The 144,179-nt window shown below is 45.3% G+C and overlaps 2 protein-coding genes and 2 long non-coding RNA genes across 7 annotated transcripts in view; 2 read left to right on the top strand and 2 right to left on the bottom strand.

Annotated features, from left to right (window-relative positions):
- LOC146174131 (uncharacterized) overlaps window positions 1–5,353 on the bottom strand; it is a 14,715-nt gene extending 9,362 nt beyond the window's left edge. Inside the window, exons 1-3 of one of the 2 annotated variants that reach the window (XM_084583864.1) lie at window positions 5,107–5,353; window positions 599–759; window positions 433–515 (exon numbers count right to left, since the gene is read on the bottom strand). In XM_084583864.1, the coding sequence (XP_084439990.1) occupies window positions 433–515; window positions 599–759; window positions 5,107–5,214 (352 nt within the window). In that variant the 5' untranslated portion in view covers window positions 5,215–5,353. The remainder of the gene's footprint in view (window positions 1–432; window positions 516–598; window positions 760–5,106) is intronic. The other variant, XM_084583863.1, reaches the window with a different exon arrangement.
- A 40,959-nt stretch (window positions 5,354–46,312) lies between these two features.
- Window positions 46,313–72,360, bottom strand: LOC146174130 (uncharacterized). 2 transcript variants are annotated; one of them, XM_084583601.1, is made up of 4 exons: window positions 72,124–72,360; window positions 59,430–59,524; window positions 55,312–55,404; window positions 46,313–46,502 (listed from the first exon to the last, which is right to left on the bottom strand). In XM_084583601.1, the coding sequence occupies exons 1-4, from the start codon at window positions 72,183–72,185 to the stop codon at window positions 46,348–46,350; spliced, it is 405 nt and encodes a 134-aa protein (XP_084439727.1). In that variant the 5' UTR covers window positions 72,186–72,360; the 3' UTR covers window positions 46,313–46,347. The 2 variants fall into 2 exon arrangements, with proteins under 2 accessions (XP_084439727.1, XP_084439726.1); XM_084583600.1 differs by lacking the exon at window positions 72,124–72,360 and adding an exon at window positions 70,113–70,234.
- Window positions 46,369–106,227, top strand: LOC146174129 (uncharacterized). 2 transcript variants are annotated; one of them, XR_014701846.1, is made up of 4 exons: window positions 46,369–46,528; window positions 92,229–92,322; window positions 93,768–93,883; window positions 105,906–106,227. It is a non-coding gene; the product is annotated as an uncharacterized LOC146174129 (long non-coding RNA). The 2 variants fall into 2 exon arrangements; XR_014701847.1 differs by lacking the exon at window positions 105,906–106,227 and adding an exon at window positions 99,425–99,942.
- A 1,142-nt stretch (window positions 106,228–107,369) lies between these two features.
- LOC146174128 (uncharacterized) lies at window positions 107,370–107,752 on the top strand. The gene is made up of 3 exons (XR_014702052.1): window positions 107,370–107,404; window positions 107,507–107,582; window positions 107,696–107,752. It is a non-coding gene; the product is annotated as an uncharacterized LOC146174128 (long non-coding RNA).
- The last annotated feature ends 36,427 nt before the right edge of the window (window positions 107,753–144,179 follow it).

Raw genomic sequence — 144,179 nt, 5'->3', positions numbered from 1 at the left:
TAGCCACTACGTTATACCATTATACCGAAATTACGGCAGTAATTTTCTATTGTATCACTGTCTCTGGCACAGTTGATTTCCTTGGACAGGAGCATGAGAGATAAATAAGTTATTTGCCTGAAAGACTGACGACACGCCCTGGCAGGGGGTGTTACACAAATTATCCAATTATACACAATGTCATATATAATATAAAAAAGTATGCAACTAGGGGTTTGTTCATCACTAGAAACCAAAGAGTTGGTCACATGCCGAGAGCTGCGAAATATTAGGTTCGCTAGTAATATTTGTATGGTCTGTTTATTTTTCGGAAGTGAAATGTGCAATAAGGAATAACAAATCGAAATGCGCTTTTCTGTATTTATTTTAATGTTGCAGAAATGTTTCATAATATCCCCACTCTACTTATTGCTAGCTTAAGAGGAAGCTTACCCTGAGTAGTCTGATATATCAGGACGTTGTTATGACGATGAAGCGCAGTTATTGATGCAGTCATAGTAGTAATAAAGGACACGCTGAAAGTGGCATAGAAGAGTATGAAGTAAAAAATAATGTTACAGGCAAAATTTAATAAGAGGAGTAAATTTACAGAGCTCACATTGTGTAACTCCACCCCGGTAGCGAGTAGAACACTTTATATCGAAAAGCATTTTCCCCAAGCTGCCCAATCTTTTTCAGCGCCTGGCACGGCGTCACCGGGTACAGCACCGGGCTTAGGGTCTGCCTCAGCACGAAAAGTAGGTCGCCAGCATCAGTCACCTGAAAAAAGAACAGCACAAAATTTGCACAAACATCCTCCTCATTTAGGCATTCTATTTTATACATGAACTTAAATTTCCATTATGTGGCAACGTCTTTGCATAGAACATTGTTCACCTAGACGAGCTGCAAATCACTAGCAATACATGATAAAAAACAATAGCAAGAATACGGCTCTAGTTTATATGCAGTTAAAATATATATATAAATGTACCGCTTAGAACAATATATTCAATATAACCGTTAGCTGCTACCGCCCAATGAGCTTTTCCATATGTTTTGTGGTAAAATGAATCATATATAACAATCTTTTAGTAGAAGGTGGTCCGTTGTGAGAATTGATAGTGGCCATTGAGAGCCATCGCAACACACAACACAAATAAAGGGAACGCTTAAGCTTCGCTTTTAAAGTATGACGCGATAGTCTAGGCTACCAGCCCCAGCATAAAACCCCGCTTTAATCAAGAAGTGGCAACGTACAAGCGTGATTTATGGGTAACATGAATGCAATAATCCTGTAAGATTCATTCTTATATTCCTATACATATATATATATATATATATATATATATATATATATATATATATATATATATATATATATATATATATATATATATATAAATATATATATATATATATATATATATATATATATATATATATATATTTATACGAAGATAAATGAAGGGGCCTCGCCGACTGTTGGCTTCTTTCCTTCATATATATATATATATATATATATATATATATATATATATATATATATATATATATATATATATGAAGGAAAGAAGCCAACAGTCGGCGAGGCCCCTTCATTTATCTTCGTATATATATATATATATATATATATATATATATATATATATAGAGAGAGAGAGGTCTGATTTTGAAACGGCTACGAAATGTACTATAGCGCAAACCTGCTTCCAGCTAGTGCTCGGTAATGTCAGGTGCCAGTTATCGCCAGTCAGCGCTATTCTCCTGATGTCTTACGACGCCAAAGCCACCGGATAGCCACGGACGCTGGCCAACGACACAAGAATTTTGTTCAAAGCTGACTGCTCTTATCTTAGAGCTGTTCATGCTATCTGCGCTACAGATAGCAGCCAAAGTTTTAGAAAAAAACTCGAATACTGTTCTCTAAAACAAAAATCTGTCGTCAAAACACCAGTTTCACAACGCTGCAGCGTTGTGAAATATGTAACTCACAAGCCTATGTACAACTGCAAAGAATGCCCTTCCTGAGCGATCACGCTTGAAGAAGACAGCCGTCTTTTTACTGTGCGACAGCGGAATAAAAACAGGTCCACTGTAATTAACATAAGCATGCTGCTAACTTCATTAAATTGGCGCCACTATCTCTCTTGATGTACAGTCCGTGTTCAATACGCGTTCTTTTGATCAATCTAGTCAGCGGTCTTTCCAGCCCATTGACTGTGTAAAATAGTGTCGGCAGCATAAATCGCTGTGTGCTTGTAAATAACATTGATTTGCTGACATTGGATAGACAGTTAAGGAAAAGCTATGGTTCTCGACTACACATGGCAGATATTTATTACCTTGCGTGAAGATGGCTATGAAATATTTGGCGCACTTTCCCCCAGAGCTTTCACATCACCTGTTTTGTTATGACATAAAATGATTCCTCCTATCTGTGGAGAAATGCGCTCTTAAGAGCAACATTATATCTTCTAGATATTCTGTCATTTCCCTATTAGAAGCTATATCTGTGGCGGCTAGCAACAGGCGCCCCTGTCTCAAGAAAATGTTCGAAATCTCGCCTTATAGCAAAACACAATGGTCAGAGACTGCCCGAAAACCGCCGTGCTTCATTTTGTAGTCGCTAACCTAGAAGCTTTGAGTTTTAGAGATCACCATAACACAACCCTTCCTTGCGAATTCTAGCCTTACACTGTGACCCAACGGCAAATGCGACAGCTGCAACGTCGGAAGTGTCATTATCCTTCCCAGGAGCTATTTACTTTTTACTGGATTTGATATTTAGATTTGAAGGGATGCTTTCCTTAAAGGCGTGCCGAAGATCGCATGAGCAAGGTTTAGATTCAGATTCGCTGTAATGTATTGAACTACATTTGGGCACCAAGGCTTCGCTATCGGTTTTCGATGTAATTTTGCTTATTTGCTTGTTCGTATACCCTCAGCTTTGTTGCTGCTACAGTGTATATATGTGCGAAATGTGTGCACGTATTCGAGCTCATTTCCTCTTAATTATTGAAAAAATTCTTATTGGCAAAATTGAATTTAGCCGGGCCGCTAAACTGTGCTATAAATCTTACATCAGTTTGACTTGTTAGGTATAATATTTAAGCAGGTTTATATCGGTGCAATGCTCAGATGGGACGGTACAATTCGATATAATGCTCATACCGCCAGGCGAAGTCTGGCGTGCAGATCTAACTGAATATGTCATGTCTTGTATGCATATAGAGCGGCACAGACATGTGCACTATGGAGGAAGCACTTGACAAATCATTACCTTTGCACAACTCATAGCGGTCTATCGATGAATCTAAACAAGGACTGTTATATCGAAGCACACCAGAGCACTAATAGTCAGAAAAACATGAAAATATTAGTTAGAACATTTTGTACATTAAACACTCGTTTCACAAAGACGTTGACGCTAGAGGCCTAAGTAGTGTACCCAAGGAAGAACAATCCTGACCCTTTATTGCAGAATAAGCTTCAGGGAAAAACTTTTCTCACGCGTAAGCTTTGAGCAATAAGAAAGCACGGTATGCCATTGTGTTATGAACCTCGAGTAATAATATCTTAACTATGGTACGCGTGGGAACTTTCAAGCCCCTGAAGCTTGCTCTAAACTATATTGTCCTTACCTGTACACACACGCATTCTTTCCCGCGAGTGATTGATTTCTTTAGAAGCTAGAGAGACGAAGCAGCTTGTGCGACCTTGGCAAGTGACTTCATACCTGCGACCCAACAGCCTCAGCGCGACAGTGCAAGGGAAAGCGCAGCATAACGTTTGCAACAAAAATACTTACTGGGGAATAATCTAAACACATCGCTGACCTGGTATCCCGGATAGCATTGGTAGCCGAACATCAGATGACATTTGTTTGGCTGTATATATATGCAGAAAACTAACCCAGAAATTCTAACCCAGAACTGATTCTCTGCTGGTACTATATGAAGATAAAATTTTACGGGCACTTTTGTTGTCTATGAGTGCCGAGGCGAAGCCTATTGCGCAATTATGACGTCAGAGCGCGTGCGCTGTTGTGGTAGCTACTAGGTGTCGTCTGAGGTTTGCTACGAGGATCCTGCGCATGCATAGTGCAATCGTTTGAGAAGTCTCAAAGCTTAGTAATGACCTAAGTCATTACTAACTGACTAATTAACAATAACTAATTATTTATAATTATCAGTGACTAAACAACTCATTATCATTAACTAATGCTCATACACCTACTACTACATCATTTATTTATAACTATCACTATTGAACCATCCTTATTCTTAGGAACCTGAGTTACAGCTTTCGTGGGCACGCAAGAACCGACATGCCTGCGATTCATGGGTACTTAAACGCTTTCGTTTTAAAATATTCTATATGACGCGCATTATTACACTAGACATCTCACTACGCACGAAATGTGCATGGGTTCTAGGACAGTGCCAAAGCATCCATCACTAGAAAATTGGTATACACTGGTATCTGCCGAAAAACTGCAAGTGTTACAATGATTCGACACCTTATTTACTTTTCGTGATAGCCGGGGAAAAGATTCAGATGGATAAATCGGAGATCCTTGAGCTACAGTCCCAATTACAGCACCTAAGTAACAGTTCCAAAGCACGTAACAGTAAAGTTGCACTAGATGAGGAGAATATTACTGCGCAGCCAGAAAGCACAGTGAGAGTAGTGGCTAGCAAGTTTTACTTGGTGCTGAAGTACAGTGGTTCGGATACTAGAGTGAAGTTTTTTATTCAATGGTTTTTTAATGGAAAGCCATGTTTGTTTATAGACATGCTCAATATTCCTGTAATGCACCGATTTTTTCTACAGAATCTAGGGCAGCAGGCTTCTACAGAAAATACGAGCGTCACAACACATCCGGCTGCATGCCATTTCTTCCTATGTAATTAACCTTGCAACTGACTTCAATAAGATGTGGATGCAGGAATATTCAAAGTGGCTTTAAACGATATTGCTTTCATGGCTGTAAATGCACCTTCTGATGCAACCACTTTGGTGGCGAACCATATTTCACCGCGAGAATATCTAGCAGGTTAAATGTTTTGAATGTGCGAAGTAAAATGCATTACCTATATAGTTTCTAGAAAAAAAATTACTTACAAAATCTGCCCGCTGGTGTTTGAAATACAGCGGGTTATCTTCATATAGAACACCGAACACAATGTTTTGTACCGTAAGTGCACATATTGCCAAAGAGATAGCGATCATAATTTGATGCTGCGTCTTCAATGTGACGAGAAATTTTTCTGTGTCTGGAGGATAACCCGCATTTTATCAAGAAACTTTTTTTATGACGCTATAAAAATCAGAACAAATTGAGTTCGTAGTGGCAAATCTTTGGCCGGTTTAAATTCAAGAGGTGGCGTTTTGCGCATGGTATATAGGTCAGTAATAATAGATGCCTATATTAGCATAAATTCAGCCTCGCCACATGGCACCGCACATAGAGATATAATTAAAAATGAACAAGTTGCCTATTGAGAAATGTAAATGCATTTTGGTAGCTCAGCAATGATTAATTTAGTCTTGGGCAATAAATTGGGATGTACACATAAGCCGATCGCTTTCTGGGTAGAGCAGTGATAAGGAGGTTGGCGAGTTTGAAAGAAACGTTAACTTGTTGAAACATTCCGTTGCATTTAATGCCTAGAAGTCTACTTGAAGAAATTCCTTAACATGCTTAACTAAAACCATTTAATTGCTGCTGCGTTCCAAATGTCCAAAGATATTCGTCAAGAGGATAACTCGCATCGTTCAGTTATTCTTACTTCATTATATTTCAGGAAATCTATCATTTTTTACATATTTTTTTCTGGGTTAGACTTCCATAAATCGTATATATGCCCTAATTAAAGAGCACTCGCCAGCTCTGAAAAGCTAGGCAATTTTCCGATGGATACGTTGTATGGTGAAATAAAGTCATAAGTTTAATGGCTGACATTCAATGTCTTGTCCTTTGGTTCAGTACTACAGCGCCTTACCACTGAGCTGCCAAGGCGAAACAATGATGTCTGAGTCGAAAAAATCATTCGCGTACATATCAATTTAGAGGTACTCTGAACTGGGTACTAAATTGGACACGGAGCCTAGTTATTCATAAATCAGTTATATATTGTCTTTGTTGCTCGTTGCTCGTCTTTTTGGCGGCGGCGACAGACACGGGCAATGTGGCCACGTATCCCACAATAGTAGCACACAGGGCGGGAGGGGCGCCAGGCTGTAACAGGACGATGCGCTGTAGGATATGGTGCCATGGCAGCGACGTGACCGCACACGGGTGCCGAGCAAGTCGGGGAAGGCGGAGTGGGTTGCCTTGAAGTAATCTCGGCATAGGTTGGCAAGGAATGTTGGGGGCGTTGGGAGGCGGCGAGGGAGGTTGGGAGGCAATGGGAGGTGGGGCAGGTGCCACAGTGCAGTTGAAATTCGTCAGTTCACCTTTGATGATGCTGCGCAAATTCACCGTTGCTGGCGGAAGAGTTGGAGGCACTGCAGAGGGGTTGGTGAGGCCGTAGAGCTCCTTCCGGATCATGGTGCGGATTAGGGACCGCAAATTTCCATCTATGAGGGAGCCACCATCACTGGGGTCTTGCACGAGGCGGCAGGACTGTATCTGGTCCAGACGTTGACATGTGGATGTGATGTCAGATACGGACGACGGGTTTTTAAACACGAAGGCATTGATAGCAGCAGTGTTGATGCCCTTAATTAAGTGGCGGACACGCTCAGATTCAGGCATAGCAGCGTCGACACGGCGACAAAAGGGCCAGAACGCCCTCAATATACGACTTATAGGACTCGCCGGGCTGCTGGAGACGAGCTTCAAGTTTTTTGTTTGCCTGCTCTGAGCGACGAGCCGGAGTGCCGAAAATTTTCTTTACCTGGTCCGTGAATGTAGGCCAGTCAGCGATGTCATCCTCGTGATTGAGGAACCATGTTTTGGGGACGTCAGCCAAGTAGAAGACGACGTTTAGCAGTTTATGAGCGTCATCCCAGCGGTTAAATGCACTGACCCTGTTGTAGTTGTCGAGCCCGTCGTCGACATCTTCACCGCGAAGGCCAGCAAAGATTTGGGGATCGCGCTGGCGGCTGGTGACAGTCCAGGCAGGGGCAGCCGCCGTAGGAGGAGGAGACGCCGGGGGTGAGCGAGCACCGTTGCCCTCGTCCATAGCACAGGACCGTGGACGCAAGCGAAGGCCTGAACGGAGCTCCAGGGAGAACGGTAGGCGGGTCTAAAGCGAGAGGTGGGGAATACGAATCGCACCTCCACCACTTGTGAGACAGCACTTGCACAAAACGTCTGTTCTATTGCAGAACCAGCTGGCACACAGCGCGCGACGCTCAGAGCAGCAGTCAGCGACGATGATGATAATGATGATGGATCTATACAGATGAAAGAGGTGAAAGTTCATGCGTTGCGCTCACAATATATATATATATATATATATATATATATATATATATATAGAGAGAGAGAGAGAGAGCGAAGTGTACGCTTTATTTAAAGAAATGTTTTATTGGACTCGACGTTTCGACCAGAAGCTGGCCTTCATCAGGAGTGCGAATGCAAGCGATGCGCGTAGGTTCTATATGCAAAGAGAGGAAAAAGAAACAGGTGGCGCAGAGGCGTACAATGGCATTGTAGTGGTGGGTGGGGTAAAAAGCAGGTGCAGGCGGGGAGTGAAAGAAAGTGCAGGTGGGGAGTGCGAGAAAAAAAAGAGACGACACATTGAAGGAAGCACAGTAATAGGTATGACCACAGGCGACAAAAGCAGGAATTGTGTGACCTTCATTGTGTGTATGCTGGGGGAGGCTGACATTCCTTCGGTCTACTGGCAGTAAACAATTATCTCCGACTCGCGAGGGGCCTGTCGGAACGTCAAAATAGGCCGGGCGCCATACTTAGCCTACCAACTAATTCAAAATTGCACCTATACCGGGGACCCCGCTTACCGGAAAATGGTAGGGGCTCCTGCGCATATAGGTCTCGAGGGGAATGAGGCAGCCGACGCCGCCTCCCGCGCGCTCTCTTTCCGGGCTTCCCATCTCGAGCCCTAGATCAGGATCTCGAATTCGAACCCGCGTATTGTTTTAAAGACATTGTTCTTTACTATCAATCTTGTCATAGTCTTTACCCTTGCCCGAGTAAAGGTCTATCTAAGACGGACGAGCGGCTTCTACTCCGTCTGTATACCAACACTCTGCTGTGACCGGCCGCACTAAAACATTTTAATCCCTTCTTCACGAGCAGTTGTCCGCACTGTGCGGAGAAGTCTTCGGACATATCCCGTCCAATCCAGCCATTCCTCCTCACCCCAACCCCACTCGGGAGGACTGGGAGGCGCCCCTGCTTGGCTGCTATGACCTGCAGGCCCAAAACGCCTTGGTCGAGCAGGGCCGGGCAGCGCCCGACGCCACTGGGGTCCCGTACTAGGGACCCCAACTAGTATCTGTAAGGGCTGGATCAAAGATCCGGCCCATGCATACATCCACCCCTTCTAAATCATTAAACGTTTGTCACCACCACCACCACCCAGTCCAAAAACTTGTCTTCCTCGACGTTCTGCTTGCAGATTCTTGCCCAATCTGGAAGAATCTCAGCTTCATTTTTCCGATGAAGCACTTGTTCACGGCAACCGATATCGGAAGGATTAAAAGATTCGACTTGTAGACGAGCGTAGCAAGTGCGCGCGATAAGCTTGCTTCTAGCAATTTCTATGAGATAAAACTAGAGACTCGGGGTAATACTCAGCGTATATATAAGATTTCGCCAGCGAGCGGCAGCTCCACTTGTTATATCCACAGCAGCTGAAGAGCACCGTGCTTTCGCAGTGAACCGCGTAGGTAAAAAAATATATTGGCAGTGGTTTAGCTCTGCTTTGCCTGGATATATGTAGCGTAAAGCGTAAAACGCCCGCGGTAGCGCCCTCTGCGAAGATTCTGTCTCCCAAGATTCAGTCTGCCTGACGCTCGGATGACTCCTTTATACGTGATGCTGTACAAGCTCATGGCAAAGTCACCTCCATTTCTAGGGTAATCTGGAAAGTTGCCGACACGAAACAGATGAAGACGCTCATCCGGGATGTGACTTTGACTCTTCCCTTAGGGGTTAGCGTTGGTGACGTTCCACATCAGTTAACTTTGTGTGCAGTGCAGAGCCTCGTTCTGATACCTGACCGACCACCTCTCTGTTTCAGCTCGACTGTGTTGGACATATTCGTCGGCACTGCCGTGCGCCACGTTGCGAATATTGCCGGTGTTTCAGCCACACAGCACGGGAGTGTGTAGCTACATACGCGGAGAAGCTTCGCCATCAAGTCCGGCCTCCTGCGACGCATTACGGGAGCACATCAGAGGTGCCTCGAAGATAATTGATGCGTCTGGCAACATTCCTGCCACCGTTGTGGCTGTCTTCATGTTTCACTCCACAGGCTACTGAGGAAGAACATACTGCTAATGCGTCCGACGGTAATGCGAACAACGCAGCGTCTCAGGCCTTGGACGAGATGTTGTGTCAAGTTTCTGACAATGAGCCAACCGCCTGCGAGCCACCACTCGTTCCGGAGCACCAAGTAAGTGCCGCCGCAGATATTTGACCCCTGTGGCAGTTGCTGTGCAGTAACGTCCAAACTAGTGCCCGGTTCCTGTGACTCAAGGGCTCGCTGCTGCCGATGAGCCAGTCTTGTAACGCCGTACATTATTCGCCTCCAAATCCAGTAAGGAGGATGATCAAGCTGGCAACAAGCATCGCGATCGGGAGCAAGCTTCGAAGCACAAACGAAATTGCTGGCATTCGTGGTTGAGGAGGCCTGTCGGTGGATCGGAGGCGGCTTCGCCGTCTTCCGACAGGCAAATGTAATTGTAGGCCAAAACTAAGTGCTGTCACCATGGCGGACACTGAAGAGATAGTGCTTGCAACTGTCAACGTCCGGGGTCTTAGGTGTCACCAGAGACATGCAACTTCGCCGAATTTTTCATAGCTGGCGTCCAAATACTGTGGCAGTCCAAGAGACGAATACAGCGAGGAGGAGACCAAAAGGGTGCTATAGCCTTTTTTTGGCAGATTTTAATGTCATTGTCGCGCATGCTGTGGGCTTGTCGGCAGGTTGATTTCATTTTCTGCGAAAGTCACTACCTTAATCTAACCTAACTTATAATATCGACACCGATGGCCAGTCGATATGCTGCGATTTTCTACTCCTTAGGAAGCCATAGCGGATAATTAACGTTTACGCTTTTAATACTGTGACTCAGCGAATAAGTTTCTTTGAACACATAGCCAGCTTACTGAACTTTGGTCGACATCTTGTGCTAATGGGCGACTTCAACTGCCTTTGCAACCCCATAGATCGCTCTAGTCGAGACGCATGCAGGGACAGGAGCTGTGAACGTTTCTTCCCTGTTACAGACGATGCAGGATTAGTTGATACAGAAGTGTCCTGCTCTGCTTCTAGAGCATTCACCCATATTCAGGGGGCATTTCACGCTCATCTAGATCGGATTTCTGTATCTCGTGCATAAGTTTCCCACGGGCTTGTAAACGAACCTATATCGGTTTCGTTTTCTCATCATTGCATTGTGGGGGCCCAGCTCAGTGAAAATGACTATTTAAAGTTTGGAAGTTAAACTCATCACTGGTAAATGATCAAGAATTTATCATTCGTGGGAGCTCACAGCTCCAATCATGTTTTTCCGGACGTCTACCTTTCTTTGCCGCTTGGGAAATGCTCAAGCAGGAAGTACGTGCGATAGCAATTGAACTTGGCTCAATGAAATGTTTGTACAGGAGTAATCAGGAGCAGGTACTTAACAAAAGGTTTTTCAACATTAATGAGCTGGAATGTGATTCACCTATCACATATACAGACGAAGTTGCTAGTGTCAAAATTGAATTACAAAGGCATAATGCGCAACTATACAGGTCGCGTTAATTCAATCTCGCATCAAGCGTGCTTTGCACTGCGAACGCCAGACGCGGTAAGCTTTGTTTGGTGAACGTCATCAGGCGACTGCAAAGCTGATTTCAAGATTAGTGCTTAATGCATTGATTACGAGTACGAATGAGGTTATGTCCGTATTCGTGGATTATTACTCGATGAATTTTAGTGCCACTCTTCATGTGAGCAATACTGACATTATCTCGCATTTCACATCCCTGGTGAGTCCTTTATCAGAAGATAATTGTTCTGTAATTAGTAGCTCTTTCAGGCAGCAGCAGGTAGAACTGGCAATTGATCAATTACCTCTCTCAAAAACTGCTGGTTTTGATGGCATTTCCTCTGAGTTTTACAAAACTTTTAAAAGTGTTCTTGCTCCTATCCAGCTAGATTTCTTCGTGATGAGGTTGGATGTAGAAGCCATTCACAAAACTTTTACAAAATGTCACACAGTCTTAATTCCAAAACGTACTGCGGGAATCATTACCCTCATTGGAAGGCTATAGACCAATCACACTGTAAAATGTGGATTACAATATATTCCCGAAACTTTTATCGAATCGCCTACAGTTTGCAAGGTCGGTTCTCATCGGCCCTCACCCGACGTGCGGCTTGAGGAGTCGTGCCACTCAAAGTAATGTACACATTGCGCTCACAATCTTCGAATCGTGCTCCTGCTCTCATGATCAGGTTGCTTTACTTCACGTCATCCTCGCGAAAGCATTTGATCGAGATCGTCATCCATTCCTGTTTTCTCTTCTAGAGCGAACGAATGTAGATTCTGTATGCTTAAGGGGGTGCAACTTTGCTATAGGAATTGTTTGACTCGCCTAATTGTAAACGGCCACATATCAAGCCCCGTACCAATCAACTCTTTTGTGAAGCAAGGATGTCCGTGTCTGCGTTGCTTTTTGCTCTTTACTTGGAGCCACTTTGTCCGAGTGTTTTTCGTAACAGTACTATCCATGGCTTTCCTCTCCTTTTAAATGGGGTTAAAGGGCTCACATATGTGGATGATTTTGCGTTTTTCTGCACTGACAAACCGAGCATAGAAAAAGTTCTATCCAGCATAGAACAATTTGGCATTGTTTCTGGTGCTCAGATAAATCCCAGCAAGGGTTTTGGCCTACGGTTTGGCCCGTGGGGCTCAACACCTCCCTATATGCAGGAGTGGAATGATCATGTGTGCCCACCTAATATCTGGGCGTTCCAATGCATGCAATTATGTGAAGTGCAAATTACTGGAAAGAGCGAGTTCAAGTCGTCAAGCGTTATTCTAATACATTTGTTCCCTATCGGCTTCCAATCTTCGATCGGGCTCAGGCCTGCGACATATTTCTGGCGACAAAACTTTATTATGGGCTTCAGGTGCTTCACTCTGGTAGACATTACATCCAGCGTTTTCACAGAATATTTGCGGCGTTTATTGATGATCAAGTTTTGAACCGATTCGACGTGATAACCTATTCAGACATGTTTGTGCAAGGGGGCTCTGCTTAGTGCACGTGTATGTGAGGCCGTTAGTTGCCCGTTTCTTCTTTTCTTTTTTGAATATTGACATCCAATTATTAGAGCACTTCTGCAAGTTAATTTCAAGATTTTGCTTTAAAAATAAGTGGTTTCTTCAGATTTTACAGACCGTCACAGTTACTAAAATTTATGCAGGACGTTTATGCGTCGGTGCGGTTTTTGACTGTACTGTTCTGGAATGAGTACTTATATTCTGTGCCGTGCAAGATTCTATACAAGCAATTGATAGCAATGCATTTTCTACCACCACAGTATTGTTCATTATAATTTGGTCTTAAGGCTCATGATGTCCTAAACAGGATGCGCAAAATGCAGCTTTGTATTAGCATAAAAACGTTTTTCTTGAAATTACACACCGAAGCTACACCTGTTAACACATGGCTCCATAGAAAAAATATTTTTTTCTGTAAGCTGCCTTCTGTGTGATGTGCCCGAAACAATTGAGCACTGTTTCATTAATTGCAAAGACGCAATTCTATTTTGGGACGTGTTGCAAAAAACTCTAAAGAACGACTGTTGTAAATTCGTACGGTGCGCGGTATCTTGCTGTTCCACAACCTGATTACGAACCGTATAACATGTTATTCCTTATTGGACTTCAAAGCTTATGGAAGACACGCATATTGGATCACAACACTGAACTTGTGGTTGCACCCTGACTCTACTTTTGCAAAATGATGCTGCAATGCAGAAAATCACTTTCAACCTGACTGGTTTCCGCCGGTGACATGGTGTTTATCTTGGCCTGGTTTTTAGTTTTGTTTTCTGTTTTGCAGCTCAGCAACGGCTGAGTGCTTTGCAAATTATCTGTGTGCATAACCCTTTCTGTTCACAACCACGTGTAATCAATACCGTGTCAGAAAAAAAGAAAACTTCCTGGGGGTGAGGCAGTGGTAAAGCGCTGGGCTGGGGTTCCAAGGATGGAGGTTCGATTCCCCGGTATAAGACAAAGTTTAATAATTGAGTTTAAGCATCTATTCAATGGTGATTGGGCATAAAACTGTTTGTTGGTCGCTTCGTATTTGGAGGCTCTCTGGCATGCGCATAACGGGCTGTGTACACACACGCGAAACGCGGCTCTGACACTCGTAGTGGAGCTTTACGATACAAAATTACGTCATGCGTGGCGCTTCGTGGAGACAGACTGTATGTACCGGTACGAATGAACATTATCAGGTGTGTGAAAAAGAGTTTGGAGCGCTACCCACTCCGTTGACTAGAAATGTCAAGAAGAAGCCGGTTGCGTGCATGCTTAGCTACATCAGGCACGCGCCTGAAGGTGAGCAGATGGTCGACTTAAGGTAAAACCGAAGCAAACTTGACACGCGCAACAGGCAGCGTACTACAGGTTTTGTTTCAAGATTTGCCGCTCTCTATGGTGGCAGGTTCTTTCAGAAATGATCCAACGTTCTTCACCTGAGCAATTTAAGAAAGTCCAAACCTCACAGCATGTGAGAAATTTTCGACTTTAATTTGGAAGTGTTGTACTTCGGTACTGTTTATTCTATTTTACTTAAAATGTTTTTTTTTTTGTGAGTACAATAGCGCGAGGTATACCCATGCCCTTTGTTGGGCTGCCATGAAACAGTTCAATGAAAAGTCTCAAAATATACAAAAGCAATAGTTCTTTTCTGATTTTTTTAAATTAGTGCAGTATATAAGCTTTCAATTCGGCGAGGCGTATGTTAGGCCTAGCTGTCTTGCAAGTTTAATAAGCTTCGTCTTTGAAACATAAACTTGGGATGAGCTTTTTTAGTATTTTATGCCTGTTCCCAAAACAGTTTTACTGTAAGCAAATATTCTAACTCAACATGAAATCATTTCATGGTCAGCACTCATGTCAAACTCAATATTGCCGTGAACCAATCAAATGTTTTTTTGTTCTCTTTCAACAGCCGCAGGCTTGAAACCTCATCAATGTGAATCTAGTGGGCGTATCACTTCTGCATTATTATTTTGTTCTTGCTCATTGTCGCGCGACGCGGCTTTATCTTTTTTTTTTTTTTGCGGCGAATGGTGCGAGATGTATCTCACAGGATTGTATATGGCGTTAGTATTTCTACAATGTTTCCTGTTTTGCTAGTCATTGTCAGTGGCTTGATCTAGATGTTTCTACGCCGCATCCTAATTGAGGTCTGACAAGTTAAACGGGCATTGTTGTTCGATGACCGGCGAGCACATTTGCTGTTATCGCCATCGCCGCCGCCTGGTTGCTTCGTAATTTTGCAGCCGAAAATCAGCCCAATAAACAGTTGATTGCAGTGCTATTATGTTTTTCTCCTTTTGGTGCCTACGACCTTGTCACCAGTACGTGAAAGTATAGTATGAATTATGTTTTTGATGTTATGGTCCATACTTTGTTTCCATTTTCAATATCTACACGAATACCTTGTGTTTTAAATCAGTGAATGTTTACAGTCCATATTAGTCGAACATTCAGGCCGCCTACACAATGGCAACCATGACATTCTAATTCTTCTTGTGACTTAGATGTTAAATAACAATAGCATCGAGGGGATCACTAAACATTATTGCGCTGGTCTCCTGTAATAAATGCTTACTAATGCCTATATATGTTAACTGAATCTGCTAGATAAAACTGGCGAGAAGGACGGCAATACTTCAATATCATGCAGCACCCTATTTATTGTAGAATTATTATGCTGCCTCTCCGCAGTCGACATTTTATGCCTTACTATTGATGTGTTGAAGATGTAGTTTGTTTTCAAAGAATAAATATATCAATGTAAACTAACGCTTTATATGTGACATTTGGGTCAACATTAACGAATAATTGCCTGAACATTGTTACGGTTAAATACGAAAGGGGGTGTTTATTTAGAGTGCTGTGGCAGCGGGACAAGATCAAGCCTACTAGCCCTCAGAAACCAACGCTTCTTCCTCTTCTTCTGACACACAATCGCAAACCTTCGTCGTCGTCAGTAGCGTGACATTTCCCCCCTACTCAGCCGAAGCGCTTTGGGCGTGTTCGTTAGTCGTGCGAGGCTGACACGGCTTCAAGCGGGCAACATGACAGTTCGGTTTTGGCAGACCGACGACCCAATGCTGTCAGGAGGGCTATTGCATATGGTAAATCACTGATGCGTTTGACAGCCACATATGGGCCGTCATAGTTGGCCAAGAGTTTTTGATGTAGGCCGCGGAGCCGAATTGCACGCCACAGCCAGACTCAATTCCCTATACAGTACGTGACAATATATTATTCAAGGTCAGCATTATATACAACTCAGCCAATTTCAGCGCACAATGAGTGATGGCAGCTTTTAAAACCGAAAGCTGTTGGTCACGTTTATTTTATCCTACAAGTTGGCTTTAGATGATGCTCTGCGCCACTTGAAGGGCCGATGGATTACTAAAGCATACAATAAGGAATTCGCGAATTGAAAAATTCGTTCTTACAGATTCTATTGCGGCTCCTTTAACGGCGAAGCTTCAGCATCCCCTAATTCTAGCAGTCAAAAAACGTATAACTTTGCTTAACAAATACACTGTTTGTATAACGTGTTAAAGTAATGCTGAAACCCACTGTTTTTAATTTTGGTATACATGTAATTAGCCACAGGACCTGTTTGCATATTTCATATAATTTGAAACGTATGAAGAGGGACATATTCGTCAATTCGTAGTTCTTACGATTCATTTGAAGTGAAATTCTTCGTACTGTATGGTGGTCATGTCATATTTACACCTCATCCAGAATTATCTCAGTTGGTCCACTTCGCGCAGAGGGAAAGCTACCCATCTCACCATGTAAATGTCCGTGTGATGGAAATTATTGGCCCATGATCGGTAAACTCATGCTCAGTGGCAGGCAAAGGTTCCCCTCAGCGGTCAGACCGCCGCGACGCCGGATCCGTTGTGGATTCTGCTCAAACGTGGCTGTAATGTAGTTTCAACGCGTGGGGTCCGCTGCAGACTCTTGGGTCACGGGGATGGTCACAAATAACCAAACCCTGAGCCAGAATGATCAAGACCAGCGAGCATGCTCTAACACTCCTTTACTTGTTCTCATTCCGCACTTCTTCCTTCTGATCTTTCTCTACTCACGCTAGAACCATGCGCTATGCTATAACTTATGACACTACCCCCCATTTAAGACACTTAAAACGGAACTGTCCTAGTCTCTAGTAAAGGGAAGGGTGTCCTGTCCAGAACGGCAGTACACACGTTGCTAACAGAATAGTGACATACAACATAGACACAACGCTAAACACTAACACAAGCAATAGAAACGCTGAAGAATGCAGGCCTAAGTTCACACACGGCTTACGTAATCAGCACCTACATTGTCAGTTCCCTTGGCATACTCTTGTGCACTTCATGAACACGTTGATGGAAAAGGCCTCAGGTAAAGCTAATGCCTCGAAATTGCACTGTGTACGTATGGTAATGACGTTCACCAAATCCAAACCTGATTTTAGCCTGACATCGGGAAACCGGTGCGTAATTTAGCCGCGCGGAGATTAAGGGCAAATTTCTTCTGACTCTTCACAATCAATAGCCCTTAATGAAGAAATAATTGGTATGGTACTATGCAAGTATGTAAGTTTTTACTATTATACACCATTTTATTAGCGGAATAATTGAAAACCTGAATTGGGAGAACTTACAAATGTTTGTTCATAAATGTTACCTTTATATGCAATTACTAATCACATAAGTTTGCTAAGCAACTCAATCGACAAAGGACCAATAATAATCATAATCCTGGACGAGAAAAACAGAACTATAGGCCTAACAGCTCTACAAGAATGTAAATAATTATTCAACAACCTCTCAAATGGAAACCTCTTTCGGATATTTAGCGAAGAAATGGGAGTATCAATAATGTATCTATTTAGAAGAGGTAAGGGTTTAGATACAGAGCACGAATATAATTGACTCAATGAATCAGATGGGCGAAGCGCTTTCGGTAAGTACATGTCAAGCATTATTTTCAGTTTACCAGTAACGCTGAAGTATCGGGCAGACGTATTGCACTAGCACTAAAAAATGAGCGACCTACATGTGGACCCAAATAAAAGCCTTACACCTAAATTAGGATCAGAGAACAGAGTTATGGCGCTTAAAATCATATTAGCACAAGAAGATGACCATACGCATTCAAAACAGACATAAATGAATAATCACAGACTAGAACTGGAGCATATGAAATATGCATTAAAAATACATGCAATATGAACCTTGTAGCATTGTTTAGAATAAAGTAGTAATTGGGGAAGTTTGATGATTATGTGCACGCTCTTGAGAGAGAGCTAATTAATACCAAGATGTGTATCCATGCTTATCAGGATTATGAAGTACTTGTTGGCTTTTCAAAATGGGTCGCATGCAAGCATGCTGCTGTTAACTCCTTTAAACGCTATCATCGTAACAAAACTGTTCAGGGCACTGGGACACTTACAGGGATATGGAACCAACTAATTAGATGGGATAAATACTTGCATCTTGTTTGATGTTGGTTCAAGAGAGCATTTTATAACATGAACGCTAAGAACGCACCTAGAAAAAAATATAATTTCATCTCAAATTCACGGTAGCTGTTGTCTAGTGCTCAGTTAATTTTAGTATCAGCTAATGGAGCTGCATGCACCATTCTACTGGCATATTCAAACTGCATCAGGGTACGTCTCTGGCAATTTGATGGGCACTGAAGAATTACGTTGAAACCATAAAGGTAGCTCGAAAGTCCCACTGAGCTATGGTCAAGACACAGGCCCTGTTGGTTTTGAAAGTTTTCTTGTCCAATTATGAGTCGTCGTGCTTTGAGCCTGACTGAAAGTATTCAAGCCTACTCTTGAAAGTGTGTCCCACATACAGCGCCTTTCTCTAACTTTGAACCAATTATTATTATTAACACCGAACTACAGCACATGAACTCAAGCCTCAGATGTGCAGGTTCAATTGCATTAGGTGTCATTTTTATTTCCGCCACACTCTTGCAGTTACCGCTTAATTTTGAAAAATACACCTTGGTGCGTCAATTGCGGAGTCTATAACCTGCGTTTTCGAAAGAGCTCCCAGGATATTGTGCGCTAGCCTTCGAACGAGTTGAACATTGTAAGCACTGCGTTATGTTCTAAACCACTCATCAAAATCAAGAACGAAGAAAGTACTAGCAGCGACTGGGCGTATAACTGTTAGTAGGGGCTATCTGTAGGGTTCCCACTAAGAAGAAGCTAGTCGTGATGCTGAAAGCTTAGACTACGAACAAAGGCCATGACCATGATCCAATGAGTTAGTTGGCTCTTTAAATTCTTACCTTCCCGAATTCTCTGTTCTGATTCCATTATCTTTATATTACACGCTGATAGAAAGCCGTCGCTCGTCCCCTTGATCCATCCTTTAAATCCTGTGTTGCCTTTTCGTACTATGCTTCCCTAGTTTTTATGTTCAAAAGTGAGTTGCCACGTTTCTTTTACCACACGCCTGCTGGCACAGGAGACATGCGTTTTACTACGCGCTGAAAAATGACTACGCAAGATAATCGGATCCAAAACATCACTGATGGCAAGCTAGAGCTAGGTCTGGTCATGCCCAAGAGGTTTTGCAAAGGTACGCTGTGGACTGATTGCCAACGCGTGAACCCAAGACGACGCGAGTTGTTATAAAAAGAAAGGCGATCTAATATGGACATGTGCTGCACTTAAACGGGCGTCATAGTACGATACCCGCTTAGCGTTGGTTTTGACTTTAGATGGCACTTCAGCGAAAAGGTTTACTCAAAGACGATATTTCATGTGCCTCTTGGACACCCGCCTTACAGCGGTTTCAAACGTACCCATATGTGGCAGCCAAAGGGAATTTACTACAGCAAAAGATTGGATTTTTGTTTCTCAATTTGATGATTTCAATCTAGCCTAGGTGGCAGGCAACTTTGCTATCCAAGCATCAATGAAACAATGTAGATATTTATTCTGCTCGCAAAATTTTTATTGATTTTCTAATTGTATGAGCTTTAATTATAAAGGCTGAAAAAGCAAAAGCAACATATTGAGTGTTCGCCATTTTCATACTGCTCTAGTTCCTATTTTCTCCTTACATTTTGATAAATATGGCTCTACAAATACTTGTGAGCTTTGTACTCCTGTCCTCATTCTGTTTTAGGCGCCTGTGATTTAGGTTTCAATGCTTTACATTTCATCTTCGAAGGAATGTTTTTGAGGAAGGCTCTCGCATTGATTCCTGTAAGAGCACGAAAAATGACAACGCTGTAGACGCCTCGCCTCAGGTATCTCCGCGCACATCTCTCTGGAAACGATTGCCACTATGCGCTCGAAGGCAACAGCATTTCGTTTGGAGGACGTTCAAAATAGTTTCACTACAAATTCTGCAGTTGGTAAAGTCAGTCTTATATTGCATTGCCCATGAAGTGACCACATTAGACTGGAGTCAGTCACCATTTCTTGTGGGACTAGTGCTAATAGTAAGTAGATAAACAAAGGCCTTCCTGTATAAAGAAGCGGGGAAGAAATATAAGCCAGCTCTCATGTTCTAAATTTCAATATGCAAATAATGAGAGTTGACAGTAAAATGAAATTTTTACCACTCAAATGTTTGTCCTTGCAGCTTCTGTTGAAAGGTACACAATATATTCGAATATGCTGGGCGTTACCTGACACGACCTCAACATTGCCTGGCATTTTGGCCTGGGCATGGAGGCCATGGTTCTACTCGGTCTTGTACCCAACAGCAGTTCAGGGACGGCTGTCAACTGAAAATCAACATTTTAGAGGATTACAACTCTAAAACACCTTGAGGATTTCGCCACTCTGGGGTGCACCATATTAATCGCATTAAAGGTTACCTTTGCATTTATGTAACGTAATTTCAAAAGCGAAGTGTGCTTTTTGTAAATTGCGAACCCTAGGTTAACTAGTCGGAATGGGTCTCACTTTCTAAATATAGGCAGGTGGTCCTTAATTATTGACGAATGCTTTGAAATACATTGCGACCAAAAATGCTACGTAATTGTGAAGTGAATATAATTTAACCAACCATAAACATATGCAGTGAGGCCGAACCTCAAGAACGTTCACTGGCCTCTCTGTGCTTCTGCGAAGCACCTATGCAAATCGTGTAACCCAACATTCAGCCGCTTACACTAAATACGTGATAATACTCTCGATGAAACGACGTAGTAGAGAACATAGAACTAACAAATTAACTCTTACACTCTCCCAAAAGCAGAGAAATCATACGTGTCTACTGTTTGAGACGACAGAGCCGATGACACCAACTGCAAGCTGAGGCGTCCGTGAATGCTACTATTTCTATAAACACGGTGTTGTAGTCATGCTTTCGCGCCCTGCATATATTTGCCCTTGTATGTCTTGAATTCAGTTCAGTTCAGGCGTTCAGTCGTGTACGACTCTTCGTGACCCTATGGACCATGTCACGCCACGCTTTCCGGTCTCTCACTATCTTCTTAACATCACATAGATTCATCTGCAATGCCTCGAGAATGCCATCTAACCATCGCGTTCGCTGCCTACCCCTTCTCCGGCGACCCTCAACCTTTCCCAACATCAAATCTTTCTCCAGCGACTCCTCTTTTCTCATCAGATGACCAAAGTAGCTGAGCTTTAACTTTAGAATTTGACCCTGCAATGAGCAGTCAGGGTTTGTGGTCGACAATATCGACTGATTTGATCTTCTGGCAGTCCAAGGAACTCTTAAGAGTCTTCGCCAGCACCACAATTCAAACGCGTCAATTCTTCGGCGGTCAGCCTTTTTCACAGTCCAACTCTCGCATCCATACATCACAACAGGAAAGACCATAGCAGGGGTATACGGATCTTGGTTGGCAGACTAATGTCTCTGCTCTTTACTTGGCGGTCAAGGCTAACCATTGCTCTCTTTCCCAGAAGCAAGAGTCTCCTAATTTCATGGCTGCAGTCTCCTTCCGAGGTAATCTTGGCGCCCAAGAACCGAAAATCTGTCACAGCTTCCACTTCTTGTCCATTGATGCTCCAGGACTTGACAGGGCAAGACGCCATGATCTTCGTCTTTTTAATGTTCAGTTTAAGCCCAAACTTCTCACTCTCTTCTTGTACGCGCATCAGAAGTCTCTTGAGTTCCACTTCACTTTCTGCCATTAAAGTGGTATCATCCGCATATCTAAGGTTGTTGATACGTTTTCCAGCAATCTTCACTCCAGCTGAAGACTCATCCAGACCGGCCTTCCTCATGATGCACTCTGCATATAGGTTAAATAGGCAGGGCGACAGTATGCAGCCTTGCCTCACCCCTTTCTCAATCGGAAACCAATCAGTAAGACCATGCCCTGTTCTGACTGTGGCCTCTTGCCCTTCATAAAGGTTCCTGAGGAGACAGATGAGGTGAATTGGAACTCCCATGTCTTAGAGAGCTTGCCACAATCTGCTGTGATCTACGCACTCAAACGCTTTCGCATAATCAATAAAGCAGAAGTAAATGGGCTTCTGGAACTCTCTTGCTTTTTCCATGATCCAGCGAAGGTTGGCAATTTGGTCTCTAGTTTCTCTGCCCTTGCGAAACCCAGCTTGCACGTCCGGAAGCTCCCGATCCACATACTGCTGCAGCCTACCTTGCAGGATTTTTAGCATCACCTTGCTAGCTTGCGAAATAAGTGTGATCGTGCGGTAGTTGGAACAATCTTTGGTACTTCCTTTCTTTGGAATGGGGATGTAAACTGACCTCCTCCAATCCTGTGGCCACTGCAGGGTTGTCCAAATCTTTTGACATAATGTATGCAGTGTTAACAGCGTCGTGGTTGAGGTTTTGAAGCAACTCAGCTGGAATACCATCAATTCCGCTAGCTTTGTTCTTAGCAAGGCTGGCTAAGGCCCATTCAACTTCACTCTTCAGGATGCCCGGCTCGAGATCAGTAATCACAACCGTCCTATGTTGGGTTTGCACATCCGGGTCCTTCTTGTACAGTTCTTCTGTGTATTCCTGCCACCTCTTCTTTATCTCTGAGGCTTCAGTGAGGTCCTTGCCTCGTTTGTCCTTTATCACGCCCAGCTTAGCACAGAAGCTTCCTTTGATATCTTTGATTGTCTTATACAGAGCTCTTGTGTTCCTTAATTGGCAGTTGTCCTCAACTGCTTGACACTGTATGTTCAGGAAGGCATTCTTATCTCTCCTTGCTATTTTCTGAAAATCCGCATTGAGAACCTTGTATCTTTCTCTTTCCCCCATACCTTTTGCCATCCTCCTTTCCTCAGCTATTTGCAAAGCCTCTTCAGATAACCAGTTTGCTTTTTTGCATTTCTTTTGCTTTGGAACTACCTTAGTAGCAACTTCTTGTATTATATCACGAACATCAGTCCACATCTCTTCGGGCTCTTTGTCTTCTAGATCTAATTCTTGAAATCGATTCCTCACTTCCACAGCATATTCTAATGGAATCTGATCCAGATCATACCTGAAAGGCCTTCTAGTTTTCTGCGTTTTCCTCAATCGAAGCTTAATTTTGGCAACAAGAAGCTGATGATCGGTGCCACAATCGGCCCCAGGCCTTGTTTTTACTGTTTGTATAGCGCTTCTCCATCTCTGCCGGCAAATAATATAATCGATCTGATTCCTGTGCAGACCGTCCGGTGAAATCCATGAGTACAGGCGCCTCTTGTGCTGTTGAAAATGAGTATTCGCTATGGTCAGGTTGTTTTCTTGACAGAACTCTACTAGCCTCTGCCCAGCTTCATTTGGCTCACCAAGACCGAACTTGCCTGTAATTCTGGATATTTCTTCACTCCCGACCTTAGCATTCCAGTCTCCTATGAGAAAAACGACGTCTGATGATGGGGTGCGGTCTAAAAGGCATTGTAGGTCCGCATAAAATCTCTCAACGTCAGCTTCTTCAGCAGCAGTGGTCGGTGCATAGACTTGGATAACTGTTATGTTGAAAGGGTGACCTTGGATCCGAAGTGAAATCAATCGGTCGTTTTTGGGGTTGTACCCTAGCACTGCTTTGCCCATTCTTCTGTTTACTATGAGAGCGACCCCATTCCTTCTCTTAGGCAGTTTGTTTTTATGTACGTCTGTATTTATGCGGGAACCCTGCATGTAGTAGAGATGTTGACCTGTACGAGGAGCTTGCGTCCATACAAGCCGGCGTCGTAGTGTCCCTCAGTTGCTGAAAATTGTTTAGAAATGCTTTATTATTATAGCTAAATCGGTCACCCAGTTCAAACAGTGCTGTCGAGCATGCTTCCACCTAAGGCTGATTCTAAGGGCGGGCCAAACGCAACGAGGGCTAGAGAAAGCCCCAAAACAACGGGACAGGCACCTTTATCGCATTTTGCCAGCTTATCACTTGACCTTGCCATTTTTTCTCCTTCCTAAGAATGAACGTCAGCAGTAAACTAGGTAGCCTAACCACAGTACATCTTTCTTATGCAAAGATCAGTTTTGCTAAAGAGAGACAAATACTAAATGTGACTAGGAGAATGAAACTGATACCCTGATGGAAACGCGGGACAACTTGAGTGGCACATGCAGAGGAAATGTCTCCAAGTTATTAGTCCAAACAGAGGCTGGTCTTAATGTAGAATAAAAGTGCAATCCCTGTGGGTTTGTTTAAAGGCCAAGGACAGAAAAGGCGAGTAGAATGGCTCCCTTTCATGTGAGAGGTGATAAAGTTTGGCTACGTGTAGAACAGGTTCGGCTTGATGTATGGGGTGCAGTGCCGAAAGTGACTTAGGCTATTAAAGTAGCCGTAGTTGAGTCCGGAAATTTTCTGCCACATAGTGTTCTTTAACGTGCACTGATATTGCAGCGTGCATGGACGTCTTTCTGTTCGCCTACACCGAAAAGCGGCCGTTGAGGATGGGAGTCAATCTCGAATCCTTGAACGCAGTAATCGAGATCGTAACTAGTGCGCCACTGCGGTCGGGAAGTAGAAAAGCAGAAAATTTGGAAATTTAAAAGGCGTAACGGTCCATATAGGCGGGGAAGGGTACATAGATGGACACAATAAAAGATAACCTCTCTTATAACACTATAACAGCGTATAGTTGGTTAAGTATGCCTGTCCCAGATGCTTTTATTTTTTTGAGAAACCAGTTACCTTCATCGCATAATGGCAGAGAACAATTATAGGTTGCACAGCTCGTATTAGTGGTCACCGTACCCTTCCGCTAGATTATACCGCCCTGTAGAAAATTAAAATTCCCAAGTAGCACACCGCCAATGGACCGGCATCAGCCCAATATTGAGAAAACCGGACCAATAATGGATCAATAATAGCGTTTCATTGGGGCGCTACCGGGGCCAAGATTTGATCCAATCTAATATACGGGCTTTCCTACAATGGCCACCATTGGAAGGCTAGGTTATTTATTGCCATGCAGCCTCACCCAACGGCTACGCAATATCTTCCACCCAAGCTTACCCACTGGCTCCTGTACATCTAGCCACTCTCAGTGGCTATCCAATACTTCCAACCAAGCTTACCTACTGGCTCTTAAGAACTGCTATCTAGCTACGCTCATCAGCTGCCCAACATAGCCCACCCAAGCTTGTCCACTGGCTTTGCATCATTGGCATTAAAGCAATCCCGCTATTGTTGAATGTTTTCTTCTGCGGCTATTTTAGTGCTAATGCCATCATGCGCCAAACACAGTGTTGGGTTTATTTTTGGGCAGGTATTTTACATGCAGCTAATAATATATGTACAAAATCCTGAACGTATAAATGCACACAAAAACTCCAGTGTGGTTTGTTTCATGATTATGTACTTGGTGCGCATGTGGTGCATAGTGAAAAACTCTATAGGCAGAATTGTTCCAGACTTCCAGGACTCCTCCGGTTGGGTCCATTGACAAGGCGTCGGCAGATCTCAGGTTTTAGGAAGACGCCGCTTTGCCAGCATCTCTAGCATGCGGCTTTTGCTCTCGGTTATGAGGACAGCCACTTCAGCAACCCTTGCTAATATATGCTCGAGCAGCTTGCATGTCACCATCTTCCCTTTCGTACCGCAATAGAATAACCGCAATAGAAGAGTTTATTTCAATTGCTACGACAGACGTTCTGTCGTTGCATAGAGCATCGTCACAACAACACGTGGTTTTTATGTGAGTCTTTTTTAAATGTTATTTATGGTCCGAAGATTGACAACGTTGATTAAGTGCCTATCGCAATTAAGTAGCCTCCTGATGCCTACATTATACCACACACTGCCTGATAAGCACGCAGAAATCTGGTTTATTGGTACCCACAGCATGGTGAAAAATATAGCAATAAAAGACGCTGCTTGACGACTTTAATTTGTTCGTGCTCTAATAAGGTAAATAATTTGGGTTAAGGGTATAGTAGTGTCGATTAAACGAATTCACTACATATTGCACTCCTGAATGTGTGAAGACAAACTAAACGGAATATTTTTGTATGCAACCAAAAGTGACGGATAAAATCAACATACAAGATAACATGTAATAACGAGAGGACAGGGATGATGATGGCTCCGATATTTTAATGCAAACACTCCGATATTTTAATGAAGAAAGCTTGATTATATTAAAAAGCGTATCGGTATTCATGTAGCCCAGAAGAAACTAACGACTTTATAGCGTTTAGGAGAAAGAAATGTGCGAAACAGGAAATGCTCGTGAAATTTAGGATTAACCTTTCAATTAGCTGACATTACTATTTCAAACATTTGAATAAATAATATAAGATTAATCCTGCTTAAATCAAATTTCCATGGAATGCTAGTTATACTGACTGGAAACAAACCTGGCTCCTCCCTTTGGGTATTATTCCTAAAGGGAATACTAACGTGGAAACCTATCTCGAAGATGAAACATGAATGAATCTGGATAAACCTATTTCATATGTAACCGGTACATTATAATAAACTATGCTTGTGATTGAATAACAAATCTTTGCACCTTGGAACGGTGAGAAGAAATAAAAAAAAGCATATTATGATAACGGCATTCTCATTCTTAGAAGGCATTTGTTATTCACCAGCAATATTCATCATTCAACAATGTGTAAATTGAATTGGACAAATTTTTGTCAACTTTGGTATATGTTTTGTGCTGTGTAGTCTACCAAATCTGCTACTTCAAGGCACTAGAGAAATAAGAATATAAGGATTAGAGCCAAAGCAATTGAAATTACATCGCGTGTGTATCTTCTTACATAAATATTCAGTTACTAACTTCAAAGCCAATGAGAATTTTATGTTGGGGTTAACCACCTGTGTATTGGTAGAAAATTACTGAGCAATTTACAAATCATGACTGCTGCAGACGTTTCAAATATGAGAAAATTGCCTTTGTCCTTAAAAACATATTCTGACGGAAAGGAATTCTACACAATTGGTATAGAAGGTTTCGATGACATACAAAATACCGAAAACGCAAGCTGACATTTGAAAATCACAAAAAAGCAGCAGAATTTCCAGTATTTTAGATATATCGGCACATGTTTTATGGTAAATACTGTTCCCAGTAATATCCCAGCATATAATACCCAAATGAATTATCTTTATTATATTCGAAATATTTTCATTAACAATAATTTGGTAAAATGTTGTATGTTCTGAACTCTGTACCAAATTATGGAAATATATAAATTGAGAAGATGTATTCACAATCAAAGTGACTAAGTTCGTACAAAAATTACCAGTGCCCACAGGCCAACATAGATTGCAACCGAGAGTAATTATCGCCCATAATACTCATGACTCCTTGGTGGAGCAGCTTATTTGTAGGCACGGCAGTGTTTCGATTCATTTGTGTTGATTATAACTTTGAACCTTTTATGTATTGATCACAAGTGAAGAAATAAAGGCAAAAATAAGGATATTTACTGGGGCTATAAAGGGTACTCTAGGCTTTACGACTCCTACTACATTCTTTCAAGAAAAAAATGCATTGTTCGCGTTGGAAATTTTTTTCGTCCTCGTAGGTTTCTCGGCTGTGGTTTATTCTCTACTGAAGAAGAATATTGAAAAGGTTTGCCATATAGGAGAAACTACATATTTAGGCCAACTTTTTTCACACTATAGTAAAAAATTTCTCATATCGACCTTTAAACAATAGCACTACACAGCAGTATAGTTTGAGCAAAACTGAAGCTTCATATTGTCACCAACACACTTAGCAAGCAGCACAACAACCGAGCTGGCCCTTTTTAATCAAGCGAAAACTCGAGAGAGAAGAGGATGACGCTTAGCCACGTGCCAAGACATTCGGCGACTAGTGGCGCCAGAAGATGGTCAGCGGTGTGGCATTGCCCCCCTTCCAATGCCGCAAGCGTAGGGGAATAGTAGAAAAGCGGGGCAAGTTATACGGGAAAGTCTCTGGCTCTGGTTTGGACCCTGAAATGGTTTAACGGTTGTAATATGGCTTCATTCTGGCAACGTGAACTATTTCAGATTTCGGCTGCCGAGAGGAGCGTACAGTGCCTTGTGGTAGCACCTCGTAGTTCACCGCGCTGAGGCGGCGGAGCACATCGTAAGGTCCAAAGTATCGCCGCAGAAGCTTTTCAGAGCGCCCTCGCAACCGTATTTGGTTCCATACCTAGACTTGGTGGCCGGGCGTGTAATTCACCTCTCGGTGTCGGAGGTTGTAGCGCTGGGCGTCGTGTACTTGTTGGTGCCGAATTCGCTGTCGGGCAAACTGGCGTGCAGCTTCTGCGGCACGAATAAATTGGTCAGCCCCCACGACAGTGGAGGGAGCCGAATCCGGAAGAAGCATGGCATCCAGCATAGTCAAGGGTTCGCGTCCAGGAACCAAATGAAATGGAGTGAAGCGTGTTGTTTCCTGGAGTGCAGTGTTGTATGCGAACGTGATGTACGGCAGAATTCGGTCCCAGTTCCCATGATCGTCGCCTACATACATAGAAATCATGTCTGCAATTGTCTTGTTAAGCCGCTCAGTCAGTCCATTAGTTTGAGGATGATAGGCTGTTGTCTTGCGGTGGGTGGTGCAACTGAGTCGAATACCTAACTCGTGAGTGCCGACATAAACGAGGTTCCTCTGTCAGTTAAGATGACTGTTGGCGCACCATAACGGAGTACAATGTTGTGAATGAAGAAATGCGCAACTTCATCTGCGGTACCGCGGAGAATGGCCTTGGTCTCACAGTAGCTGCTGAGGTAGTCAGTGGCAACCGCTATATACCTGTTGCCCATGGAGGACTTCGGAAATGGGCACAGTAAGCCCATGCCGACCTGTTGACATGGGAATTTCGGGGAATCGATAGGCTATAAGAGCCCAGCTGGTTTAATGGGTGGTGTTTTCCGCCGCTGGCACTGACGGCAGGTACGAACGTAGCGGTGCACAACGGCAGCTAGCCTGGGCCAGTAGTACTTTTGGCGTATCCGTGCCAATGTGCGAGAAAACCCAAGATGGCCGGAAGAAAGGTCATCGTGGCGCGCACAAAGAACTTCGTCATGTAGCGTTGTGGGTACTACAAGCAGATAAGCAGTTTCTGTTGGACCGTAGTTCTTGTAGAGCACACCATCGCGCAGGCAAAATGACGACAGTCTGCGCCTGAAGAGCTGAGGAGGAGATGACACGGTTCCTTCGAGGTATTAAATGAGGGGCAAAAGTTCAGAGTCAGCCCGCTGCTTTCGGGATAAGGTGGACGTCGCGATAACACCGAGGAAAGCGGAATCATCGTCGGAGCCGTCCGCGTGGCAGGGAGTAGGGGCACGGGACAGACAGTCAGCATCAGTGTGTTTCTCGCCGGACTTGTGCACGATTGTAACGTCAAATTCTTGCAATCGAAGGCTTCGTCGAGCAAGCCGACCCGATGGATCTTTCAGGTTTGCCAGCCAACACAGAGAGTGATGGTCGCTCACGACACGAAACGGACGACAGTACAAGTACGGACGAAATTTCACGATTGCCCACACAACAGCGAGGCACTCCTTTTCGGTAGTTGAATAATTAACTTCGGAACGGGACAAAGTGCGACTGGCGTAAGCAATGATACGTTCTGCACCGTCCTGCCACTGAACAAGGACCGCACCGAGGCTAACGTTACTGGCATCCGTGTGCAGTTCCGTGTCGGCCTCTTCGTCGAAGTGGCCTGGTATTGGCGTACATTGGAGACGGGACTTATTTCCGTGAAAGCGTTTTCCTGGTCGGGGCCCCAAACGAACGGCTCGGCGTCTTTTGTCAAGTGGGTCAGAGGCTCAGCGATCATGGAGAAATTGTTAACAAAGCGACGATGGTACGCGCAGAGGCCGAGAAATCGACGCAAGCTTCGTTTATCAGCTGGTTTGGGGAATGAAGAAACAGCGGCCGTCTTTTCTGGGTCTGGGCTAACACCTCGAGCGCCGACAATGTGGCCGAGAAATTTCAGGTCGTTAAAAGCAAAGTGGCATTTTTCGAGTTTTAGAGAGAGACCGGCAGATCGGATGGCCTCGAAGACAGCGCGCAAACGTTTCAGGTGCTCGTCGAACGTGTCCGAGAAAATCAAAACGTCGTCGAGATATACGAGGCATGACTGCCACTTCAGACCAGAGAGTACAATGTCCATCATTCGCTGAAATGTGGCAGGGGCCGAACACAGGCCAAACGGGAGCACTTTAAATTCATACAAACCGTCCGGCGTAATAAAAGCGGTCTTCTCACGGTCTCGTTCATCAACCTCTATTTGCCAATATCCACTGCGGAGGTCAAGGGAAGAAAAGTAAGTGGCACGCCGAAGGCGATCGAGGAAATCGTCTATGCGTGGCAGGGGGTACACGTCCTTTTTCATGACGTTGTTGAGGCGTCTGTAATCCACGCAGAACCTCAAGGTTCCATCCTTTTTCGCGACGAGGACCACAGGCGAAGACCAGGGGCTCGTCGACGGTTGGATAACGTCGTCCTGGAGCATTTCTGTTACTTGGCGGGGGATGGCATCACGTTCTTTTGAAGACACCCGGTAAGGACGCTGACATAGTGGACGTTGGTCATCGGCAACTATAATTAGGTGCTTCGTTAGTGGCGTCGGTCGGACCTTGGAGGTTGATGCGAAACAATCGCGGAACGAATTGACAAGATTCTCTATGCAGCGTTTCTCACTGGGCAAAAGGTGCGGGTTCACATCAGTCTGAATGTCTGTAGGCGTCGTATTGTCGAGGTCTGACGTGTTGGATAAAGCGTACTGGCCTGTACATTCTCCAAGTTCCTCAAAATAAGCGACCGTCGTGTTCGCCGTCAAATGTTGGGGTTCACATGCGAAGTTTGTCACTAGCACTTCGGCTTGGCCACGGACAACTTCGACAAGGCCCCGAGCTGCACAGACTTGTCGAGTTAGAATCAGTGACATATTAGCTTCAGCAATGCCACGCGTGCCGGTGGTGTGATCACATTCGACTGTGACGAACTTGCTCGCACGCGGAGGGATCGTTATGTGGTCGTCACAGACGCGCAACATCGTTTTTCGGAAGTCCGTGTTGCTATCAACGGCTCGCTTGGTTAAAAACGATACCATGAGCTGCTCCCGAAGGTCTATAGCAGCACCATACTCTTGAAGAAAATCTATGCCGAGAATCAGATCTTTGCAGCACGCTTGTAATACGGCAAATCTGCCAGTGAAAGTAAAACCGCAGATCTCTATGCGGCAAGTGCACATGCCGATCGGCGTCATTACATGACCACCGGCGGTACGCATCAGTGGCCCAGACCAAGGCGTCAGAACCTTACGGAGTGCCGTGGCTAGCTGGCTGCTCATGACGGAGAAATCGGCGCCGGTATCTACAAGTGTGGTCACATCACAACTATCGGCGGTTACAAAAATTTCCCCGGAAACAATGCGTTCGCAGCACGTCGGTAAGTTCATCGGATAGGGTCGTCGCCGCTCGGGCCGTCGCGTCAAATCGTCGGGTGGAGGCTGTTTAATTTGAGACGTAGCGGCGGCCCCACCCCCGGAGGTCGCCGTGTTTAGTTTTCCCGGTGAGGGGACGTGCCTCTGAATTTCCCAGAGGAGGAGTACCCACTGGGCGAAGCAGAACGCCTCGGAGATGTCGATCGCGACTGCGTTGTGGTGACGTATGCTGCATCTCGTTAGCAGCCAGGTACTCCTCAGTCTCCTGTGGTCTCTCGCCATAGCGGGGTCGAGGCGCGTTTGCTGGAAATCCTCTCAAGCCTATTGTCCGGTATGGGCAATTGCGAAGAATGTGACCAGGTTCGCCGCAGTGATAACAGAGCGGTCGTCTGTTGGGCGTGCGCCACAAGTGCGCCTTGCTGATAGCGGGACGTTGGTATTGCTGCGGCTCGACGGGGCGCAGATCTTGCAGCTCGACGGGGCGCATGCAGCGAGGTGGTGGTCCGACAACGGGACGGAATGGATCTTACTCGGGGGCAGGTCGACGTAAGACATCACTATAAGTCATGACGCAAGGCTCCGGTTGTGGTGCTGGTGAAGGTGGTGGCTGCACCGCTCGCCGAATTTCATCACGGATGACGTCCACGGTAGAGTAAATATTTGCGGAGGGAGCATTCAAGTGGAGGATTTGCAGCTCTTCGCGGACAATGCCCCTCACAAGCTCGTGCAATGCCTCGTCCCTGGCTGCTGGCACGGACGCGCAGCAGGGTGTGGCCGCTACGCTTGCCTGGCGGCCGTATTGGGTAATCCGTTCCTGCAGGGAAAGTTCCATGCTGGTAGCTTCTCTCGCGAAATCTGCGACAGTTCTTGGGGGGTCGCGAATAAGGCCAGCGAACAACTGCTCCTTCACCCCGCGCATGAAGTGCCGTACCTTCGTTTCTTCAGGCATGGTAGGGTCGGCCCGATTGAAAAGCCGCGTCATGTCCTCGACAAAGATGGCCACACTCTCATTTGACTGTTGAGACCTTGAACGAAGTGCAGTCTCTGCGTTTTCTTTGCGCACACTCGAACTGAATGTTGCAAGAAACTCATGGCGAAAGGCTGCCCAGTTGACAAAGGACGCCTCGTGGTTCTCAAACCATGTCTTGGCCGAGTCTTGCAGCGCGAAGTACACATTCATTAGCTTCCGCTCGTCGTCCCATTGGTTAAATGCAGCCACACGGTCAAAACTGGCCAACCAGTCTTCCACATCCTCTAACCGGTCACCATGAAATGATGGCGGTGATCGCGGTGCGAGAAGGACGAACGGTGGGGCGTTGCTGGAAGGCTGACTTGTCTGGCTGCTCCTCGTGGATGTCATGGTTCGTAGCGGGGTGGACAGCGGTTCAAACTCAGGTTGTAGGCCTCGGAGGAGACGGCTGGCTTTATGGACAGCAGTCGCGTCCACGCGTTGATGAGCAGCGTTACTGACGTCTTCGGGGGCAACGTACATGGGATCCTACCCAGCACCTCCACCAAATGTCACCAACACTCGTAGCAAGCAGCACAACAACCGAGCAGGCCCTTTTTAATCAAGCGAAAACTCGAGAGAGAAGAGGATGACGCTTAGCCACGTGCCAAGACATTCGGCGACTGGTGGCGCCAGAAGATGGTCAGCGGTGTGACAATATTTTTGTGGGACGCTGTGCCCGCCTAGAGATAGACACAGAAGAACGGATGACACCAGGCAAACACCACTTGCCCCGGCGCTCTTCTTTTTCTGGCGCAGCGCTCCTCGGCGCGCGCCGTAACATCTTTCCACCGGGGGGGGGGGGGAGGGAGAAAGTGTCGGTGAGCTGCTGCAGGCGCTCCACTTATGGGGCGGCATTTCGTGGGGAAGGCAATGAGGCAGCAGGCGACGACAGTAGTGGTGATGACCCGGTATCTAAGTTGGAGTCAATGCTGGCGCCGTTGACACATCGCTTCATGTTTGACACATGCTCCGGGAAAATGTGGTGCACACCGCATGGTCGATGCTCGGGGAAGTCTTCGAGGCGGTATGTCACGGGGCCGAGTCGTTCAACGACACGGTAAGGGCCGCGGTATCGGGCGTGAGCTTCGTGGCACGGCCAGTCGCGCGGATGGTGCGGCGAACGAGGACCAAGTCACCGGATCGCAAGGAGGGAAGTGGTGGTGCTGCCGCATTGGCCCCTTGCACACGTGCATGAGCCGTGAGAAGGTTGCGCTGAGCGCCGAGGCGGGCGTAACGAAGTCGTTGGGCGGAGTCAGTTGGTGATGCAGACTGATGGGGAAGGCCCAACAGCGCGTCGAGATGGATGAAGGGTGTTCTGCCATAGACGACTGAGAACGGCGTGACAGGCCATGTTTCTTGCCTCGCAGTGTTCAGTGCAAAAGCTGCCGCAGAAACAAAACGATCCCAGTTTCTGTGGGACGGAGCCACGTAGGAGGAGAGTATATCCATGAGGGTGCGGTTAACACGCTCCACGAGGCCATTACACTGGGGATGATTGACGGATGTAGTGGAATGCGCAATGCCGAAGGAGCGGAGGGTTCGCTCAAACTTATGTGACATAAAGCAGCTCCCAAGGTCCGTGATGAGGCGTCGGGGCACAGCATGCCGAAGAACGAGATGCTCTTCCACATACAAAACGGCATGGGCGGAAGAGGTGTCTGGAACGGGCAGTGCTTCGACCCACTTGGAAAAGTAGTCGATCCCAACCAGAATATACCTGTTTCCGGCGGGCGTCTTCGGGAATGGGCCCAAATGGTCCAGTCCAACCAGTTCGAAAGGTGAACTCGGCGGCGAAAAAGCCTGCAGGGGTGGCTTGGTTATTCGTGGGGACGATTTCCGGTATTGGCACGTCTGGCAGGACGCAACGTTTTCCTTAACGTATCTGGACAAATTAGGCAACGAAAAGCACCCCGACACTCGTGCGTAGGTCTTGCCGCGACCAATGTGACCAGCTGTGGGAGCGTCGTGTAGGCCGCGCAAGACTTGCGACCGCAGTGTTGCTGGCACCACTGGCAACCACACGGGTGGTCGACCACGGAGCCGCCTCACATGACACAAGAGATTATCTTTAATTCGATAGACCCTGTGCAGTTTACGGAGACCTGCGCCGGTGGCGGTGCCCTACGTCGGAAAGCTGGCGGCTGGCATAAGCTAGAATTTTGTGCTCACCAGACCCGTCTTCATGCAGAAGGACAGCGCCGAGCCCATTTAGGCTGACATCCGTGTGGATGACGATGGAGGCCGATTCGTCATAGTGGGCCAATGTCGGAGGCTTGAGGAGGGCGTGCTTGACGTCAAGGAACGCGAGCTGTTGGACCGGCATCCAACTCCACGCTGCATCAAAAACCATCAATTCTTTACAACAAATCGTCTATGAAAGAAAGGTGAGCAAGTCAAAAACGTATTCAATTCATGACCCTTCCAGTGACAGGTCACATATCGGAGACTATGTCGACGTTGGAGATTAGTAGGGGGGTAGATCTGGTGCATAAATATGCCCCCCTAGGATGCAACGGTGGCATAAAAGAAGAGCATCCACCTCATGTGCAGGCGACCTTGGTCCAAGTTCTGATGCTGCACAATTCTTCACCGGATTAAAAACAAATCTGTGTGTATGGACTGCAGAACCAATTTAGGATGTGTCCTATTGGCTCTGAAAGCCTCCACAAAACGCATTCTGTCATTTCAACATGATTAGGCCAGCATGGTGTAGGAAGAGGCCGCAGCCATCCATGAATACACTAAAACGCCCGACCATGTGTCCGTAGAAGCTGCGAAGCCGCTGACTACGGTGGTGGTAAGATCTGTAAAGCAGCGGAGTGTGCTAAGAATTTCTGGCTTTGGACAGGCGGCCAATGGAAACTGCAGCTTCAACTTTTAATACCTAAACAAGCTGGTGAGGTTAGTTTAGCAGTCCTCTTCTTGGAAATAATGGGCATAAAATGGGATGTCACAGGGATTAGTGAGGCTACGAGGCCAAATGAAGCATATACTGTACTTAAGAGTGGCCATGTATTGCGTTATCAAGGTTTACCGGAGAGAAGAGAACTAGGCGTAGGACTGGGAGTATGGTGTCTGGTCTATAAGCATATAGTCGGCAACATAATGAAGTCTATAGCAATTATGAGTGTGGGGTAAGGATTGTAATCAAGCTTAACAAGCAGTATCAAGTGAAAGTTGTACAAGCGCTAGTAGTCATGATGACTAGGTAGTCGAAAGCTTCTACAAAGATATAGCATCTTCAATGGGGAAAGCGAAAACGCTCTGAGGAACAACATCAAAGCAAAGGTAGACAAAAAGCAGGCTAGAGACTAGGAAGTGCCGGGATGTGGAACTGATTCTAGGAAATCATACGACGAGGCTAAGAATAGAATTGACTTGGTACTGTGTTCCAATCATCTCAATATTTTCACGTGGCTGTGACAATGCTCTGGCTACAAAAGAACACGCAATCGTAGATGCACTGAAATTAATTCTGTATTTGGCTGACTTGCGGCCTAAACTGAACAATTCTGCGTCAGGGATAGCAGCAAATGTGCTCGCTGGCGGTCGATTTACGAATACCGGTCGGCCCGGCCGACACTCAATTTAAAGGTGGGGCCGAAACATATAGATAGATTTACGCACAGTGACTAGAGCAATCTAGAATACAGAAACATACGCCAGTGGCGGGAATCTTCGAGACAAATCTCGGCGCATCTTTCGCGACAAAGAAACTTCTAACGCTGCGTCTCACAACAGGAGCATAAAGAAAGAAAGAATACATAATTGATCCGCATTCCAGAATCAGAGTGATAGGCAGCAATGCAGTGGCTGTCGAAAAAAACAAAAATGAAGATTTAAATCATTTGCAGCATTACTCCCACCTAAAAGGCATCGTCCCGATGCTTTGAATATACAATGAAAATGGTAAACAAAATACTACATATTGAAATAACTTTAGCGCCCGGAATACGTTTTGAGGTGCACCACATGGACGACATCTGGGTGCGCCCAGCGCCGTTGGGATGTGGTCTTGCCATTGGATGACCTCGAAGTCTAGCTGTCAGATGCCTTGAAGGACTCAGTAATGTCTGAAGTACCACCGTAGGAGCTTTTCACTGTCCTGTAGGCGTATCGACGTCCAAACCCACACTTGGTCTAACAGCCTGTATTCTGCGTCACGTCATCGCAAGCTGTATTGTTGGGCGTCTATGTGTTGCTGGATAGATGCGCAGCCGGGCAAGCCGTACGGCCTCCTCTGCACGCTGAAGTTAAGTAGAGATATCCAGGTTCTCCTCTTCGCTTACGTGCGGGAGCATTGCACCGAGTGTCCCTGCGGGCTTCCTGCCGTGCACAAGCTTGAACGTGATCGCTCTGGTTGTCTCCTTGAAGGCCTTGTTTTCCGCGAAGATCACTTACGGAAGTATTGCGTTCCACGTCTGCTGTTCGGCATCGACGTGGATGGCGATCTTGTGTGCGATCAGTTTTTGAGACGCTCCGCAAGTCCGTTGGTATAGGGATGGTATGCAGGCTTACGACAGTGGCTTGTAGTACTTTAGGTCAAGAAGGTTACTCTCAGCTCTGCGAGGGCGCTATACGGTCAGTTGACGAGCGGGCCGGATAGGGTGCGTCTTGCGTAGCTGCTGTAGGCACATTTTTACCTAATAGGCAACGTCGGCAGGAACCCGCGGCCAGTAATACCTCTCTTGGATCTGATATAACGTGTGCGGAATCCCGAGGTGCCAGGCTGTCAGCTTATCGTGAGAAAGCTGAAATTTTTTTCGGAGTTTCTTACGTATGCCAAAAAGGTATATGGTCCTGCTTGGCGCGATATTATTCGTGAGGACTTTGCGCAGCGAAAATGATGTCAACTGACGTTTGAACACCACAGGAAGGGAAGGGGTCTTTTCTTCTTAGTACTCTAGGTATTTCAACTCCGCCCCAGAGCTGCTGTTGTGTGTATTTGCTTGCGCTTACCAGCCCCAAGAAGGCGTTCTCGTCGTCCTTTAGGGCGCATTCACAGAGGCCCAGGACAAGCAGCCTTCGCTGTAATGTTTACGACCGGACTTGTAGACCACAGTGATATAGAATTCTTGAGGCGTAAGCTCCACCATGCAAGACGGCGGGAGGAGTATTTCACATTGGCGAGCCCACAGAGCATATGATATCCCTCACTGCCCTGAATGGCTTACCGTATAAATACGGACGAACTCCGACGTAGCCCAGATGATCGTGAGTAATTCAATTTCAGTCTTCGAGTAATTCGATCCGCCTTTTGGGAGGGACCTGTTAACATAAGCGGTAACCTTTTCTAATCGGGCATTTCTCTCAACGAGGATGGCGCCTAGACCCTCGCTGCGTGCGTCAGTATGAAGTTCAGTCTCCGCTTTTTAATCTACAAACGCAAGGACAGGTAGGGACTGTAAGAGGCACTTAAGTTTCTTGGAATGCTTCGGCTGAAGGTACTTTCCATTCAAATGGCTGGTCTGCCTTGAAATTCGGCGAGGCGCGAAACGTTCTTGACGAATCGTGAGTATACGCGCACAGTCCGAGGAATCGGTGAACAGTTTTATTATCACTAGTCTGGGGAAACAGGGTGATCGTTGCTGTTTTCTTTGGGTCTGGATGAGCCCTGTCCTTTGCTTACGATGTGGCCTAAGAACACCAACTCCTCGTGAACGAAGTGGCCCTTCTCTGTTTTCAGTTTAGCCTTGACGACTTGATTACGTCGAGCAGTGTGCGAAGCCTTTTTAGGTAATCTTCAATGGTCGAAGAGAAGACAACGATGTCGTCTAATTACACCAGACAAATATGCGTCTTCAAGGCAGCCAGTACGGTATCCATTGCTCGCTGTAACGTCGCGGGTGAGGAGCTGAGGCCGAATGGCATTACCTTGAATCCAAACAGGCCATCTGACAGGATGAACGCGGTTTTTTCGCGGTCTCTTTGTCGACCTAAATTTGCTTGTACCTGCTCCTTAAATCCAGCGATGAGAAGTACCTTCTGTTGCAGAGTTGTTGCAGGGTGTTTTCAGTGCGAGAGAGAAGATAAAAATTCTTCCTCGCTATGCTGTTCAAGCGGAGATAATCGACCAGAAAAGCAGCGTCCCGTGTTTCTTCATGAGAACAACTGGGGATGCTCAGGTCTTTTTTTATGAATTGAAGACGCCATTACGAAGCATTTCATCGACTTGCTTGCGTGTGGCTAGGTATTCTCGCGGTAATACGCGGTAGAGGCTATGCTGAGAAGTCGGGTAATGTTCATCCCGGATAATGTGATGCTGTATAAACGGCGTTTGTCGTACCTTGACACTGACGAAACGCAATCGGCACTGGAGGATATTCATCTTTTAGCCGTTGAGCCACCTCACCAATTCTTCAATGGGGGCTAGGGGACCTGCTTGCTCATAGCTTCCTTCGTCCCAGTTACGAAACGTGGGCCCTGATCGGCGATGATGAGTGAGACGAACGGGGCGACACGCATGCTGCCCTCTGCACAGAAAGGCATTTATTTCCTCTGGTCTCTCGCCAGGAAGGGGTCATGGCGCATCAATGGTGAAACTTCGCAGGCGCAGGCATCTGTAAGGGCAATGGCATAGAATGTGGCCATCATCACATAAGTGAAAAAATAGTGGTCTGCTGTTAGATGTCCTCCAGGCATCGCATTTCCTGGGCTTGGAGGTCGTTGGCAGGCTTCACGGGTGCGGGCAACGGGGGAACCGATGTAGGCTTGGAAGGCGATGTCAGTGTGCAGTACAATAAAATGCAGCGGCACAGTTCATTGCTAGTGCTTCTTTCACTGGAGAATTTGGCATCACCGCGTGAGAAACGCCCTGACAGTGCCGCTGCATATTCGTATACCATCAGCGTTTCATCTCTGAAGAATATTTCCGGTCTCGAAAGCCTCGAAGCTCGCCGCCGCATCGCGAGCCTTTGTTTACTCCATAAGTTGTACCACAGCACTCTGAATCAAACACCTTACATTACTCATCCGACCCGCATATCTCACCGCACTGCACATCCGTTTCAGATTGCCCGGCCCCTATCTCGTACTGCAACTTTTTCAGGTTCCTTTTTCCCCCGCACTGCTGTGGACTGGAATGCCCTCCCCACCAACGTCGCCACTATCATGTGCCCATCTTCTTTTTTACATGCTATAACTACTTTTATCGTAAGGCAATGACATGTGTTTATTATTGTTGTATATATTAACCCACCCCTTATGTAATACCCCCGGAAGGGGGCCTTTAAGGTGAATAAAGTGAAGTGAAGTGAAGACAGTGCTGGACGTACAAGTGCTCAAGGATAATAGCACAAAATTCTGCAATTCGCAAGTTTGCGTGATATCTTACCAGAAATTCACCGGTGGCGAGGGCTGCACCTTAGCGCTGCGGTAGTTTACAAGCTGTGTATAAACAGATATCGCTGTTTGCGTCTCCTAAAATGTAAGCTGAGCAAGCTGAGCTCCTTCTTCTGTCACTAAATTCGGAACCACCGCGGTTTCACCCGTTTCCGAGACCTCCCCATTTGCTCGTATTTCAATTGCTTTTGTGCTCTGCGAAAAATGGTTATTTAGTATCCATATTAGGTGTGGTCTGGGATTTTAGTGATACGTAAATATTGTGTTAAAGCTCAGCCCGAACTGGCCCGTATAAGTGGTCATATAAGACACTTTCAGTGGCCTATATAACCACTTTTTAATAATAAAGCTCTGTGCTCCAAACTACCTAAACCGATATAAAAGAATCCAAAACCCAAGTTTTTTCTAACAAAATTACTAAGAAGCAAGCAAAGTCACTGCTCTAATTCAGTTTGAATAGATAATTTCGTATCGAGATTACAAAAAAATAGACCCCGGCTCAGAATTATAGAAATAGGTGCAGTGGAATTGGGTCATTAGGGACAAAAATTTCCAAATAAAGAAAATTCGAAATTGCCCTATTTTCGTGGTCATTCTCCGTCCCATTTCATTTTCCTATCATAAAATCTTCCAAACACTAATACGTCGACTTTTGAGAGCGTTACTCAATAGACCTCTGTCACCTGTCCTATCGGCGACAGCGTGAATCATAGCATTAGGTTCAGAAGATGCATTTTATTATCAAGCAAACTGGAGGTCTTTTAAAACCTGACCTGCATCTCAAATATTGTTGAAGTAGCAAACGTTTGTTAAACATGTCAACTTGAAAAGCTATAATAATGCTCCGCTGCTGTGTTCAACCCCTAAATATTTATCTTCACATGTCAGGTTTGGCACGTTCTCTAGCCTGAACAGGTTACCGCGCTCCATCACATTGAGAAGGTGGTTTTTGGAAAAGCCATTGCAACAGATTGGTGTCAGTTTAGGTAAGCCGATAATTTTATCCTTTGCCGGCACCATACCTGGCCACAGTCAATGCTCTGTTTGAAACGAAACTGAAACAACATCGTTTGCCATGCTAAATTTTTCTATTATTTATTCTACACATTAGAATATCAATCTAACATGTGCGTCCTACTTATTTTTTTGCACTGCTGTGCAATGCTTGGACTTATCCCATATGATATTTGTTTAACAGCAACACTTTCTCGGCACCAAGGCTTCAATCGGCCACTGGCCGATGTACTGCTCAGGCTTCACTATATTGATTACTGCATAGTTTTGTCCCGCCTCATAACTGTTAAGCTGGTTGCTGGCTCCTTTTCCTTGCATGCGGTCCTTACCTGCCACCCATATCGTGTGCAAGTCTTCAAAGCTTTTCTTTTAAATATTGATGGACCTCAAGTAAATTTGGCAATTTCAAATGCCTATGTATGTGTGGCCGCCTAAAAATTAGCACAATCGGAAGATATGCTGGTAGCATGCGGTGACATCTTGGCTAAGAGCCTTCATTGTGCGTCGTGGACAAGAAACAAAACTTCTACAATTTAAGCTTGTTTGCCTTCACGACCGCTTAGAATATGTCATCATAGGTGAGGCTGTCCAGGAGCACGAAACTATGACCTCTAGTTTGAAGAAAAATGGAAAGTGGCGGGAATGGATGAGTGGGGAGCGCTGAACTAGGATCTTGTTTTTGTCTTCCTCTGATGTAGTCGGCGCTGGCGACACGCACATATGCTAATTGTCGAATACAAAGCTGAATGCAGCGTGCTCTATTCCACTTTTACCTTGCAAATGCATTTTATTGTATTCTAAATACGTTTTTGTTCTCTCTTCTGGATAGTGCGAATGCTGGATCTATCGTACTTAAATGGGATCAATTTTGTTACGGCAACTGTTGTACTCCTTTGACGGGTAGTGATCACTTGTCACCGTTCAGATCCCGTGGAACGCTGTTGTCTTCAAATTTATGGCTGTTTTCTGTGCAGCCTGTCTCTACTGCGTATTATTGTCTTGCTGAAAATACCCCGACAGCTATGGCTACCACAGTTACCAACTGTCTTCTGCACTAAGTAAACCTGGCAAAAAATAGAAAACACGTGTTACACTTTCCAGTGTTGTATCCAAGAATCCAGCGTCGTCGTTTTGTTGCAGATAACCAGTCGATACACAGCTGGGCTAGTTGCACTGCCCGCGTCTTGCCGTTGAGCTGCTAAGCTAAAATTTCACCTCATCTCTCTAACGTTCACTCTCGAGGTTCCGCGCTTCGCAGCCTCTCGTCGCAGTGTCACACCTAAGCCATCTCACCTGGGTCTACCAGTTGTTGCGAAGACGCTCTCAAACATAGCTCCGGTGCTAATATTCGTTATTCTGGGTTCGCAAGACCCAATGGTACTATTGACGTTGCGACTGAGCCTCACTGCGGAAGCATCAAGTGGTCGCGGCAAAAGACAACGTTTTCTCTAACCAGCACCACTTTGAGGTTGGACGTAGCAATATTGTCAGAGAAACAGGCTCAAGAACGTAGACACGATTCCAAAGCAGGTTTCTGCATGGCGACTCTTCAGCATTAGTGAACTCCGCTTTCATAACCTTATTAGTATATGAGAAAGGAAGTATCGGCCGAAAGAAACACATGCCGTGGACAAAGTATTTTGTTTAGACCTGTATTGATGAATATCTCGCCGTAATTAACAAGCCTCCTCGTAGAGGCAGGGGCGACAACTCTCTATCTAGTGCTCAGCGCTTTGAAGCGTTCGCAAAAACATAAGCTTACACATGAAGACTTGGGGCGATCGAACACGTATGAACTCTTGTCGGAGAAAGCGCTGAAATGTTTCTAAATGTCCTGACGCCCTAACAGAGGAATTTGAGTTTTCTGCCACACCGTCGGTGATCTCACACAGTGAAAGCAAAAACATGACAGCCGGCAGCTTGAAAATAGTAGTGTAATGAAGAGAAAAATGAAAAAAAAAATTAAGTTTGACGCGGCTGCTGGGCAGAAGTATCAGGATGCCCCATGTGCTAACTTCCGGTACCGATCAGGATGGCAGCAGATGCTATTTTGAGCCCGCAACTGCAAAAAGGTCTGTCAAATGCAGGAAAATGTGGGAGCAGCTTTATGTTCGAGCCGGAGCAGACATAATAGTTTTCTCAATGTAAACAGTACGGGGCTGCGTTTGGCCGACAAAGGAATTTTGCGATCTGTAGTACAGAGAGCTATTGAAAATATATTAAGTCTGATGAACTGTGGTAACATCTGATGCAAGATCACGAGCCTCGTTGCGTTCTAAAAAATGAAGTCGAATACTTCAAAAGGAAAGCGAGGAGAGTCTATAGCACCATCCAACCGTGTTCACTTGTTTCATTGACATATGCTCTAGAGTTCAATGAAGCAAAGAGCTAGCATGAATACGAAGCATGCCACATTACCATGTTGCAAGTTCATTGATAAAAGGTACCGATATTAAACTCACGAATAAATGACAAGTAATTGAACTGCTCAAGTTAGTATTTTTGTTAAGTGTACTAGGAATATTTTATTATGCTATTAAAGGTGAAATATGCTTGACAACCACCACCAAATAGCCCAGCAGCATACCCTACATAATTTACTTTCTCTTATATTCCTCACTACACAGTTTGTAAAGTTGACATTTGCTGAGACTAGGGCAGTCCAGTCAGGACAACGGCCCGTTACAATAGAGCTAGTCCTCGTAATACACACGCCGCTATTATTCATAGGTTAGTGGGTATAAATATTAAAGTATTCTTGCACTGCTGCTGCGCCCGCCCGAGCAAAAGTATCACCCCTCAGCGATTTTTGTAGGCTGCCTATAATCATTAAACTGGTCGAATTGTGAGCAGCCCTGTTTGGGCTGTCTACTTGGGTTCGAATTGGGTACTATAGGAGCATTTCTGCGCAACCCGGAAGGTGCCCTTGTGAGCAAAACTCGTTAATCCTGCTTGGACTCGCCACTTGGTTCGAGCACCGACCACACTTTATAGCCCAATTTGTGCTACTTGGGAAGTTTTAGCAGCGGATGTACACATTCGTTAAATCTCTTCCGATGTCATGACGGTCATATTTTGCTACCTCTGATGAAGCATTGGTTTCCAGGTGATGATAAATCCGGTACCCGATGAGAGAGAATCGCTTCCCAGAGGTTTCCTCTCTCTTGCCTCGGTGCCACCTCAATAACCTAAACTTGATACAAAAGCTTTCTATTCGTAAAAAGAACTTTGAGTATACTTTCGCTTCAAAATTTTAGCATGCATTGCAATTGTTCATCAAAGGCCGCAGTCCAAACATAGGTCTAAAGCATTGGTGGTATAATCGGCAACTTGAAAACTAGTAACGTCCCTAAAACACTAATACAGTCAAACCCAATATAAGTATACTTGAATGCAATGAAAATGGCATTGTTATAACCGGTTTAAGCCGAAATATAAAAGAAAGTATCACAATCTGCGAAAGTTTAGAGAGAGGAAAGTGACTCACACAACACCCCTAATCATTGAACTATAACTATCTCACGGCAATGGTTTTGATATCCGTCTGCAAGGCAACCGATTGATTCAAGTATGCGAGTGAAAGCTTTTAACATGGATGAATTCTCACTTCATTACATCATTCTATATGCATCCTGATGTGGATTGGCCGGCACGGTCGCAGTGCAGTAGAAGGTCGGCAATTCAAAGCCCTTGGAACCGAAGAAAATGTTTGAATTAGCTAGGTGTTTTAATCAAACGAACATCGCAAAAACCTGGCCCAGGCAAAACATTTCATTGCGAGAACACACCACCACAACAGCATTCTGTCAACAAGCAAATGGTCAGCTGTGATGATGACGCCATAGTTTTAGCGTCGTTCGCTCAAGAAGGCGTTTGCTGCTATCATGCGCTTCAGTGATTTTTAGAAATGAACGCGCCGAGCCCGGTCGCTGCGCGGTAAAGTAATGTACTGAAAACTAACAGGCTTGAGTAACCGGGAAAGAGAGCAAGGCTATGCTGGCTCTCCTCTCGGGACGCTGGCCCTTAGCCGTCTGTCTCGCACCTCTCCGCATTCACGCGCCCACCGCAGGAGCTAACGCCAAAGAATAAACATGCTTTGACGGCATCACTGAGCAGCATCTTGGCGCCGTGCTAACAAATGCGCTGGGAACCGCGGCGACGGTAGCGCCGAACGAAGAAAAGCGCCACGCCAACAACGATTATTTATCCTCAACTTTTCAATGGCATAACTGCGGCTAAATTTACGTTCCAAATTATGGAAGCGCAGAAATTCCTTGAATTGTCCGGGATTGCGAATTTAGTGAGTTCGAAATATTGAGGTTTTACTTAAGGCGTGAGGCCTTTATTCTGTCAAGGTTGGTGCTCATTGACCTAATTTAATTGGTAAAACCAATACTCTCCGACGAGAGCTTTGCTATTTATTGTTTATTTTACCGTAGAATACATGACAAATCTAACGGTGGCGTAGTTCATAAATTTATTCCATAAATTATTTAAAGTGGTAATATTATTAATGGGTTTGACTGTATAGCTCTTGTCTGGCACCAAAATAAAGCAATGTATACAATGCTACAAAACCTGCTGCCCTCAGTAGAGTACTACAAATGGCTTTGTTACGTTTTCTAAGACCATCAAGCTTTTTTTATCCTTCCTTCTACCAATACTCGTTTTTAATGGCGCTATGCTGCTCTTCGCGCTTTCTATACGCTGCATTTATAATGTGTGTTTGACTACATTTGCCAAAGGTGCCATACCAAGCTACACGTGTTTCCTCTCCAGATTATCATCGATATTGTGCAGCACAAAATATGTCATTTGAAGGTAAAATTAATCCGTATGTGCACTTTACTGTCAGCTAGAAGGATAAATTGAACGAATAGTATAAAGACACTGCTCATGGTTGGCACGCTTCGTTTGCTCCTAGCCACGGAAAAAAAAAGCGTTTTTTGAGAACGTCAAAACCTCTTCGACAACTTAATATTTCTCCGACTGGGCAGCTAAAAGTTATTTAAACACTCGGCTGCAAAGACGGATCAGATGCTCAGTTGAAAGTGATGCTTTAAAAACTCAGTTGTCAGCGCCATCACAACATTACAATTGCCTTTCAAAAAGGAAACCTGTGATTTCCGATCAAACTTTTATTGTCCTTCTCAAGTCTAATGTCATCATGACTGCATCTCTATATGCCGTGCTATCAAAACTGAAAGGTGGCAATGGTTAGCGGACAAAAGCACCGATGCAAAAAAACGTTTTTTTCGGCAGCTAGCCTTAAATCGCATTAGAGACTATTACTGCGAAATTCTTGGGCCGTAAACCGAGACAAGATTCATGCAATTTTCATATTCGAGGAAGAGCTTTTATGCTGACTAAGCGAAAAACATTTTATTTGTTCGTGCAAAAAAATACTGACATCGTAACTATTTGGTTACAATTAAAGAGGTTCATTTAGAAGCACAAAAAAGCTTATATTCGGAGGGCGCGAGAATTGTGTGCAGGTTTGCTTTGCGAATTTTATTGCAGAGGACATTTCAATGTACAGGTAAATAATTGAGCAGTCAAATTGCACAATATGTGGAAGGCCCCTCCGCCAATAGGGGTGGCAGAATATTTTACTGCGAAGAGCGCCAGTACTCTGAGTTGGTAGTGATTGGCACATAAGAGTAGCATCTTACAGGAAGCTTTTATTCTTATGGCATATAATTGAGGAATATTGAATTCAGATTACATAGTTCACCGCCCCCAATGCACAATTCTTGGAATTCGTCGCGAACAAATGGGGTGGTAGATTTGTATAATTCCGCTTAAGCAGTTCTCTCGGTAAATTCGTTCACACTGTGCAGGAGTGGGCGAACTTATTGTACTGCTTGTCTGAAGTAAACGACAACCTAAAGAAGAAAGCAAGGAATTTTAGGTATTGTATGACTATATGCACTACGTCATTTTCGTCAATTATTCTTGTCAATGTAAATGTCTTCGCGACTATTTTATCACACTGGGGTCTCATGCTTGCACCTATACTTGCAGAATTTGACTTCCATCAGATCAGATATCATTTCCATCAAGATATGCTTGTAGAACATGAGACAAGCTATTTTGAAAGATTCTACACGGAGTTCCACCCCGACACTTTTTTGCATCAATGAAATGTTTTAAGGTATCTACTCCGCATGCCTGGAATGCACGTAATACATGACGAGTGTCTCCGCATAAATTATCTCTATAAGACAAATTTGGTTCTTGGTTTTTACTAACCTATCCCGAAGGCTGTAATCACGGCATTCTTTATGAGGCAGCTCATTGTAACGACACGTGCTCCACATTCAACTGCATCCAGCTTCTCATATATGTAACCAGCACAATGTTTTAATTATACTCCTGCTATTTTCTTATTGCAATATATCCTGCTCAGGCTGTTTTCCTGTACTATGTTTGAGAGTGAGATATGCAACCTTTCACCTTTTATTTAAATCCATAGCTTAGTTACCTTGTTACACTAACTTATAATTATCAGCAGTAGCATATGCTTGGCTATGTCAATTTGCGTCAAATATATTTAGCAATCCTATTCTTGTCCAGTGGTAGCTATGTGTGTTTAATACCAGCTAGCCCAAGGTTTACTGCAGCGGATGTTTTTGTCCAAAAGAGCGGATGCAGTAAACGCGGCGTTGGCGTATTGTGTGTACGTGAATATCACGGCCCCACGGACAAAAATTTTTGAGGGCGGTGACACGGTAATATATTGCAAATTCACTGTGATGACGTTTCGCCTTGTCGAACAAAATATGTTAGAGATATCTATTCTATATAGGTGTCATAATGTGAACGCAATATTGGGCTAGAGACAAATTTCAGCTAGCTGATCGTTCTATCATTATGTCTTGCTGGCTCCTTTGTTCCATCACCTCGGCTCACGTTTTTCTTCATATCAGAGCTCCCGTTGCACTCGAAAGACAACAGGGCGGCTCGCTCAAAGCGAAGTTTTATGTTCACGTAGTCTAGATCTTTTTCCTTAGCGCGCTTCACTCTACAGTTACATCGGACAGCCGACCTGTGCATATGTGCAAAAGATCTAGCCTAAAACCAAATTCGATCTCGATGATCCACTCTCAATGTCTACAACTGCGCATCGAGGCAAGAAGGAATGGGAGCTGCGCGTGTATAAGGTGCGCTTTCCGTTGGCCACAATGACGACTGAACACCCTCGTCACTACGCTCTTCGCAGCACTGCACTTACCAGAGAATTTTAATTTCATATGCCTTAGCTTGCTTTGTATTTCAACAATGCCTCCTGTTGTTTGGAGCTGTATGAGTGGCTGCAACGCCGAAATCATTCTTGTGGAACTCATCTGGAAAACTTCTCTTTCTAAATTGGATACAAAGCGCTGGCATGAGCTGCTCATAAATGGTGTGTTATGATTGAAAACTCCAAGCGCGATTGAGCATTTTAAATATAGCGTTTTTTTCATGGTCAAATAATAGAGATAAATTTCAACACTGCGGTCTCGGGTGAATTGAAGGCACTGAACAGCCATTACATTGGTAATTGGCTGTTTGAGATGGAGCTACCCGAACGAATGCCTATTAACAGTTGAGGAGATTGCTCTGAAGGATTAGTTTCCTTATATTGTAGATCTTAAAGAAACGCCTGTGAAAAAAGGGCATGTCTTGCTCAATCTCAAACAAGCGAGTGTCATGCTGGCCATGAATTCAAAGCAATCTCAATCAGAAGATCTGACAAATTTAATTGAAGAGTAATTTGTTGCAATAAGAAGCTTTATCAACGAGGTCAAGTTATGTCTTTAGCCCTCAGCTTGCCCGGCGGCGAAACTGATGAGGGCACAGACAGCTGCGAGTAAGCCACAAATTCTGGTATATTCTTTGAATTGCTGGAAAAGGCGGATTAGCTCACAAGAAAGGAAATCGGTTCAGTGGTTCGCAGCGTCCTCCACAGGTGAGAATCTCGTAAGGTTAAGTCCAAACCTCATGAGCTTGCCCACTTCTGCTCATTGCTGTATCAAATTTCCTGGTACTGAGTAACTCTAAAAGGAGTTCTGTGTCCATTGTTTATTTGCCCTTCAAGGCTGAAGTTATTCTGGATGTTTACAAATGTCTGCGGTATTTCGTTTGCTGCAGATAATGATTTGGTCGATTTGCTCTGTGGCCATGCTCATCAAGCTGCTGTTCTAAAAAAGTTTTAGTGATTGTTATACCGCAGGATAAAAGCGTTGCATGTGTGCGTAATACCAAATTACTTTAGTGAGTAGTGTCACTTTGATTGCCGCCCTAGATTTTAGCTTGGGAGCGGACTGGTGATTTAGTGTGTTACGGTTCTGATCGCATGGTCTGTTTATTGTTCTAGATTGTGTTCCGTGCTGTCTTATATTCTCTTTAGTGAATTTTGTGGCCCAACTTACAGTTTTGTTTTTTTGCAGCATGTGTAGTTTTCAATTGATAAGTATCTATTCGATAAACAATTCTATTATAAGCATTCTTGCATCTTTCCTGCAATTGTGGACATCTTTATAGTGATATATTGCTACAGCTTCTACCTAATCTCATTATGTTCCAAGAAATGAAGCAGTAATTCAGTAACCTGTATTAAGAGAACAAAAACAAGTTTCTTAATCAGCAGCGCTTATGTATAATTCCAAGGCAGAAAAAGAAACAACTTCTGAAGCAATATTTGCAGCTACAAATTAGGGGAAAGCCTCTTAAAGCGATCAAGGAAGACTAGTGTCCTCAAGGAACATGAACATCACCGGATAAAGTTGCCCACCCAGCATTGAACTCAAAAGAAAACCTTGCCATAATTAGTTATTATGTGTAAATTGAAATTACAAATACCGTGCCATACTTCTGAAAACGGCAAGAGAACTGATACTTAGGCTGTGGAGGTAGTGAAGAGAAAAAGGCGTGCACAACATCAAGCCACGCGGAGGGGAGAGTGTTAGGGGGAGTACTGAACTGGAGTTTTAAGATGGAGCAAAGTTACACCAAAGAAAAATTGTGAAAGATACAAGCACTGATGTAAGAGTCCCGAGATGACTATATTGAACTCCCAATGTTGGGTATTCGCCTTCGTAACCCTCTCCTCGCCATTTCGCATATTGCATCCGTTCTCATGCTGTCAGTGCAGTTTTACAAATATTTAGGCATTGCCTTGAGCGAATATTTGTCCTGGGGATGCATTTAATCAACATCGTTTCTACAACTAACAAATCTCTTTCTCTTTGAACTATTACCTTCGCGATGCATACGTGCACGTCAGTTTATTAGCCTACGAATAATTTGTGAAATCAATTTACACTATGCACCAGCCTTTGGCAAGCACAACAAGGTTACCTTAACAACGACCATGAAATTTAGCAGACCCGCGCCACTACATTTATTCAGTAATCATGTCATTATATAGAGTATCATAACTAATCATAAATTAATAAAGGATTACAGACGCTCACATTGCGTCGCTCCACATCTAATCTTCCTTTATTCGTTTTTTTACAGTCATCTGCGAAAAATTCTCTGCATGCTCCCACCGGCATTCATATCTAGCCACCCATTGCATAAACTTCACATAAGCCATCCACATGTGCAAACCATGACTCTTTTAGTTTCATATCTTTATCCCACCGTAGCAGACTGAACCCCATTCCTGATGAAACTGTAACACCCCTTTTATCAAAGTTTGTGCATGAAGCTTACAGCTGTTTTTCACCGTCATAGTCATCAACATCAGCCTCATCATCTCAAGATGTGACTATTTTCTGTTTCACCTAAAATCTTTGCACCCACCGCTTAATGCATGCCCTTGAAAACAATTCTGTAAGGAAATAAATATGTAGTGACGAAAGCTTGTTTAGTGCGGCGGACCCATGCAATGTGCTCGAGCTTCCCAAGAACCATGCATACGCTTGAAGAACAGCGCAGTGGGCGGACTTGTAGCCCGAGGCTTTCTAAGCATGAAACACCCAGTGAGCAATGCAACAAGTTTATTGCATGTGTGAATCTAATTCTTCAATACAGTCTCCCAAACAGGGTATTTGCCATGAAGAGCAATACTCCTATCAGCCTAATGCGGGTATAATCAGTCATCCAAATATACAAAAAAAACGGTAATAAATAGAGTCCCCAGATCCTATAAAATGCGAATTATTTTTTTAAGAAGAAATACACTGTATTGTCACGTGGTGGTGACCAGGGTCGATGGCACAAATGAAGACACAGGCTTGATGGTACTGAAATTAACACTTTATTGGGCTGACTTGCGCCCGCAAAAGAACTAAGCAACTCGGCGGCGGCGATAGCAACAAACGTGCTGGTCGATCGTCGAACAAAGAATGCTCGTCACACTCGTCAACGCTCAATTTAAAGGCTGCACAGAACAATCTAGATAATGTAGCAAACAGCTACCAGCACGGGCTGGAACATTGTGGAAAGACACGCGAGTGGCCGGAATCTTCGAGATAGATCTCGGTGCATGTTGCGCTACAACGAAACTGATAAAGGTGTGACTCGCGACATCGAGCATTAACAAACAAAGATTACGGAACTGATACGCGATCCAGAATCAGAGTGATAAGCCTGTATGCCGGCGGCTGTTTAAAAACAACAAATACAGTTTCGAAGGTTTCGCGGCATTACTCCCCCTTTAAAAAAAACATCCCCTCGATGTTCCAACACAAAGCAACTTAAACATAAACACTGCAATGTCTGAACGCCGCAGATTCTTTAACGCGCGTAATATGGCTTCAGTCGTACAACATGTACAATTTCTGGCCGTGAGCGTCGCCGTTGTGATGCTGACGTTCCGTCGGGAATGACTTCATAGTCCAGTGGTCCGGCGCGGCGAATTATTTTGTACGGCCCAAAGTATTGACGCAACAGCTTTTCACTTAATCCACGACGGCGAATTGGTGTCCAAACCCACTCTTGGTCTCCTGGATTGTACTCTGCGTGGCGTCGTCGTAAGTTGCAACGTAGGCTGTCGGTGCGCTGTTGGGCGCTGTCGGTCTTTAGTACGTAGTCGTGCTAGTCGTCGGGCGTCCTCTGCACGCTGCAGGTAGGCGGCGATGTCAAGATTGTCTTCGTTGGTTACGTGCGGCAGCATTGCATCGAGCATTGTCGTGGGCTCCCTGCCATACACGAGCTTAAACGGGGTCGTTCTCGTCGCCTCCTGGACTGCCGTGTTATACGCGAAGATCACGTACGGCAAGATGGCGTCCCAGGTCTTGTGTTCAGCGTCGACGTACATGGCGATCATGTCGGCGATAGTTTTATTCAGGCGCTCCGTAAGGCCATTGGTCTGGGGATAGTACGCAGCTGTTCGTCGATGGCTTGTGTGACTGTATTCCAGGATGGCTTGCGTCAACTCTGCCCTAAACGCCGTTCCCCTGTCCGTGATGAGCACTTCTGAGGCGCCATGTCGCAAGAGATTTTTTTTCGACAAAAAATTTGGCGACTTCTGCCGCGGTAGCGTTTGGTAGTGTTCTTGCTTCGGCGTAACGGGTAAGGTAGTCAGTGGCTACGATGATCCACTTATTACCCATAGACGAAGATCGAAAGGGGCCGAGGAGATCCATCCCAATTTGTTGAAAGGGCAAGATTGGGGGCGGAATCGGGTTTAGTAGTCCTGCTGGTCTGATTGGCGGCGTCTTGCGTCGTTGGCACTCACGACACGTCTCCACGTAGTGGGCAACTTCAGCAGGCAGTCGCGGCCAGTAATACTTCTCCTGGATTCGACGCAACGCGCGCGCAAATCCGAGATGGCCTGCTGTGGGCTCATCGTCCAACGCCTGAAGAATTTTCTGCCGGAGGTTTTTAGGCACTACAAGAAGCTGCGCGGTCTTGTTGGTTGCGAAGTTCTTCTTCACTAGGAGGCCATTGCTTAACGCGAACGATGATAAGTGTCGCCTGAACACACCAGGAGGGGAAGTGGTCTTTCCTTCTAAGTATTTGGCTAGCGCTTTCAGCACAGGGTCTGTTCGCTGTTGTTCTGTGAAACAGCTGGCGCTTACCGGTCCCAAAAAGGCGTCGTCGCCATAGTCCTTCGGGGGAGCGTCGACGGGAGCGCGTGATAAGCAGTCTGTGTCGGAGTGCTTCCGGTTCGACTTATAGACTACAGTGAAGTCGAATTCTTGAAGTCGTAGGTTTCATCTGGCAAGGCGGCCGGAGTGATCTTTCAAATTAGCCAGCCAGAAGAGCGCGTGATGGTCGCTAACAACCTTGAATGGTCGGCCGTATAGGTATGGACGAAACTTAGAAGTAGCCCAGATGATCGCAAGGCACTCCTTCTCGGTCGTCGAGTAATTGACTTCGGCTTTTGTGAGGGACCTGCTGAGGTACCTGCTACCGTAGGCGATTACCCTCTCCTGTCGGGCACTCTTCTGGAAGAGAATGGCTCCTATGCCCACACTGCTCGCGTCGGTGTGAAGCGGCAATGAAATAGCTGCGTCGTTGTTAGTGGTCGTCGTCGGCGGAGGATCTTCGTCTTTTCGCCGGTGAGCATCCTTACCTCCAAAAGTTGCTGTATTTAGTTTCCCCTACGGGGGCCAGGAGACCGTCCTTGCGCGTAGCTGCGGCCCGGCGACGCAAATCGGGCATTGTACGGCGATGGGGAGCGTGATAGACGCCTTGGCGACGAGTGCTCTCCGCTGCGCAGGAAGTCGTTGATTTCCTGTGGTCGCTCGCCAGGACGGGGACGTGGAGCGTCGACAGCGAAACCACGGAGGCCGATCCGCCTGTACGGGCAGTGACGGAGGATGTGTCCTGCCTCACCACAACGAAAGCAGAGCGGTCGGTTGTTTGCTGTCCTCCAGGCGTCGCTCTTTCTGGGGCTTGAAGGTCGTTGGTAGGCTTGGCGGGCGGGGGCCAAGGGGCGGTTTTCAGGAACAGGACGGTAGTGGCGAGGGCTCGGAAAGTCATCACGTCGGGGCGCAGGGCGACGTAACACAGCAGAGTAGTTCATCGCTGTTGCCTCTTGTGCTGGAACAGTCGCAGCCGTCGCTTGAGGAACGCCCATCAGCTGCTGGATTTCTTCACGGACGACGTCCGCAAGCGTCGCCACCTGGGGTTGTTGCGAGGATGGCATCAATCGGTGGAGCTCCTCTCGCACGATCTCCCGAATGAGGTCCCGAAGGTTCTCTCCGCTTGCAGGTGCGCTGGGGTAGTGGCTTAAGTAGTCCGGTTGAAGTGGTCGCTCGTAATGGCGCATCCGGTTGTCCAGCGTGTTCTCGATGATAGACGCTTCTGTTTGAAATTCCGCCACAGTTCTTGGCGGATTTCGCACAAGACCTGCAAAGAGCGACTCTGTAAAGCCTCGCAATAAAAATTTGACTCTGTCACCTTCGGTCATATTAGGGTCGGCACGACGAAAGAGGCGCTTCATCTCCTCAACGTAAGCCAGGACTGGCTCGTTAGGGAGTTGGAGTCTTGACTGAAGGAGGGCCTGGGCTCTTTCCTTTCGGATGATGCTTGAAAAGGCAGTCAGAAACGCTTCCTTGAAAGTCTCCCAATCCTTCATAGTTGCCTCATGATTTTCGAACCAAACTCGGGCATGTCCTTGAAGAACAAAGTAGACTTGCCTAAGTTTCACGGCGTTGTTCCAGCCATTGAATTCTGCCACACGATCGAAAAACTCCATTGAGTCTTCCGCATCTTCACTGGGCAGTCCTTGGAACATGAGGGGCTCCCTGGGCTGCACGAAGACGACTGGTGCTGTTGACTGGGCCATTTCCAAAATTGATCTCTTCCGGAGTCGAACGGGGTCAGGCAGCAGACCGTGTTCGGGCTGTCGGCCTTGTAGTCGCCGGCTGGCTCGGCGACCTGTAGGCTGGTCTTCCAGGCTGACAGGAACAAGGCTGATGTCTTCGCTTGGAGGATCAAGGGCAAAACCTCCACCAGATGGCACGTGGTGGTGGCCAGGGTCGATGACACAAATGAAGACACAGGCTTGATGGTACTGAAATTAACTCTTTATTGGGCTGACTTGTGCGCGCAAAGGAACTAAGCAACTCGGCGGTGGCGATAGCACCAAACGTGCTGGTCGATCGTTGAACAAAGATAGCTGGTCACACTCGTCAATGCTCAATTTAAAGGCTGCACAGAACAATATAGATAACGTCGCAAACAGCTACCAGCACGGGCTGGAACATTGTATAAAGACACGCGAGTGGCCGGAATCTTCGAGATTGATCTCGGTGCATCTTGCGCTACAACGAAACTGATAAAGGTGTGACTCTCGACATCGAGCATTAAAAAACAAAGATTACGGAACTGAGACGCGATCTAGAATCAGAGTGATAAGCCTGTATGGCGGCGGCTGTTGAAAAACAACACAGTTTTGCAGGTTTCGCGGCATTCGTGACAGTATTCTTTATGTGATGGAGGAAGATTGACACAGAGAGTTTCAATCCATCTTCTTCAACGTTTCATTTGCTGTTGATGCAAAACATCTTATTCAGAGAAGCAATTTGAATATCTTTAGCCCATGCGCAGGTGAATAGCCAGATAACAGCAACATATTTTTGTATTCTTTAATGATACATTGTGTCAGATCTAAACTTCTGTAAAAGTACGAACATTTTCTATACATGTCACTAATACTCCCTGTTAGGTATGAATATCTGTAAATTATTGTGCAGATTTTAACTGATACGGTCATTGGGCTAAATTGTATTTTTAGTGAAAATCACTTACCTCTTCCCTTTCCATTTCTCCCCGAAGAAACGAAAATGAAGCAGCCGTTTTCTTTGTCAGCATGCATCAACTTGAACTGATGAACTTGACCATCTGAGAAATGTAAATGGGAAAAAGTTTGGTTCCGTATAAATTAGCCCGGTTTCAATTATTATACTTTTTGCCTTCCGTCACCAACTTCAATTAATAAAGCAGGCTAGTATTTACACGTGTCCTATGAAAACGTGCTAGCGAAAAATGCCATCATGGACAGTTGCAGTTGCAGTGCTCTTACACACATTAACTAAAAGGCCTGGAGTTTTGCCTCCACTATAAAGCTAGGCGAAAGAGAACATGTTGAACCAAGAAGACTTTAACTCCTCAAGTAAAATGTTGAATTATTCCTTTGAAAGAATGCTCTAACAGTGTCATCGCTCCAAAATGTCGTATTTTGATACTAATCAGCTTGGAGAAGAGATTTAATACTTCAAATATTAACTCAGTGCATGTCACCGAAAGTATCTTCATTCACTTCTAGAATACGATCGGCAGTACTATTGTTTACAGGCATACTGCGTGGAATGCAGCATAATAGACGTTGGTAGCTTGTTTTAGTGGATTAAGCAACCCCCACCTCTAACGGACTTAGTCCGGGAGGACGTTTCAGTTGATGTAGCTGCATTAGCAAAGCGGGAAAATTGATTACCTGATCCGCGTTTCAGTTGTCAATTAATCTATCAATGACATAACCTATTCCCATTAGTCCACCTAAAGCATCATATCCCTCTTTCTGTTTATTTATCCCCTTTCAGCTTTGGCTATCCATGCTTTGTAACATTCTTTTGGGAAATATAATCTACTCACTTTCAGGCTTATGATAGAGGGTTAGATGGATGCGCCAACAGTTTTTTATCTGAATGCCTCACTAGGCTATGTCAGCCAAAGTGATCGGCTGCTAGCATTTCACGTTCTAGAGGAGGAGCAGAGTTGTGTCAGCCACGTGATGCACATTATGACTCCCCGAAGCTGCAGCCGCGCGCCGTCACCGTTGCCGCTGATGCGTATGCCGAATTCCATCTGTAGCCACGTGACATAGCACGTGATTTGCCACTCGCTTCAAAAGGAGACGGCGCCTTTCGACTATAGGTTCTCGCAAATAAGTGAGTGCTTCGCCCGGAACCGTCATCATCTTATACAAGATGGGTTGAGTTGACCATGTAGCTGACTTTCCAGATTTGCTAAGCATTGAGGCAGAGGTAGTGAAGGAAGCAGGTGAAGCGAGCTCCAGAGTCTGCCAAATAACGAGAGCATCGAGTTTGTTCCTAAGTATTAGCAGCCATAACAGGAACTGTGGTAAACGACGATAAGCAATGGAAAATTATGGTTGTCTATATCGGTCTAACGGGTTTATATATCCCAATATATCAAAAGCACAGGAAAAGATTTAGTTGCATAATAGGGCTGAGCAGAAGTAGGCCGCATCAACTTTCAAATTTGCAAATTCTAATGAAAACAAACAATGAAATAAAATACGACAATTATCCTGCGCAGTCTGCTTCCCGTTATTAGCGTATTCATATGAGCTTGCCAGTTGCGAGAGCTGCAAACTATAATGTGTCGTGCCTTGATGGAAATGCTGTGATTATGTAAGTAGTCTAACGGGGGCAGTGGTTGAGCTCAGAACGAATAAAGTAATGCTCCGGCTAGTTTCGAATTTCCCTCGGTTGTAGTTTGCAACATACATGGTTGTTCTATATAGTTTGGTTTGATTTGGTTTGTGGGGTTTAACGTCCCAAAGCGACTCAGGCTATGAGACGCCGTAGTGGAGGACTCCGGAAATTTCGACCACCTGGGGTTCTTTAACGTGCACTGATATCGCACAGCACACGGGCGCCTTACTTTTCGCCGCCATCGTAAAGCGGCTGCCGAGGCCGGGATTCGATCCCGCGACCTTGGGAAGAGTAGTAGAGCGCCGTAACCACTTTGCCACCCCGGCGGGGCGTACGATATAGTGGATTGCTCTCTGGCAGCGAGGGGTGAACGAAGAGCTCTGCAATGATACCACGTTCACAAGTATAAGCTCGCGAAAGGAAGGTAAAGGCATAACGCATACCACTTTCTTTGTAGCCTTTTTATTTTCGGCTTATACCTGTGGTATTCGACCATATCAATTTAATTGCTACAGGAAGAATGAATATGTTTCCTGTGCTTTGAACTTTTTCTACTATCGCCTTTGCCATCCAGGCAGGTTAACTCTTGATAGGACATTCTGGTATGATTGTTGGCAACTGACTTCTTCACTGTCCTCACAGATAGCTAATAGGTTTAGCTTTATTTCACTGCGCATATATAACGGGCCCTACTTTCTTTAAAACCTGCCTTGGAGTCTACGGGGCCAAGGCTCTGCTCTCAGAGCCTCTCCTGTTAGCCCAAAATGGTGTCCCCATTTACAACACGAACAGCAAGGACCACATATCATAACCCTTTATTAGACGGGCTCTCCGTCAGTCTTCCTTGGCCTGTGGTCGTGCAATAAGAAGGCAGAGTTCAAAGAGGGGGATCATCTGGGCCCATAGAATCGTGTGCCTGCAACGCTTGTCGAATCCTCAATGCCCAGTGCATAGAGCCACATACACGCGCAAGCACCTCACTCATGCCATGGCCACATGTAGCTCGCCCCACCGCCGCAGTAAATAAGAAAGGGTCTCCCGGCCACCTGATCTTGTGGCCGGGAGACCTCTAGTTTCTCCTCCATCCCTGCTGCGACGTAGCCAGAAAATGAAAGACCCTGGCAACGTGCCGAAGAGGGCCAATGATGTGGTATGGTTTCCCACCCCCCCCCCTTTCTTATTCGAGGCGTCTGCCTGAGTTCAGGTGTCCATCGCTTCGACCCTCTGCCTCTATGGCAGTTCCGTGCCTATCGACACTAGACTCAGCCCTGTCGAGGCACGCTCTGGCTTTCGGGCTGCGGTTAGGCCAGGGTCGGCCGTGTTCACTGGCCAATCCTTAGCCTTTCGGGTCCGCGTTCTGGAACCGCTGCTGTTGCTGCCGGTCCGACGTTCGAAGGATGGAGTGCACCGCTCACTTCAGAAACCACCGATTCCCCCGGGGATTACAAACCAGAGCATCAGGAAGCTTCCTTTTATGTTTTCCCATTTTCTCCAGCCAGGCTTGAACTGGCGTGTTCGAGTCAGACCACCGGCACAAAATGGTCGAAGAGACGCACAATTTCACCCAGGCGAACGTCCATAATGAGGAAGGGAGTTTGTGGGAAGCAATATACCATCAGCTGCCCTCTCAGGCATGCCGGCAGGGCGCTTCTACTTTTGGCTACGCCGCAGCAGCAGCGGAAGAAGGAGCGAGGCATCTAGGCGTTTATCATGTGGGCAGCATTCTTTATCCGTTCTTTTGTCTATTCCGGCAGTGGCGCGCTGGGGGCGGCGATCGCAGTGAGTGAGTGATTGAGCGGGTGTGTGTGTGGCTGTGTGCATTAAGCAGTAAGGAGTCAATGAGCAGAGTGAGTGGACGCCTCTGCGGATTCAGATGATTCCTATTTTTGGACTCTGCCTGCTTGTAGCATGACCACGCGCAAAGTAGACTAACTGGAGAGCCCTCTAAAAACCATTATACCATTTATCATTGCGTTTGTATTGTTCATTGGGTTCACCAGTGTAGTCTGAGCTTGCGGAGTGGCGTTTGGGTCAGCGAGCAGAGGCGGAGCCCTGTAGAGAGCTCCACGTTGCGCTTTCGCATTCCACCAGTATGCCTGTTCTGGTTCTGCAGAATATCACATGAACTTTGAAGGGCAAACATTTATGTTTTAACGGGGCCTTTAAGGAGGCGGGTTTCACAAAATTTTATAAATATTATAAAATTACAATGTTCCATGCACTGATAGCTCGGTTCCATATCCATGCGCGGCTCTAATATGGGCAGAACTCTTTCGCAATAACACAAGTGTCGTGTCTAACAAATTTCTCCGAACAAGCGTTGTTTGTGTCCTTCTGATCTTCGTCCTCGTCCTTCGTGCTGTTATTCCAAAATTCTCCACTGTATACTGAATTCTTTCTTTTTGCTGTGAACGTACTATGTCAAATACTGCGAATACACTTACATTTGCATGCTGGTTTGATACTTACACTCTATTACCTTGTAACTGATGGTATTCGGTTGATGACGGAAACCAATGCTAAAAGGAGTGATGCCGGTAGTTAGCCGGGTAACGAATGCCGTTCTGCGTGAGCAGTTGAAAAATAATAAATTTAACATATGCTAATATAAAGATATTTGCGCAAAGAAATAAATATGGTATGAACCACAACAGTAGTCTTCAGCACTCACAGTATAGTTCTCGAGTTGGGCTCTGTAACGTACACAACATACTGAAATGTGTTTCCACCAGTATATCGCAGCTTCAACATTGCCTGGCATTTTGTTGCAGGGACGTTATCAATATTTCGGCTCTGCATCCTTACCCACAGCATTTCTTCAACGGATGTAAATTGAAAATGAGCGTAGAAAGTATCCACAGTGCAAATTAGACAGCAGTGATCACATCTTTATCACATTTGCGAAATATTAGAAATTGGGCTACAAGGACATTGTTGTGTAGTGCAGTACTATACATACATCTGAAAATGTTACGGCTCAATAGAGTACAGAATTATACATACATCTGAAAATGTTATGGCCTATAGGCGTAAGCGCAAAAACATCAAAATGGTGATTGGACACAAAATAACTTTAGAATTACCTGAGCACTGATTATAAGCAATAAACGTGCACTACAGGTATTATACAGGGCTGTTTAAATAATGCAGGCCATTTACAGACACGCTTGAAATAGAAGCGTCGAATCACAGGCTGATCTCCTAGATGCCGAGGGTGAGAAGATCTCGCTAACCATAAAGGCTTGTTCACATGGCCTCTGGAAGCGGTGGTTTTTACATTTGTGTCACCTGGTCATACGCTTTAAACGGAAAATTAAAATCATTGGTTGCTAGTGAACACTAAAACAGATTGGCACATTTTTAAAAAAGCGGCAGTGAAGGAAATTCCTGAATGCACGTATGTGCAATTCAGGCCACAGATAGACCTCTGAGCAGCAAATATGATGATGACATCCTAATTGCTTAATTTTGTTTAATGTATGTGCATGACTAATATAAGCTCTAGATTCTTTTGACCTAAACTTTATTGTTCTTTCATAAACTTTCATCCCCTTTTCACACTCGTAGGTGTATTCTGCATCATATACTATCTCATCCTATATTAAATATTAACGGGATTTCTCGTCACGAAGAGGTCTCGACATGAAACTCGCAGAAGTGACCGTTATAGGCTTTTTCTTCAACAACTACATCTCATCCTGTGCGCTTTTGGTGCGGCTGCTCCCGAAGCTCATTTTCCTTTACAATTACCCCAGGTGAAACGACGAGCCATCCTGGCAGCTCACGGCAATAACAACACGCACGGGTCATCGTATGGCTTGAGGTGGCAGACATGGACATTTTCTCGGTTACGTCGGCGATGACCAGTGGGGAGACTTCAAGGGTTCCACGATATAGTTCACTGGGGAAATACACTCGAGGATGCGAAGGAGTCCATGGCATTTAGGCAGACGCCTGGAGGAGACACCGGGAGTTGTAGATAGCACACAAAGCCACACGAGAGAGCCGGGATGGAGTATTGGTATGCGAAGCGTGGTTTTTGACGTCTCTGATCTCTAGATGTCCACCACCGAGCGAGCCGACGCATTCCTCTGCGTGCTTGAACGTTCCGGACTGTGGTGCATTCGGATGCCTCTGGCCGATAAGGATTGATCGCGTCCAGCAGGGAGAAAGGTTGACGGCCGGAGAGTAGAAAAAATAGTGTGGAGCTAGTAGTGGTATGTGCGGCGGTGTTGTAAGCTTACGTTGCGAATGGGAGAAGGCCATCCCAGTCGTAATGGTCAAGTGGGACTTAGACGCAGAGAATGTGCACAAGCTGCGATTAAACTTTTCTGTCAAGCCATTCATCCGTGGCACGGTATGACGTTGTAAAAAACACTAAAGGGATATTTTAGGAATTTATTGAAACATATCACATTCGTTTCTGATTAATATGCTAACAATTGTGTTTGCAAATAGGGGCTTAACTCTGTCATGCTAACAATTTGATCCGCACTGGGTTTGTTTGCGCACAATATGTCTACAGGGTAATAGTGACGCTTTAGTGATGCTCAAAACGAAGTGAGGTTTAAACTGCGAGAACCCCAAAAGCGTCCTTTTGGTGCGCGTATCACAGAAGTGTGATAATGAAACGTTATTCAGGCGAAAGACCTACATGGCTCTTTTTGCGACATAGCGCCCACAAAATTTGGAAAGAAAGAATAGGAACGAAATATGCAAAACCATTTTCTCCTCTGCCGATTAGTGCACCTGAGTTGAGTACCTCAGCATTGAAGCTTCTGTCGGCGCTGTCATCAGTGTGGCTGAGAAATACGTGCATGCATTTTATGGTGATAGATTGGTGACATGGGCAGTGGGCCACTGATGATGAATTTTTACAATAACATTAGATTCTGAACTGGACAAAACATTTAGGTAGAGAAAGTGGGATATGCAGGAAACGACCATCACTTTTGTAGACAGATGGGCTATTTCAGGCAAGGCAGGCATGTTATGCCTTCATGTGCGTGGAAATATATATATATATATATATATATATATATATATATATATATATATATATATATATATATATATATATATATATATATATATATATATATATATATATATATATATATATATATATATTGCCACCTGGTGTCCCCATGTTCTTGCTGCGCCTGGAAGAAGAGGACACTGAAGTTGACTCTCGCGTGCTGTGCGTCGAACTTTGCCTGCTGTTACAGCTTCATCCCGCCGTTTTAGTCAAGTCTAGCCCTGTTGTCCGTGACATATTTTGGTGTCGGCGCAGGGTATCGATCCCAGTATATGTCCCGCACTCTTCCGCATACCCAGGATTCAGGTCCTGTGCCAGTCGACACTCCTGTTCACCGCTCTAGCCGGAGAAACCTAGGCCTACCACCTGAGCACGGGCCGTTGGAATTCACCACCGCAGCTGCCCCTCGACCTGTCATGCAAACTCCAACGTACTACACTGTACAGAGCCCACGACTGCCTAAGGCTTTCCACGGCTGTCAGACGGAAGACGTCGAAGACTGGCTCGCCCAGTTTGAACGGGTCGCCGCATTTAATCAGTGGGACGACGCCGCAAAGCTCAGGAACGTCTTCTTTAGCCTGGAAGATGGCGCTCGTACTTGGTACAAGAATCGCGAAGGCGCCCTAACATCGTGGCGCGAGTTCTGCCGCTGCATCCTGGACACCTACACCAGCCCGGATCACCGAGAACGAGCGGAAAGGGCCTTACGCTCTCGCATACAGATGCCGAACGAGACCATAACCATGTACGTGGAGGACATGACTAGGCTGTTCCGACGATCTGACCCGGCCATGTCCGAAGAGAAAAAGGTGCGCCATCTCATGCACGGAGTTAAGGAAGAACTGTTCGCTGGGTTCGTGCGCAACCCGCCGAGCGCAGTTGCCGAGTTTCTTTCGGAAGCAATCACGATGGAAAGGATGCTCCAGCAGCGGTCTGCGACCTACGACAGGCCGGTACTCGCCGCTTCGCTCACGGAGCCGCATTCGGCCTTCGGGACTAGTCCGGATCTTCTTCGCGACATCATCCGCTCCATTTTGCGTGAAGAGCTCCATAAGCTTTTCGGTGCTCCCCAGCCGATGGTCGGCTCTGTCGCTAGTATTGTCCGAGAAGAACTCCAGCAAGCACTTCGGCCCTCGGTAGCATCTGCTAACCCACCATCCTTTTCCACCGAGTCCTGTCGGCCAACGTATGCGGACATCTTGCGACGTCCCCCAACTTATTCCACACAATTACTGCCACCCGACCAAGGCTCACTGTATTCAGCCCACCCCGAGCCGTACATCGACAACCGCCGACCACCCCAGCGAAAGGCAGACCTGTGGCGTGCCCCAAATCGGCAGTGCCTGTGCTGCCACTGCGGAGAAGCTGGTCACCTGTATCGAAAGTGCCCATATCGACAACTGGGACTGAAGGGTTTCCCCATCGACATGCGTAGCCCTCCTTTAGGCCAATGACACCGGGATATTGAGGACTACGTAGCCCAGCAGCGCATGACGCCAACTTTTAGACGACAGTCACGATCTCCGTCTCCACGCCGACTATCCTCGCAGCCCAGCTCCTCCGGGATGGCGCAGCGACGGTCGCCTAGTTCGAGCCGGGAAAACTAAAGACAGCGACCTCAGGGGGCAAGGCCGCTTCAAATCGACGCGACGAAGACCCCCCGACAACGCGACCTGTGAGCGACCGCGACTTGACGGCCCCGACAACAGTTCGTACACGTGAAGATAGACTCTCGCTGGATATACCCGTGCTCCTCGACGGCTATAAGGTTAGCGCATTGGTAGACACTGGTGCTGATTTTTCGATTTTAAGCGGGAAGCTAGCGGCGCTTCTAAAGAAAGTGATGACGCCATGGTCTGGCACACAGATTCGAACCGCTGGCGGACATGTCGTAACTCCGAGCGGTCAGTGCATGGCGAGAGTCCAAATTCGCAACTCCACATTTGTTGTCAGCTGCCTTGTGATATCTGACTGCTCCCGCGACTGTATCCTTGGTGTCGATTTTCTTCGGGAGTATGGGGCCATTATCGATCTCCGGAAGCGCACCGTGACCTTTTCGACCGAGAAAGCTGATGATACTGACACCGCAGACCGCCAAAGCCGTGCCCCTTTTCGAATTTCTGCCGAGAGCGTTTCTATTCCGCCACGTTCTAGTGTTTTTGTGACTGTTACCTGCGATGAACTACATGACGGAACGGCGGTCGCTGAGGGCAACCACTCCCTTTTGTTCACCCACGGCGTCACCTCGGCGCGGAGTCTCATCCATCTGCGTAACGGCCGATCTAAGCTCCTGGTGACTATCTTCACGAACGAACCTCGCCATCTTTTCCGCGCTACCGCAATCGCATTCGCCGACGCCTTAGCGGACGTTTCTGAATGTTTTACGTTCGGAGAAGTTGAAAATGTGCGCCCATCCCTTGATCGTCTGGATATTAGTACAGATCTCTCGGAAACACAGCAGCACGATCTGCATTCTCTCCTTCTAAAATACAGTGCTTGTTTCATGTCATCGAAAATTCGGCAAACGCCTCTTGTGAAGCACCGCCCTATACGCCAGCAGCCGTACCGCATCTGAACGACGGAACGTGAAGCGATTCAGACACAGGTTCAGGAGATGCTTCGTGATGGTGTCATCCAACCCTCCAACAGTACGTGGTCGTCCCCTGTCGTGCTGGTGAAAAAAAAGGATGGCACACTTCGCTTCTGTGTTTATTATCGAAAGTTCAACGACATCACTAAAAAAGACGTCTACCCGCTGCCCCGTATCGACGATTCGCTCGACAAGCTTCGCCGTGCCCAGTACTTCTCCTCCATTGACTTGAAGAGCGGGTACTGGCTGATTGAGGTCGATGAGCGGGACCGCAGAAAAACCGCTTTTGTCACCCCAGATGGACTGTATGAGTTTAAAGTGCTGCCATTCGGCCTATGTTCAGCGCCGGCTACTTTTCAGCGCATGATGGACACCGTTCTCGCCGGCCTCAAATGGCAAATCTGTTTAGTTTATCTCGACGACGTTGTCGTGTTCTTTGAAACCTTTAGAGAACACCTCGAACGCCTTCGCGCAGTATAAAATGCCCTCCGGTCTGCTGATTTGACGCTCAAGCCCGAGAAGTGCCACTTTGGCTACAAAGAGTTGAAGTTTCTCGGTCATCTTGTAAGTGCCACAGGCGTTAGGCCAGACCCCGACAAAACTGCCGCCGTCGCCAAATTTCGCGTTTCTGCCACGAAGAGGAGTTTAAAACGTTTCCTGGGTTTGTGTGCGTACTACCGCCGCTTCATCGCCGACTTTTCAAAGATAGCCGTACTCCTGACGCGCCTCACGCGGGATGATACACAGTTCCTGTGGGCCGCCGAGCAACAGGAGGCTTTTGCGGAGCTGCGCAGACGACTGCAAACTACCGCTGTTCTTGCGCACTTTGATGAAGACGCGGCCACCGAAGTCCACACCGACGCCAGCAACATCAGCCTTGGCGCTGTACTAGTACAACACCAAGCTGGCGTGGAAAGGGTCATTGCGTATGCCAGCCGCACGCTCTCCCACGCTGAAACAAATTATTCGACTACGGAAAAGGAATGCCTCGCGGTTGTGTGGGCAACTATGAAATTTAGGCCTTACCTCTATGGCCGTGCGTTTAAAGTCGTTACTGACCACCATTCTTTGTGTTGGCTGGCCAATCTCCGTGACCCATCAGGGCGCCTAGCACGATGGAGCCTTCGCCTCCAAGAATTTGATTACTCCATTGTGTACAAATCTGGTCAGAAGCACGAAGATGCTGACACGCTCTCCCGGGCAGCCGTCGGATTTGTCCATAACGTCACGGATGACAGAGGTTTTCTTGGACTAGTGAATGCCTCAGACATAAGGACCCGACAGCGAGCTGACCCAGAACTTCGACCTGTCATTGACCACCTGGAGGGTCGCGCTGCTGACGTCCTCCGTCAGTTTGGAAGGCACCTGCCTGCATTCTGTCTTCGGAATGGCGTTTTCTTCAAGAAAAACTCCAGCACTTTTGATCGAACGCACCTCCTTGTCTTGCCGGCCGACCTTCGCGACGATATCCTTTTTGCTTGCCACGATGAGCCCACCTCCGGCCACTTGGGCTTTGCACGCACACTCGCTCGAGTTTGTCAAGTCTATTATTGGCCTAAACTTTCTGACGCCGTCCATCGCTACGTCAGAGGCTGCCGTGAGTGTCAACGTCGAAAGGTGTCTCCTCTCAAGCCCGCGGGTTTGCTCCAACCTATTATTCCACCTCGCACGCCCTTTGACCAAGTCGGCATCGACCTACTGAGCCCATTTCCGCTGTCATCGATGGGTAACAAATGGATTATAGTCGCGACCGACTATCTCACACGTTATGCGGAAACCAAGGCAGTGCAGCGGGGCACATCACTGGAGATCGTCCAATTCTTTATGCAGCAAATCGTGTTGCGGCATGGTGCACCGTCCCTAGTCGTAACCGAACGAGGCACCGCGTTTACGGCACAGCTCATGCACGACGTGCTCGAGCTTAGTCATACCAGCCACCGAAAAACTACTGCATATCACCCGCAGACGAATGGCCTCACGGAGAGACTCGACAGAACCATCGCCGACATGATCGCAATGTACATAGACTCGCAGCACAAAAACTGGGATGAAATTCTCTCCTGCATCACATATGCCTACAACACGGCCACCTAAGAGACGACGCGTTTTACACCATTCCGCCTAGTCTACGGACGCGACGTTAAAACGATGTTGGATGCCATGCTTCCGAGCTGCAGAGATGATCATCCACTCACGCCAGACGCCGAGCAGTTTGCTCAGCGCGCTGAGGAAGCACGTCAACTTGCCCGCATTCACATTCAACAACAGCAGGGGACGGATGCACGCCGCTACAACTTCCGTCATCGACACGTCGCATACCATCCTGGAGAGAAAGTTTGGGTGTGGACCCCGGTGCGTCGGCCCGGCTTGTGTGATAAACTGATTTCCCGTTACTTCGGACCTTACGAAGTTCTGCGCCGAGTCACATAAGTGACTTACGAAGTTCTTCCAGTGGGTACTGTGCAGCCCTCGCGTCGGCAACCACGCTCCGAGGTCGTGCACATTGTCCGCATGAAGCCCTATTTCACGCGGTAGTGCGCTATGCGCTTGTTTCGTTGTCGCGTAGGACACCTTACCCCGCCTCCGTTATCTATGCTGTCCATGTGCTGGTCTTTCTTTTCGCTTACATTGGCCATCGCTCGCGCTCCGTCCCTTATTTCTTTTTTAAGAGGGGGAGTAATGCCACCTGGTGTCCCCATGTTCTTGCAGCGCCTGGAAGAAGAGGACACTGAAGTGGACTCTCGCGTGCTTTGCGCCGTACTTTGCCTGCTGGTACAGCTTCGTCCCGTCGTTTTAGTCAAGTCTAGCCCTGTTGTCCGTGACAATATATATATATAACTATGTGTGTGAGTGTGTGTGTGTGTGTGTGTGTGTGTGTGTGTGTGTGTGTGTGTGTGTGTGTGTGTGTGTGTGTGTGTGTGTGTGTGTGTGTGTGTGTGTGTGTGTGTGTGTGTGTGTGTGTGTGTGTGTGTGTGTGTGTGTGTGTGTGTGTGTGTGTGTGTGTGTGTGTGTGTGTGTGTGTGTGTGTGTGTGTGTGTGTGTGTGTGTGTGTGTGTGTGTGTGTGTGTGTGTGTGTGTGTGTGTGTGTGTGTGTGTGTGTGTGTTGTGGTGTTGAAGAAGTGTTCAGGAAAGTCAGGCAAAGGAACAAAAAAGAGGGGGTTGACGGGCGCGCGTTCTGCTAGATCTTGTCTTGTGGTGCTACGGTCCTGCTGTTTCTGCGGACCTTGCCTGTGAAACCAGCCAGGTTTACCTGTTCATGCTGTGGGCGTGACAGTATGGTGGATGTGCTGAAATAAATATCCCATTACCTACATTCAGTGCAGCTAGAACTGGAGCACAGTAGAAGTCGCCACCTTGCTGTCCTTGAGCCATAGACCAGTGCCACACAACTTGCCAATGACCCTCCAGCAGCCCTCAGTGACGCTGCAATCCCGGCTGGAGACCGGCCTGCAAGCGTAGGGACCAATTTCTCGCAACACTAATGGGAGCCTCGGACTTTCATAGGAGTGGTGGGTGAGGGCATTGATGAGTGGCTGACCTACTACCAACGGGTGAACCGCTACAACTGATGGGATGCCGCTGCTCAGCTTGCGATCATATTTTCTGGCTTACACATACCGCGTTAGGTTGTTTCGAAAACCATGATGACTTTCTGACAATCTGGAACAATTTGTTACGCAATTGCGCCTGTGCTTTGGTGATGAAAAAACTTGCTGAACATCTGCTCGGACCCAGGGCTCAGCTACCGAGAGAAACATGCATAATCTATATAGAGATCTTGAAGCAATGAACGCTCAGATGACCGGGAATTATAAAGTAGGACATTGGTTTAAAAGAATCGCTGACAATGACTCCACTTTCTTGTTAGCAAACGATGGCCTGGATACTGTCTCTGACCTCATTAGCCACATCCGCTCTTTTTAGACATTAAAGACTCGTCGCATAACGCCAACATTTGGGCGACTAGTCAACGTTCCAACTGTGGCTAGCATTCAAAATATTTTTACGGATTTGTCATCGACGATACGGCAAATAGCAAATAACTATAGCTGTTTGAGCCGTCTGCACGATGTCCATCATTCGTATCGGCGGACGCTACCGTCCCTCGGGAGGTGCCCTCCGTGCTCCACTTGGTTCCTGGGGTGCGCTCCGTCAATACTGCGCACACTGACATCAACAGCCTATCGACAGCGGTCGACAGCTATAATCAAACCGTCTCGCTACGACGTCCTTCCGGCTCGCCACTCGCAGCACTACGAGCCCGTTATAATTTTCATCAGTCACCACCACCTGCCCGCTCCTCCCGGCATCCAGCCCGAAGACCTGGATATATGTTTTATTATCAAATAGGTCCTGCTCTCAGTTTGCACTGCTTTTGCGGTGCACACAAGTCGATTCTGGGTATTGATTTCTGGCGAATGTGTGGTGCTATGGTGGACTGTGGCCCCGACGAGGTCTGCATTGACAGTTCCCTTCCGTCTGGGCTCTTAGAAGAGTCCCCAAAACAGGAGGATGTGTTTTGTGCCCCCGAGGATACCAATGTTCCAGCCTTTTTAATGGTGTTCGTCCCAGTTTTGTGACCTAGTCGTGCTTCCAACACATTTGATGATACGGTGGCGCCGCTTCATTACAACTATTCCAAGAAGCTCATTGTCGTTCCTCACTGCGTGTAGTAGGTGCCCGAGGGTGGCTCATGGCTGTGGGCCATCAATTGCTTTTTGCAATCTGTGGTTTTGCCTGCGAATAGGAAGATTACCACGTGCAGCCAAGATGATACTCCTCTGTCAGTGGCTTTGATAAACGACGCGCCTAACAGAGTTACTTCAACTTCAGCGCCTGAATAACAACAGCGCCAAATGATCAGAAAATCTCTAACGAGCGAATAACGTGACACGCTGGAAGTTTCTCTGCAATTACTGGTGTATATTTGACGTTTCGGAGAAAAGTGATTCACGGTGCATTCGCCTAATACGTACTCGACCTCGCATTGATACAGGTTACTCTCCACACCCAGTTCGACAGAAGCCGTATAGAGTGTCACAGACACAACACCAGGTGATCAGTGAACAGGTTCGGGATATGCTGGACTAAGGTATTATTCAAGAGTCATGCAGTCTATAGGCTGCTCCTGTCATTCTGACCAAAAAACAAAGATGGTAGCTGGCGCTTTTGCTTGGACTTTCACCGTCTGAATGTTCTAACCAAAGACGTTTCTCCTCTTCAACGAATCGATGACGCTATTAAATACTTGCACTGCGCGTCATATGTTTCATCTGCTGATCTGCGGTCGGCATATTGGAATATCCTATGCATCATCAGAACATGGAGAGAACCGGCCGACGGCCTGTTTTAATTTTTTGTAATGCCGTTCGGTCGGTGCCAAGAACATTTACTGCGCTTAATCCATTTCATTCTGGCATATACGGTTTTGACTGCTCGAACGAGACAGATGTAGTTGCTTGAAAAGTAAAGAACAATTGCCATCCTATATGTCCTCATAAATACTTCTTCAGAAATTAATTACCTTTTGTGGTTTTTCCAAGAGATCACTCTGCTAAAGTCGGGAACAGTTTCTGTTTCATATTTCTTATTGTATTTACACTGTGAGGAACCCGGAGTTTGCAGTGTCTGATTGCGCATCGTTCTTTTTTGCTAAGGAATAAAAAAAAAACGTTTTCGTTCATAATTCACATCACATTCCTCAGATATTCCTTCTTTTAATTAGCTCCTCGACTATGCAGCTGTATAGAAGGCCTTTAAAAACAGCTTATACGCTTCTCTTTTAAGTTACACTTACTTTTTTTGTCTTGACTCAGTCTGTCACATGCAATTTATGTCCTACTCAATACCAGCGCTCTCTCGTGTGATTGAAGCAGCTCTCAATATTCAATTATATCATATTAATAAACCTAGCCACTGCAATAACAGTAAATGTGATTGGTCTAGACCAGCCGCAGATTTTCGGCAATTCGTAGGAACTGCATTACATATGGGGAATTAAATATGTCATTTGACCTACAAAGAAATCAAATTGTTCATAGGACGCTTAAAGGTTTCTCTCTCCTATTTCGGCTACGATTGCAGTGTGACAGAAATTTCCTGCTTATGCCCGCTAGCAACCTTGCTATTGCGCACCTCCCGTTCATGTCTTTACTAACTTTAGGTTTCTTCAAATGAGATATTGAAAGCGACAGTTTTACAATAAAGTGCTGTCAAATACAGTTAGGTAAATTGTGATAATGCAGGTTGCGTACCTGCATGGCTGGCAACGAAATGAAAAGGTGAAAAGTTGTAGGCATGCCATAAATTTTGCACTGCTGTAAGCTGCGGAAAAAAATGGACATGGGCAGGACATGTAGTGCGAAGAGAGGATAACCGATGGTCGCTTAGGGTAACAAACTGGATTCCAAGGGAAGGAAAGCGTTGCAGGGGGCGGCAGAAAGTTAGCTGGGCGGATGAGGTTAAGAAATTCGCAGGGGTCAAGTGGATGCAGCTAGCACAGAACTGGGTTAACTGGAGAAATATGGGAGAGTCCTTTGCCCTGCAGTGAGTATAGTCAGGCTGATGATGATGATGAAGAAGTTGCGGAAAATATTTCCGTGCTGAGCTTGCTTTGATATGAAACTCAGCTTCTGCACTTATGTAGTCAAGCTAGGAACTTGATTTATTTGGGGTATAAACGTCCGAAATGCAGAGGCTATGAGATGCCACAATAGAGAAAATGAAAATATCGACCACGTGGGATTCTTTATTATGCACTGTTTTAGCACAGCACACGCGGCGCCCTGCCTTAAGCCTCCATCTAAAAGGGTCCGCCGGGGATAAACGTGGCATCCTTGGTAGCAGGTGTCGACTGCACTAAATACTGGGCCACCTTGGTTGAACAAATTAGAAAGAGGTGATACTTCCTGAGCGGGTGTGATGCCCAAATGACGTACATGATAACACATTGGATACGTGCGTATACACGCGTACATCTTGGGCAAAATAAATCAGACATAATATGCCTAACAATAATGAAGCCATGTGTATAAAAGAACTTAGTCAATGCATTATCAATGGCAAGAGTACTAAGCATATTGGAAACGTCTTCTATCATTAAAATGTTAGCGAAACTGCTTCAGCTCCTAATACTTGGATGCGATCCGCATAATAGAAAGATTTGAATGCACTTGGCAAGGGCCTCATTTTCTCGATATCGAGAAGTCTAAGCAGCTGCGCTGTTTATCTGGCATAAAGAGCAATATTCCATCCTGAAGCACAAGATATCGTTACGCTTTACTGCATAAGTGCTCGGTGAATAGTTATCATGATTAGTGCGCAATTTATTCAGGTTTGTTTTTCACTTTTCGTTTAGTAGCAATCTCTACCTTGAGTGCCTGTCGGCAGTTTCAAGCCTATTATTTTGGGCATAATTTATACTCTGGGTACCCGTAGTGCTTTTCACCATTCTTTCAGGGTTAAGTAATGGAAACGAAAGTGGCGCATATAAAGTGTCTTGCTGGAAAATTACAAGAAAGAGGCATTTTACTCACGTCATGGACATGCTGGTGAGATTCTTAGAGCACATAGTCCTCGTACGGAACACCTGCCGCATAACCGGCGGCAGCAAACGTATATATTATAAACAAGATGTTCATGATGTTCTTTATATTGGTAAATGCTTAATAGAAGCCCTGGACACGTCGTTGTCGTCAGTGGATGTTACTGTAAGAGTCCTAAATATATATCGTATAGGATGCCCAGATGGCCTAATGAAGAGTTACGCCGTCTGAAACGTTCTGCAGTATTTTAATAAAATGTGGACTGCTTGATTTTATATATGCTGGCAGGCAAAATTTCGTGCAATTTCCAAAGCAAAAATAAAACCCGCAACGTGGAAGCCGCACGTTGGTTAGAAACTATAATATTTGGAATATATGGTTATGCATATGACATAGGGATAAAGAAAAGTATGTTGCATGTATTCAAACTCTAGATGTCTCGCTCGGCCCGCAAAATTACAAGAACTGCGTTAGCAATTTTACAAAAAGGAACAGACAGCAGCATTATTTTATGATACCCTGCTTTTAATTCCTACAATGTCGCTGAAATATTTCGCCGCTGTAACTTTGTATGGATAATTTCATGATCCTTTTTTCATCCGCGATACCAGACATATCAGCGCTGGTTGTTTTCTTGCTTTATTATTTGTTATGGTATGCCATTGCGAACTGCGTACTGCAAAAATTATTTTAAAAATTACAAAAAATATATAAACTTCTGGGAATGTGTCTCCGAATATTAACGTAATCTTTCTCGTAAAACACCTGTTTACTTGAAAATTTGTGCAGTGAAACTGAAATATTGTTTTTTCACGCCTGAATGGGCCAATTCAATTAATCACTGATGGGCTTATTGTTTAAAAAGTTATCCGCATTTCAATCAGTGCCAATAATTTTCTTTATCTAATAATGTGTTTAGCGGATATACCCTAGCGATACCCAAACACATCACCCCGAAGAAGCTGAGCACCTTTAGCGGGTAATGCTTGTAGGCAAAGTTCAGCTACTAGGTGCCCTGTGGCAAAGGCAGGTTCTTAAAACATTAGAATCAGGTCGTAGGCATTACAGTCATTAAACTATACTTGAGAGCAATGTGGAAATCATGAGTAACTTCTTATTTGGGTCTTGTGATTACAAAGCTCCGGTAAAATTTCTAACACCTTGGGATCATTAACATGCACTGATGTCACGCGTTAAAGTTCCTCAGGTGGTCGAAATTACTCCGGAGACCTCCAATTCGGCACTCCTTTCTCTCTCTCCGCTTTCGCTCCCACTTCTTTCTTTTACGGCACTGTGCAGGTGTCCACAGAACAAGTGTAACCGATACTGCGCCTTTTCCTTCCTGTGAACCAATTTAACTTAATAATATTAATTGGGTGCCTAGGGATGTTACCGGAGTTTAAAGTCAACCAAAATATTACACGTGTTTTAATATATAACAGTGCTTGAGAAGATCATGAGTTATCAACTCTTCAATACATAAGTAACTTAAAGAGCGAACAAAACATTGTGTACACAAACATGAAACCTCTCTAGCAACAGAAATGAAGCAACTAGCTTCATTTCTGTATATCAAAATTAAGCCAAAATGTTTATTGAATGCGTGAGGAAACGTTTCAAAGTAACAAAAGTTTAGGTGCTTGGGTATTACCCTGCACACGTTAGTTATGTGCCTTTAGATTCCTTCTATACTGAACGGGCCGTAAATTTACATGTGTCCAACAAGTACTTTGTTGGAAATGTCCTGAAATATAATACTTATGGACTCACAAAGAAAGCTTTCCATCTCCAAAAGCTGCCTTCTTGAGAAATTATGACGTGATGGCCTAAACTGTGACCTGTCTACTGTAAATAATTGGAGTTTAACTTCCTACTTGAGTTTCTTGGTTTTTAATTTATTCTTTTGTTTAAAAAACTGCTGTAATATGTCTGAACTTGAAACGTATTTTGGCTTAAAATTAAACCGGTTAATTCCAGTTAGCGAGCGGAAAGTTCGTTTTGCTTCTTTTTGTTTTGCATAGGCTTCGGTTCAGAAAAAGGTACACATGGGTATGCATCGACTAAATTACCGAGACAATACAGTCGACTACGCGATCGGCTACGACAAGGAACACATGATGCTGTCTTTCATCAAGCTTTAGCTGGTGGTACATTATAGATGGTAGCACAGGTTAGCTTTATGCTACATTGTGACCGGTAGTTCCAAGGCCAAACGGTCTACAAGGATGACACTGCTTTGCAAATGAGATAGAATGGTTTCGCTTCAAAATTGTTCGACAATTATGATACCCGCTAATGCAAGGTTTGAAAAGAGATCTCTGGTGAATTAGTTTTGCAATGTTTGTAGATAAAGAGTTAAGGAGAATGAATTTATAAATGCGCATCTCAAGGACATTTATAAAGTCTGCCGCAACTACTCGTTAGCTAGCAATCAAATCTTATTTATTTGGTTATTGCTACCCCTTTCCTAAGCATTTTCATGAAGAGCTGAGTACCAGGCCGGGAGAAATATTGTGCCCATTAAAAACCGGTGGCAATCTGACGGTGCCGGAGATTGAACCTGGTACCAACCGAATGCGAGGCGAACGAACTACCAACAGACCGCCGCACCAAACACATTCACCGCCACCGCAGAGGAAGATAACACAGTGATTAGGGCCTGTTTCAAAAGTAAATTAAGAGGGCCCCTAATCCACCCTTCCCACATGTTTACTATATCCCGTCCCATGTTGTCATATTTCAAACTCGAGGCATTTATTTCCTACAGAGAACACGCCATATTCATTTGAAGAATTAGCAGCCTGTTTATGAACATCGTCTAAGCATACACGTTCCGTCAAATCACACAGACTGACATCTAGACTGAGCTATTCCATGAAATCACAGGACACATAGCATCCTTCCTTGAAAATCAGGACGCGAATTTGTGAAAAATAATATCATCTAGTGGTTATTTTCTCGTCTAATTCGATAGCGCAGGAAGATTTTTTGTGGCCACCGCTGAAACCAGGCAGAACCAGATAAATGCATCCTTAATTTGTTTCTCTCTATATGACGAGTACAACTTTTTATACTTTGACGGGCGAAATATGAGGCTGGCTCTGGGATTAACCGTACGATTCAACGAAGAGCTTTTGAAGCATTCGACATCGCAATGCATAAGCTCTAACTTTATTTTATTCATGGGAGTTAAGGAAGATGTTTTACCTATTTATCAAACCAAGCCTAGAAATCTTCCATTTTTTCCTTCTCTCGGGGGCCCTTGATAACGGAGTGCCCAAATTGTTTGAAATTTTGAACCCTGGATAATCTGGTCGGGCACCTAGGCGTCCCACTTGGTAGTTTTTAATCATGGGCTACAGTATTTTCATGTGACGAAATAACCGTAACTGAAAACATTTTCTTAAAGCATAGAATGAAATCTCGTCCCCTGTGATCAATACTTAGAAAAACTGGTATAAAACGCAGCCTATGGCTGGAATGCAAGTCCTGACGACCAGGGTAATCTTTCACATTTTTTTTAGCAATCAAGATGACTCAATTTTATAGAAAAACCTTGAACATTTTTGGTAAAAATGCACATGACATTACTGAGCTTCGCCTCAGCAGAAATTTTCTAAATGATTTTGAAACTTGTTCTTTTGGGCTCCCTTATGTATAAACACGGCATTTTATGTATTATATAAACTGCTTTTGCTAGGATTCTTCATTTGTGATTGGGATGAGTGCATCATTTAGTATTTTTAAAATTAACCAAGCTGCTGCACTTTGCTTCAATAATAAGGGCAACTTACACGCAGTTGTTAGGTAATGTGATAGGTGCTGATAATAACCGTAAAGATCAAGCGCATCATAATAGTTAGAGTGTCATGCGCAAGAATATCAACCTGAAAGTACTGTTTTATCACCATTAACATTTATCGGACATGAAGGCGTTGCTCCGTCTTAAAAAACTTAAAATAATATTTGCTATCAGGAATAACAGTTCTTTGAAGTATATTTTAGAAGCATTTGCCGCAAACCTCTGGATATAAAATGTGGTGTACATCCGTTGATGCCGCTGCAAGAAAGGTAGAAACGCTTAAACAGATAGTTTAGCTCAAAGTATGAAATGGGCCCACATATTAGCGTTGGCATTAACTGCACATTTTATTCCTATGTAGTTGGGGGCTCGTGGTAAAGCCAGGCTGAATTTTTCTCTTCATTGTAAATGAGAATTATAGGGCCTTGAAATAGCTGAAGGCCTAGGTATGAACAGAACGAGTTGTCATCAGCAGATTTTAGTCTTAATTGGAGATAGGAATGATAGTTAAAATATTAGAGGGGCTCAATGCTGCTGAACCGAATGTGGAGCGAAAGCTTTCACTGCGGGCGACTGAGTGTTTCATCGAAAACAAACAGCATCCGTTGAACGTATCAGTGGTCACCGGCACTATGGGCAGAATCCATTTCCATGCCCTCCGCATGCGATGTCAGCAGACGCTTCCCTGCCCACTCTGTCAGCACTCGACGGCGGCGCGCGCATCTGCTGGGATTGCGCTACCCTCCTTTTTCTCTTCTCTAGTGAGCGCTACCAGCGACGGCACACGCGGCGCACTTATGGCGAAAACCTGTCTTGCTGAATGCTTACTGGCCCCGCTGGGGTGGTGCAGTGGTAAGACGCCCGACTACTGTGCCAGAGTTCCCGGGTTCGAACCCGACCTCGGCGGCTGCGTTTCAATGAAGGAAACGAAGAGGCGTCCGTGTGCTGTGCGATGTCAGCGCACGTTAAATATCCCCAGGTGGTCGAAATTACTCGACGACGGCTCCTCTTTCTCTCTCTACGCCTTCACTCCCACCTTCCTTCCTTCCCTTACGGCGCGGTTCAGGTGTCCACAGAAACAAGTGTGACAGATACTGCGCCTTTGCATTCCTGTGAACCAATTATTATAAGTGAATGCTTATTGCCACTGATTGATTTATTTATAGGAAACGAAAGGTGCTGTAACTGTCTCACTTGTTTTCTGTGGACACCACAACTGCGCCGTAAGGGAAGGCTGGAAGGTGGGAGTGAAAGTAGAAAGAGGAAAAGAGGAGCCGTAGTGGAGGGCTACGGAGTAATTTCGGCCATTTGGGGAACTTTAACATGCGCTGACATCGCACAGCACACGGACGCCTCTTCGTTTCGCCTCCATCAAAACGCAGCCCCCGAGGTCGGGTTCGAACCCGGGTACTCCGGCACAGTAGTTGGGCGTCTTACTACTGCACCACCCCGGTGGAGTGCTTACTACTGCCACTCTTTTTCATGCACCAAGAAATGCGCGGAGGGTAGTGTAGAGTAGCTTTCGCTACAAAACGCTCTAATAACTTTTTTTAGCTACGTAATTACTTACAGTGTAAAAGCTTGCTAAAAAACACGTAACATTGCAAGTGTCTGCAATTTTTGCTTTACAAAACTTTCGCCAGGTACGGCAGTGTGCTAGTACTTTAAGTTGACTGTGTGCTGTGTCATTCTTACTTTACTTTTACTCTGTTGCTGGTTAAATCATGAGCGAAATGGCAGTTACCGAAGACGTCTGTTTTTTATCAAAAGAAAAAGCTTTGTACAGTTTCTATATTGTTAAGGCGGAGCTGTTCTTAGCTGTTTTCATGATGAAAAGAAGGTTTTAAGGGAAAAGAATTGTCGTCTTATAATAACAAGAAAACGTTATGGGCGGATATAGATGCCAGAAACAATGCACAATGCAAACGAGACGTACACCCGAGCGCCTGTACGCCTGGTTTATTTAAATACACGAATAGCACGAGAGCTTTATGGATGGAAGCGCGTACAATAAAAAAATAAAACGCCAAAATTACAACGAAAATGCTGTAGTTATAAAATGTATTCGACAACCGTTGAATTCAAAGATGGTGCGTCCGAAAATTCGGCAATGAAGGTGGAAGTACGTTCTGTCTTCAGCACATTTTTTGTACCAATATATTTAAAATAGCTTTAGCGCGAACAGTGAGTGGAGAACTTAAACCTTCGACTAATCCTAGATGACACACAGGAAGTCTGTAAAGGTATTTCAGCTTTTAATGACGGAGAAAATAGAAACGTTTAGGAAACGGGGAAAAACATTCGGCTTAAAGTCACTCTGGGAGTCGTAAACTAAATTCGTTATGGAGACGTCAACTGCACGGCTACAGTTCACAGTCATGAATCTAGCGGAAACGTTTTGCTTAGAATCAATGTGGTTCATTACTTATGTTGAGCTGGAGTCTTAATGCTAATGCGTATTTCTGTCTATTGCTTAGATAGAGACGCTAGTAATTCAAGAGGATCACTTTTGATGCCGCTCATGACAGCGTAGTAGTAGAGACTGCTCTCGAATCTCAACTCATCTTTACCATTGTTAAAAAACCTAGCTTTAAGCTCGTATGACCAGGTGGCATAAGCATGCTCTTCGACCTTTTTTTACTCATAAATCTGCTCTCTATGGTTTCTGTTAATGTAGACTTTTTTTATTGTAACCCTTGTAACCTTGGTATAAAACGCATGTGACTGAAGATTGCAAAATTGTGCCATAGTCTTAGGTTTGACGTCCTATTTGCGGTAACCACTTCATATGCTGCCACATTCTATATGCAGTTTCGATAGAGAGGCCGTGCGAGCAGTATATAAGAGCGAAGTCTGTGACGTTACGAATGAAGGAATTGAACGTGTTTAAAGCGTCGATCACGTATTTGATTACAATTCTTCGAATAACATCTCAGATTGCTCGAAAGCTGTGATTGTGACACATAAGACATGATGGTCGTGCCGACGTTATAAAATTCTTTTTTTCGGCGCTATTTTCTTTAAAATTACTACAATACTTGCCCGAGCTGATGTCCTGGATGTTGTTATTAGGAACCGTGCAACCACATTTATTGCCCATCTAGTGCAAAAAACGACGCAGTATACCTGTACCACACACTGAACATTGTCTAACAATTTCACTTAAAATATGTGCTCACTAGTAGCCATGCAGTTCCTCTCGAACAGAGAATGCAATTTGGCCCCGTCTTTCTAAAGTAATTTTTTTCAGAAATTCATACTTATCATAACAGTGTTTTAAGGAACACTTGCGAAAAGCAGCCATTTTCATTTGACATTGAACTAACATGCCTGAAATACTAATGGGGATGAAAAGTCTGCAAATTCCGAAAGAGCCCCTAAACGTGACGAGAACAGCGAAGAAGAAGAAATGCCCTTATGTAATCCTTAAAAGCTACGTCATCAGATTCCAGCCTGCAACCCTTTCCGCCACAAGAGTTTATTGCGTTAAATTAGACAGCAATTCCTGGTTTCGAAGGTCGTTACACATTTCTAGCCTGTATATTCTATATCTGTCTGATAATTTACAGCTTGAGCTCTTAATATTTTACCACCGACAGATTGCTGATCATTACTTTTTTTATGATTCCAACAATATTTTTCTATCTAAAGCTTACTGCACACTCCTCAAACCAAATTATTCATGTCCCATTGGCACCGATGGTAGGCAGGTAAACATGTCCTTTACAAAGTAGCTGGTATTTTATTCTCTTATTTGGCTTAGTCGATTTGGCTCTCTGAACCTGGCACTACCTGTAAAAGGCAGATTTCGCCATTCTCATAGTCGTAAAGTGCGCGGTTTGAATGAGCTGGTATTATAGGTGCGAATCTGATTAAATTACCCCTAAAACAAACCAGAAGAACGTGAGACAGTTGGCAAAAATCGAAGGATTTGAGCTACTTAAATAGCAGTGACTTCACACAAGCGGAATAACATATATGAAGCCATCGATCAGAAAACGGTTTTAGGACCCGTTACGCTTCCGTGCCTGTTTTGGACTATGATTGCGGTAAGGCAGCAATGTCGATCTATAGCTTCCTTGCACCCTCACCCTCATGCACGTTCCATTCATGTGCCTTGTCTACCTTTTATGTTGCCCGAAATGACAGGGAGCAGCTAAGGACGTTGTAATCACGAGGAGTGAATACTAACAAGGTAACGGAGTGATAATGCAGGCAGAGAATTTACAAAGCCAATAACAAAATCAGAAAGCGGAAATTAGATGCAGTTTTATATAAGCCATTAATATTGCACTACAGCAAGTTTGAGGTAAATGAAAAACTTTGCTATCCATGGTTTTCTGTGACAACAAAATTGACAGATATCGCGGCAAAGTAGAAAAGTTGTGACATGATATTAGCTCATATATGGTTGTGAAGCATAAATAAACTAGATAACACCTTGCGCAGTTTTGTGTACTCCTGTGCGCCTTGGATATTACAAGAAGAGAAGATATTATGAAAACGCTGAAGAGTAAGGGCTTAAAAGAGCGTTTAAGATGCATTATCGAAGAGAAAAGCTCATGCCTAATACCCCAACGCCAGGCTGCAATAAAAAGGAAAGATGGCTCAGCTCTGCTATGCCGGGATGTGCGTAGCGAAAAGCAGGGGCTACCTCGGGATCAGAAGTTAATTTCTCCACTTTTCTGCGCCACTCGCCAGCAGCTAAACTCTCCTTGGCTTCAATGTCGATAGCGTCTATGTTCACCAACCTTGATATAATTCGTTTATAGGAAAGTAAACGCGCAGCATCAGTCACTCGCGGAAGGCAAGAAACGCCGCCCGACGGCGTTGGAGGGCACTCGTTCCCGATTGGTCCTCATAGCTGATGGCAGATGGGTAACGTCACGTCCTTGATGCACCCTAATTGTCTAACTTGACTATTTTTTAGTCTATTTCTATATATTCTCTGTGGTGCGGCATTCGAGGAAGCGCCAAATGAAAGGCGCCGCACAAACACAGGGATCGAACGCCCGGTGGGGTCAGCTTTGTATATGCGTGATGTGATATCAGCTTTATTGTTCCACCAGATAAGGAGGCCCCCAATCCAGGCCCCCGGCACACAGGCTGACGTCACCACCAGTCATGACGCCATGACCAGATATGACGTAATTATCACTTACGGTTATTATATGACCAGATGTGACGTCATATCCAGTCATGACGTCACGGCCGATGACGCCACCATATGACGGCTATGGACCTCTCGAAACCTCTAGCCATTACTATTAGTTAGGGATACTTAACCATGACTGGCACTTTCTGAGTACCAGATAATGTCTCATTAGTGTTTGTTATACACCCCTAACAGTAAGTGATGGTTAGTAACAGTTACGATGATCTCCAAGTGCATGGGTTCCTATGGGCTAAACAGTGCTTGGGAGTGGGCCAGTTGGAACATCCTATGGGCATCTTTAATGCCGGCAGAGCTTGGCGGGGGGGGCTGCGCAGCTGGTCTTGGCTGTGGCGTCACTCGGACGCGGCATACCACATATGGCATACGCGAAGCTCGGACCTGACCCTCGTAGTGAAGCTTTTTGCTTCAAAATATTACTTAAGGTTTTATAACCCCTATGATCTGGATGCTATGCACATCAGGAAAACATTCATCCAACCAATCCAATGAGCTTTATATTCATTATGTGAGGCATTCGTAAAGCCACTGCTTCGTAGCTGTATGTAACACGTTATATCCGGTACGTTAGGAGCGATGAACTGCTATTATAGTTCATAAGTGCTCGCTGAAGAACAGTCATCACTAACTATGCACTGATAGTGGGATTGTGTTTCCCTTATTTTCAGTGCATGCATGCCTTCAGTGCAAGTTTGTTCATTAAAACTCCCTTTTATATTTCTCTCTGTCTCCCCTTTGCGCTTCTCCAGACTTTTTTAGTGCTTACCACTGACAAATAAGAAATGGTGCAAAAGAAAAGCTCTGGCTTAAAATGCATGGTGATGCTCAAATTTTAGTATATTTTCTTCGTACATTATAAGTCACGATACCTAGGACGGCTAATGTACAGATCGTGAAAAAAATGCAATAAAGTTATTTATACCCCTAGACAGTAACTGGACACAATGCAAACCTTGGTGCTATCACTTGTGTAAGTTATTTTGATGATGCTAACTATATACATGTTCAGTGGTTCAGTTGGCTTGTAGAGCAATTCCGGCAAATAAAGCACGTTACAGATCAACATAAAATGTGGGCTGCTTCCTCTTAGGCATTCTCAGCGATAATTTAGGGGATTTTTAAAACCCGGCCAACAAGCAACGTGGCAGGCGTATGTTGTTGACAACTTGTAATAACTGCAGATAATCTTATTATACATGGCCTATGTCGAAAATGAGATAATTTTCTTGCGGTTCAGCGCAATTTTTTCTGCCCGAGCAGCAAGAAAGATTAAAAACTAGTAGGCTCTTTAATGTAGAACATATACACCAATGTTTTATGTAACGCTAAGTGGGGTTCCTAGGATGGTTTGGTTTGTTTCGTTTAACGGCCTAAAGTGACGCAGGCCATGAGAGACGCCGTAGTGGAGGAGTCCGGAAACTTGCACCACATAGGGTCCTTTAACGTGCACTGTCATCGCACAGCACGCGGGCTCCTTGCTTTTCGCCTCCATCGAAAAGAGGCCGCCGAGGCCGGGATTCGATCTCGCGTCCTTGGGAACAGTAGTCAAGTGCCGTAGCCACTGCGCCACAGTGACCGGTTAGGTTCTCAGAAAGGATATTGAAAATTTGATTCCCTGAATTTTCCATGAGTGTCATTCCATTAAATGTGTCCTTTCGCAAGCGATAATAAATTAAAAAAAATTGCTCACCATTTGCTATTTTCTTGATTGGTTTAATACGAAATGTAGTTAAAGTGTAATTACTCCTCTAAGAGTTGACGTTCAGGGTAAACAATGGTTCTCGTACCAGTAGAGTGTTACCGAATATTGAAGCCGTCCTTTTCTATGTTCAAACAATTTCTTTGCGGATATACCTTTGTAATTCTCAGCCATTGAACCCGAACGTAACTTTTTGTCGGAAAAGAAAAGGTAGGGAACATGGTCAGCGCATGCCTTCTGAGGACTGAAATTTCAGGCGCCAGAGGCCCATGTCACAGGTCCGGTTCGGATATCCTATTTATGAATGGCCTTTGCTTCTTTCCGCGTGTCAAGTGAGAGATCACCCCAGGAGCGGCATGTCAGGCTAATGCTTGAATTAGGGAATTTCCAATTGTTCTATTTGCTAGATATTGTATCGATTGGTATTTCTGTCCACACTCCATTTTGCACTTCCTAAAATGAGCTGCGCAGTGGTGTAAAAGGTCTCTCGTCTGAGCCTGTAGAGAGCGGGGTAAACGTGGTACGAGGTGTGGGACTCTCTCAATGGCTCTAATCAATATTTTCCCGAAGCTCAGGCAGCTGGTACTGAAGCATCCCTACTGAAAAGCGAAAGGTTCTACGGGGCAATAACCTCACCCAGTCTCATCAAATCGCATATACTCTCATACGGTGCACATCAATTCACATAAAATATCTTCCATAATTTATGGTAATTTAGAAGAAACTATGAGATCTTACACAAATATATGCGACTGTATGTAGTTTCTTGCGTGATTTATTACGTGATTTGAGTGAGCCTGTCTGAGAAAATGTGAGGTTATTGCCTCATACAATTTTTTCAGTAGGAATGTGTTCGGGCTTCTTGGTTGCACTTGTTCCCCTTATAGCCGGCACCTCTAACAGACCGAACTTTCTTATATGCTAACCTTGCTTAATGTTGAGCATTACATCCCCGATGATGATAAACGGTCTTTTTGTTATGTAGTTGTATATGGCACTTTTGCAGGCACTCAAAATTGTGGCCGATCGCTCGAAGACTATGTCTGTTACGATCAGGACACATCAGAACAGACGAGGACGAGGAAGATTTGCTCGAGGGCAATAATGAATTGGATAGGATGCCTGTTTGAATGGGCTGCCTAGAAGTCTTTCAGACGACGGACAACGGAAAAACTTTCTGCTGAATCGTTTTGATACAGAAAACAGAATAAAACAATAATACTGAAAGCTGCATAATATCTGCAAATGGGATTGTCAACCTTATCACTTTGTGCCTGCCTTTAATATATGATGCATCTAGTATATAAATTTAGGTCTCCTCGGAAGAAAGCCTTTTGATAGTTTATTTCGGCCTCAGTGAAGGGAATTTAGTCTATGCCCAAATAATACCTTTTCATTTCATGCACGCGCGAAGTTTCTGTCGGGAAAGGCAAGTGCAGTGTTCACGAAAATAATGCAGGATATTTTGACAGATACTTATGCTGTACTTTGCCTATCTTAGCTAAAGGTATCCCCTGTCATCTAACTCTTATTGGTAGTGGATAACGGAGGAAAGGTGACTGGTCGCTCTGTACCACACGTGTCGCATTCCGTGCTCGCCGCGTCCTCTTCGCAATACACTCGTTTCACGACCGGTGTCGAGAAAATGTGCTCAAATGAATTGATAGGCTTGTAAGTGTGCTCTTTCACCTGACAACTTTGTCGATGTGTAAAAAACGAGGAGCGCTTTAAATGCTCCTCACCGCAGGCACCAGCTGAACTGTGCACATTTGTCAGCTGTTTTCTTATATAATTTTAGAAAAACCAAGCATCAATATTCAAGCAACGCGACATAGACTGGAGTCTTCAGCTCCCGGCTCATAATTGAGCTGTTTGTTGTTACTGTTGGCTTATCTCGTATTTACTGCATTCCTGCTTATGTGTTCGACTATATCAAAAAGGCACGTCCATGCAGCTTACAAACTGAACTACGAAATAAAACTTGACTTCTTAAATGGGTTACATTGTCAATAGCAGGCGTATAATTAAACCAAAAGAACAGGAGGGACAGGGCATTGTAACACAAAGAATGTTTATTGAAAAATCAATTTATTTAGGATATGTGTTTGTACGGTTCGCCCAGAGCACCACAGTTCTGTTTATCGTTTTGTTTTATTTCTACATCCGATGCTAGTGTGAAAATTCCTACGTCACGAGTATAATAAATCACTTGCTCTATGTGGCCAGGTCGGCATCGATGCTCTCAATCTTGACCATAATTTCCTTCGGCCGGAAGGTCTTAGAATTGTATAGGATCTCTCCTGCTGCGCGTTATCTACTTATTAAGAAGCCGGATATGATGGTGATGCTTCCGCCTCGTCTTCGGTGCGTGTGTTTGATAAATTTATGCACTCGACGAGGGTGCTCCTACTCCTGGCTCTCGTACCGCTCAACATGAATCCGTATTTAAGAGTTTGAATCCACGCAAGATTTCAAGTTGCAATTTCTTTATCTCTCTCCTTCTCTATTTACCACCATCTACCTGGTTAGCTGACTGACGGAGAATGAACATGAGACGGATGTTAATAGCGGTGGGAATGTAAAACATGGGAACGCTCTTGTCTGGCTGTTGTTTCAGCGTCCATGTCACGTTGGCACTTTGACAAATGACTATATTGACAAGAACACTACTGGTCCGGCTGTTGCCTCTGGCTTTGCTGCAGAGCGTCATAAAATAGTGACAACCGTAGCAATGATCAAGTAAATGATTCCTATACAAAATCTTGACAGAATCCTATTACTTTCTTCAATTTATTCCAAACCTTTAAAGTCTTTTCTGTTCGATTTGAACCAACTATGCACTGGTAACCTGAAGTGTTAGGCTAGTGAGGTCTCACAAATTTCTAAAACCCATGGTAACACGGAATGTGTGTTTCTGTTGCAGACTGTTTTGATTTAAAGCTAGGTTAGCATGACGTTTTTCTGCAGGTCTAATTTTGCGCCGAACTCTGAAGGAGGCCTCATTAGTAAATATTACGGGGTGTGACTACACACATTGAAGTGGTGTTAGGTGAGCCTGAAGAAAAAATGATCCGCAAGTGTGCTGAGAAGTTTTCCCGGCAAAAATTTAGAATTGGCCATTTGTAATATATATTTCTTGCGGAAAAAACATTCTGCTGTCGTATTTCACATGTTGGATGTATATGTTGCCTTTAAATAAAGCATGCTTGCCATCTTTATTTATTTGACACTAGTTGGACGAATCGACCTAAACGAAGGCTTGAGATCGTCTGTATAGCCTACGCCAAAATATTAAGCCCAGTGATATTCTTCTAATTTATGCAGTACGCTACTTCATAATCATATAAATATTTGCTGTTATAAGGTTTAATGCTAAACCGTTTTTTTTTTCAATCAGACGACTCGAGTCAACGGGAATGAATTGTGAGGATTACCCCGTCGGGGTGGCGCATTGGTTACCGCGCTCGACTACAGTTCCCAAGGACGCGGGATCGAATCCCGGCCTCGGTGGCAGCTTTTCAATGGAGGCGAAAAGCAAGGCGCCCGTGTGCTGTGTGATGTCAGTGCACGTTAAAGAACCCCAGGTGGTCGAAATTTCCTGAGTTCTCCATTACAGCGTCTCTGAAAGCCTGAGTTGCTTTGGGACGTTAAGCCCTACAAACCACCAAACCGAATTGTGAGCATTACGGAGATGTTCAGAAGCACCCACCTTAGGATTTGAACGTTTTCTATACTATTCTTGCAAGTGTGATGCTTCTGTGTCTGCCGAAAAGATTCATCATTCCATTTTAAGTTATTAAGCTACCCTATAAACATAGTATCATATACTTACAGATGAGGAAGCTCACACACCGCTAATTCAAGCAGTCGTGCGTAAACACTGTTTTCCCTGTGGATATAGCAGCATTATTCCCATCTAGAGTGCGGCGCCGCCTCGGCTCATGATTCCCGTATTGCACGCGCTAAGTAGTATTATAAACAGTCAGCACCTGGTTCCCGGCCTGTCACTTTGTACACGCGGCGCTCGAGTTATTTGTTAGGAGACTCACCACTTCTCTCTGCAAGGGGTAATAATTTTGCAAGCTTTGTGCGACTTGCGTCTGTGGCAGCACAAACTGCGAATATGGCGCAGGCTACCAAACTGGTTTTTGGTGTTCATATATTTAGCATGATTTATTGGGGTAGGTGCTGTATACGTGCCCATGAAAAGAACGGCGGAAAAAAAGGGGACAAAAGGCACTGCCGCTGATTATCAACCAATGTTTATAATTAGGAAAACCAAGCACAATATAAGCCAAGAACGCGGACCAGGATATCACTGGGAGTAAAGTCTGAAAAAAGACAATGATGTCATGTGATCTCTTTACAGGGGCTAACTAACTTTTTACATCCAAAACTGTGGAAGACACCCTTTGCAATTATCTTTTTTTTCACGCGTGCTAGATAACAAAAACATTACGAGGGGTTTTACCGACTAAAGTAGGGAAAGGCGAAAGCCTGAGAAGTCTCATCTTGTCTAGCGTTCCTGCCATCTGCGATCCCACACTTGAACGGGCGCCAAGGAAAGCCACGCGACAGCCGCCGCAACAGCGAGACACACTTTGTCCACGACTGCCTTTAAAGGCTTTCGCCTTAATTATATTAGTTTACAGGAAAGGAAAGGCGCCTTATCTATCCCACTTTTTCCGTAAAGCGTGTTTGCACGGTAAATCATCGTTCCTGTCGCGTGGCGTTCCTTGACGCGCGTTCAAATGTGGCATTGCAGATGGCAGGGACGCATCCTGCCTCAACCAATCAGAACACCCCAAAAGTGGGACACACTTTGTCCACGACAGCTTGAGCTATTAAAGGCTTTCACCTTAATAAAGATAAGAAGGAAAGGCATCACTGCATAGCTCATGAAGGATGATGAAGTTCAAACGACTAACAACAGTGTAGCCTAAGGGCGGTGACAAAAACATAAAGGAAAAAACGACTAGGTGAGTCCGGTAAAAATAGCGGAGCAAAAGCAGTCACAAACTAAATAAAGATATAACCATTACACAATCTTTGGTGATGCCAACGACAACCAAGCCGAAAAAACAGGGCCAAAAAGTGCTAAAAAAAACAGACTATGATTCTGTAGAACATAAAGTAAACAGCCACAAATTTACACAAATTAACTCAAAAACGGAAAAAAAAAAATGGAGTTTAGGTTTGATCCAGGTAACACCTTTCGTTTTCGTGCATTGAATTGATGGAGTTCCGAGTCACATGGGATTCGCTTCCGTTCGCAATGAAATATGCCTCAATCAGCTTCCTTTCAAGAACCTCGCGTTCGATAATAAAGGCTCGCATTTGGGGCCACGCTGGCTGCAGTTATCCAAATCCATGAATATGAGTTTCTGATATCAAGGCAATAACATTAGCGGAGATAGAGGAATTGGTTACCCACAATCTCTGAACCGATCTCGCGACCACCCGGAGAATCGGGAGTAGCGTAAGCACGGACACTTGCCCGGACATCACATTTGTAACGAAGAGCAGGGAGTCACAGCGGGAAAACATGATAGAAAGCCTAGCCAGCGATCAATTTATCTTCCGGACGTGAATAGCACCGGACAAGACAATCCGACGAAAATGGAATCACTAATTAAAACAACCATCCACAGATTCATCCAATTGTTTCAGAACGGAACACCTACCTAATAACGAAGGCACGAGCAAAACGTCTCGGCTATCACAATCCCCCGTGATAACAAGGAATGTATCAGGAGCCAAAACGAGAGACTAGCAACTGTGGAAGAAGTTTACGCGGCCATAAGGAACACTCCCAAAACACGGAGCAAGATGTGGACAGAATTGAGAACGCTTTGATCTGCAACCTGAGTGAAGACCTCATACAAGAGCGAATAAGCTGTCTGAGCAAACATCGAAGGTAGAGACTGTCCTGAGTGAAGACCTCATACAAGAGCGAATAAGCTGTCTGAGCAAACATCGGAGGTAGAGACGGTTCCTGAAGACTTGAAACAAGCAAAAGTAATAATTATACCTAAGCACGTCAAAGAGAACCAAATGAAGATCACAGAGCAAGCTTTACGAGTGGATGGCGCTGCTAAGAGTACAAAATTACACAATCGACAGTGACCGTGTACCCCATAACATTTCTGACTTCAGAGAAAAACACTCGACGCAGGACATATCCGTCCAAAACAAGAAGTGCTCCGCAACGTAACCCGAATGTGTGAAAATGTCTTAATGCTCCTAACATCAAGGGGGCGTTCGACAACGCTAGCTACGAAGCGATACTTTCAGGCCGAAATGACCTGAATTGCGGACGGAGACTCCACTGAAGCGTCAAAACCTTTCTGGTTGACAGAACTACCACCATCCGCAAGGGATACTTTCAATCAGACAAAACTATCACTCCAAAAAAGGGACATGCAAGGGTCATTCAGCTAAGCCATTATCTTCAGAAAAGCTATGATAGGCGTAGCTTGAAAACTGTTGAAGTTCGAAGGCATCAGGCATGCCATGTGTGTCGATCTCACACTTTGGACGAATGCAGGAATGCCGCTTTTTGATGCCGAAAGTTTCCCGAATCCTGCGACCTCATTCTGCATTCGTGACGGTCTACTATACAGGAAGAACTACTCGTCAGTAAGGGCATGGTTTATTATGCGAAGCATATTGCTAGAGGTAAACCACAGCCCTTCGTGACGGTTACACGCAGTGAAAAAAATGTGGAATGCTACGTTATGTGATGTTAGGAAGATAGTGAGAGACCGGAAAGCGTGGCGTGACATGGTCAATAGGGTCACGAAGAGTCGGACACGACTGAACGACTGAACTGAACTGAACTGACGTCACACCACGTGATACGCTGATGTCACGACAGAGGAGAGACGGGGGTCCAGCTCGCGCCGTCGGCTGCGGTTGCACGCCGTGTGGACCATGTGGTATGATGACGTCACACCACGTGATACGTTGACGTCACGACAGAAGAGAGACGGGGGACCGGCTCGCGCCGCCGGCTGCGGTTGCACGCCCTGCGGACCACGTGGTATGGTGACGTCACACCACGTGATACGCTGACGTCACGACAAAAGAGAGACGGGGGACCGGCTCGCGCCGTCAGCTGCGGTTGCACGCCGTGCGGACCACGTGGTATGGTGACGTCACACCACGTGATATGCGGACGTCACGACAGAGGAGAGACGGGGACCGGCTCGCGCCGTCGGCTGCGGTTGCAGGGTATACATGAGGTGACCTCACAGCCATGCTTGGAACCAAGGAAATAAAAGTTTAGCCAAGTGTAACCATGGAAAGCCGAACTTAGCAATCAATATGCTTCGCACCTGACCAGGCTTAACCAAGCTAAGCCTCAGCCATTTTTTTGGTAGTTCCTACACGTCTTCGGTTTGAGGTTCTATCGGTAGTGCAAAACGATCCCACGGCTGGACACTTGGGTTTTGCCAGGACATTGCACATGACTAAGGAACGTTTTTATTTGCCGAAGATGAGTCAAACTACTCAACATTATATGGCCAGCTGCCTCCAGTGTCAGCGTTTCAAACACCCAACCTGCTATCCTACTGGTCATGATCAACCTATAACGCCACCACGAACTTCATTCGAACAGGCGGAAATTGTCCTTCCAGGACCGTTTCCCCGTTCCACAAACGTGAACCGCTGGATCATCGTGTGCGGTACTGTGAAATTTCTGCCATGCCGTCAGCCACTGCTTCTGATGTCTTGGCCTTTCTCCTACGATCCATCATTCTTCGACATGGGCCTCCTCGTGCGCTAAAAAGTGACTGGGGCGACACTTTACGACAGAAGTGTAGAAAAACTTCTTCGCCTCTGCTCATGCCATTTTCGCCATTCAACTTCTTACCACCCACAAACAAATGGCCTTACCGAAAGCGCCAATCGTAAGCTTAACAATATGCTCGCAATGTATGTCGACACCTGCCACAAAAACTGGGATGAAGTCCTTCCGTTTATAACATACGCATTTAACTCTGCTAAGCACGAAACAACATGCTGCAGTCCTTTTTTTTCTTTACGCTAGACTTGCACGATATACTCTGGACACATTTTTACATCTCTCGCTTCCAGCTGAAACTTCATTAGCGCATACTCTCTCTTTGGCTGAAGAAGCTCGCCGACTCACTCGACTTCGCACTTTAGCCTCCCAAGAACGCTACAAGCAACGCTACGACAAGCGTCACCAAGATGTTAATTATACCCCTGGTGACTTGGTGTGGCTTTAGACGCCGTTGTGCAAGCGCGGCCTGTCCCAGAAACTGTTGCACCAGTATACTGGTCATTTCGTTGGGCATGAACGCATCAGTGCAGTCAACTTTGTAATCTCCTGCCTGACCACCCATGTTTGTCGTTCTCGAAAGACTCCAATAGTTCACGTGGCCCGCATGAAGCACTGCTCTCAGGTGACGAACCTTGACTCGCCCGGCGAGCTTCGTCTGCGAAGGGGGTATTGTCACGCACGTCCCGCTGTCCTGTATTGGAGGAAGATGACGCGTTGCAGGAGAAGCTGAAGAGGAAAAGGAAGCTGGTTTGTTTCGCACTGGGTGTGCTAACGACCAGCGCATCTAACACCCACAGTGTAAAAAAACCGCATCACATTATTTTATCCCTATTTTCATTGATTTCTATTCTTATCGCCTCAAATGTATCCAAATTCTTTAGCAACACTGATTTCTAAATTATAAATTATCTGTCATACAGTTTAAATTGACATCACGAATTTTATTCTTAACCTTGCAATCAACTCTGGCCAATCTCCCACTGTGGTGTGGCCAATCAACCCCTGTGGGTATATGTCAAAGGCACCGAAGGCCAAGAAATTTGGCCACCAGAACCTATTTAATGCGAACTGATGTTGCACAGCACACGGATGCCTCACCTTTTCGCCTCCATGGAAACGCACCCGCTGGCGGTCGGAATGCGAATAATGAAAATTATTCCCAGCTGAAATTGGGGGATGGTAGATAGGCACACTTATTCTGTAAATAACATTATAGGAAAAGAAAGGCGCGCATCTGGTTACAGATTTTGTTTACAGGGTTTACGTATACAGACGAGCCACCAAATGATTTAGCATTAACATGAAACAGTGGCATAAGAATAGCGTCTCGCGCCTATATGCTTAGGTTCCACAGGATTGTCCACGGGATTAGAGACTCAACCTTCTATGAGCAACAGTTTATATTCATTTTCAAATTCTTTCAAATGCGCTTTCATCTAATGTCATTGTTTCATCTCTCTTATGGCGTTGACTGTATATTATAGGTCGTGTTGACGTTTAACAGCGCAGATGGAGTAATAGTTATTGTACAAGCAGCCATCAGTCGCTGTGCGGCCGAAACGAGGCTTAGAACTTGCAAATAATATATATTTCATCTTTTCATTCATTTCAGCTGTCGAATTTGAAGTAAGTGTTCCAGTTCCTCCTGAATGTGCAATGTGCAATCAACAACGCATCGATAATAAAAACACAAGTATACTGAACAGGTAATGTATTTTTTCAAATGTTTTGGTCCCAATGCACGATGTGAGGAATCCGTGACCCGCAGTTGGGGTAGTAAACTCTCCTATTACCTCTCGGGCAGTTCGCCATATAGACTCGGTTGCAGCCTTGCGGAATCGGGCCATTCACAGTGCTGCTTGTCTGGAGCAAACGGCAGCCTGAGTACAGGAAGACAATAAATATTCGTTATTTTCAGTACAGAGTAAGGTGCATATTACAATAAAACACCACCCATGCTTCCCTTCCTTCCAAAGAAGTGTCGGCGGCTTTCGTGAGCAGGTGAGAAGTTAAACCACTCAGAGAGTAGGCAAAATATTTCATAGTGCAAGTCATGAGGTATGATTTTTGCACAAGACTTTTAATGTCGTGTCTTTACATAGGCGGGCCCAAAAACAAAATGGTAATTCGCCCTTGACCTTTGTTAGAGCTACAGCAATACAATGCACATACCATGAAATCAGCATCAATCTCTATAATTGCTCATTCACTACGGCTTATGCCATCAGACATACTCCTTGGTTCGCGCAGCTCCGCTTTTGCCAACTCACCATGATGGGTGAAGAAACTATGATGAAAAATTATTCTCATCAGTTGCAGGAAATTTGAAAGGAGTCGAAATACATAGACTTGGAGACAGCTTGATCTTCATAATGATAGATCACTTTATTCTTGATAACACTAGGAACCCTTCTACTTGATAGGAATTACTGCGTATTCTATATTTAGTGCACGGATTGGCACACACTGCGTTTTAATGATGCCGGCATAAAAACCTAAACAGCCTGTATACGCGATGTGGCTTATATTCTGTGCTGATTACGCCTACAAATATTTTAAGAATTTCCGCTTATGCGAGAGTTCATATATCTTGTTCATAGAGAGCAAAAAAAATTCTAGCCTTTCCGAATACAAGTTTTTCGGAACATATTTCAAGTGACTATAAAACATTGCTTAAATTACTACAACGCTAGTATCAGAAACGCGTATTATTTTTAAAAAGACCATTCCTAAAAATCATTCTAGTTCAAAAGTTTCATTTAACGAAACTTACCCCTACCGCCACCTCCATAGGTGACGAGAACAAAACATCCATTTCGGAAGTCGGCAAACATTACCTTGAATGAGATATAATGGCCCCCTAAAAGATTTAGAGGCAAAGCAGACATTGTAGACTATGAGTGTTTAGTCATTACTCAATATATAAATCTTTCATCGCATGCTACAGGGTAATATTCGTATATATGTATTGCTACTTATTTACAAATTATGCGGCGAATTCATGAAACCTAGGTAGAGTCAGAGGAATTCATACGGGATCATACTAGAAATGAATGCATACCAACTCGCCCAGACTTCATCTTTTCTAAGAGTCAGATCAAGACTAGTCCCGAAGCAGCCCTCGCGCATCCACCTCGTCCTCCTCTTTCAGATCTGCAACGCTGCGTGGCGAAGCGTAAATAGCGTAACAGTTATACCTGGGGCCGCCGAAGGTCGTCCTCAAGAGACTGAAATAAATCTGTGATTGCAACGATTCAATCGTACCACGTAAGTCAGCTCCGTCTTCCGCGAGCACCGATTCGTCGATTTCCTTTTATCTATAACGTAGGTTACTTGGCTCATCCACCGTAAAACAATAAAGGTCCATCGTTATGGCGCAAAAAATTTCGATACAGCCCGCGGCGTCTTAATGGCGTCTACAGCCAAACCAAATATAAAGGCTCGTAAGTGACTGCAGCATGAGCTGCATCATACCAAACCTTTGTGCAGTCTTGCGAGGCAAGGGTCGTAAAGAGCAATGCATCACTCTTGTCAGTAAGACTGATGTGACACGGGTGGGTCATCATGCACGGCGAATAAAGAATGATGTCCACGAAAGTTGGTGGCAAGCGCGCGTAAAAAAGTAAAAAGGAGAATATCCAGTCACTTCATGCTTACTGATTTTTCCGTTTCTTTTCGTCAGTTTCTTTCTCTTTTCTTTTCTTCAATGCGGAATTATTTATTACAGTAATCCCTATTCATTTTCTTTCAATTGGTTTAAGCCCGTTATTCTTAGTGGCACGGGCAGAGGCACTTTTTTCTTTACTTTTGGCCTGCCTCACCATAGTATATGTAATAGCGGTAAGGCACAAATGCCAAGACGGCGTTCCATTTCTTGTGTTCTGATGCTTCGTACATCGACATCATGATTACGAGAGTCCGGTTTAGAAGGTCGGTAAGGCCATTTGTCTGCGATTGGTAGGGAGCAGAATGACAGTATTCGATGTCACAGAGCTGCAAAATTTATTCCAAGAGTAGACTGCGATCACTGATGCTCACTCAGAGCTCGCCGTGGCGAAGGACCAATTGATATAATAAAACCTTCGAGATGTCGGTTGCTTTGGAACAAAATGGGGGCCAGAAATCTCCACATACCGGGTCAAATAGACAATAGCTACGATAATCTGGCGATGGCCGTCAGACGATTTGTGGAAAGGACCCATCATATTCTCGAAAGGCGATCTAGGGGGACTTGCCAGGTTGAAGATGGCCAGCCGGTGGCGTTGTGCAACGCTTCATGCGTTGGCAAGGGACACAACTTGTATAGTACTTGATTGTCGTGTACAACCTTGGTCAATAAAATTGCTGTTGGAGCCTCGTGAAAGTGCGGCCGAAACCAAATGACATGAAGGGATGTCATGCATTGCATTACGAAGAAAATCCGGGACAAGTAGCAGAACGGCATCATTAGTTGAGTTATTTTTGAAGAGTACGCCACCTCGAATAACGAAAGATATAGATGGAGACTTGCGCGCCTTATCAAACAACAGAGTAAGTACGTGGTCTTGACATTGTTCTGGCTCGAACTTTATGCGGTCTGGTACTGTTTTGGTGACAAGCACCAGGCAGCCGTCTAGTTCATTTTCACCGACTGGCGTACATGGAAGAGACAATTGCTACAATCAGCGTGGGCGTTGCGGTGACCACTCTTATAGGACACTGAAAGTGTCATATTCCTGTTGACCTAATGTCGAGCGAACTAGTCGACAGAAGGGGTCGAGCAGGCCAACAAAACAATACAGGGAGTGAAGTTCAGTAATTACGTTGAAAGCCGGCCGTGCAAATAGAGAACGAACTTAGTAACAGCAAAGATAACGGCGAGACATTTCATTTCCGTCACTATTTTATATTCTGCTTTCCTTAAAGTCCGGTTTGCGTATGCGAAGATATTGTTATGAGGCACGTCGAGATGTTAGGATGCAATGGTACGTCTTAGCCGCAACAGTTCCCCGTCAGGGACACACTCACAGGAGAACCAGACGTAGCTGCAGCGTCGTTTTTCTCCACTAGCCCAGCACTTCGTCATCGTCTCTTTCACTGCGTACCGTAACAATATGTTGGGCGCTGCTCTTGAGCTGGATAAGAACAGCACCGACGCCGCTCGCATCGGTGGGAACTCCGGTGTTAGTAGCCGGACCGATATGACGTAAAACAGAAGATGAGAGCGGAAACTTTAGCTGTCGGAACGATGACACTCATTTCGTGATCCAAACAAACTGAGCGTCTTTTTTCAGGAGGGAAGAAGCTTATTAGCAATTTAGGGAGTTCTTGAATGAAACAGAGGATATTTGAATATAGCCCGAGAAAGTGTATCACATGTTTTACGTTTTCAGCTTTTGCTGAGTCACGCACACCAGCAATTTTCCGTGTGTCGGGCCGAATACTTTTCTGATCCACCTAAAATCCAAGCACGAAGGACTGCTGCTCAACGAAACGACACTTTTCGGAGTTCAAAATTAGTCCGGCGTTTCGAGTATAGTCTAGCACAAGACTAAGCTGGCAATTATGCTCCCCAAATGTCCTTCCATAGTTTATTACGTCATCTAGATAGCACATAAATATCTTCCATTTTAAACCATCCAGAATTGGGTCTGTTAAGCGGGGATCCAGGCACTGGTAGCGAGTAGGACCGGAGCGGGCGTGGAATTATGTCAATATTCGGAAGGTCGTTTGAAAAAGTTAAATAGGAGTTGGAGCGTTGCTTCGTTTGGGCGGCTGACCGAGTTTAAAGAGTACTTTAGGGTTTATTCTTCAGCCTTTTGAATGATGTCATCAATAAGAGAGGACGCATAGCTTTGGCGTTCCACAACCATCTGTAAGCCTTTATAATTTTCCACAAATAACTCTAAGAGTGAGCAGACACGATTCAATGGGATCGCGTTGGAGTACGGAATTGAAATTTTGCAGAAACGCAGTGGGCACCTGTTGAAATGAAGCTGCTGTTGCATGTAACGTTTTTCTTTACGCCCTGATAAATAAATCACACTCTTCTATTCTAATTAGGACTTCGAGTAAGTTCATGTGGTTTGTATTGCGCGTGTGCGCGAAGCTACGGTTTGGAGTACATAATTGGTTTGGTTTGTGGGGTTTAACGTCCCAAAGCGACTCAGACTATGAGAGACGCCGTAGTGGAGGACTCCGGAAATTTCGACCACCTGAGGTTCTTTAACGTGCACTGACATCGCACAGTGCACGGGCGCCTTACTTTTCGCCTCCATCGAAAAGTGGCCGCCGGAGCCGGGATTCGATCCCGCATCCTTGGGAACAGTAGTCGAGCGCCGTAACCACTGCGCCACCCCGGCGGGGTTGGAGTACGTAATTGAAGGAGGTAATAAACTGAATGACATGATCCTAGATTCGGTCCATATCATGACTATGTCCTCTAGGAAGCGTTTGTAGAAAGTCAGTTTTTTATAATATGAATTATGAAATCGATATTCAATGTTTTACATGAATATTTTGCTATAATTGGGCGCCGTTCTCATGCAATAGCATCTTGAAGAGGAGGAAGCAGCGTCTTGCTAGAAGAGATATGTGAGACACCGAACAATGTAGAGGTTTATGTATGATTGTTTTATTGCCTTCAAATTCGAACTGAATATGATTGAAATACTCAATTATTAAGGCCTAGGGTTCCTCAGGATAATGTTAAATTTGTAACTGTGATAAAAGAGTAAGTTAGTCGCTAGAAACACGAACACTAGCAAAGATTCCTCTTTGCTGTGTCTCGTCTTTTGCCTGGTTAAGTATGAACTAGCAAAGATGTTTGGCTTTTAAAGCAACGTGGAGTACTTCTCATCTGTTAAATTTAGAAATCTTGCATCCGTGAATGTCATAATGAGGAGAGGTTAGACAATGCTTAGTGTGGACTTCGTGCTTCTATTGGAGCCCTAGATTAAATTTATTTACTTCCTGCAGAGGCAGCTGATGAGGTGTTGATCCCGAAATGAGAAGTGGCTATGAGGGAATCGCTAGAAAAAGGCGAATAAGAGGCTGTGGTAGGCCTGTCGAAGCGGCGTCGGAATCCTGATATACTGGATTTTTCAGCTTCTATATACAGCTGGAGATAACAATCGATATAGGTCTGGTAATAAATTGTTTTTTTATAGTATTTGAATATCACTTTCATCCGTTCATCTTAGAATGACATTTATGCATTGCGCCCAAGGACTGTCCAGTATAATGTAGGCCGACAACCTTTTTTTCGCGTACTAGGATTTCAGTCAGATTGCTTGAGCAGTAGGTACAAAGCTGCCTTGCCGGTAGAGCTTGGTTATATAACTGCAAAGGTTCTCCTATGCATCTCTGTTCCTTTATGGAAGCGAAATGATTAATCCAGCTCATATGTGTGTATGAAATGGGCAATTATGCGATTAAGAATATAACTACTTTAAAAGGCGGCAAGGTTTAGCCCTCATGATAATAAAAGTTGGCGAATAAGGATGCCTTGCGAGCCTTGACTGCATAAGATAGCCAAGGCTAGTCCTCGTACCTGGTCTCAATGTCTGCAAGCTTCCATATTTCGTGAAGGTTGGCTTATGTATAGTGTGCGTAGCGAGGATATAAACGGCAGCCACCTCAGAAATGTGAAAGGCCCAGCATGTACATAAGCCAGGTTCGAAGCTCTTGGAATGATTTTATGTACGTATAACCATGCCCTGTGATTTAGATACTGCAGGCATAATGCGAAGTCGGTGAACTCAACATGCAGTACTGCATATGAGCAGCTCAGTTCTACAGTTTGCACTTCTCATTTCTTCTCCTAGTCCTTCGTATTTAGTGGAGAGCCTGTTAACTGTGGACATCGAGATTTAAAGCGAAGTTCCTTTTCTTACAAGGTTAAAGGGTGATTCAGGAAGGCTGCTGCTGAACTATGCTACCTTCATGTAGGTTACAGAATTTTTCATCAATAAATAAATATATCATGTTTCTTATCACCTCTCAGAAAGATTGTTCACAAAATACCAAGTACGAGAATATCCAAGTCGCCGCTGCATTGGAGGCTTCACCATTGTCTGGAGGGTAGAGGTGGCATTAAAATATACTGGGTAAAATGCCGCCGTATCTGCTGTTTAGAACGATGGCAACCGTAACTGTATTAAATCTGTGATATATTTTCTGGTCTCATTTATCACCTAAAAGTCCAACTATCTTGAATGCTTGACATAAACCTAATGCTCCTGCAGTTGTCTACACCTCACCTCATGTTACCTTCTTTCCTAGCCCTCTTAAAGAGACAAGCTGGTGTTCATTTACAACCTTTACGATTCTGAAATAGTTGCAGCAAAGCACACATTGTACATATTTTTTCACTTATGCCGAAGTAAATACTTACGTTCCGACGTGCGAAAATTGATCACATTATTGTGTAGACGCACGCCATTATTTGCAGTAGTCTTGGTGGTATAAAGTGGAGTAACAAATGCCTTTCTGCAGCAAAAACAGTCACATAACGCATATGTAAAATTCTTTAAAGCACGTATTTAAAGAGAACCACAATATTAAAATATTGTCTTCACAACTCACAAAGATGCCGTCATAGATCCAGTGGCGGAGTATACAATGTATTTGAATGAATTTTCACGAATATGCTGCAATTTCATCATCGCCTGGCACATAGGTACTGGCATCGAGCTCATTCATCTTGTTTGTGTTTTCACGTAGATAAGCTCTTCCACTGCTGTGAACTGAAAATTAGCATTTCAAGTTTGCATATCATATTGCGATGCGGTGGTCACATGTGATATAAGTACAGCCGTTTATTTTCAGGACCTCCTTCGTAATACGTGAGAACAGCTCTCAACGTGTGGAAGCTTATCCGAGTCTACGATAAAATGATCCCACTGCATCGCAGGTGACGTTTGCAAACTTATTATGGGCGAATTCAAGAGGAACAATATGAACAGCCCTTAGCCATTCTCGTGCATGCGCGTTTTCTTAAAACGTGGCGACAACTTCAACACCGTAAGATGCCACAATAGGAAGATCTGGGTGAGCGAACAATGTACCACATTGACCGTGCTCGCTCTTCTTAACATGAATGGATTTCCTTCAACGTTTCCATCCTCATAAAAGAACACTTGAAACATTGTTAGAGCAGAGTGCATGTACCTTAAGAGCAGAAGTAAAAGCCCTGCCATTTTATACAAAGAAAGTAACCAAAATTTCCGTCGAATTCATCACCTTTCAACACTGCTTTCAACATTGTAATCGCGCAGCGAAAAATACAAGGGGTACAGTCTCACTAACTTCTTAAATGCGAAGCAGCATATAAAATGTACTTTCAATTAGCGCCATCCATTTAAAAGGTTTCGTTACATTATCGGTATTACCATAAAAATTAGCTCAAAAGTGAGCATCAACCATCACCTGCCCCACCTTCAATTCAGCCGTCATGAAATTACGTGCACGCGAACTGCCACCTACCAGAATACAAAGCTACTTCTCAACGCCAAACTGGCAAAATATATAGCATTTCTCTTGAGACTGCTTAACAACTCAAACTGAGGAAGCCTTTCACTATTCGCTCATTTGCTGTTTGCTACAGCATGACGATGCTGTTTTGTGGACTCTTGTGTCATGATTGTTAGATAGCCAATCTCGTCTGCTTATTCGGAGTTTCGTCGATGTTACTCATAAAAATTATCTCAAAAGATGAATGTCTATTGTGTCCCACCCTCCTTCATATCAGCTGTCATGAAGCATATCATCCTTGAACTGCACACCTCTCAATACATACGCGCCTCTCAGATCCGCTTTAATAACAATCCCTGCGTTTCGCTTGAGACTTCTTGATAGCTTAAAATGCGGAAGCCTTTCACTCTCAGCTCATTTACTGCTCATTGCCGCTCCAGAATGCTGAAGTGCGACATTGTGTCAACGTTCCTATATTACTCAATGCTTCTGTTTATTGAGAGTTTCATAGTGTTTATTTTTTATTCATTGTTGCCTGCTAAGACTTCAAAACGCTTTCGTTTACTGCGATAATTTATCACTATTTCATGTTTGCTGAATCTTCCTAGTCTATTTTGCTTTGTTCTTACAGGCCCTGTTTTCCTTCCCATCGCAGCCTTGCGGCATCTTTACGCCCAAGGAAAATTACAAACCTGTTCTAAGGCAGTAGGCCTAGCGTAGTAGTTTCCGCGCTCGACTGAGGAGCAGATGGAGTGTAGTTCGATCTTCGCGGTGATGCGATTTCTTTCTCAAGTGTCAACTAGTACGGACTTCCTGTCTTCACTATGCAGGAACAAGGCTTTCTTTTCTACATCTGTGCTGGAAGAGCTCATACAAACATTATGAGCCAAAACGGGACAAACAACACATATATATCTGCTTGTCATGCGCAGATCACTTGAATTATATAGTGTGACTGTATTTTTTAGTTATTTCAGCTGGTATAGGCTTTCCCGTTGGTAGAGTGACAAAGACTGCCCAATTGTTTGCTGATTGAAAGGCATCATTCTACCAACAGAGTATATGTCTAAATGAGTTAACGTTTTGCGCTTAGAGCCTACATATGAGTGTTAAGATACACTTTCTACTTCCATTTGCAGTTCTTGTCTTTAACCCGAAAAATTTCTAGCTCTCCAAACAAGACCTGTCGCCCTTTTCGTATGCGGGAATTCACTAGAAAAGATGTCGTCAGCAGAAGCACAGCAAAACAGAAACGCAAGACAGCACTGACCTCTATGGTGCATCCACAGTTTGTCACTTGGTCCATCCAGACTAATAAGTGACAAAGGTAACCGAGCCTTCAGAGAAGCCTATACTAATGACCCCGTGCAACAATCTGCACTGGCTGACCTTCATGTGGTGCCAATGTTTCCGCTTTATATAATGAAATAATGAAGCAATCCTTTATTTTAACTACATTACTAGTTTTATTTATGATTGTTCGTTGCATTGAGCGTAAATGAGCACATCGAATAGTAGGGTAGCTTGCTACAACGATTCCAACGAAATCATGCGCTTTTAATTTTTCCGCGCTTTTGCACCGAGATTGCGATGAATATGGCTTGTTGATGACGCGTGCGGCGTGGCAGTTTACGCGCATTGCATGAATACGTAACAGGGATGAAGTATCGCCAAGTAACAAGGTCTCTAACGATAACATGCTAATGAAGCATTGATCATGCCCACATACGCGTGCGACGCGCATATGATCAAATATCAAATATCATATTAGCGTCGAATTTCAGCTGCAACTATCCACAATAAAACTATATTTAATACATGTTTTTGGGTGCAAAGTTGTCAACGCCTCCTTGAAATTAAAAAAAAATTACTTTTCTGCCATCTACCAGGATTCGGCAGCGATAAATCATCAGCTACGATGGAGTATTGTCAGCAGTTTGCTTTAAGTTTTTTCAAAAGCTCCTGCTATTTTACTCCAATGTGTGCAAATTTAAAGCCAAAGAACTATTATCTCGGAGCACTTTGACTAGCAAAACCATCTGGGTAAATGTCTCTAGAGTTCTTTATTAAATCCTTGGAAAGCCATAAGTGTGGATTAGACGCTTTAGGCGTAATCTATTTTAGGCTCATAGCAAAAATCTAACGCCTTACGATTTGCCCGCGTGATGCCTTAATATTTGTTCGTGTGGTTTTCTGCCAGACGACGGAATATAACTTCCCCGTTCGGATAGTTGTACCTAGTCTATATAAGAAGCCACAGAGGGCCACGTGTAATTATAAGATTAGTCTCACATGTGGACGACATGATTACTGAGGTGTCAGTACTGCCGGCAACGAAACCAAAAAAGAGAATGAAAAAATTGATAATTTGTCACAAACATGCATTTAGAGGTAGAAGAGAAGGAGAAGGAAAACCTTTCTTAATTAGGCTCTTAAGTGAGCCTAAGTACAATCTCGTAAGTTTTTTTCTTTTACTCACGTCACTGGTATGTTGCTTCTCAGCGTGAAGTGCATTATCTTCGTAGAACAAACCGGATGTCATGCCGGTGACGGCCAGCGTATATAGTGCAATCACAATCCCCATAATATTTGTATATTAGGTTGACCTCCAGCACAGAGCACTAAAATAACCAGTGTTGTGTGTAGCCGTTTTTCCACGAAATCCCTTCGTATATAATTCTGCTGTATTCTAAAAGTTACAGAGCGAAATTTGGCCGTCTGATTTGTAATACAGCTCAACATTAGAAGGTGATCTACTTGTTATATATTGTATGACTCACCATTTCGTAAATTATTTAAAGTTCATGAAACCCCAGCAATCGTGGGACCTGTAGAAAATCGTGAGAATTTTGCTAAAAATATGTCAGTTGTACACAACATGTGCATACATTATATGCAAATAATGACGATTTCCACGGCTTTTTTCGCCGGGCAACATGACATTAAAAAAAGCTATTTGAAATTCGCAAAAGAGCACGTATTACCTTGCTAAAGGAGCAGCAGTGCATTTTTTATTCATCAGCTGTCCTTCCAGCTGGGAAAGATGTCGAATAATATAGGTCAAGATTTAGGCTTCTAATTGTTATTTTGAAACGTGTTTTGCAGGCAATAATAAAGAACTTGGTTATGGGTACGGTTATTTTCTTTTCCTAGCTCCGGTGTTTCATGCCCCGCGAGCTAAGGGAACATCTCTCCACTTCTTGGCAACCTAAACAAGGTCACATACTCCTTCGCGCGAGGATTTGCAAAGCGTACTAGAGGGAGACATGATCAAAAAGTATAGAGAAACAGGCTGTAAAGCTTCGGAAGCTGAAACAACAACACCAATCCTGGCCCACCCGGCCTTTCTCTCCGCGTAGTAGCAAACTATGGAGTTCAGGCAGTCCCCTGGAGGCAGTTACACACAAGGCCATACCCGCTGTTGTATTACAGGGTTTACCAGGTAACATATAGCCCCAACAAATGCAATATCTGCTAAAAAAATACAGCTACACTCAAACACATACTCTAGAAGTGAAAGCCATAACTGTCCGGTGGTAATCCCGTAGCTTTTCGTCGAGGTGATCCGCCACTCTGGGCACTTCCATAATCGTTTTTGGCCTCTGATTTTTCGCCCAGGTGTATGAATAAAAATGACGGGCGAGACTTTGCGCACACAAGTCTGCAGACGAGCAACTGTCACTCAGCACCAAAGGAATACATAATGATATAGAGCAGACCAGAAGTCAGGTTGTTGTGCAAGACTTTAAATATATATCACAAGATTGTGTTTTGGTATGCGTTTTGAGTTGCAGTGTTATGTAGGATTGCTTACGGTAATTTCATTTTTTGACAGGTTTTGTTTATTCATTGTTTAGTGCAAAATCACTATCTTCCGCTTTTTGTAGGAATGATCTTCACAATTTTTTATTGGAGAGTACCACATAAATCCTCGTGTTTATGGTATGAAGTGTATTATAAAAAATACGCTCGGGCAGATAAGTTCGTCAAATGATAGAAGTTGTCTTTTTTGCCTCCTACTTATCTATTTTTAGTTCGGAATGTTGGCAGTTCTAGAAGGCGAATGCGCAGTACGCGGACGAAAATGCTCGGACATTAACACACTTATGATGCGCCATCTTTACTGTGGTGCAAAATATCGGGGAACACGTAAGCTCTACTTTTAAAGGTATGACGCGTAGCGTAGGCTACAAGCCCACATTAAATCACCGCTTTGCCAAGCCGAATGAGCATGCCTTAGGGGCCTATTGGGGTAACGTGAATACCAGGGTCCTGGCATGCTGATTGTGACTTAACCGTCCCATGTGAAACAAATATACCCAAGTTGGCCTGTTCTGGCAATGGCATACGAGCATACGGGAAGAGTAGAGCTGGCTGGCGTAGTGCAGCTTTCGCAACAATACCTAGACTGCTAAACTGCTGAATATGAGATTGGGGTGATGGAGGGCAGACAAATTGTAATTGAGGGTGAGGAGGACCAGCAATTATTTAAACTAAGGATGAGGTCGAGAGAGGGTGAGAAAATGTGTTCAGTTTTGATAGAGATGAGGCAGGGCCACATATTGAAATGTGACGGTGAGGGAGGAAAGGCGAAATTTGGATGTTTCCCACATCTGGTCGCATCATCATATCCAGCATATCAATGTACAACTTCGATATGTGTGAGAAACCAGCTTTCCGTGCAGTTTACTGCTACCCCCCTGGCATCACTGACCATGAAGATTGGCAATGGCAGCTGATCGACATAACCTGGAGGCAGGAGGCAGAGGAAATGGAGAGCTGATTCCTCTTCCTACCTTAGGTTGTCACCAAACCAGGTAATCATGATGTTGGCAAAAAAGCTTAGAGAATCTGAATCACTGGTTACTTTTAACTCGTGGAATTGTGCTAATAACTAGAAGTCTAAGCTGTAAGTTTCATCAAAAGGAGCAGCGCCTTTTCTTTGGCTTTGGCCTTTTACTTAATTTATTGCTTCCGAAAAGCGAAATAGAATTCGCTTCAAGAGCAAGCACCGCAAAAACTAGTTATTTTCAAGTAATCATGCATTACCAAAATTATAAACAATACAATGTCATTTTGAAGCTTTAACTTTCCACATCAGAATCGCAATGCTCTGCTCTGCTTTCTCGTTGTCTGGAAATATTATGGCAGATGACGTGCACTAAAGATCAGTGACTGCAACTGCACACCTTACATTCTCAGATGGTCACCTTTCAGTTGCAGCAGCTTGTTGAGAGGATGGCTCACCAGACTCAAAGGAGGAGCCAGATGTTCCTCTTACTCCAGGTTCTTGAACAGCGACTTGAGTGGTGGCATCTGCCTCATCTTCAGATCTATTGCCCGTCAAAAGTAATCAATGCCATTTACTAAACGGATTTTTTTTTAATTTTAACTGAATCCAAATATGAATCTTTTGAACAGGTTTTCTAGACAACCTCTGAAGCTACAGCCTGTGAAGAATGAAGTGTTGCACACTGTTTTAAAACTTATTCCTGAGAAAGGGTGAAATAATTGCTTGAACAGCCTGCAAAATATTTAGTAACAGGTAGCAAACACAACAGTAGGTTGTGTCTGTTATACACCTAAACGTGGAGATAGTGCTTGATACTGCCATCACCGAATGAGTACCCCGAGAGTGCACTCTAATGCTTACTGAGAAGAAATTTAACTTACGCTGGTTTTCCCGGCACACGCTCCGGTATGGCCTGCATTTGTTTGAAGTGTTTCAATTCCCAGGAGCAAAGTTTGCAACTCAGGTTCCACTCCTCATACTGGGCATAATTTGGTTTTTAATTTTAGAAACAATCTTTCAAACTCTAAATTTTTCTTCACACAGGATCTCGCCCACCACCAACAATTTTGAATCCGCATTTTTTGACGTAGCGAACACCCTACAACATATGGTGTGGGGATGAAAGAAATCACATGTATACCATACCTGCCAAGGAATTTAACTGAAGAGCAGTTGGAGACTCAGCTGTCAAGCCCCAGCATGGATGATCAACGTAGTCTGGTTTACCAGACTCGGGAGATGGCTAGGGTACGCTGCTTCCTGGACTAAGGAGACTGCTCACCTAGAGCGAATATTTCACGCCTGCTCTGAATAAATATTTGTCTTTTAATCTAATAGACAACCCTTACAAGAAAAAATACTAGTGGCCAACACAGCAAGCAAGAATTTCTGTTTCTTATTTTCTTCTCAATTGTTCCTTTAGTAACTTCAGCATTTCCGCTGTAAATTATGCCTGCACTGACGCTCCGGTGCAGCACGATCGCTAAAATAATAATATTTAAATGCACGATATCTGCAGCCAACTATTGTTAAAGGTGAAAAATTTGTGATTAGCCTTTCGCCACATGAAATGAATCTCTAAATATGCATTGCGCTTATAGTATGCCAAAGAGATTGCTACGAATAGGGCAGTAAAGGGGAGAGGACTAATTTCTAAAGAGGAGAAAGACCAGTATTGCTTAACATGCGGTGAGAAGGGCACTCTAGACAACGTAATTTAGGAATATGCTGGCAGCCCCAACGCCGTGCGAAATATAGATAGAGAAGCCTGGGAGACCTTGCAGAAAAGCGAGAACCAGGCTCAAGAGCAACAAGCCATCCGCATGTCTGCTGATGCCGTAAAGCAATATTGTATCTTCGCCACACCTTAGTTTACGAGGCTCCTGAGTAGAGCTCCCTTTGGCCTGCGTGCCGGAGGGTTCAAATAGGAGTCTCATTTCGGTGGAAATAAAACGCTTTGATGATCATGATCCAGTGACTATAAGACTGTCGATGGAATCGTTCTCCTCCACTGGGAATCACAACAGCAGACAGCAGCAAGCTGAAAAATCATTTTTGCCTTGTGTCACAGGTCTTCCTCGGAGCTTTGCTGATGCCGTATGAATTGCACCAAATAAAATATGCGAACTATCTGCAAGGATTCGAGGCTGTGCCACCTGAACTGGATCAGCGGTGGCTATTAGTGGCTATACTGTTGACAACATCGGGAACGACAGTAAAGTGTCTCATCCAGCGACTATAAGACTGCCTACGGAATCGTTCTCCTCCTGTCTGAATTACAGCAGCAGTAAGCTGAAAAATCATTTTTACCATGTGTCACAGGTCTTCCTCGGAGCTTTGCTGGAGCTAAATGAATTGCACCAAATAAACGCGCGGACTATCTTCCAGGATTCGGGGCTGTGCCACCTGAACAGAATCAGCGGTGGCTATCAGTGACTACACTGTTCAACATCGGGAACGACATGTAAAATGTCTCACCCAGAGACTATAAGACTGCCTATGGGATCGTTCTCCTCCAGTCTGAATTGCAGCAGCAGGCAGCAGTGAGCTGAAAAATCATTTTTACCATGTGTCACAGGTCTTCCTCGGAGCTTTGCTGGCGCTGTATAAATTACACCAACTAAAACGTGCGGACTATCTTCCAGGATTCGGGGCTGTGCCACCTGAACTGGATGAGCGGTGGCTATCAGTGACTATACTGTTCAACATCGGGAACGACATGTAAGTATCTCAACCAGAGACTATAAGACTGCCTATGGAATCGTTCTCCTACAGTCTGAACTACAGCCGCAGGCAGCAGTAAGCTGCAAAATCATTTTTGCCTTGTGTCACAGGTCTTCCTCGGAGCTTTGCTGGAGCTGCATAAATTACACCAAATAAAACGTGCGGACTATCTTCCTGGATTCAGGGTCATATCAGCCGCACTGCTCTACAGCAGTGTCACACCTGAACTGGATCAGCCGTGGCTATCAGCGACCATACAGATGACAACATCCCGAGTCAAAAAAAACTACAGAAAATTTTCTAACGTTACGACAGAATTTATGTGCGGTTTTTGACGGTAAACCTGTTGTGACAACAGAACATTCTGTAGCAACATCATAAATCTCTGTAGTTACAACAGAAAAGTGCCACAGAACTACAAACAACAGAAATATACTACAGAAAAACCACAGAACTACAGAAAAGCACTACAGAACAACAGAAAAGTCTGATGACTACGACATAACTACAGGGTATTGTGTCGTATTTCTGACAAAGTTCTGTAGTTTTTTCGCCTGGGTCGGGACGTCATGTCACGTATCTCAACCAGTGACTATATGACTGTCGACAGAATCAGTCTCATCCTGTGCGAATCACAACAGCAGCAGACAGTAGTATGCAGAAAAATCCCTTTTGCCTTGTGCTACAGTTCTTACTAGGAGCTTCGCTGGCACCGTATGAATTGCATCAAATAAAACGAGCGGACTATCTTCCAGGATTTGGTGTCATATTAGCCGCGCTACTCTACAGCAGTGTAAAGCCTGAACTAAACAGGCTTGGCTACCGTGGACAATATCATTGACAACATTGGGGGCGTCGTGTCACGTGGCTCATCCAGCGACTATAAGACTGTGGATGGAATCGTTCACCTCCAGTCGGAAGGTGAAGAGCTTCGCATCCAACAGGACCGCCCACCTGTAAACCTGAGAGTAAATTATACAGGCGTTCCACAATGTGTCAACGACAGGCCACGGTTAGCTGTCGTCGTCGCTCATTACATCAAAACGTGCCGTGAGTGCCGGCAACACTCCCACCGAGACCTGCTGGTCTACTCAACTTGAGATCACCCAAAACTAAACCCTTTCAGCAAATAAGGATGGACATCGTTGAACCCTTCACAACTTCATTGACGGGAAACAAGTGGGTCAACTTCCTGCAAACTTCCTGCCTAGGAGTTCCGCAGCGGTGGTCGCTAAGTTTTTTGGCGACAAATTCTCCTACAGCACGGCTCCCCATATGTGTTCTTCATGGAGAGGAGAGCAGCATTTACGACGGAGCTCACAGAAGCCACTTTGAAGAATAGCCAGACAAGCCACCGGAGGACGCACGCCTGCCACCCGCAGACAAACGGGATTCCAGAACGTCTGAATAAAACTATCACAAACATGCCCTCCTATACATCGAAGAAAACAAAGAACCTGCCGTAAGTGATCTTTGCCAACTGCATGCGCGCCGAGGAGCCAACCTGAGCGACCCCGTATAACCTTGTGTACGGCAGACCCCACGACAACGCTCGACGCGATGTTGCCGTACTTGACCGCAGACAACCTCCACGTCGCCGTCAACCTGCAGCGTGCAGAAGACCGACGACCAAAGACCCAGATGCATATCAAAGAGCTGCAACCCACCGACGCCTGATAAAACTTACGACGACGCGACGCATAGTACAAACTAGGAACGTCTGCATATTGACGCTGATTCACCGTCGTGGACTAAGTTAAATTGTTTTTTTCGATACTTTGGGCCATAGAAGATGCTTTGCTGCATAGGAAAGCTAGAACATGAAGTCATTCCGATTGCTCGATATCATCACGACGACGCGCACCGCCGGTAATAGTACATGAACTTCTGAAACCCCATTAAGCGGGTTAAAGAATCTGCGATATTTAAACTTTCTAATGTTCATGGTTACCTTTCTTTGTTTACTTTGGGACATCGGAAATATATTTTTAGGGAGAGTGTATTGGGCCGGGAGCGATTCAAGAGTCTATTTTTTTGCATCCGCCTGCATGCGGCCTTACCACTATTATTCGAATGCCGGAATCAATTCTGCATCCTTTGCTTGTTCCCGTTCGTTGTCGCAAGACGAGGCGTTATCATTTTCTTTGTTGCGGCAGATAATTCGAGATGTATCTCCAGAGATTCCAGCTCCGTACGTACTGCGATTCTGCGCTTCTACAATGCCCAGCGTATGCTAGTCATCATTCAGGTTTTACCTAGATATATTTTCAACGCCTTTAAACTATGCGCTGACGTGTGAAACTGTTTACGCCTTTCGATAACCAGCGAGCACGTTTGCTACTAAGGCCACCGCCGAGCTATTCAGTTATTTGTAGGGCGCACGTCAGCCCAATTAAGAGTTAATTTCAGTGCTTCTAAGCCTCTGTGTTCTTATGTCATCGTGACATTGTCACAGCCACGTGAAAATATGAGATACTGAATAACAATTGCATTGCATTGTATTGTAATGCTACCAAAAAGCGGCGATATATGATTGGTGGATAGAAACCACAAGCAAATTTCATTTTATTTGTGCCAGTGTTCAATTGAGTCGCGTTACAGGCTACTTTTGTTTTGCTGCTTCTCTTTGTGGTATGCAAAACCGCAGTTGGAAGGTTTATATTAAAGGACGCTTCCTTAAGTTGGTTCAGTAATACGCATTTTAGTTATAACTTTAAGGAAACGCTGATATAATAATGGTTTATATTGAAACTGATAATGATTGGGGGGGGGGGGGGTGTTCATCCAGTAATATATATATATGTAATTCAGGGTTCAATTCCATTGTGGAAAGGTAATATATTTCGCAGCAGATATCCATTGTTCTGGAGCCATTCATCCTGATGACATCTATTTCTTGATGACCGCTGAATGAATATCAACATCCCAAATGCACAATTTTCGGAATCCGCGCCCAGCACTCAAATGTAGTAGATTTTCTTGTCATCTGTTCGACAATTCTCGCGTAAACTCGATTGCACTCTTCAGGAATTGGCTGGTTCACTGTTTGGCTTGTCTGCAGTAACCGGCATCCTATGAAGGAAAGAGAAAAAATACTGGACTGGTTAAATTTGCCCACTAGGTGGTGAATGTTGTCAAATATTCGGGTCATGTTCAATGTGTGCACGAATATTTCATCAACTAGATTTGTCAAGCGTGCACCGAAATGACACTACTGTGCAGCATGTATTTTCCATCGATATCTTACATTACAATAAGGCGTGATACCTGTGCTTCGAAGAAAGAAATGCTTGTCTTGTTGACCCTCAACCCCCCAATAAACGTATGCTACCTTACTGTAACTTGATCTAAAATAATCTAAACATAATTCACTACCATTAGCCAGATTCCACTCATAAGAAACCGTAGTTTATACCAACACCTTTAATGCATGTTTTTTCAGCGAACTACACCTGTAATTTAATGCAAATCCACCCATTATGTAAATGTATGGGCCTTTTACTTGAAGTAATCCACATGTGTTTTTCACACCTCACACATAAACCAGCTTTATGGATTTAAGCGACCGCGTTACCATTGTGTTAGTGCCACGTGGTTTATTTTTTTTTTTATCGCGTTTTCTGATCTCTCGACGGCGCTGCAATTCACTGCTATGTAAGGCTTCTCTATTTTTTAAAAATAGCGACAGGTCTTGATCCAGCCGCCCCTCCCTCCGATAGGCCGGTTGGCTGCACGTGACCTCTTCACCGCCAAGCTCCGCCCAAAGGGTCCAGCGGTGCTCGCTGCGCCGCTGAAATGCATGGCGGTCTGCGCTTGTCAGCGTAATATTGGCCGATAAGTTAAGCAAAAAGTACTTCACATGCCTGTATTGCATCTTTAGGAGTCTATATGCAGTAATTAATGTTTAAGCGTACGCGAGAATTACATCTCTGAACTCAAATCTTGAAGCGTGCGCGTGACATGCGGCTGCGTCGGGCTGCTGTGCTTTCGGCTGCCGGTACAGTGCGGAAGACGCAAGAAAGTCATCTTCCATTCTTCGCGGTGACGATAATAGCAACAGAAGGAAACTGTCGCCTCAAGAAATCGGGCTTAAGATTTTCATGGCCACGGAAAACACCCGACTATGCGAAGAGATTTCTGTCTGCTAAAAAAGCCGTTCGCTTACCTGGGATGGCCTTTGTTTGGGCATATGCCATTTCACGAGCAAAATATCAAGAACGTTATGACTATGTAGTCATTACTTGTACTGTGGATGCCTAGTGAAAAGTCACTGCCCTTTCGAGCCTCCTTACTTTCCCGAACAGATCAGGACTGCAATATTACGAGTGGAATCAATGCTGTCAAAATGCTCAGAATGAAAAGCCAATGCTTGATAATGCTTATTACGAAAATTTAGTCCATACAATTGATCAGTTAATTGATATAAATGGAAAATGAAGCATTGGAAAAAGAGGAGGTTGCGAATGTGTCAAAGTGATCGAAATGGACAGTCAAAATTTGCCTATGCTAAATATCGGTGTATAAAATTAAAAAATAAAAATAAAACTTTGTACCATAAAAAGTGAAAAAACAACCGTGTGTGTGAAACGCAATTGAGCCATTGTTTTAATGGAGGAGTCTAGCAGCTTTGCATCGAATGCTAACAAGTTCCGCTGAACGCGCAAAGGGACTCGTCAAGTTTCAAGAGGCGGTATCCAAGTTTACTAGTGATATTATTGCCCGGCAGGCTATAAGGAAACCAATAAAAGCAAATAAATAATAGAAAAGTCAGAAAACATTATCCGTGAGCATTATCACATCATACCCGATTTTTTTTTTTATTTGTTGGAAGATATACATGCGTTGGTAATGCATAGCTGCAAAAAAACTTACTTTTTCTCCAAAATAAAGCTATTGGAATACTGTAAACGAAATAAACTCGAGCCAAAAAAACGTTTGTACAACGGAGCATACCCGAACAGTCACAAATGCTCCCTTATTTCATCAGAACTCTGTGCGCAACGATGTTTCCAAAAGTTGCAGAACACTCGCAGTCTGCTTATTTTTTAGTAAGGAAACGAGCCCAATAGGTATACTGAAATATTGTTTCTACTTCAAGTTTGCTATTTTTTCAAAGCATAATTAATCAACAGTTTCCTAAGCTGCTGTACTGAGTCGAGAATGGTTCAGAAGAGTGAGCTTGCTCATTTAACGCACGCGTTTTTTTTTTTTTTTACATTTATGCTGCGCATGTATGTTTAAGTTATTCTTCCTGTCTTTTGAAGTTTCCTGAGCAGCAGAGGACACAAATCTGTTGAATTAAACAGTTTATGTGTGCACCGAGCGCGGCTTCATGAGTACGCGGTATACGCTATAAGGTGTGCCACGCGTCGTCTACTAGCGTTGCTCCTGGACCCCTCGAGAGGGCGCTCGTGTAGTTGTCGCTACTTTTAAAAAAATAGAGGAGCCTTACTGCTATGACGTTTATAAGGGTTTCATCCTTGGCAGTGGGTTTACCTCATTGGCTGTCGTTTACCTCTGGTTAAAGCTGTTTGTGTTGTGGAAGCAACTGCTGCTTGGTACACTTATGATCCGATTTGTGGTAGCCTGGTTTTGCTTTGGTTTATCGACGTGGATATAAAAAGTATACATTTCGTAGCTCATTTATTATCCCAATGAATACGCTTTTGTGGTCTGTAATATAGTATCGCTTGGTCTATACATTGACCATTTTTTTATCCCATCTCTGGCGTAGATATTCGGAGCACAAAGTCCAAGCCAAAATTTTTGTTGGGTACGCCCAGGCTTTGCACTCGAGGACTCACACTGAGAACTCGAGTAGCTATCATCGAAGTCGTCACGATAAGGAGTAGAAGCGGAACGCTTAGCTGCATGCCACTCACGGCGTTTCTGAAATCTAGCGGCACGTTTCACTTTCTTCTTCCGCTTCGCAGCCTCTCTCCTGGCTTTTATTTGGCTTTGCCCATGGCAAAATTGATCAACCGAGCTGACGCTCATTGGTGTATAACCCGCGGCAGCACATCCTATCTACACGGAGCGAGCGCAGCTGCGAGTGATTAGCGAGCTCGCATCTTGGCATTGCTAAGCGACGACGGAGCACCTACTAGGCGAGGCGAAGTCACGACGGCTTGGTAACTACCGTGCGATGGCACGCCGTGGTTAACGCGAAGAAACGATCTAGCAGGCGTAGTGTTGATTCCGCAACAAAAATAATAAGTGAGAACATTACAAACAGTACTAATAACACAGGTATGCTCAATGTACTCAAAGCTCTTCACCCCAGGAATGCAGCCGCACTACTACTTAGACACCAACATACAAAACAAAACTACTCCCATTGCCCATGGAATAAGCCTCAAATTGTGATGGCTTATTAGCCTTGCAGGAATCAAAGGTAATGAGAGAGCAATCTTATGCGCAGCTCACGCAAAAAGCAAATCAAAGTATGACCATTAAGGACTGTATGAAGTTAGTACTGTAAAGTGAGAGATCAATGGAAGTGCCGTTAAAAAAGTGCAATAAATATTACACTTTATGTAGTAAAGCATGCATTGAGCGAATGGAAGTCATGCACTCAGAAGGAGCATTTTAAGGAAGTAGATTAATGCTTGTTGTACTTGTGTGGCTTGTTGGGCGAGTTGGTTGGATATTATGGTCAATCAGTGCTAGAAACACGGACACATAGAAAAATGTGTGTTTGTCTTTCTCTCTGTCCGTGTTTCTAGCGCTGCTTTAACATTTCTTATAATCTTGTAGAAAACGCGAAAAGCTGAGGGAAACGTTTTACCCAGTTCACACACCCCTTTTTATGCGGTAATGGTGCTTGGCGAAAATGCTCTTGCTGGCTTGTCTTGCAGATACAATATTTTAGGCGAAGCAAATATTCCAAATAAACTGTATAAAATACAAATTGAAACACATAAACTCAACAGATTTAATGTCGCGCTTGGCGTATGGTAGCCTCTCCTGTTCATGGGCCAATAAGCTCAACACAAAAACATTATTTAGACAACCGAGTTGGATAGGTGCAGAGGATTGGCGCGAGGAGCTCGAAGCTCACAAGGGCCCTGTGTGAGCTTTAAGGAGCGCCCAGTCGGCGGACCCGATACTCGAGGCTACTAATCATTACTGGACCCGATAAACACTGCCATCTGTGTTTTAGCTTATTTAAGCATTATTCATCTTCGCAAAGCTACCTACAACGGTTCTCTATTCATTTTGACCTGGCATGGTTGTTGAACAGCCACCTACTAGCTTACTATCGTGTATTAGTTCATTCAAAAATGGTTCTTTCCTGGCTTAACAGCGAACCGCTGGTAATAAATCCAGTTCACCAAGTCTAGCGAGATTGCACTTTGACACTGTTGTATATGCAGACGTTTCATTTATTTATAACATTACCTCAAACATTAGAATTACTAAAATAAGAAATAATTATTGCAAGAGAGATGCCTGGCCTGTGAAAAAGCAGAAAGAAGAGGAAAACAGAGACGTCGCGCGCCGAAGATGATAAAGTTGTGAATACGACAAAGCGGACGAATTCTAGAGCGGGCGCTGTGAACGCTGGCCTTCCTAGCCACTACAAGATAATACATTGCTGTGGAAACCATCTGAACAGCTTCATTACACTTGGTTGAAGGGTCGCTTGTTTCCAACCTGGAGCTCTGCAGTCGCACCTTGCCTGGCTCTACCATCATGTCAGACTCCACAACTCCGTCTGGCCCGCTTGTTCACAGCGCTATCATCTGTTCGGGAGAAGTTCGGCAGCGCGACCCACCTATCTTTACCGGCACGGACGACACCGACGTAGAGGGCTGACTGATTTCCTACGAGCGTGTGAGTGCTTACAATAAGTAGGATGACCACGTTACCTCACCAACGTCATCTTCTGATGGCGCCAGATTGTGGTTTCGAGACCACGGAGCTGATATTTCAACCTGGGCAGCCCTCAGAACTTATCTTACGGAGGTTTTCTGCCGCCCGGATGTTCGCAAACTTCCCGCTGACAACGGTTAGAGTCTCGCGTCCAGCAACAAGACGAAAAGTTCACTAGCTACATTGAGGATTTTGTCGACCTCTTTGAACGTCTTTATCTATGACTGAAGCGCAGATCAAGCATGTCCTAATAAAAATTGATAAGCACGCATTCCACATGCTCGTCTCAAAAACCCCGCAAACCATTTCTGACGTCATTTCTTTGTGCCAGAGTTATAACGATTTCCGCAAGCAGGATCTCATGACGCGCCGTACCATTTTCTCGGATGAAGGACTGTCGACACTGAATATTCCCGGTGCTCCTCAGGATCACCCAGCGCTTCTGCAGCAAATAAAACAGCTTGTGTGGGAAGAAGTGGCTCAACAGTTGTCCCTGGTGACCTGCCGGCCCGATTCTTCATCTCATTTCGCCTCCTTTACAGCGTGTCATCTAGAAGCAGGTTGCGGAGAACACGCCAAGTACCAACCAACCGCCTATGGTGCCCGCTCCTCTGACGTACGCAGAAATCACAAGCCTGCCACCGCTTTCACGCCAAACATCAACGTACGCGCCCCCAAACCACATCTTCAATCGCACGGCCGCCCGCACTTCCATTGCCACCTACGCAGCCTGCTCAGCCTCGCACCGGTCCCCGCAATCCAAATCCTTGGCGCACAGAAGATAACCGACCGATATTCTACGTCTGCGGCATATCTGGGCATGTGGCAAAGTGGTTCCTCCAGTCTACGACGCACCTTTTTTTCGAACCTGAGTCCGGTCGTCCACCTTCGCATCGCTCTCCGACACGTTCTGATTCATATTCCCACCGTCGCCATTTCCTTGCCGTGGGCCCCGCTCTATTATGACCCGCCGATCACTACTCCTTCAGCTGGAAAACTAGGCGCCGCAGTTCCGGAGGAAAAAACTGCGCCCTCAGTAACTGTGCTAAGGCCTGTAAACATTATTGAGGTTTTCGTCGAAGGCGTTGCTGTCGATGCGCTTGTTGACACTGGTGCTGTGGTGTCCGTGATTAGCTGCAACCTATGCGGTAATCTTTGAAGAGTGACGACGCCGATCGCCAATATTTCATCGCGAACCGCGAGCGCCGAAAAGATTTGACCAGTTGCTGCCTGGATCGCACGGCTCATCATGCAAGGCCTCTTCTACAATACTTAATTCATCGCTCCGCTTATTCTTCTCATGAAATCATCCTTGGATGGGAAGTTTTGTCCAAGCATCATGACATAATCGACTGCGCGCGTGCTCACATTGATTTTTTGCCGTTGTGTGACACTTTCGTAGAGACAATCCCTGCTCCAGCGCCACCCATTTTCGCTGCCGACACAATCGCGGCCCCTGCTTCCTTTTCTGTTCTTGTGCATGGGAAATGTGACGCCATGTGTTCCCATCTTATTGGCGTCGTCGCCGCCGCATAAGATGGGAACATTTGACTTCTTTTGATCGAAGCAGGCAAGTACCCCAAAGAAATTTGGTATTAAAAAATACTAGCGACAAAATATGATTTCTGTGCAAATTATGAACTTCGAGGATGCCGCGGTTTAGCTGGAGAAGCATTCTACATCGCGCCTCTAATTGTGGAACACGCTATATGTGCTGCTCCCGCATGCCGTGCTCACAATTTCTGGTGGTATTAACGCCCTGTACGTCGCCATCAAGTTACCTTTTCCAACAAATATACTTCGAGGAGACTCGCTTGGCACTGTCGATATTATTGATCCAGCCGACGCCTCTAGTGTTATGGCACACCCTGTTGAGCATAACATTACCGCCCTCACTCCTCATACTGGAGTCACCGACTCGACCACATCTGCCCTTTTCGACCGTTCTGTTGACGCATCTTTGTCGCCTACGCAGTGCGACGAGCTCGTCGCCTTGCTTCAACGTTTCAGCGCTACCTTCCACTCACACCAAATTTTGTTGGGACGTACAACCGCGGTTCGCTATAATATCGACGCCAGTCTCCACACAGCACTGCCAGCGTCCCTACCGAGTCTCAGCCTCTGAAGGCCGCGTCATCAATGACTTAGGTGAGTGACATGTTCATGCGCGTGTGGATCCAGCCTTCGCACAGCCCGTAGGCTTCACCCGTCGTGCTAGCAAGGACAAAGGACGACTCCATCGGCTCAACAAGATTACTCGGAAGGACGTTTATCCCCTTCAAAACATCGACCACGCCCTTGATTGTTTGCAGGGAGCTTAATACTTTTCTTCGCTGGACCTCCGTTCTGGCTACTGGCAGGTGCCAATGGCTGAAGCCGACAGCCAGAAAACCACTTTCGTAACGTCAGACTGTCTATATGAATTTAAGGTCCTGCTTTCAGGTTGTGCGACGCTCCAGCCGCATTTTAGCCCATAATGGGAAACATCCTCCGCGGGCTGAAATGGCAGATATGTGTCTGCTACCTAAATGATATCGTCATCTTCTCGAAGGACTTTCAAGGCGCTGGCCCGGCAGGGAACCAGCGAGCCGGCCACGGCGAGCGGGGACCCAAGCCGCGCGGCCGGTGCCCAGAGGACGACGCAGGCCCCGTCCGGAGCGCGCGCGCGCTAGCGTGCGTTTTAGTTCAGGCCAAATAAACGTTTTACCAATCCAATCCAACATCTCATCTGCACCTTGCGAGTGTTCTTCACTGTCTTAGCGACGTAGGCTAGCAGTTAAACTTGAAGAAGTGTCCATTCGGTGCACAACAGCTGGTGGTGCTTGGCTACGTGTTGTCCAAGGACAGCGTCCCGCCAGACCTTGCCAAACGTTGAGCTGCGGCGGAATGTCCCAAGCCCAACTCACAGAAAGAACGGCGCACCTTATAGGAATTTCCTCGTAATACCGCCGCTTCGGCAGAAATTTTGCCCAAATTATTGTCCCCTTGACCCAGCTTCTTGCTGGAAGCCCTGGCTTGTCGGCCTGGTCACCTGAATGTGAGGAAGGTTTTACTATGCTCCGGCGCCATCTGACGCCCCCACTGATAATACCACACTTCCACCCGTGCGCTCCTACCGAGCTCCACACTGATGCAAGCGGCATCGATATCGGTGATGCTCTCACTCAGCGCAAACATGGTTTCCCTGAGTGCATCGTAGATTGCGCCAGTCGTGCCCTTTCCAAAACAAAGATCAACTATACCGCAACAGATATAATATGGTGAGGCTTCCCAAAAAAAACATAAAATATTTTGCCTCTGCCCGTGCCACTAGGTATAACGGGCTTAAACCAATAGTAAGAAAAATGAATGGGGATTGCTGCAATAAAAAATTTAAAATAAAAAGGAAAAAAATTATCTACTATCCGGCACAGCCGCCGCCACGGGAACGGGCAAGTCATAGCGGATTTATTTTATGAGATGTTTCAGTGCAGTTATATCGCATTTTACATGATTCTTGCTGATAAAAATTGTTAGTTACTGGATTTGATGTTTCAGTGCAGTTATATCGAGCTTTATATGATTCTTGCTGATAACAATTGTTAGTTACTGCAGTTTTCGGGTTCGGAGCAGGATCGTCGTGGAGGCCAAGGTTTTGCTGTTTGGAGGGGGCAGGTGGAGCCAGGCTTGTATTGCCTGGATGGTTCTTGCTGAGATGTTTGGTGGACGGCTTGGACACTGTAAGATCTTAAAAAAGATTAGGCTAGAGGCCCCCCACCCTTTATTTTGTTCCTAGGTGATTTCCCCTCCCCCCCCCGCCCTCGTCAAAAGACCCCCACTCGGGTTCCCCACCCTCCCTTTTTCTTGATTTGTTGGTTTTCTGAGTCTTGGAGTATCGAAAAGACTTTTGTTGGAGAAATTAGGGCGAGGTGACATGAGGGAAGGCCCTTTGCTTGGGCTTCCTGTTGGGTATGGTGGAGGTGTAGGAAGGTGGGGAAGAGAATTGGAGGGCGATATGAGGGAAGGAGGGAACGCGGAAGGAAAGAGAGAAAAAAAAGGTAAAATTATATTAATAAAAGTGTGTTTACAAGTATTAAAAAAAAGGAAAGAAATGAATTCCTATGTTGTTTTCGAAAGGGGAGGTTGTGGTAAATTGGTAATTTTTATGAGAGTAGGGAGTTTGTAGTTTACGTAGGTAATAAGTTTATTAGTCCCCCAAGGTTATACCACGTCCCTCCCATCCCCCGTCTCTCCCTTCCCCTCCCCATCTTCGTTTTTCCTGTTTTCTTTTGTTTTTTGAATTTGTAGGGACGATATTTTGTCTCAGTGAAAGGAGTCGAGTCGAGTGCGGAAGCAGACCTCCGCCTCAATTACCCCGTTAGTATTATTGCCCATTATGCTTCCCCCTCCCCCTATTGTATTTCCATTTTGTAGGTGGGTGGTTTGATGGATCCCCGGCCTTGATGTTCTAGTTGTATTTGAAGTTCTCGTAGGTCCCGGGCGTGGTTACGGCCTCCGCTCGGGAGCCGCTTCAGTGAGCGACTGACCACCCTCGTCTTACCGGCTGTTGGTTGTGCGAGCTCACCCGTCTCCTATCCTGTAGTGGGATAGCCAGTGCACAGAGTACAGTTAAATGGCCATTGCCCTTGCCGAGCCTGAGGTTGGTTTAAAGGCCGGCAGATAGCAGCACTGCGCAGCAGGAGGGGTTAGCCCCTGCCAATCGCGCTGGTTATAGGCGCTAAGTGAGTGCGCAGCACAGATGTCGGTGTGTAACTACTGACTCTGTGCCACTTGCGGGGCCCATCAAGTGTAACCCGCTCAGGTGGTTGGGTGTTGCAGGAGGCATTATGCCTGATTATGTTGGGCCGGAGCCTCATTGAGTGCATGACTTTTGGCCTTGGCCTTGTCGTACCTTGTGGTTTGTTGTGCCTGGAGGTGGTTCTTCTCTCCCAGCTAGGGGAGGTTTCTTTTTTTCTCCTTTCTTCTTCTTTTCCCCTTTTTCCGGGGAAGGGGGAAGAAGAATTGCGTGGGTTGTTTTCCCTTTTTGGGGGGTTGAGTGAATTTGGATGGTTGATTAGATGGGGAAGGCCGGGGAGAGAGGAGATTTAATATATATATATATATATATATATATATATATATATATATATATATATATATATACACTCCCCGAATTCTTTCCCTTTCCTCCCTATAGTAAGAAAGGTAGAAAAAGGATATTAGAGGGGATGAGAGAATTAAAAAGAAAAAATAGGGGGAGAAAAAAAAAGGTGAACAGGAGAGAAAAAAACATACATAGATGTATATAAATATAAAGGGGAGAGGATGGAGATAAGGTGATTGATGAGTAAATATGGCATTAGTGGCTTCCTGGGTCCCACTCCACGCTCGTTGGTCAGGGTTGGGATGGTTCAGTTTGACTTTGTTTGGGTAGTGAGTTCGTTAATTGGGTTCCTCCTCCTGTAAGTGAATTTATGTCTGTGGAACTTCTTGATTAATGTTTTCCATTATTTGTTCCAATGCTATGTAAGTTTCTTTGTGTTTTAGGATTTCTGGTTTGTGTTGAAGTGGATGTGGGTATTTCTGTATGATTGGTTGTCTTTCTGTTGCTGTCATGGGGCAATCTAGGAGGTAATGGTCTATGCTGTTTGCAGGTGCCCAATATTTACAGTTGTTGTTATTGGTCATTTTGAATCGTTATAGGTAATGTGGTAAGCGTCCGTGTTCTGTTAGTGCTTGGGTGGTGTAGTAGTTGGTGGGGAAGCATGGTGGGATGCGTTTTGGATTTTTGATCCAGTTGTATGTGCTTGTGTGTCTGCCTGCTGTATGCCAGTGAGTTGCCAATTTTTTGTGCATTTGTGTACGGAGGATTGTTTTAACATACTGCTTTGTGATTGGGGTATGGAGATGTGTGCCGTGTTTGGTTGCCTCCTTTGCTGCTTCATCTGCTATTTCGTTACCAATTATTCCGGTGTGTGCTTTGACATAGTGTAGTGTGAAATTGTGTTTTTGAGATGTTTGTTGGAGTGTTGATTTGATATTGTGGATGAGTGGGTTGGTGTTTGTTGGATTTTTAAGGCCTTTGAGTGTTGATAAGCTGTCTGTGAGGATGGTTATTGTTATGTGATGGGTGTTGTTTGCATAGCGTATTGTTTTGTATGATGGCGTTGGCTTCGGCTTAAAAGTTAGATGAGTAATTTGGTAGCTTGAATTGTTTTGTTTCGAATAATTTGTTGTTTAGAATTTAGAATTGCTATTGCTGATCCGATTCCGGTTTCGGACTGTGAGCCGTCAGTGTATATGTAAAGATCGGCGGAAGTTGGGATTTGTGTCTGACGATTGTTTGGGTAATCACTAAATTTTGTCCTTACTTATGTGGTCGGCTATTCGATGTCATCAACGATCGCCATGCTTTGTGCTGGCTGTCGTCTATAAATGATCCCTCGAGCCGCCTCGCTCGCTGGGCTCTCCGTTTCCAAGACTGACATTCGTGTTCTTTATCGCTCTGATCGCAAGCCCTCCGACGCAGACGCCCTTTCACCCCTCCCTGTGACCTCTGACCCTGAACCGCATGCTGTCGCTGGCCTCACTCATTTTCCCCTTGAAACTCACGAACGTTCTGGCCAACAAATCGCAGTGCCACTCTTCTCTAGCTCTCCGATGTCAGGCCCACCACTACTACCCTTGACAATCTCTTTTACCGCAGAAACTACCTCCCTGATGGCCGAAAATTGCTTCTCGTTATTCCCCGACATCTCTGAGTAGCCATTTGCGCGAACTACCATGATGATCCACACTGCGCCCAAGCTGGATTCCTGAAAACATATACTCGCCTACATCATCGCTACTGCTGGCAGGGCATGTATCGTTTTATTGTTTTATTCCCCAGTACGTCCGCTCTTGTATGAACTTTCATCGTCGCAAAAACCCACTACGCCCTCCAGCTCCCCTGCAGCCTCTACATTTTCCACCTAGGCCATTTGCACGTATTAAAATTCACCTTTACGGGTGTCTCCCCTTGTCTTTCGCCGGCAACCGTTGTTTGCATTGACCACCTCACAAGATAGGCTGAACCTTCTTCTTTACCGGCTAAACTGCTCGTGACGTCACTAGTTTCATCCTTGAGAACCGTTTCTTGCGCCACGGTGCGCCACAGGAAATACTTAGTTACCGTGGTCGCGTGTTTTTTATCTGATGTCCCAGAAGCCCTTTCTCAGGCGTGCAGTGTTATTCATCGTACGACGTCTTCCTACCATTACCAGACAAATGAAATGATCGAAGCGGTTTAATCGGCCTCTTGGAGATATGATGGCTATGTATGTTTCATTCACCTTTTTAAATTGGAAGAGTGTGTTACCATTCATAACCTATGCCTACAATTCTACTACACAAACGACTACCGCTTCCTCGCCTTGTTTCCTTCTGTATGACTGGAAACCTTCGTGCGCAATGAACACAATCCTACTTTACCATGCCGACGCCTCCAAACTGACACCCATTTCTCAAGCCGTTGCCTATACCAAAGAGTGTCGTCAGATCCAACGACAAAACAGAGCTCAAAACCAGTACAAGCACAAAAACAACCACGCAGTTCCTCATATCTGCCACCTGCTTATTGCCCAGACTCGTTGGTGTATCTATGGGTGCCTCTTCTACTTCAGGCCAGTGGCCCAAATTTCTGAGTCGATACCAGTGACCCTATCGTTTGCTTAAGCAAACGTCTCCGAATAATTACCTTATCAGGTAACGATCATGCCATCAACAGACCACCGCCGATGAGGACGTTTAATTATCCACCTTAACCGCCTTAAACCCTACTTAGAACCTGCCATCGTGGCCTGCTCATAATCAGCTAGGATGGCGTCTTTTCTCAGGGGGAGTTTTGTAAGAGAGATGCCTAGCTGACCAGTGAAAAAGTAGAAAGAAGAGGAAAACAGAGACGTCGCGCGCCAAAGATAGTTATGAAGATGTCAAAGTTGGTGAATTCTCGAGCTATCGCTGTGAACGCTGGCCTTCGTAGCTGATACGATAAGATTATTATATTACTGTGCAAGCCATCTGAACTGCTTTATTAGGTTAAAAGCGTCTAAGAATCAACAGAGCCCTAAAAATGCAAGTAGCAAATCGTTTTCTTTGCTGGTGAAAGTTACCCTGTTGATCGAAGCTGTTAGACTGTTAGATGCTGTTGGAAGAATATAGCCGAAGAACTAGCTAAAAGCAACATTTTTTCATATTTAATAATTACAAAATTTGTCACATCTAAATTTCTTGAAGTGTAACTATCTTTTGTTGATTAATATTTGTTTTTTATTGTTTTCAAATATTCGAGAAATTTTACCTTAAGTATTCGTCAAGGCAAATTACTATTGTACGGAAGGACACTTACCTCTTTGGTTTCTTTTACGAACAGAAACGAAAATGTTGCAGCCGTTTTGTTTGTCAGCGTACATCAACTTGAATATAATCACTCGACCTACTGAGAAGTGCAAAATGAGACAAAAATAGGTCATTACGTCACTCCTGTTATAAATCCTGAATTTTATTTCCTCCTCAACAAGCCTGAAAAAAAACGATTTGCTAGGATATAAATGTTCCCTACAGCAATGTACATAGCATTAAGGTTGTCGTTAATAGTCACACAGTCAGTGGTCATCTCCTTTTGCACTCCTAAAAGGAAACGTATTAGTAATTAATCAGTGCTAAGTCCAGGTTATTCCACTGCCAGAATGTGCGTGTGCAGACCGCTGCCCTGTTGCCATACAAATGGCGATGACGTTCTCGGAGATCAGCAGCTATACTTGTGGAAGGTTCCACTGATGACAATGCCGATATGTGCAGATATTGATTATTGCCAACATAGTTGGCAGCAGACGATTGATATATCCAAAAAGAAAAAGGTTGCCAAATCACGAGCGGTGGGTTAGTTGAGTACACACAACATAATTTTTAAAGCCAACTTGCACAAACCTATTAATCCTGAGGTACTGGTTATTCGGCCCCTATGGTTACTGTTGACTAGTCCTCTGTAGAGGGCCGTCCCCTGTTGCCGTCCCAGGAACAAAATAACGAAAGCAAAAAATAAAACAGAACGAAAACTGGTTCTGAGTCATTAATATTAGCTAGGATATTTCCCAGGCTTATACATGCGCAAGTTTCTTGTTCTACGTGATGTCAGCGCTCAGTTTTGGTGCACAGTTATCGCACGCTGTTAATTTCGGTCAAAGCGCTTGGTGCTTTATCATAATAGAACAACAAAATTTAGTGAGCTCTGAAAAGCCCTTTTCGAAAGAACCGCCTCAAAGATAGGGAAGGGTGCATGCACAAAAATAACACTTCATAATTCGGGCGAGCCTAAAACATAGTCCTGACGTTTTTGAACGTGCCCAAATTTAGTTTACCCCGCCCCCTACCCCCAGTTTTCATTGCACGCAGCATTGCCCATTAACTTTCATGTTTAAATGGTACGGGTTTCTATGGGTCTCTCACTACCAGAATAACCTACCTCGTCCTCGCAAGAACCACCATGGAGAATACTGCTGCCGTGTTTATTCCACATGGACGGGCTCTTTGAAATGATTCCCACAAAACGGCACATATTGCGCAATTGTGCAATTTTCCTTTTGACGTTCTCTATTTTTTTTTTGTGACGACGTGTGACGCTCTGTAACGCTCCTTACTATGCAGATACAACGACATTTCACAACTAATTAAATGGGGGTACTGGCATGGAATCCTTTTTAATAAGATAAAATGGATATATTATTAAGAAAGAAAAAGAGGGCAGTGGTGTGGGCAGGAGCGCTCCCGCTAGTCCCGCTAACATTTTCATTAAACCTCATCTCACAGTCATCAAACATCTCTGTCCTGTGTTCTCCTGTTTTCATCTGCTTGCCACTTTGTAACATTTGGTTGGAGGTGCTGGGTACTTCATCATCACCCCTTCATCTAGGCCCGGAGCTTCCGCGCCCTGCGACTGCTTGCGCCGTCGGCTAAAGGTTAGGAGGCATCGCATGGCTGTTCCCCAGCCTGCCGGACTCAGCAAGACCTTGCCGTTCCTCCGCCCCATCCCCCCGCCCAGACCACAAGACACGACGAAGGAGAGACCAACCAGAGACGTCACACACGATCATAAGACACAAGAGACCCGAATGAGCATATGTGACCCCGCTGACCAGATGGGCCGATCAAAGACCTCACGACCCAAGACGCCGCTAGACTTGAGGACATCCTCCCCTGCGTCTGCCAAGCGGTGCGTGCCTTGGCATCCGTCATCGGGTCGTGGCAACGTGTGGCCGAAAGTGTCCTTGGTCAAGGTTCTTCGGGAATCATCGTGGGGGCTAGCCGTTCTATTCTTCCTTCTTCCTCCTTTTTATCAAGCATCCAGACGCGCCCATCACCATGCCATGAAATCATCAACGTCTGCTAACTTCCTCGTCCACGATCGGGATGATTGCTTGGTCATGTTACGGACCTACAAGAAAGAAAAAGCGGGCAGTGGAGCGGGAAGGAGCGCTCGCGCTAGGCTCGCTAACATTTTCATTACACGTCATCTCACGCTCATCAAACATCTCTCTATCCTCTGTTCTCCCGTTTTCATCGGCTTGCCGCTTCATAACAATATTCTTCATCCCTGTTTGTCACATCTTATCCTACAGAACATCCTAAAAGCAGTTTGTTAAACGCAAATCCCTATGAAATCAGTGTATCTTTAAAAAGGCTGTTTTTTAACCACTTTTGGGAAAAAACATCAAACTGCGTTTTTGCTGGCAATGTGCTCAGCTCCGTAAACATGCACTTTCGCAGAGAGTTCTAAATGAAAACCTCCCTTCACAGAACGTAGCTACCTTTCTTTAATGAGTTTACGGCATTGTCTCAAACAATTGGCATGTTTGTTATCAAGTTATAGATAAAATATTAGCAAATACGGTCAAACGTGTATAAAAGTACGAATACTTACATTGCTTTGCTTTGAATGAGATGGTCTTGTGGTTGACACGGTTGCCAGTAAAGCCTGTAGTTAACGTAGTAACAAATGCAATTCTCTGCAAGCAGGAGGATAATAAATATATCTGCTGCTACCAAACTGTAGCTAGCGAAAGAGAGAAATGATGGAACTAACAACAATGGCCGTTCTTCAACACTCACACATATGTCCATGTGGTCGGTGGGGCAAAATAAATAAAGTATTGGAATGTGTGTCCACCAGTATACCGCAACTTTAACATGGCCTGGCATGCTGTACCAGACGCGTTCTCGATTGCCAGGCTCTGCTTATTTACCCACAGCTTTTCTTGAACAGATGTAAACTGTAAATGAGTGTAGTTAACGTTCATACGTTCTCGAATACACAGCCTATGATAACATTCGCGTCATATATGCAGTGATACAGGACGTAGGCTACTATACAATTGTTCTGCGGTACGGTGCAATGCGTACAGATGCAGATATTATTATTTTACAGAAAGAACGCCAAACATCTTATTGTAGGTAAATAAAAGGTGGCTACGAAAGACATCTAGCAAGCAGTGATGTATAAATTATTGCACATATTACGAAGTGTACAGACTCTTTCGATTAATGCAGGCTATAAACAACCTGCATTATATAACAGGTGTTGCGATGGGAATCATAATGCGAAGCTATGAATGTCGAAATAGACTAGCGCCCACTAGGCCACGTAGATACTGTCATATGGCAGATTGAAAAAGAGGGGAGGTTGTTACGTCTATACCAAGATGTCTAGCCTCTTCTTTGGTAACTTAGCACTTTTGATCATAGCTAAATACGGAAAAATAAAGCTACGCTTACAAAATAAGTACTAAAGAAACTAGGTCAATCCTCGTTTGAGAAATTTAAGCCCATAGGCGATCATGTGAGTGGCCAAAATGACACTAACTCTTCCAGCGCTTGCTTTTTCTCATAAGTGATGTCCATTACAGTGACTAAGACACGATCACTTTATACGATAGTTACATTTCAACAAATTGTGCATTTACGAGTTTAGTTTTTATTTACACAGATTTGTATTTAATTACTTTTAAATACGCATAGCGGTCAGACCTGTGACGCAGCAGGGGGTGCTAAGAAAGCCTGGCTCCGCTGGACAGGCCGCCATTGGAAACTGACCCTGGCAACGTTTAATGCTAGAACCCTAGCTAGTGAAGCTAGTTTAGCAGTGCTGTTAGAGGAACTAGAGGGCATGAAATGGGATGTCATAGGGCTTAGTGAGGTTAGGAGGCCGAATGAGGCATATACTGCACTGAAGGATGGGCATGTACTGTGTTATCGAGGTTTAACAGAGAGGCGACAACTAGGTGTAGGTTTCCTTGTCAATAAGTATATAGCGGGTAATATAGATGAATTCTATAGTATTAATGAGAGGGTTGCAGGCATCATAATTAGGCTTAATAAGCGGTATAAACTGAAGGTTGTACAGGCCTATGCACCTACATGTAGTTATGATGACCAGGCAGTTGAAAGCTTCTATGAAAATGTAGAATCGGCAATGCGAAAAGTAAAGACGCAGTATACTGTACTAATGGGCGACTTCAATGCCAAGGTAGGGAAAAAACAGGTAGGGGACAAGGCAGTAGGTGACTATGGCATTGGTTCTAGGAATAGCAGGGGGGAGTTACTAGTTGAGTTTGCAGAGCGCAATAACTTACGAATCATGAATACCTTCTTCAGCAAACGGAAGAACCGGAAATGGACATGGAAAAGTCCTAACGGAGAGACTAAAAATGAAATCGACTTCATAATGTGTTCAACCCCCGCCATTGTGCAGGATGTAGAGGTAACCGGGAAAGTGCGATGTAGTGACCACAGGATGGTGAGGTCCCGAATTAGCCTAAATCTGAAGAAGGAACGCAATAGATTAGTAAGAAAGAAACCCATCAACAAATTAGCGGTGAGAGGGAGGGCAGAAGAGTTCAGGATCTCGCTACAGAATAGGTATTCAGCTCTAACTGAGGATGGCGACATTACCCTAGAGGCAAGGAACAATAACTTCAGAGATATCATTACTGAGTGCGCGGTAGAAGTAGGCGGTAGGATAGTTAGAGAGGATACCGGTAAGCTGTCTAAGGAGACGAAAGATTTGATTAAGAAACGCCAGAGTTTGAAAGCTTCCAATCCAACAGACCAGATCGAATTGGCCGAGATATCAAAGCTAATCAATAAGCGCAAGGTGGCCGATATAAGGAAGTATAACATGGAGAAAATTGAGCATGCTTTAAAGAACGGGGGAAGCCTTAAAGCGGTAAGGAAGAAATTGGGCATAGGCGAAAACCAGATGTATGCGATAAGGGACAAGGCGGGCAACGTCATCACTAATATGGACAAGATAGTCAAAGTAACCGAGGAGTTCTATACAGATCTCTACAGTAGCCAAAGTAGTCAGGACCGTAATGAGATTGGCGGTAGGGAAAAACAGTCAGACGTTCCACCAGTGACGAAGGACGAGGTCAAGAAAGCACTAGAAACTATGAAAAGGGGGAAATCAGCTGGAGGGGATCAGATAACTACAGATTTGCTGAAGGACGGGGGGGATATCGTGCTAGAAAAACTGGCCACCCTGTATACGCAGTGCCTGGTGTCATCGACGGTACCGGAACCATGGAAGAATGCAAACATTATCCTCATTCACAAGAAAGGGGACTCTAAGGACCTTAAAAATTACAGACCAATTAGCTTACTGTCTGTTACGTATAAGGTATTTACTAAGGTAATCGCTAATAGAATCAGGACAACCTTAGACTGCAATCAAGCAAAGGATCAAGCAGGGTTTCGGAAACGGTACTCTACTATCGATCATATCCATACCATCAATCAGGTGATAGAAAAATGCTCGGAATATAACCAGCCCCTATATATAGCATTCATTGATTACGAAAAAGCATTTGACTCAGTTGAAACCTCGGCGGTGATGCAGGCATTGCGAAATCAGGGGGTAGACGAGCCGTACGTGAGAGTGCTGGAAGATATATATAGCGGCTGCACAGCAACCATAGTTCTGCATAAAGAAAGCAACAAAATTCCCATAAAGAAAGGTGTTAGGCAAGGAGACACAATCTCCCCAGTACTATTCACAGCTTGTTTAGAGGAAGTATTCAGAGACTTGGAATGGGAGCAGTTAGGGATAAGGGTAGATGGAGAATACCTCAGTAATCTGCGATTTGCTGATGGCATCGCCTTGCTAACCAACTCGGGGGATGAACTGCAAATAATGATTGATGATCTAGACAGAAAAAGTAGAAAGGTAGGCTTGAAAATCAATATGCAGAAGACTAAGGTAATGTTCAACAGCCTCGGGAAGGAAGAGCAGTTTACATTAGGTAGCGAAATACTGGAAGTAGTAGGCGAATATGTCTACTTAGGGCAGGTAGTAACCGCAGATCCGGACCATGAAAAGGAAATAACAAGAAGAATAAGATTGGGATGGAGCGCATTTGGCAAGCACTCGCAGATTATGACTAGCAGCTTACCGGTATCGCTCAAGAGGAAAGTATACAACAGTTGCATCTTACCTGTACTCACCTATGGGGCTGAAACGTGGAGGCTAACCAAGAGAGTTCTACTTAAGTTGAGGACAACCCAGAGGGCTATGGAACGGAAAATGGTAGGGGTAACATTAAGAGATAGAAAGCGTGCAGAGTGGGTCAGAGAAATAACTCAAGTTACCGACATTCTAGTGGAAATTAAGAAGAAGAAATGGACATGGGCAGGACATGTAGTGCGAAGAGAGGATAACCGATGGTCGCTGAGGGTAACAAACTGGATTCCAAGGGAAGGAAAGCGTAGCAGGGGGCGGCAGAAAGTTAGGTGGGCGGATGAGATTAAGAAGTTCGCAGGGGTCAAGTGGATGCAGCTAGCACAGAAGCGGGTTAAGTGGAGAAATATGGGAGAGGCCTTCGCCCTGCAGTGGGTATAATCAGGCTGATGATGGTGGTGAAATACGCATACAGCAGACCTACGAGGAGGCTATTGCAGGTGTTGTACTTTAAGTAAACGAAAACAAAAAAATACAAGCTATAGAGTACACTCTGAGTGGCACATATATTTGTTGTTGCAGATATATATATATATTGTGATCCTTCAGTAGATGTTCTTTAATTTGTAAATGGCATGTTCTTCCTCTTTCATTTGTGCATACCATCATAATCGCCCCGCGGCGCCGGCTTTGGCACGCGCCTGGGTTTTGTCATCGGAATAAAACGCTGGACAAGACATCGCTGGCCTTGCCGTCACGACCCTGCCGTCTCAACCTAGCCTTCTTTCACAATTGGTGGAGGTCGAAGTCAATCCCCTTGCTGCCTTGAGCCCTGCCTCTCGCTGGAGCTACGTTCCGGTCGCCGTTTGGCAACTGCCACCGTAATCATGTCCACCGAGAGCAATCCCGACTCGGCCGAACCCTCTACCTCAGCTGCACCGACGCCTCCGACTCTGCCCACACGTCAACGCGACCCGCAGCTGTTCGCTGGTCGTCGTGACGAAGACGTGGATGACTGGCTCGACACATATGAACGCTGCAGTGCCTATAACCAGTGGGATGATGCTTTCAAAATCCTCAACGTTTCGCTATATCTAATTGAGGTCCCCAGAAACTGGTTCATTAATCGCGAACTCCACACGACTAACTGGACCACTTTCAAACTGCAGTTCCGACAATACTTCGCCGACCCGGTAGTGCGGACTGAGGTCGCGAGAAACAAGCTCGCTTCCCGCCTTCAAAGTCCCGATGAATCATATGCGTCTTACATAGAGGCTGTTCTTACACTTTGTCGGCGCATTAGTCCCACCACGATGGAACCTGAACGTGTGCACCACGTCTTAAAAGGGATCAATTCGATGGGATATCACACCTCACTTGCCCAGAATCATTCAAGTGTTGATTCAATTATTACGACCTGTCAACGCCTCGACCAGCTGCAGTCCTCTGATTACAGTCCGGCTTCGCAACTGGTCCGACCTCTGCTGACCTTGATCTGCGGGCAATGATTCGAGCGATCATCCGCAAGGAGCTCCAAGCACTCAATACTTTCTGTCGACATGGGTGCGATCATTCTTCCGCACCTCCTAATGACGCCGTTCTCCGCAACATGATTAAAGAAGAGTTAGCGACCATCAGCCGCCCTATGACATCCGAACCTTCTGCAATCCGCCCAGCGCCGACCTACGCGCACGTCGCTGCATCCCCCGATTCTTTGGTTCCCCCGCTCCGACCGGCACCAACATACAATCACGTCAATAGAATGGCGATGGCTCAACCTACACCACCCAATTACGCACCCTGGCGTCGTTCCCGACCAGTCTGCTATTACTGTGGTATTAGAGGACATATATCCCGCTTCTGTCGTCGCCGCCTTCAGAACGAGCCTGTCGATCCCCCAGCTGATCGACGCCACCGTGGAACTGAATTTGTGCATGTGTCTCGCTTGAAACCGTTTGGGCGCCGCGATGCATCGGTTAGGTAGGAGCAGCCAGGCTGGCCGCTTCCGACCCCCCGGGCAGATTGTGTGAGCCTTCAGTGGATGTTCTTTAATTTGTAAATGCCGTGATCTTCCTCTTGCATTTGTACAAACCATCATTATCGTCCCGTGGCGCCGGCTGCGGCACGCGCCTGGGTTTTGTAATCGGATTAAAACGTTACACAAGGCATCGCTGGCCTTGCCGTCACGACCCTGCCATCTTAACCTAGTCTTCTTTCACTATATATATATATATATATATATATATATATATATATATATATATATATATATATATATATATATATATAAATATATATATATATATATATATATATATATATATGATGTGCAACAACAATATATCAATATGTATATGTATTTATAATATGGTTTGACTTTGGGGGTTTAACATCCCAAAGCTACGAAGGCTGTGAGAGACACCACACTGGAGGGCTCCAGAACTTTTCACCACCTTAGGTCCTTTAACGTGCACTGGCGCGTACAGCACATGCCCGTTTTTTTTGCCACAATCGAAATGCGCCCTCCGTGGCTGGAAGTCGTCCTGAATTCTTCCGAGCAGTAGGCGAGTGCTCTGACAACACCGCGCCACCGCAGCGGGGTATATATATATATATATATATATATATATATATATATATATATATATATATATATATATATATTGTCACGCATGGCACGCACTTCCCGCGGTCCTTTATTGCAGGAAGATGAGGTTTGGCGGAATAAGCAGAAGAGGACGAAGAAGCTGGGTCTGGGTTTGTCCGCTGTGGTGTGCTAATCTGCAGCCCATCCTAACATCTGTATAAATAAATCTCGTAACAAGTGAGGTGGAGTTTGCGGGGTACAGATCACCACGGAACCTTTCCCACTTCGCCGAAGCGGAAGGATTGCCGGGCTACCCCCTCTACGGACGGAGATGGTGCAAGCAGATGGTTCAACGAAGCCTACGCCAGCAGCTCAACCGACCACCACACAGCCTTATCGGGAACCCGGCACTTCCATGGCAAGCCCGGAAAAGATGTGGATGACTGGCTCACCCACTACAATCGGATGAGCAAATACAACCGCTGGGAGGCGAATACCAAGTTGGCGAATGCGGTATTTTTTCTTGAAGAAACTGCGCTAACATGGTTTGACAATCATGAAGCATCCCTTACCGCCTGGGATCGCTTCATGGAAGAAATGAGAGCGGAGTTTGGCGATGCTGATGATCGAAAAAAGAGCGCCGAACAGACTCTGCCTAAACGAGCGTAAGTACCGGGGAGACCTGCACAACTCACATAGAAGACGTCCTCAAGCTGTGCAGAATAGTAATGCTCGGATGACTGAGGGAGACAGCGTGGGTCTCCTCCTCAAAGGAATGCGCAAGACTTGCACAACTTTCTTATCTGCAAGGACGATTTGAATACCATCGCTGATGTAACACGGCACTGCCGCACGTTTGAATCTTTGAAGCGACGCCGCATCTTTCCAAAGTTTGGTCGGTTGCCTAATCTCACAACTGTCGCCAGTGTAGATATGTCTGAAACGACAAGCATGGCAGATACAATTAAACAGATCATCCGCGAAGAGCTTCCGAGGCATCAAAATATTGGGGCCACGTCAGACCCGTCTACAGTGGCACCTCTTCATCAGACAATAGCCCGTCTTCCATCCCTCTCTTACGTCTCCTTCGGATATCCGGTGCCATTATTGCCTACAACAGCGAGATCTTTCGTCCTCCTCGTCGACTACATCCAGAACATGAAGCGTTAAATGCAAGCGACATTGAGCCTTATTCATCGAATGAACTTGAGCCGCCAGTGTGTTATGCCTGTGGAATGATCGGCCACATTTCTCGTTTTTTGCCGCAACCGCCGTCCGTGCCAGCAGTATCACCGACAGTGGGTGAACTGCCGTACAAGGTTTCCTGCTGCAATGATGATTCATATAGAAGAACACCTGGCCGGAATGAGTACAGAGCAACAGCTAGCCGACAAGAACGCAGAATGGCGATGAACCGAAACGAATCACCGGCCTCTGACCGTAGCCTGACACCACCATCCCGGCACCTACGACGCTCCCCCTCTCTGCGACGACGGTCGCCACCTCCGGGAACTTAGTGAGTGCGGCCGATGGAGGTGAGGTCGCAAATGATTCTATCTTACCCATGTCTCTGTCCGTTTCGATGTTAAAGAACAGAATTGAAGTGTTTCTGAACGGTGTACGTGCTATGGCCTTGTTGGACATAATTGCAACCATTTCTATTATAAGTCTCGCTTTTAAAAACTGCCTTGGTCGTAAAATTATGTTTGCATGGGATAGTGCGACAACATTGTGTGGTGTTGATGGCGAACCACTTAACCCACTTGGAGAGTGTTCCGTGAATCTTGTTATCCCCGGCCACACATTCTGAACTGAATTCGCTGTACTTGCTCGATCAACGCATGATGTAATTCTTCGACTCGATTTCCTGGAACAATGTGGGGCAACTCTCGACTTTCGCAACGGAGACATTTCTGTTGGCACTCGAATAGAATCTGCTTTGCGTGAAAATTCGCTGACCAATCCTAGCATGCATTCAGTTTCGGACGACATAGTCATTCCTGCAATGTCAGCAGAGGTTATACAGGTTGTTAGTTCAAGCTGTGCCAGTGACGCGTTCGACGCTGTGGTTGAACCACTCAACCCAACTGCGCGAAGAAAAGTATTCTGATTCCCCTCTCCATCATCTCAGTCAGGAATGTACATTCTTCTTTGTGGAGGGCTAACTGCTCTAACGAACCTGTTGTATTACCACGTGGTCTAAAATTTGCCAACTTTGACGAAGACACTTTTAAATAAGTGGCCGTGCTCAGCACAGACAATTCCCAGCCTACCGCATGCTCAAAAGTAGATGAGACAAAATTTCTTGCCATGATTAACAAATCCCTGCCAACAAGTGACCGTCACAGTTTAGTGGAAGTTCTGGCGAAACATACTGCGGCTTTCGATTTCTATCGAGACTCACCACCAAGAATTCCCATTTCCCGTACCCAGCACCGAATCAATACTGGGACTGTTAATCCAATCCGTCCGAAGCCTTATGGGGATACACATCTCCATCACAGCGCCAAACAATCAAAGAACAAGTTCGTGATATGCTGCATAAGGGCATCATTCAGGAACCGTCTATTCCGTTGGCGGCCTCTGTGATTCTAGTCAAAAAGAAAGATGGCACATGGAGATTTTGTGTTGATTATCGACGGCTGAATACTGTTACCAAGAAGGACGTGTATCCCCTGCCACGTATTGACGACGCCATTGATTGCTTACATTCCACCTCCTATTTTTCCTCAGTTAACCTGCGATCAGGCTATTGGCAGATCCCTATGCACCCGGAAGATAAAGAAAAGACGGAATTCATCACCTCAGACGGGTTGTATGAATTTAATGTGATGCTGATTGGATTATGTAACGCTCTAGCCACGTTTGAAAGATTCAGGGATACAGTTTTGCCCGGATTGAAGGGCCACATTTCTATGTGTTATTTGGACGATGTAGGGATATTTGGGACCACTTTTCGTGAACAAAACAGTCGATTAAAGATTGTCTTGGAGTGTATTGAGAAAGCTGGTCTGGTACTCAATTCCAAGAAATGTCGTTTTGGAGAACGCCAGACTATGGTACTTGGACATCTCAAAGACCAGGATGGAATCAGGCCTGATCCGAAAAAGATCGAATCTGTCACTTGTTTAAAACCGCCGAAATTATTAAAACAGCTCAGGAGGTTTTTGGGGCTTTGCTCCTATTTTCGGCGTTTTGTTCCGAAGTTTGCTGACCTAGCATATCCGCATACTTGTCTTCTGCAAAAAGATGTGCCTATCAAGTGGACTGCCAATTGTGACTCTGCCTTTAGCCAGTTAAAATTTATTTTGACATCAAGACCAATACTACGCCACTTCTTTCCATCAGCTCCAAAAGAACTTCACACTGACGCCAGCGCAGTTGGAATTCATGCTGTGCTCATACAGCGAAACAATGGCGATGAAAATGTCGTTGCATATGCAAGCCGTTCTTTGAGCAAGGCTGAGCGTAATTACACGGTAACTGAAAAGGAATGCTTAGCTGTTGTATTCGGGGCGCTACTGTTTAGGTGATATATTCACGGATGTACATTTAAAATTTTGATGGACCATCATTCCTTATGTCGGCTTGTAAACCTTCGTGACCCCTGTGGACGCCTTGCGCGGTGGGCTTTACGTCTTCAAGAATTCAATTTTACTGTGCCTTTTAAGATAAGAAAGCCTTCCTGAGCATACAGTGCCAAGCAGTTGAGGACAAGAGCCAATTAAGAAACACAAGAGCTCTGTATAAGACAATCAAAGATATCGAAGGAAACTTCTGTGCTAAGCTGGGCATGATAAAGCACAACCGAGGCAAGGACCTCACTGAAGCCTCAGAGATAAAGAGGTGGCAGGAATACACAGAAGAACTGTACAAGAAGGACCCGAATGTGCAAACCCAACATAAGACGGTAGTGATTACTGATCTCGAGCCAGGCATCCTGAAGAGTGAAGTTGAATGGGCCTTAGCCAGCCTTGCTAACAACAAAGCTAACGGAATTGATGGCATTCCAGCTGAGTTGCCTCAAAACCTCACCCATGACGCTGTTAACATTCTGCATACATTATGTTATAAGATTTGGACAACCGTACAGTGTCCACAGGATTGGAGGAGGTCAGTTTACATCCCCCTTCCAAAGAAAGGCAGTGCCAAAGATTGTTCCAACTACCGCACGATCGCGCTTATTTCGCATGCTAGCAAGGTGATGTTGACAATCCTCCAAGGTAGGCTGCAGGAGTATGTGGATCGGGAGCTTCCGGACGTGCAAGCTGTGTTTCGCAAGGGCAGAGGAACTAGAGACCAAATTGCCAACCTTCGCTGGATCATGGAACACGCAAGAGAGTTCCAGAAACCCATCACTCTGCTTTATTGATTATGCGAATGCGTTTGACTGCGTACATCACAGCAGATTGTTGCAAGCTCTCCAAAAGATGGGAGTTAATATTCACCTCATCTGTATCTTCAGGAACCTGTATATAGGGCAAGAGGCCACAGTCAGAACTGGGCATGGTCTTACTGATTGGTTTCCGATTGAGGAAGGAGTGAGGCAAGGCTGCATACTGTCGCTCTGCCTATTTAACCTATATGCAGAGTGCATCATGGGGAAGGCCGGTCTGGACGAGTCTTCAGCTGGAGTGAAGATTGCTGGAAAACGTATCAACAACCTTAGATATGCGGATGATACCACTTTAATGGCAGAAAGTGAAGCGGAACTCAAGAGACTTCTGATGCGCGTACAAGAAGAGAGTGAGAAGTTTGGGCTTAAATTGAACATTAAAAAGACAAAGATCATGGCGTCTTGCCCTATCAAGTCCTGGAGCATCAAGGGACAAGAAGTGGAAGCTGTGACAGATTTTCTCTTCTTGGGTTCCAAGATTACCTCGGAAGGAGACAGCAGCCATGAAATTAGGAGACGCCTGCTTCTGGGAAAGAGAGCAATGGTTAGCCTTGACCGCCTAGTAAAGAGCAGAGAAATTAGTCTGCCAACCAAGATCCGCATAACTCGTACTATGGTCTTTTCAGTTGTGATGTATGGATGCGAGAGTTGGACTGTGAAAAAGACTGACCGCCGAAGAATTGACGCGTTTGAATTGTGGTGCTGGCGAAGACTCTTGAGAGTTCCTTCGACTGCCAGAAGAACAAATCAGTCGATATTGGCGACCATAAACCCTGACTGCTCATTGGAGGGTCAAATTCTAAAGTTAAAGCTCAGCTACTTTGGTCATCTGATGAGAAGAGAGGAGTCGCAGGAGAAAGATTTGATGTTGTGAAAGGTTGAGGGTCGCCACAGAAGGGGTAGGCAGCGAACGCAATTGTTAGATGGCATCCTCGATGCACTGCAGATGAAGTTATGTGATGTTAGGAAGACAGTGAGTGACCGGAAAGCGTGGCGTGACATGGTCCATAGAGTCACGAAGAGTCGGACATGACTGAATGACTGAACTGAGCTGAACTGTGTCTTTTGTAGAGTGGTCTTAAGTACGGTGATGCTGACTGCCTGTCACGGTTGCCAGTTGAAACTGCTGATTGCAACAATAACGTCTATGAAGAATATATTGCTGCTATCTCAACAAGTTTTCCCGATGGTGTTGAATTCAAGGTTGCGCAGCGGAACGACGAGTTGGTGCCACGTTTTGATGCAGCAAGTTCCCGGAACCCTACGACCTCATTCTGCATTCGTGACGGTCTACTATACAGGAAGAACTACTCGTCAGTAGGGGCGCGGCTTCTTCTGGTAGTTCCTACAAGTCTTAGGTGTCAGTTCTTCGGATAATGCACGACGATGCCACAGCCGGACACTTGGGTTTCGCGATGACATTGCACAGGACTAAGGAACATTTTTATTGGCCGAAGATGCGTCAAACTACTGAACGTTACGTGGCCAGCTGCTTCAGTGCCAGCGTTTCAAGCACCCAACCTGCTCACCGCCGGGTCATCTTCAGCCTATAACGCCACCACAAATCCCATTAGATGGGGGAATTGACCTTCTAGGACCGTTTCCTCGTTCTCCCAACAGAAACCACTGGGTTATAGTGTGCGTAGACTACCTTACGCGGTGCTGTGAAACTGCTGCTATACCGTAAGCCATTACTTCTGATGTCTCGGTGTTTCTCATACGGTCCATCATTCTCCTACATGGGCCCCCTCTTGTGTTAAAGCGATCGGTGCCGACAGTTTACGGCAGAAGTTGTAGAAGAACTTCTTCGCCTCTGCTCATCCCATTTTTGCCATTCAACTCCTTACCACCCACAAACAAACGGTCATACCGAACGCACCAATCGGACGCGTAGCAATATACTCGCAATGTATGTAGACTCCCGCCACAAACACTGGGATGGAGTTTTCCGTTTATAACATACGCATTTAACACTGCTAAGCACGAAACGACAGGCTACAGTCCGTTTTTTCTTCTTTATGCACGACCTCCACGAAGCACTTTGAACACGTCTCTGGCTTTCTCACTTCCTGCTGACACTTCACTAGCGCATAATCTCTCTTTGGCTGAAGAAGCTCGTCATCTCGCTAGACTTCGTACTCTAGCCTCCAGGAACGCTACAAGCAACGCTACGACAAAGGTCATCAAGATGTTAATTACGCCCCTGGTGACTTGGTGCTGCTTTGGACGCCGTTGCGTAAGCGCGGCTTGTCCCAGAAACTGTTGCATCACTACACTGGCCCTTTCGTTGTACTGGAATGCCTCATCGCAGTAAACTTTGTATTCTCTCGGCTGACCGCCCAAGGGCATCGTTCTCGGAAGACTCAAGTAGTCCACGTGGCCCGCATGAAGCGCTTCTATCAACATGACGAACCTTGACTCGCCCGGCGGACATCGTTTGCGAAGGGGGCTGTATCACGCATGTCACGCATTTCTCGCGGACCTTATTGGAGGAAGATGAGGGTTGGCGGAATAAGCAGAAGAGGACGAGGAAGCTGGGTCTGGCCGCTCTGATGTGCTAATCTCCAGCGAATCCTAACATCTGTGTAAATAAACATCGTAACAATATATATATATATATACATATATATATATATATATATATATATATATATATATATATATATATATATATATATATATATATATTGAGCCTTCTGTGAACCTTCTTTCATTTGTACATGCCATTATCTTTCATTTGTCCATACCATCATCATCGTCCCGCGGCGCCGGCTCCGGCACGCGCCTGGGTTCGTGATCGGATTAAAACGGAAGACAAGGCTTCGCTGTCGTTGCCGTCACGACCTTGCCGTCTCGACCTAGCCTTCTTTTACAAGTGGTGGAGGTGAAATTTGATTCCCTTGCTGCCTTGGGCACTGCCTCTCGCTGGAGCTACGTTCCGGTCGCTGTTTGGTAACTACCACCATCGCTATGTCTACCGACAGTCCCCACGAGCCGGCCGGACCTTTTACCTCGGCTGCACCATCCCCTCCGACTGTGCCAACACGACAGCGCGACCCACCACTGTTCGCTGGTCGTCGCGATGAAGACGTTGATGATTTCCTTGACACCTATGAATGATGCCGTGCCTACAGCCGGTGGAACGATGCTCTGAAATTTCTTAACGTTTCTTTCTATCTTATAGAGCTCGCCAGGAATTGGTTCATCAACGGCGAGCGCCACAAAACTAACTGGCCCAACTTCAAACAGCAGTTCCGACAGTACTTCGCCGACCCGGCAGTTCAGTCTGAGATCGCGAAGACCAAGCTCGCTTCCCGTTTTCAGGGTCCTGATGAGTCATATGCGTCTTACATAGAGGCCATACTTGCACTCTGCCGGTGTATTAGTCCCACCATGGCGGGACCTGAACGAATGCACCACGTATTGAAAGGAATGAATTCTATGTCTTATAACACCCCAGTTGCTCAGAATCCTTCAGCTATTGAATCCTTTATTAAGACCTGCCAACGCATCGCCCAGCTGCAGTCCTCCCGATTGCAGCCCACCTACGCAACTGGCCCGACCTATGCTGATCTCGATCTGCGGGCACTTATTCGAGTCATCATCCGCGAGGAGCTCCAGGCCCTCAAGCCTGTCTGTCGACACAGGTGCGATCATTCTTCCATAACTTCTAACGACGCCGGTCTCCGCAGCATCATCAAAGAAGAGCAGGCAACATTCACCCAACCTATGATATCTGACCCTCCTGCACCCCGCCCAGTACAGACCACGTCACAGCATTCACGCCTCATTTGGTTCCCCCGCCCCGACCGGCACCAACCTACGATCACGTCACTACAATAGGGCTTAACCTGCACCACCCTATTATGCACCTCGGCGCCCCTCTCGACCAGTTTGCTATTACTGTGGCATTAGAAGATATATATCACGCTTCTGTCGTCGCCGCCTCCAGAACGAGCGCCGTGATTACGACACCTTCGAAAGTGGCATGCCTTCAACGTCATATTATCAACGCCGGTTTATTCCAAGCCCACCTCGAAGATCATACCCACCTCCAGAATCATCGACTGAGCCTCGTGGAACCCATGCATCCCGACGCCGGTCCCTATCCCAAGCCACCGCTTAGTTCCCCTCTCCGACCCCCAACAACTCTCCCTGTCCGCCATCCGGAAAATTAAGCGTTGCAGTTTCCGAAGGTTAAAGTGCACTCTGCGAACTTACTAAAAGTCCTCCTGATCGCCTGTATAATGTGATTTCTGTTTTTGCTGAAGGATTACCGGTCGAAGCATTGATTGATACCGGGGGCGCATTTTCTGTCATTCACGCTGATATGTGCTACCGTTTGCGAAAAGTGACGACACCATATGATGGGCCTCAACTCCGTGGAGCCAATGACGTCCCTTTGTGCCCTTAACGAAGTGCACCGTACCCGTTCTTATTGACGGCGCCGCCATCATTTGCAGTTGGCTGTGCTCTCACCATGTGCGCATCCGATGATTTTTGGATGGGATTTTTAGTCAACCACTTCGGCGTTAACTTCTTGTTGCGATCGTGTTATCCATATGACAGAGAGCGATTTTTCATCTGAAGTTTCTGAATGACATCTTCCCCTCGTTGCCGCCGCTGATACCGTTTTGCCTCCCCAGTGCGAAAAACTTCTTGCTGTTGTTTCTGACCACATCACTGACGGGGGCGCACTCATCGCACCATCTTATCATCTTGCACGCGTCATCTTTCCCGTCTAGCCTTGTGAGGTTCTGCAACGCCTCAGCGACAGTAGCGGCGACTAACACTTCACGTGAATCCATCGTGTTTCCAAAAGGAACTTCTCTTCCCAGACTGGTGGATGTTCAACCTTTGTCCTTGATGGTGCTCACCGCCCCTCTGCCTCAGCACCGTGTTTCGCCAGACGTCTCTCTTTCTGTTCTCACAAAGACTATTAATTCTAGCCTCACGCCGAACCAACGCCTAGAACTGTTGACATTGCTTCCACACCACCAAGCCATTTTTGATGCCACATCCCCACCACTGGGACGGACTAGTGTTGCGCACAATCGCATCATTACTGAAGGTAACTCTATCGCTCGCCGATGGCCTTATCGGGTTTCCCTCTCTGAACGAAAAGTAATTGAAGAAAATGTAAATGACATGCTCCATCGCAGTATTATTCGTCCCTCGACAAGCCCATGGTCCTCCCCAGTAGTGCTAGTAAAAAAAAAAGGACGGCTCGGTACGCTTTTGTGTTGATTACCGTGCACTCAACAAAATTACCCGCAAAGATGTATACCCAATGCCAAGTATTGATGACGCTCTTGACTCTCTCAAAGGGGCCGAATATTCCTCGACTTTGTGCCTCCGCTCAGCTTATTGGCAAATACCTATGCACGAGGACGATAAAGAAAAAACCGCTTTCGCAACTCCCGATGGCCTTTACGACTTTAATGTTATGCCTTTCGGACTTTGTAACACACCGGCGACATTTGAAAGAATGATTGATACTGGGCTTCGTGGCCTAAAATGGAGAACCTGTTTATGTTACTTGGATGACACTGTCATCTTTTCGTCAACTTTTAACGGCCATCTCACGCGCCTGAATAAGGTCCTCAGGTGTCCCGCTTCAGCGGGCCTTCAGCTCAACATCAAGAAATTCCACTGTGCACAGAAAGAATATATAATATTGGGACATCTAGTCAGCCATGACGGCATTCGTCCAGACACTGAAAAAATCATCGCGGTCTTGAGCTTTGCTCGTCCACGAGGGACTACAGAATTGCGCAGTTTTCTCGGCCTGGCGTCTTATTTTCGGCGTTTTATAAGGCATTTTGCAAGTATTGCTGCTCCACTTCATGAACTACTTAAAGCACGCATCTCTTTCGTGTAGACTGAACAGCACGAAGCTGCTTTTATTAACCAGAAGCACGCCCTCACATCAGACCCTCTTCTTGGCGACTTCAGTGACAGCGCTCCAACCGTCCTGTACACTGATGCCAGTGGTCTCGGTCTTGGCGCTGTACTTCTGCAGCGCGATGCAACTTCGCGTGAGAAAGTGATAGCCTTCGCCAGTCGGACTATGACTCCAGCTGACAAAAACTGCACCATCACCGAGCAGGAGTGCCTTGCCGTCGTCTGGGCTGTCCAAAAGTTTCGCCCTTACCTATACGGTCGACACTTCACAGAATTTTGACCGACCACCATGCTCTGGGCTGGTTGTCTTCGCTCAAAAATTTGACAGGCCGACTTGGCCGCTGGATTCTACGCCTGCAAGAACAACTTTTCCACGTCACTTATAAATCCGGTCACCAACACCAAGACACCGACGCTCTCTCTCGCTGTCCCCTTTCGGAATCGGCTTGCTGTTTTTCTTCCCAATGCATTTCCACCTCTGACCAGAGCCGACCATCTCTTTGCGGGAAGTAAATCACAAAAGTTTGTTTTGACGACTCTGAGAACAAGGAAGGTCTCCGCTCACAGTAACTAGCCGATGCCTACTGCCGTCCTATCATCGACCGCTTTATCGGCGCTTCAGACCCAATCAATGCTAGGCTTCGCCAACCGCTTCGCAGTTTCAAGCTTGAAGATGGCATCCTGCTCCGCTACGTGTATTGCCCTGATGGAACTCGCTGGATCCCAGTCGTGCCACGTGGGCTTCGCCCACGTATACTGGCGGCTCTCCACGATAACGGTACTGCAGGTCACCTTGGTTTTGACAAAACCTACGACCGCGTTAGAAAACGATTCTTTTGGCCTGGCTTATCTTCCACCGTTGCCAAATACGTCGCATCCTGCCCTCTGTGCCAACGTCGCAAACGGCTGACGTCTTCGCCCGCTTGGCCTTCTACAACCTCTTCCTTCTCCCGCCACGCCATTCGACGTAGTCGGCATCGACTTATATAGTGTCTACCTCTCTTCGATGGGGGTAACCATTGGATTATAACAGCTGTCGACCACCTCACACGCTACGCTGAGACAGCACCTGCACCGACTGGTTCCACTGAAGAAGTAGCAAATTTCTTTTTCCGATCACGGCGCTCCTTGGGTGCTCCTAAGTGACCGTGGTCCGGCCTTCTTATTGAACGTCGTTGCCGAAGTTCTTCACGTGTCATCCACCCTTCATAAGACAACCTCAAGCTACCATCCCCAGACTAACGGTCTGACTGAGCGATTTCATCGCACCTGGTCGGACATGATATCCATGTACATCACACCGGAGCATCGAAATTGGGACACTCTTCTACCATTCGTCACATTCGCCTATATTACAGCAGTACA

Source organism: Amblyomma maculatum, chromosome 11, assembly GCF_055883805.1.
Source record: "Amblyomma maculatum isolate TAMU_Amacu chromosome 11, ASM5588380v1, whole genome shotgun sequence".
NCBI lineage: Eukaryota > Metazoa > Arthropoda > Arachnida > Ixodida > Ixodidae > Amblyomma > Amblyomma maculatum.
Note: the sequence above shows the minus strand (reverse complement) of the source record. Positions and strands in the feature narration are given on the sequence as shown.

Coding starts and splice junctions, on each gene's coding strand:
- LOC146174130 (XM_084583600.1), bottom strand. CDS start 70,228: ATGCGCAATCAGACACTGCAAACTCCGGGTTCCTCACAGTGTAAATAC. Junction 59,525..70,112: donor TCTTGGAAAAACCACAAAAG/GTAATTAATTTC, acceptor CTGCTCACGCAG/AACGGCATTCGTTACCCGGC. Junction 46,503..55,311: donor GAGAAATGGAAAGGGAAGAG/GTAAGTGATTTT, acceptor TTTCTTCTTTAG/GTTGTCGTTTACTTCAGACA.